Here is a 123,624-nt window from a genome sequence, read left to right on the forward strand (position 1 = left end):
TTCTTCTCACCTTGCTTGCTGTAAGACGTTTATCTGCTCTTCACACATGTATCGCCATCGGAGATGATCTTCTCATGAAGATGTAAAACTATTTAGTCTGCAAATATAATATAAAATAGTTAAAATAATATATCGACAATTGATAATTTTAATTTATTTCCTAAGTGGTTTGCTATTAATGGTGTGTTCCTTTAGCTTTTATTAACTTATCTTTCTCGTTCATGACTATTTAATATATCTATTAGTAATTTGAATTTATATTAAAACATTATACAGTCGCAAGTATTGCAAGCTTCTGGTATAAGAGCACATTTAAGGTCAATTTTTCCTGGAAAATTCTATATAAATAGCCTGTAAGGAGATCTTCGTGTATAACTACTTATCAAATTCCATTGGAAAACTGTGGACCAAAAGCGAAGACCCAGAAGATATATTGCCAGATTATGGGAGCGAGCGGATCACTTCAAAGAAACACGGAGGTCAAACTTACTTATCTTAGGAATTACGAAGGAATTTGGGCCTTATAATATTAATCCTACAAAATCAATGCTGAAACGGTACCTTCAGGCTTCTTGATTTCATCTCCGTAGGTATACAATTTTAATCTTCAAAGATGGTATTGACAAATTTGTGAATAATATAAGCAAAAGTTATGCCTTCATAAAAAAAGATGACAAACAGATCATCATGATAGATGCTGCCACTTGTATAAAGTTCCGATTTAATCAAATTAACAACCGGTCTCTTTTAGTGATTGAAATAATTTTATTAATATAATTACCTAAATATATAACTTTTTAAGGACTAGAATATGATATAATGTAAGATACTGATAAACAAAAAAACACGTGTTATCGTCTTCAGTATAAATATATGAATTAATTTATAGGAAAAGTGATTTCTATCGAAAAAATAAGAAAAATACTGACCCTACTATTTTTGCGAGCTAACGATCGTGTTTCCCTACTTGGTTTAAAGCTTTAGGGATACAATGGTACAGTTTTTTAATACTTTATCGCAAGATGTCGCTTTTCACATGACTTCATTCCATTATTTTTCTTACTGACGTAGATATATAAAAATTAATAATTACAAGCACGAACACGCTATTTTAAATATAGCCTATTAAAAAGATTTTATTTTTAATTTTAACTTTTTAATTTTAAAATTCTAAACTAAAACGATCTACTATAAAATATAGTTATTAATAGGTAAATTTCTATTTTAAAACCTCCTTTTATACAACATTTTTTGTTGTTTTATGTCCATTTGATATAGATATAATCAAACTCGTACACCTTTATGAAACTCTTGAAAATTCAACATATTAGATCATACTGATTTTGGTAAAGATAATGCAATTTTTTCATAGGTTTGACCTTGTGATTTATTTATAGTCATTGCCATTGCTAGCTTCCCATGCTCATTCTTCAACCATAATGAAGATACATACTAAGATTAACTTGCTAATCCGCTCCATTCTCCCTTTTTCAATTGTTCAATAATTCGTTTTTTGATTTTCTATGTGCAATCTATAACCCGGCCATACCTAAAAAAACCTTTGAGACACGGGGAATCGATCTGGTTTCATGAAAAAAAAAATCAAACTTACCCTCCAAAATCCAGGAATCCAGTCTGATTATAATTAAACAATGCCATACATACGTAATTCAAAATTCTGAACAACTTTTATGTCTACATCACACACAAATAAATTATTTTAATTATTGATGATAAAGAGGAGGATTAATGAAACACACCTTACACACTAAAATGGCTGCGGGGAAGGGAAAAAAAAAAATTAAATATTATTTTGATTTTTCCTTTTTTGAATATCCCACTAACGAGAAGAGGAGTTTTCAATAATACATTAATAATTTATTAATTTTTATTAAAATAATAAATGTATAGTTTAAGATACAATGTTCTATTATTGTTAGAGGTGGGAACTTGGCCTCGAGACTTGACTTGGACTTGAATTATAAAATATTTATTTTTACATAAATGATATATGAAAAAATAACGCAAAATAAACTTCATCATATTTGAAGTCGAACATACAAATAAAAGGGTTAACAAAACTGGATAATATATTCTACAGCTAAGCTAAGCCCGTCTTCCGGACCTCGAATGAGCATCTTCTACAAAGTAAAATTTATTATATAACATCATAACTCCTACTTATATCTCCAAATAATAACTAAAAAGTCCATCCAGCGAACAAAAAATGTATTTGTGTACAAAGACAGCTATTGAAGCACGTGTGTCTTCCTTTCGCTGCTTGGTTTAAAGCTTCACCCAGTCCATGACGTATCAAGTGAGACGAGGTAATCGACAGCTGACAACAAATTAAGTAGGGCATTTAAGAATTTTACGGTGTTTATTATTATATAATAATATATGAAGCAGGTGAGCTCGGAATTAATCTTAATTTGTTAATGTCCCGGACAACGCCGGGCAAACCAGCTCTAGTTTATTATTATGTATCAAAGTCTTTTCTAAAAAGTAAAGAGGATTCTCTCGTGATTTATTATACATATGTACTATGTGGTATTATTTTGTATTTATCTACTCCTTGTAATAAAAGCAGCAAGGCAATACAAAGCTAAGATGTATGTAGGTGCTACCATATACAGTATACATAGTGTGATTTAGAAAGAAAAAAGGACGCCTTGCTACAACATATATAACATTTGTCTCTTACCATTATCATTATAACTACTTTTATGATGAAGAAAGTTAAATTATTTATCCTGAAAGTTATTTCCTCTTTCTTTGTTGTTAGAGTCATTTAATTTTATTGTAACAAGATAAAAAGGGATAAGGAGGGAGAGAGAAAAGCCATCAGTGAGGACAAATTCAAGTAATAGTTGAATAATTTAATTATATGGTATTAATGCATAATCATAATGTGCTAGGATTGATGACTATTCTTACACATTATACGAATTGATATTTATAGAAGGTACTTAGGGAAGTACCTGAATTATAGGCCCATTCACTTATACATAATTAAATTAAGAGTGGTGAGTGTAGAATATTGAAGTGCAAATATAATTGTGAGCAATTTTGGCCTACTTTTCCCACTGAGCTAAACCCTGAATTTGTAATATAGGTAGATATAGGATGGGACTTGGACCCGGATCCAAAAAACTCAGCAACTGTATAAGTAAGTTTATACTATCCGAAAAGATCTGATGCCCGAACCGGCTGCGGGTACTCTAACTTTTATGGATCTAAAAAAGCTTATAATATTTCTTAATAAATATAGGACGGGTAAAGTACTCGGGTATAATATAATCGAAATCCGAACAGGCTTTAAGTTCTCGAGCTTTCACGGATCTTTAAAAAAATTGGATGGATTTTTCATATCTTAGAAACCTTATAGTATTGATTAATACTGGATAAAAAAGATATTATCTAATGATCTTAATTATTTCTGGGAGCCATATCTACCTAAACAGTTACATTTTGTGGACATATCAATGTTATTATAACACTAATTGTAATAATAACATTGAGTTATTCATTTTTTTGGCTTCAGTATTAAGTAAAAATGTAACCTTAGTCCAGATCCTATTTGATTTAAGTATGAGCTTTCGGTAAATGATCATAAAACTCGATACATGTATTCGTCTAGTTTTGGTATGGGATTGGATCCGAAACTTCGGTTACGAAAAAGATTAATGTTTAAAGATCCAAACTAACTCAGATCGGAGAATATGTCCTTTATTTAAATGTAGTGTATGTTAGAGGAGAGGCCAATTCAGGTTCCAGGCTCAACACGGACAGCCTCGTAAGAAAGAATTACGAAAGACATTGTGAGTCTTAGCTAAGTCAGTGACGAAGTGTCTCTGCCTAGTTGTTCAGAACAAGGGAAACCCACATTAGAGAAGATATTGGTTAAATGTAGGAAAATATTAACCAGTAAGTATTAATACATATTCCAGTATTGCCAATAACTTAATAGAAGAAACATTTTTCAGGTGCAGTGTCGTCTTTTAGTTGATATGTGTTTGATATTGTAAAAAGGGAAGTTATAGACCGTTTTGGTGTAAAAAATTTATATCAGTGTGTGAATAAGTCTTTTTTGCTATCGGGTTTACGTGATTATCTGAAAGTGTATCGAACATTCGAGGTCTTATCAGGGATTTTCTCCAGAGGATCACCTCATAAGAGATCTTTCTTTTTCTTCCTCTTCATGTAAGAACTCTTACGTGCGCTCTTACCAGGTTTGGTTACGCTTTCTACATCCTCTCTTCTACAAAATTATTGTGTTTGTCAAAGAATTACTTGCTACTTTGGGCTCGCTCTCGCATAGGATCAACCAAGGCAGACCTATACTAATATAACATCAAAACGTGCAATATTGTAATGAAGGCAGCTGAGGTTGTCAATTTAAATATTGAGTATGAATGGGATGATTTTGTTCTCATTTTAATATATGATAAAGGGACTCCTTTTCGTCAAAACTAAAGATTTTGTAGATGTGATTGATGCCGCTATTGTCTTTGGCTTTAAAGAGAACGAACTAAATTGAGCTAATCCAAGACATTCATATGGACAATTCTCGAAATATTTAGACTGGAATCGAATTGCTACAAAAAAGGAACTCTTTTGGTTCAATAATTGCAATAGATTTTAGTGAGGCCTTTGTCTACTTTTCACATTGTTTTATTCTTAAAGCAGTGATAAGTTTTTTACCAAAAATATTTTAATCCTATTAGCGCAATTCCTTATAATGAAACATTTTTTTGAGGCTAGGTGAAAATGAAAGTGAGCTTATTTAATTGTAAAGAAGTTGTCGCCTAGGCTCTCCTTGGGCTCATTTACTAATCATTTTGGCTTGATTTGACATAACCGTTATGCTTGAAGCAAATTTTGGAAAAAAAATTAGTGAAAAGGATTGAAATAGTTATTAACTTCTTTAGGAAATTCGGAGATAAATTAGGACTGGAAATCAATAGAGAAAAAACAGGGATTCTTCGAGACCCTTAATAAAAAAAATTCAATCCAAAATTAGAGGTTTTGAGATGCTTCAATCTGCAAAAAAGAATTGGATGTTTACAATAACTGTGTTATTCCATTGGTGGTTTAAAAGGCTAATTCTCTACCCAGATTAGCGGAAGTTGAAATAAAGGAAGAAGAAAAGTGGCAGGAAAGTTGTTTTGTCGAAGGTACATAGAAGCAGTAAAAAGGCCTCAATCTCAAATGGGAGAGGGAATGACACTTCTACCAAGAATTTTACCTAGAATTTATCAAAAGATTTTCATAGACCTGACATCAAAATCGAATACTGAGTTACGCTTGGCTATATCTTCTAGTCCCGTTTTTGGATGGTTGATGTTGGGATCTGACGGCACTAATTTTAAAGGGTGGTTTTTAGATTTTTATAGTTGCGAGTGATTATAAATATGTACATTTCTATTTTGATGTCTTTTTCCGTAGGATTAAATTTAAACTAAAATGTTTATTTATATTGTATAACAATAATAAAGACGAAAAAGACAAACATAACATTTGATCGGATTTTTACAAATTTGAGTCGATTTTTTTTTGTGGCCTAACGTTGTCAATACACATCTACAGTTCTTATGGATTTACCTTATAGTCAAGACCTGGCACCAATTGATTATTATTTGTGTCCTTCACTATGGAATGATTTTTAGGTAAAAAGTTAGACTCCAAAGAAACTTGTGAAAATCGACTGTCCCATTTAAAAAAAAAGAGGAATAATATAATTACTTTTAATTGTGCAAAAATGTATCAAACAAAGCGAAGCATGTTTGAAAATTATCGAATAATACTAACTATGTTAAATTAAAACTAAATTTTAATAAGAAATAATTATTTTCTTAGCCCATAGGAAAAACTAATAAGAAGCAATACTATTAGTTAATAAGTCAATAAGAATATTTTACTATATAGGCTATATATGTGTGGCAGATTTAAACATTTTTTTACATTCAGCCAAGGTATCAATTTTGTTTGTTTCCACATGATTCATTTTAAGGAATGTCTTTTCAAAATCATGGAATCTCGGATCAAGCATCGTAGCTCTACAGAGAGTAGTATTGCTTTCCGTGGTTAAAAACCACTTTTCCATATTGATAAGCATATCAAGAACAAGCTTTCCGACAGATGATTCCTCAGAAAAATGGTCATCGACACTGAGGGTTCTGTACCGAATTAGTAACAGCATTGAGAGTGGTACAATCTTAGATGCAATGCCCTTCTTTTTCGAGCTTATTTCTACGGTAATAGAATACATAGCTCCTAACACTTCCAGAAGGTCCTCAATAACTTTCCAATCATCAAAATCGATCGTCGTAATTTCTTTTTTAGATTCGTCCCACATAGTTACACAGAGAAAGATGGCGGATGTAATGGATATAATTATACATTTAACTTTGTGCAAAATTTAAAGATCTGATGTTCTGACACATAAGGCTTAGGTCTACCGATTGGAGGTGGTATGTCAGCATAAAAAAACGAACTCCTTAGTAGATTTTTAATTAGTTAGAATTTAATTTAATTTAATCATTCCCTTTACACAGGGCATTAAGTACGAGACCATCAAATACATCAATGAAAAATATATTTATAGATATAGTTTATTAAAATGAACCAACCTTTGCAATAAAAAAATCTTTCCAGCATAAGATATAAAGAGTTCCAACGGGTAGGCACATCCTTAAGCAGCATGTACTTTGTCATGTTAGGTCTCTGGCTGACCTTTTCTTGAGCTTCAAAGAACTGTTGTTTAGCATAAGGATACCTTTTGACCTTGGTTACAAATTTTGCTATCTTTTTTCTTAAATACTTCAATTCTTTATTGTCCAAAGCAACCGATCCATGTTGTATTCAACCCTGATTACGTACTCCGCAAGACATATTTGGGGCATGATCAGTAGTAATACTCACAACTTTGTTGATTAGACCTAACTCTACAGCTTTGTTATTCAAAAATCTGACCAATATTGGCACCACTATGAGATCCAAAAAAGGACTTACAAGAAATACACTTTTGTATCATATTACTGGAGTTGTCTAGAAAATGAGCCGTGATAGAGATGAATGCCGTAGTATTAATGCTAGACCAAATATCTGTCGTCAATTCAACAAAAGAGGAATTATTCAGTAGATCCTTAACCACCATTTTATCTTCTTCATATATCTTAGGGAGAAGATATACCTATGAAGAAGAGTCACCCTTTTGCAAGACGGAGGATAGTAATTTGTGTTAAGTGCAAAGCTTTTTTCTCTAAATCCTTTTCCTTCTATAAAGAATATTTTTTTTGTATCTGTGAGAGGAATCATAGCTGCCTTTCGATCAACCATTTTTTTTCGAGGGTCAACTGCAGATTTGTTAGTATAGTTTAGTAAGTACATTCCTTATTTATTAAATATTATATTAGAAAATCCTCCTATTATTTTCTTACAGCCACTTCCCCCTGTGGACGCCCCTGATATATATATAAATGGATATAAAATAGTAGAATCATCAAAAATCTTTTTATATATCAGTATTTAGGCTATAAAATCAAGATACGACGCTAAGATCTGTTTTACTTTTATTATTCATAAATATAAGAAAATAATGACAAACATTTTATATTTTTGTTTTTACATAGGTTTAGGCTTCGAAAGTAGGGCAATGGGTGTTTATATTCTCTGCATTTTAATGCCTATAATTTCATTTGCTGTCGTGGCTACATAAACACACTTGGACAAAAGACCTCATATGATCTACATTCGATTTTAATATTATTTATTGCCCTTCTTCGGTACCATATGTCATCATTAATATTCTTTATTTCTTTTACAGTTTACATATTCCATTAAACTATTAATTGTTTAACCATATATTGTCCCACAATCATTTGGAAAAAAATTATGCAATAATTGATGGATATATTGTCAATAAACCAGGCTAGAATCAGTATTACATATTTTCACCTTTATTTTATTTACCGAGTGGTTCATTTAAATCTGAACACTTACTTATTTAATTATTAATAAATGTTGAGTGATTCAAATTGATTTATATTTCGATATGGTAAAACATAAGCAATTAGTTACTAATTAAAACAAACCTGAGCTCTATAGCTTAAGTAACAGTCGAGAAAATGAGACTTGAACGTGATCGATGCATTTCTATTCTCGCACTCTAAGCAGTTGGGTGTCTCTAAGAACAACGTCTACACCATTAGCAAGTCCAAAACGTTGCCAAAGAAGAAGGGTACGTCCAAAAAGACCAAACTGGACTCGGAGGAGTTAAAGAAAAACGCCCACGTCAATCCCCTCAAGTCTATGAGGGCCCATGCAAGAAATCTCAGGATTTCACACCAGACTTTTAGGATGCCATGACAGATAACTACATCCACAGCGGGGGCCAGGCCTTCCGCGGCCGCCTAGAAGCTATCATTACCGCTAAGGAGGTTAGATTAATGATTTAGAGAGCTTATACACACATTTATTTATAGTTGAAATTCTATTGCTAATTAATAAATTATATATTGTTGAAGTTTCAAATTCTAAGTGTTCAGATTATAATGGGCTACTCGGTAGAGAGAAAAATACGACGTTACTTTTTTTTTATCTCGCAACTTTTCATCCTAAAATAAACATTAAAAAGGCATAAAATCTTTTGTTAATTCTTCAATTCCTCCCTGTCTATGTCATTTTTAATCAATAATATTTGTTGATCATTACTCATAGTTTAGCAAGATTTAATTTGAACTCAATCAACGAATGTTTCAAATATGACTAAAAATTACAATGTAAATTTTTTGTGTTAATAAGGTTCGTCACGATAAAAGATTATAAATCAGCTGATTTATTATGTGATTGACTAGATATTTTTCTTGCGCAATAATAACTAACTTAGCTAAGAGTTCAGAAGATTTACGTTCAAGAACAAAAAAAAATAAAAAAATGCAATGGCATTAGTACTGTAATGTGGAGATACCAAACACACAACAAAGCTTTCTACTGCCCTTAAAACCATCTTTAATTATGTTAATTAACTACATATTATATTTAACTGTATCCAAATGATTTTCAATATTTTAACACATAATAAAATGATTGTTATTTATTTAATGCAATTTTTGGAGTAGATTGTACTCTGAACAGTCTATATATTTCTAATGGACTTTGTGTTTAAAAAGTTGGTTTCTTTTATTGTCAATAAAATAATATGGTTATTATTAGGAACTAGCAGGAGTACCCAAACTTGTTTGGATATTTTAAAACTTTAATTAATTAAACTTTGTAGACTATTATGAGAACATAAAAGCTCCCCAATCTAATATAAAAAGAAACGAAGATCTCTTGAAATTTTCCAAGCTTTACTTTTTATGTAAAAAAAAAAGATGTAAAAGGCATTTCTGAAGGTATCTTAGGACTACGTAGATTGTTGATCTTCCAGAGCGATAATTTTCCAAAATTCCTTTTTTTTTTTTTTGGGGGGAGCAACAGCCCACCACCTGCAGACGCCCTGATACTTAAGTTTATATATATATCGGGAGATTAGTTGCTCTCAAAAAAAACTTCCTTTAATCAACTAACAAGAGTTAATAACAGATACATATGTACAAGTATAGGTATAGGTCTACAATGTACATGCACAATAGAAGTGGTAACCTGATTAACGAAATAATAATAATACAATCGAGCTTGCACATTATATTAAAAAAGAAAAGGGAGTATAAATGATTTGAGTAAAAATAGAATGTAAGATTAGTGAAATCATTTATGCGTTTTATACATATCTATACTATGAAATATGGCGTGCAAACTCACTTTTATCAACAAGAGTGTCCAGCTAAAGCTAATTTTAAAAAAGAAAACAAAAGGAAAGTACATTACATAAAATAAAGAAATATGAATGTGACTTTAGATGAGATTTAGCAACAAGCGTGTAAAACTAAATCCCAGGCTTATCACGTTATAAGTTGTAATTATTATGCCTATTTTTTCTTATTTAATATGACTCATTTTTAGCCTATAACTTAATCTGTGGGATTATTTGGATCTATTGAAGGATCTATCATCTATATATTAGCTATCCATTCTTTAATTTTGAATGTAAAAACCATTTTGATTCTCTTTAAAAAATATATATAAAGGTAAAAAAAGAAATATTTAAATGGTTTATTCAAAAAATAAATATGAGGGTTTTTTTTTTTTTTTCCAAAAGTATTATTAATTTTACTAATGATAAAAAAAGTAAGAAGGCCGTACGAAATTTCATTTCATTCCCATGTGCACATAAAATTAATTAGATAATTTAATTATTTTATTTTATGAATTTAAGAACTTTATCCAATTAGATTATACTGTGCTTTCTATTAAATTTCCTTAAAAACATAGTGTGCTCAAATATTAAACCAACTGATACTAATTGGGAGCATTTAACCGTGTTAATAAAACCAAAAATAAGTATGGTAACCCTGACAATTTGAATAATGTTTTAGAGTTTCAAGGGAGAAAGAAATAAACAAAGCCATAGGCAAGAATTAAACCGATTTCTATCCTCAAATCTACCCCTGGTCCACAAAGGATTTATTATTATAGCTTCGGAACAGATACTCAAGTTTATTCTTCGTCTATTATGTGCACACACAAATGTTCAATCAGGCTTTGAATGTCATTGAATGTAGTGGAAAAGGAAGTTCACTCCTCAGGACTTAAATAATAATGACAACATCTTTGGAAAAGAAAATTCACTCTTCAGTTTGCCAACTCAAAAAAGAAAAAAAAAAAAAGGAGGCTAGATAAAAAATAAACCCGATTTACATTTCTAAGTATATCAACATACAGGCTCAGTTTTAGCGGGAGTGGGGACTAGGAAAAAAATATATGTCCAGGGCCCTTTTTTGCTTTTTTATAACAATACTTTATTTTTACAAATATGGAAAGGCTTTTTTATCAAATAGTATGTATTTTCATCGCATGATAGTTTTTTGGAATGACTTTTTCAAAAAAGTCAAGTGAAATTTCAAAATAAAATAAAAAAAATTCTATTCAATAAGTCGTTTTCGAAAAGGTCAATTGAAATTGAGAAAAATATAAACTACAATAGGGGCCCTTATAGCCCTAATAAAACCGGCTGTACCTACATTTTGTATCATGTCAACAAAGTAAGTTCTAAAACTCAATAAAGAGTTATTAAGGGAAGATGAAATTAATATATTTAAGCATAAATCTCGATCAAATGTGCTTTATCGATCCGAAAATGTGTTCTAACGTATATAATTATAATATTTTTTGTGCATTTATTCGAAGGTTAATAGAAATACATAATACATATTTATTTCTTTTAACCTTGCATTTATTAGATTCTTATGTAAAAAGTATTTTCGATTAAACATTTTTTTTACTGATTTCATGAAGTTATGATTTATAAATCCCATAATTATTTTAAATTCTATGAATTTTTCACTCTACGAGTAGAGGTTGGTTTTTGTAAACTATAAGAGTTCTACCTTTAAATGGTTAAAACCAAGAAACATAGTCCTAAACCCGTTACTTCAATACCTCCATAAATGTACTTTTAAGATTTTTAGGTCAAAAACTAAAGTGTTGGTGTACTTTTTTTTCCTAACAAAAATTTGAACATAAGATAAATTTTGTTTAGCGAAGTGATAGTTTATTAATTATACATTTTACTTGTTTATAATCGCTTAAAGCCCTAGGAACTCAGAGTTCGATTGAGTTACATATCCAAAGTTGTATTTTTGAGCTGGTATCAGGAGTGGTCCCAGGATCATATATATTTTATTTTTTTCGGAGGGGGTGGCTTTGTTTTGTAATTTTTTTAATAATAAATTTAGTCAAATCTGTTTCCTCGAGAAAATATCCATGGAATGACCCATATATTAGCAATAATTTCTAATTAATTTTAGATCTCAACAAATGTACATATTGGAGAATCATTACTTACTAAATGCATTTTATATATAAAAAAATATTATTTTTTTTTAAATAGAAATTGAAACGAAGGATCTGAAAACAATAATGATGAGGTTGAGTGATATAGCAATGTAAAATTAGTAAAATATTCCGAATTAGGTATACTTTTGAAAAGGAAATGAAATAAGTAATAGTTCTACTATGTCAAAATTATATAATGCTAGACTACATACACGGGTCATTTTAGACTCACAATTTTTTTTTTCTAATTAAATTTTGTATTAAGCTGTCAAGTCATCATTTATTGAAATGAAACAAATACATATATTTAAACTTTGTATCAATTGTTTATTAGTTCAATGAAATATTTTGTAATGGTAAACATTTATATATTCTTCTAATGCACAAGAAAATGGACTAATTTATGATTGAGGATAAATATTTATTCACTAGGGATAGTGTTTTAAATTTGCAATTAGTCTCACAATAATATTCTTTACAGCTAGCATATCAATTATATGTTTATTGTCACCATTACAAAATAGGCACCATCCTTTTTAAGCAACATTCCTATTTGTTTGAGGAATTAACACTTTTTATTCTAATATTTATTGTGATAACATTTTATTTACTATATTACAGCGAGAATCAGAAATGAAAAATTAAAATCAATTTTTCTAATTTTCCGGTCATCGTCCCGTGGATATAGAAAATGCAAATTGATTAGTGCTTTGTCAATCTGTCGAACGGAATACGAAAAAATAAGTCCATTCTCTACTTTTTTGAACGGAGTATGTCAAGGATAGATAATATATATGCCATGAAATCTATACCAGATTTTGTTACAAATTAATAAGCAAGAACTTCTGGCTTTCTGTCAAATTGATAAGAATTGGACAACAAACTCGTATTTTTTGTTTAAAAGTAGTCATTTCTTTTACATGCTAGTATGTTTAGCCATAGATTACTTAACATATGCATATAAAGTAATGTATGGTTTAGCGTATCAATAAATTTTTCTAAACGAGTTAAAGTAAACCAATTATCAACATCTATTACAGCCTAGCAATGGGATATTTTATCCTTCATACTTTTTATATGACTGTAATGTCGCTTTTAGAAGGTAGATTCACACAAAGCTACTATCGTTATTCACGAGCCATAATATTTTGATTGCATTACTAGGAATATTGCCTGGAAAATTGAGCAAGGTGGAATATTGTCAACAAAAAGCCTAATTTTTAGTTAGTTTTGAACAGACAAAGTTGCTTACAACTAAAACTATGAAAAACTTGAAATCAAAAAAGTTTTGTTTGAAAATCTGCTTCATTTACTTACATAATTTACAGGCTTAAATTACAATATTAATTGTCTCTAATTGTATTAATTTTTCCCTTTTTAATAGCTGTTGATTAAAAATAAAGGAGGCCTAGGGTTTTCTATTTCGAGGAAATTGTAGTTGATCGGGATCCCATGAATATCTTAATTTATTAATATAGCAAAGTTTATGTTTATGTCTGAAAAACAATAACAAGGTACACTCTAAGGTTAATAGAAATACAAGGTTAGACCATCATGTAATCAGGCTTACTAGAATTTTCAATCTGATGTATTGTACCAACTGCTGGGCAGGACTGGCTAATTTTGACATAACACGCAACCACTTATAGTCTATGGCGTCACTATTGCTAGAATTTTCAATTTAATGTATTATACTGACTGCTGGGCAAGAACAACAGATTTTGACAAAACACGTAACCACTCATCTACTATGACGTCAATATGAAAGGCGTGGTAGAAGTCAAACATCATTCGTACACGCGTTATAGTATAATCTTGTATTTCTATTATACTTGGGTACACTAAATATTCCGAGTGGTCCATTGATGTATTGTCAATAAACCAGGGTGGAATCACTCTTACCTCATTTCACCTTTATTTTACATACTGGGTGGTCCATTTAAATCTGAGCACTTACTAATTCAATATCAATGAAGGTTGAAATATTGAAATTAATTCATTCGAGAGACTAAATTAGTCATCAGTCATCCCATCATATTATTTTTTCCCCTACAACTCTCAATATTATTATTCTATTCTTGAGAACCTGAATTGATATAAGTATTGAGTTGTTACGTGAGAGTGTCCTCGTGAAAAATGGAGAGTAACATTAAGCAATTCCTGACAAGTTATCTTCTACATCATCACAGTAAAATTTGCTTTTAGCAGATGCCTAATTACTCCAGGCAATGCCGGGTACTACCGATAGTAAATAATAAATACTTTGGAATTTAAAGTATTCCTTATTATATTTTAAGAAGAAATAATAATTTTTAAGGTAGTCAAAACCAATAATTCTAAATTCTCATTTTATCATTATTTTTAATGGTGCAGTGTTTGTTTTTTTAGAATCTGCTTGTCTTGTTTTTTTAATATAAATTCCGTAACGGTAGTTAAAAGTTATATAATTATCAATTACCTCCCTCGTGCTAAAAGTTTCTTTTTATTAGAATATGAGGTATCTTGATTGTCACACTCTTAGCACTTAAAATTAGTGATGGGACGATTAATCGGATTTGAGTATTTTTTCTGGAATTGGCATCGAGAAAATAATGTTCAATTTGTAATTCCAATTCTTATTTATTACTGGTATTTAACTAGTTATTACTTTTCTTAATTATTAAATATATCCGTTCAGATATAAAAAACGACCATGTGAATTTGTTACCTGAGTCGAATAGTATTTAAAAATATTTTACTTTTATAATTTATGATAATAAATGCTCGAAAACTAACAAAACAACAAATTGAACACAAACCAAACGTGAAGAAAGTGTTCTTAACACATGCGGTCCGTGCAGATATTGTTGTTTTAGGTGAATAAATTTGAAAAATGGATCAAGGATATCTCGCCTTTGCAAAATTTGACAAAACCACGGAACCCGTCAAAACCTCGGAACTCGTCAAGGCTTGAGATTTTTTGCTCTTCTTTTTCGAGCCCATCATAACATTTAAGTCTTCCTAGACTTTCTTCCTTCCTTTATGAAATTTAGAATTTATTTTTTCTAACACAGGTAACACTATTTAGAAACTTGTTGACTTTTGTCCAATGTGTACTCTTAATCTCAATTTGTTTGAAAAATAATCTTTGTTTGATTTTCTTAGGCTAGCGGGAGTAATCGATATTGCTTTGAATCATGCAGTTAATTTAAAACACACTCAAAAATCCTCCTCAGACCAATGGACATAAGACAAACTTGTCTGCATTAGTATCGATGAATGACTAATAATAAATGAATATTTCTAAATGCACTTTTAAACATAAATTTGAATGGTCAAGTTTGGTTATCAATCTACAAGCTACTAATTCATTTGGGATATTTCAGTACTAGAGTATTATATCAGTAACTATCATTATCTTCTTTGATTAAATAGTAGTTACAGCTTGAAGTGAATTTACAGTTTATTATTTTAATTAGTATTCGTGTTCGATAAATATATTTGTTTTTAAAATCAAATTTCCCTCTTTAAGGATGAATATGTAAAAAGTATTTTCTACATATTATTATGTGCACTCATATTAATAAGCATCAGTACCACTAAAACAAATTGGTTATAAGTTATAACCAGACTATGTATATTAAAATATTGATGTATAGACTATATTAACTGTTGAATACGCTTATAACTATCATTCAAATAAGTTGAACTAATTTTTAAGTTAATCTTGGAGAATAAATTAGGAAAACAATTTATACATGACAAGTTTCAATCATTCTTTTAAAATATGAATTTTTTGTCTGATGAATGTTTTTAGCGAGTAAAAGTGATAGCGTGAGTAGTTTTTTTAGAAACTAGATTAATACTCATGCAATAAAATTCAGCTCGCAGCACATCACTAAAAATAATTACATTAATTATAGGAAGGCGGTTTATTTTATCAATTGTAATTCTTAGAAATTCATAGCAAAATGGTATTTTTTAACTATTATTTAAAATATATAAGATTGGAATTGGTATCGGAATTTTTTACTAGAATCGTATCGGAATCGCCATCGGGGAATTTTTTTGGAATCGTCCCTTAACTACTAAAAAGAATGCATATTTTATTCTAAATATGGAAGATTTTGGGTTGATTCTTTGTCCATAATTCCTTTCTCCAAGTATCAAACCTGCATTATTTGTTATATTTGTATATATCAATATATGTACATTGTATTATTTATTATGTGACTGTATGTTTGCTTGGGGTTTATAAATAGGAAAAAAAAAGACTATAAATATATAGTTCGTTGATGACTAGTTGATTAAGTAATTAGTTATTTACGATTCTGCAAAGGTCTTACAAAAATGGTTGTTTTTTTTCTTCGAATGGCGTACGTCCATTTCCTATACCCCAGTCTATAATAGGTTGATGCAAGGCACTGACTTAAGTAATAGTATGATTTCGATGCATTCCTCATCCATGGCCGCATGCTAGATAATTATATGGAACTGAACTTCGAATTGCACATAATCCTTAATAATTGAAATAATTAAAAAATTATTTAAAAATAAATTAGACCCATAAAGGCTAGAATTTGAGGCTTTATCGCAAAAAAAAAAAGATATATATATATATAATTTACAATATTCGCGATGGTTCGGTGTTTAGTTATAGAAAGTCTATCTTCTCACATAAAAAAAACAGCATTAAATCATTTGCAATATTTCATTTTTTTCTGAAGTTACAAGATTTATCTTATGAATGGACAAACATATTTATGATCTCAATCTCCGAAATAAAGGATCAGGAAAAATTTATCTACTTATTTCAAATTTTATCGGGCTGTATTTATTTTATCGTTTCCTGTGAGAACTGATGTGAAATGTATATTTCGACAATTCACGCTTTTGGCAGTTGACAACGTTCACACTAAACGTTCCAAGGATTACAGAAAAAGCTCTTTATTGTTATTTGGACTCCTTCGAAAAGCTGTAAGTCTAAAAATCGAGTATTGGAACATGTTATCTCAAGCTGCAAATGATTGATTGCAGAAAAAATGACTATTGCACACCCTATCAAAGTAGAAAATCTTAGAGCAATAATTATTTTGGTTGTAGCAAGATATTCATCCTTTTTTTTATCAAGATTCTTGTAATTAATTTAATTTAATGGAGTTTTGCTTGAGATCTAATAAGATATTATCCCTCTTGATTGGATAAAAGTTTAAAGTTTCTGTGTCGATTGATTCTCAATTATAGAAAATTTCAAAATGAATCAATTGCACATTTTAAGGTTATTATTATTATTTTTTTCTAATAGTTGTTAATGGAATTATTAATTTTATAGTTTAGTTCATATTTCAATTTAGAAGGCGTGCATTCGAAGTGATCTTTTTAATAGATTTCTAAAAATTTGATGCTACAGATATATTTTACTTAACTAATTTTATTAATCATGTCACAAATATCATAATTATTAAATAGGGATAACTTTTTTTCTAAAGACCTAATTATTGTTATGTATGTAATCTCTCTAGAATGAATAAAGCTAATATAAGAAAAGTTGGTCCTTCTCCGGAATAAATATGGTTTAAATTTTTCGATTTGAACAAACTGCACTAATTTCTAATTTATTCATGACACCGGATCTTGTGGCATCATCTATGGAGTTGTTTGCTTGCAAAGAACTTTGCATAACATATTAGTTTAATTTTATAAATTATTCAGTCCAATCCTTTTTAAGGGAATATTTATATTCGACAGCAGAAGCACGTTCCTCACAACTCCAATGTATGATAGCGACAAGAAAACTTTCAAATTTCCCCTCTTGAATACCCTCCCCCCCTACTACTTCCATAGCCTGATTATAGAAAAGGTACTTATATTGCTGGCTGTACCCTGTATATAATTAAATGAGGTTTAAATTATGAAATAATAGAATACGTGATTTCCCATAGTGGCCAGCCCCAAGAAATCTGGGGAAGACTGTATCCCGGAATATAACCCCTCATAGGAACCTATATGAATTAAAAATATTTTCAAAAATTAGTTTATCTAAGAAATTAAATTTGGTGGCATTTATTCAATGTACATACATATATTTTTTTTTACTAACAGATCCTTTTTCAAACTTGATATAATTATTATTCATTCATGTTCATGTTATATTTACAAGGAGTAAGTTGATTTATCAAATAGTTACTATTTTTCACTTGGCATTGTTAGACCCAATAACCATACAAGATGATTCTATTATAATAAAAATGAAAGGCTATAATTAGTTGGTTAATAATTTTCTCTTATATATTAATCATATCATAAAAGCATTGATTCAATAAAATATCAAAAATATACTCAATCATGCAATAAATAGTAAATACATTATGTAAATTTAAAATGGAATAATTGGAACAGCGTACAGTAATCACAGACATGCTTTGAAAGTTATATAGGTATAAATAGTTTGAAAAATAAGATTTGAGTCATTAATGTATGTTATAAACTAATCTTAATTAATCATTACTATATCAACTCCTAATTTAGTCTAAAAGGTATTTTATAAATTTATATTAATACGTAGGATTCGTTTTTTAATGTGGTACATTTTGAATGAATTTTTGAATTTTGAAATGACAAACTGGATGCTGGCTACTACTTGGGGGCCCAATTTCTCATGATGGGATAGCTTCAAAGGGGCAACACTTGGTTTTGTGATGAGGATGAAGTATGATGGGAGTGTCTCCTTGGTCAATTTGTCAACAAGTAAGTTCTTTTACAGAACTTATTTTATTGAACTGTTGAGCCCTAACGTGACATGGTCGCAGCTTGAGTTGGCCTTGATGACACTGTGCGAGTTGAGAGGTAGTTGGGGCAGTTTGACATAGGGATGGTGTACATCTGGTTTGAGGTACCTGTAAATGTAGGACAGTTATAAGCATACGCATCAAAAGTGAGCAGCTGTCTTACCTCTTCTTTAGAGCCTTGCCATGGGTCTGACTTCTTTTAGACTCACAGATGAAATCAGAGTCTTTGAAATGCAGGGAACACAGCTTTGTATTTTTGGATGGTGCCTTATCTGTCTTCTTCAGATCTGTTTCTCTTGGAATGGCTCTCAGCCCGGCGGTATCAAGTCCAGGGTTTCTCTCTTTTTTGGCCACAGAAGGATCATAACACCAGACGGGTGTGGCTCGTTATCATAGCCCGTTCGACACACTGGAGCACAACACTTAGTGGATATGATTGGAATTACAAAACACAATAAAGATGGCGTCCACAAAGTAACTAATAGTTATTAGTTATTACTTATTATCTTACCAAACACGTTGCATTGTTTTTTTTCTTCAATAGACTCATGTTGCACGCGTATTTGAATTCATGTTTGCACGTGCGGGGTTCCTGCTTACAGGAGTCCTTGCTCAAGCACACCCGCTACAAATGGGGTAGAAGAACTGAGAAATTATTACAATGACAGTACATAAGCTCATAATCCCATTTGTCATATTTGTTAGGAAAAATACACATTTATTAGATTTAAATAGTCGAATATATGCCTATATCTAAAAAAGAGGCCTGCAATAGGCTTGATATTAGAATGGAATAATTTCATAAAAACTGTGATCTCTAAACTTCACAGAACTGATATTTTTATATGGGTAATTTAAATCTAATAAATATTTCTTTTCCATAAAAAAGTGACAAAAGATCAACAAATGGACCCAGAGTAAAATTGAGGATGGAATTCGGCGTATTTTTGTCCGTGTCTTTTTTTATTTCAACCTCTATCTTCCTCCTCGTCAATGGTACTAGCAGCTAGTCTAATTAAACGCTATGGCAATCAAACTACTCTTCTCCTGTAAGGGTTGCCTAGTTGATTTTTGGTTTCATTTTTTTAACAAGCCCAAAATATACAGCATTTTCATCAATATATACTTGCATTGTACCTATATATATATATACTAGGTCAATTGAGAAGTCCCAGGCACAACATATAGATGACGCTACAAGATTTTTAAAAAATATGTTTTTTAGTTAGCCCAAACCTTCAAAAGATGCATGTAACATTTGACAGCTGTCGGATTATTAGTTTCTGAATTATAGCATTTTGAGTGAAGCAACTTTTGTTCTTATGAAAAAATGGATAATAAGGAATTTCGCGTGTTAGTAAAATATTGCTTTTTGAAGGGAAAAATAAAGTTGAAGCAAAAACTTGGCTTGAGTTTCCAGACACTTCCCCAGGAAAATCAACCATCAAGAACTGGTATGCTATGTTTAGACGTGGTGAAATGAGCACGGAAGACGGTGAACGCAGTGGACGCCCAAAAGAGGTTGTTACCGACGAAAACATTTTAAAAAAATCTACAAAACGATTTTGAATGACTGTAAATTGAAATTGAATGAAATACAGGCACTCTAAAGATATCATCTGAACGTCTATATCATATGATTCACGAATATTTGGGTATGAGAAAGCTCTGTCTAAAGTGAGTGCCGCGCGAGCTCACTTTTATTGGATCGTTTGAAAGGCGAAATTGCGGAAAAACGGCCGCATTTGAAGAAAAAGAAAGTGCTGCTTCACCAAGACAATGCACCTTGTCACAAGTCAGTGAAAACGATAGCAAAAATCCATGAATTGGGCTTCCAATTGTTTCGTCATCCACCTTATTCCCCAGCGACTATTTCCAAATTTCTAACAAAATATCATGGAAATTGAAAAAGTTAGAATATAATAAATTAGGGCTAAAATTCATCATTTTGTCTCATTTCTTATTCAAAATTGAAAATTGACGTTTCTTAGAAACTAATATAAAACAAACAGAAAAAATATTCAGAACATGAATATTTTTATGTGTCATATTTATATACATACGAATCTCAAGTAAATTTCTTCAAACTTTAGTTTATCTATGAATCCAATATTCCATTGAACAATCATTTTTTTTTTCAAGAAAAAAAAAAAAAACTGCAATTTTTACCAATTTCTTTTTTTTCTTTTTTTTTTTTTGCTCATAACTTTTTTGATTTTGAATAACTTTATAAAACGTACTTATTCGTATAGTTGTTTTTTGATACGATAGTCACTTTTTGATATTTAACTTGACCCTCTATGAACCCTCCTTGAGCATGAAAAAAAAAATTGATTTGTCTTAGGTATAGAATTAGCCTAACTTTGTTCAAGAGGTACCCATCCAAATCTGTGGAGGTATTTGCTCGCAAAGAACTGGGCAAAACAAATTAAATTAATTTAATAAAATATTATGTCAAACCATTTTTTTGCAATAAATAAAATAATTATCAAATGACCCATTGGAATCGTGGGAGGATAATTTGAATAAATTTCCCAATGTTTCCAAGTTAGCTTGTCAATACATCGTAACTACAGGTACATTTGTATCAAACAAAATATTTTTTTCGACAGCTGGCGATATTGTGACTGCTAATCAGTTTTGTTTATTACAGGAAAATATAAACAAACTCATCCTTTTGTAAAAAAAAAAAATAATAATAATATAAATTAATGAATAATAGTATAATTTATATATTTTATATAAAACTTTGTTTTTTGTTAGTGAACATAGGAATATAGTATATTTAGGAATAAGTTATTTGTACAGAAAATAAATTATTAAAGAATAAAATATAGAAAAACCTTGAAAAACTACATTAATTCTATTTAAAAAAACAAAAAAAAAACAAAGTACATTTAATATTATACCGTACCGAACTGCGTTCCGTGATCGGAGTACAGTTCGTACCGACCCGTGAGTTTAGTTTACCGTCCCACCCTTACGTACATTGCAACACCAAATATCAATATTTCAATTTCTTAAAAAATGATTAATCTATTATTATAAAAAGTGACGTTCTACTTAATCAAAAGACATGCTGCAAGATATTTTATTATTGCTAAATGATTACACTAAAGATGGTGGGTTCTTGATTGCTATTACGTTCAGGAGCATGACTTTTTTTTATCTTTATTTCTTTTTCAAGGCAAAAAATAACAATAAGTCATGTGGAGGTAGGAAAAAAAATATTTTTCAAAGAAACACATTGTAGGCCACAAAAACAGGAATGTCTTGTTATAGAGAACATTTTCATGTTTTTTAGTGTAAAAGCAATAAGGAACACAGGATTGATATCAAAGGGAACAAAAAGTTGAAAATTTGTTTACTAGTGTTTTCATTGATCCTACAACAAATATCTCCAATGTTCTATGTTTCACTCATAAAAGTGAATATAATAACCTGCCCCTGATAAATACGACAGTTGTTGGGATTTTGTTCGTAGTTAATATCTCAGCAATAAGCCTAACAAATGAACAAAAGCAAACTAAAAAAATACTATCTGTAAGGTGTTGTGACAGTCTGTAAGTTAAGAGTGTAACATAAATGCTTTACAGCGCTGTGTACGTGAGTAACATTACTATATCTTTTATTAAATAATACTATCATTCAGGAAGTTGCATTATTTTGCCGAAATAATGTTTCTACGGTTTCTTTACTGCCGCTTTGTTTACAAATTAATATAAGTAAACACAGAAGTGTCCGCAGGGAGTGGGCTGGAGGGGCTATAGCCCTCCTCCCAAGTTAAGGAATATTGCCTTTTGTTATTCAACTTTTTCGTCATTAGGGCAAATTATGCAGCAAGTAAAAAATGTTATAATTTGAATTTTTTTGTAAATAAATATTAATATTTGAATTTCTTTTCTAAAAAATACAATAATAAAAATATTTTTTTTGAATTTTTTATTGCAAAATATTTAAAATTTAATTTTTGAATTATTTTTTCCAAAAAATTTAATTTTTCGTGTATAGCTATAGATTCTTTAAAATAATTTCCGAAAATTTAATTTTTTAAATTTTTTTAAGAAAAAATTTAATTTTAGATTTTTTGAAAAAGAAAATTGACCCCCCCTCAAAACATAATCCTGTCGACGCCCCTGAAACATACTCTCTTAATTATAATATTATGGATAGTTACTTGATTAATTAACTTTTGTCCTAATTTAAGTTTTTTCTTTCCACATATTTTATTTTCCGTCCTAAATATCAAGTTCGTAAAATTCCATTATTATCCAACGAAAAGTGAAGTATTACGAGAACAGGTGAATTGAGGATATTGTTTAATCACTAATATTGCTATTGTTGATTTTTTATTCGAAAATAATGAATATCCATTAGGCAGGAATAAAAGGATAAAAAATAAATGATTAAATTTGTCGAAAGGAATAAATATTTGCACTACAAGAGGTTTCTCAAAAGATATGATTAAATTCATCGAAATAAATAAATATTTGTACTACATGAAGTTTTCAAAATCTACTTAGATATTACTTATCTATTCACCTAAAGCGTCATGTCGTCCCCTTATCAAAGTATTTACTAGAGGTTAGAAAATATTATAAGAACAATCACAAAATATCACAAAGGTTTTTTTAATTTTCAGTATTTCTCATATTAAATTTTGAATTTTTAACTTCCAGGACGAATGATTTGTCCTCTACTCTTCAGAGTTATCCTTGTGAATTCAATTAAAAGACTAAATTCATGTAGGTTACAAAGATATTTATGGAGTAATTCATGGTACCCTCAGTAAACCCTATCAGAAAAAAAAGTATCCTCGTAAATTTGGACAAAAATTGAGGGGGTGATCTTTGTTTAGCTACTTTGTTTTCTAGCCTCTGTGAAGAGTGATGCAGGGTGGGTTGCACAAGCTGGGTATACCAAGTTCCTCTAGTACAGCCAAAAAGCTCTCCTTCACAAATTAAACGTTTAAAAATTTACTATAAGTGTTAAAATCTAACATTTTATCCTCAAAAAGTGAAAAATGTGTTATTTTTTTCTACGAAATGAGAACATCTAAAAAATATGTGATCAGATATTTTTCCACGCCTTAGTTATTGTATATATTATAAATATTTGTCTTTAGGATGATTTTTTACCCCTTGCAGACTAACGATATATTAAATAATTAATTGTTCTTTTCTTTTAATTATCAGCTACCTCTACAGATGTCTATTTAAAAATAATAATAATTATAAGATATTTGTTAGGGAAATTTTGTATCTTATTTTTCATGACTTTTTTTTAGAAAAGGTACTTCCTTTTTTTTATTAAGACATTTAAAAAAAAATCCATGTTTAGTTTTTTGCCCCAGTTTGAAGCCTAAAAACTATTCCTACCTACTACTCCGCCATTGATGCGTACGCCATGTCATCATGATGTTTTTACATTATGATGATAGGATTCGTATTTGAAGAGTGTAATAGACCTACATCTAAATCCAGTGTGTTTTTCAACTGGTCGGTTAATTTGTAATTGGGAGTATAAACAACGAATTTTCTTTTCCTTAGCAGTTGTCATTATTATTTAATTCCTGAGTAGTGAAGATCCTTTCCTAAATAGATTCAAACCTGTTTGAACGTTCATGTGTGCTCATAAAAGACGGGGCGTAACCCTGAGGATATAATTGTAAGTCCTTGTTGGACTCAGAGTACAATTGGGGATCGACATTCGAGTTATTCTAGCAAATGTCCTTGTTTATATCCTTTTTCCTTCCTTTCTTGTCATAGTTGATTGTAGCTGATCTAATGAAACGTCATGAACATTGTTCTTTCTCTTCTCCAAAACATTCTTCAAATTGTTAGGGTTGATTTTTGGTTTCTCTTTTTTAACCTGCTCATTCCAGACTGGATTTTCAGATTTGGTAATAGTATTTTGAGTTCAAAGTCGTATTAGTTTAGTTCTCTTTTTATATAGAAAATGGATGCACAAATATCCTAATATGCAAATATGATGTAGTACATATTTAAAAGTGATATTTATAAAAAGTAGATGGGATTTATGTAAGAGCACGAGGGAAAGGTGGAGTGAGACTTATAGTATTACTCAATTACCACCATTGTTTTTATGTGCTACCTGTTATATGATTTGTGGCAGATAAAATGAATGACTGCTATAAAAATGAGAACTTTCTACATTTAAAATAGCATTAAGTTATATATGAACTTGATTATGCATTTTTAAAACAATTTACGCCAAAGATAGGTTTGAATTCTTCTTTTAGAGGGAAATGTTAACACGCCCACGACTTATTAAAAAATGAACTAATAGAAACAAAAAACACACTCATCAACCGTTTTTCCTTTTTTTTATTTGTCAAACTTAATCCATTTTTAACACAAATCCTTTTTTTAAATATTATTTAATAATCAATAAATAAGAAGAAGGAGCAGAAACAATAACCGTTTCTCCTTTTGATATTGCTAAATTTAGTTTTTTTCGGATCCCTTCTTTACCAATGATATAGATTACAGTGATGTTGATCCTAAATGCTACTTTGAGTCCAACAAGAGCTTACACCTATCACTACACAATAAATCCTCAGTTCGTCTTGCACGCACAACTGATTACTTTAAACTTATTGTTCTCTCTTCAAGAATAAAAATAATGATGGGACAGTTCCAAAAAGAAATCCCAATGCCAATTCCGATGCGATTCTTGTTAAAATTCAAGATGCCGATTCCAATTCTTTACTATTTTAAATAAGTTAATATATACCATTTTGCAAAAAATTTATAATAATGAAAATTGTTAAAATAAATCGCCTTCCTTTATTTAATGTAAATAATATTTACATTAAATAAATTGTAGCTTTTTCTAAGGCAAATTTAGCAAAGATCCCTTTACAAAACTTATTCCCCTAAAAGAACAATATCTGCACCGACTACACCTGCTTAAAATACTTCTCGTTTAGTTTATGTTCAATTTGTTCCTTCTCAGTTTTCGGCCATTTTTTATCATAAATTATTTTATTACAGTATTTATAAAATTGTAAGACTCAAGTAACAAATCCACATGGTCGTTTTTTATATCTTAAGGGATGTATATATTATTTTTTTTTATAACTTATAGAAGTAATAAATGTTAATGCATAAGAATCGTAATTGCAAATTAAACATTATTTACCCAATGCCGATTCCAGAAAAAACACCGGATTCTCCGATTCCTGAATCTGATTAATCGTCCTTTTATTAAAAATAATCTTACCAAGTTGCAATCACAAAAAGAGGGGATCTTCAAATTTCATATTCCTTTAACCTCTGCCATAGAATACAAGAGTCACTGGAAAAAAAACCACCTAAACAAAAGATGGCCAATATAAATTATAATAGGTTAATAAAAATACAAGGCTATACCATAATGTTTTTTCTACTGATGTTTAAAGACTTCCATAACTTCCATCACACTCTTCAATAGTGAGCTCAAAGAGTAAAACTGTTACCAAAAGTAGCTATATATCGCCTTCTTTTACTGTTAGATTACTGTTGTCATACTCTAAGACGTCAAAATCTGTCTATCTTGCCTATCAGTTGGTACGGTACTTCAAATCAAAAATTATGACAAGTCTGATTGGATGGTGCCATAACCTTGTATTTCAATTAACTTTGACTATAAAATATAGCATAAAGAATAGCCTGTACGATGTAATTGATATGTATATATTTTCAATGTAAGAGATGTTTTTTACATAAGAAAGACAACAATAAATAATTCAAGATTTAGATAAATTTAATTTTCTGGTAATTGATCCTTGGATCTTAGAAACACTGTGATGCTGATGGTTTCAGTTACTGAGTTGACTTTATAATCTGAATTCAAATAATAGGATACTGAGCTATTTTTTAATCATTAATCACGATTATAGAATATTTTAAAGGAGGGATCATCTTCTACTTCAAGGATAGTTGCGATGTATAACCCTCTCCTATCTGGAAGGAATTTAACTAGTGCCACTTTTAGAAATTTGAGTAAATATAATCCTGAGGGCAATGATTCTGACAAAAGTTTATCATAAAGAACATTGTATTTTCCAGAGCTTTTTGTTGTTCATTCTCAAACTGCAGTCTTTTTACTCTCGATGATACTTGTGAAGGCCTAGAGGGTAGGAGTCTGAATGAGAGATAGCTTATCTGATTTGGCTACCTAGATGGGATGACATCATCTTGCAACCGCTTGTATCCTAAAAATTATTTATACTACGATGTCGATAATAGTATTGGGAATGGACCTAAATCAATTACCATAAACAGCAAAAAATGAAAAACACTAACGCTTAAAAGTACCATAGTATTTATAACACACATAATACCATACTGAGTTTGATTGACTCATGATGTAAAAATTTGTAATAACATGGTTTTTTATAAATTTTTCTTGGTTAATATTTCTTGAATTGAGTAAATATCCTATAGTAATAAATTTGTAAAAAATAAAATTTATAGAAACATTGGTATTTTATGCTGCGTTTCTATTATTTAAGCTTTGAATCTAAGAAATAAATGAGTAGAGGATTTTAAGGATCTCAGATAAATGTATAAAGCCACAAAATAATTATTGGTTCCTACCTGTTTTTGAGTACTTTTCCTTTATTATGGGAATATTCAGTTGATGTAGTGATGAAGTCTGTTGCTGAGAAAGGCAGACTACATAATCTTGCATTATTTGTGGATGTCTTACTTTTTGTATCCCTTGGCATGGCTTTCAACCATTTGGCCATAATTTTAGAATCCTTCATTGGAAATCAATGAAAACTCACTTCGTGGTCCCTTGGATTGCTATTGTATCTTTGTTTGCACCCTTGGCACAGCACTTGAATGGCAAAATTAAAAATAATTCAGTTATTGTCTCTAGAGAAAAACTTTCACGATAACGTGTTCAAAATATACGAAGCCATCTTTTGCTGAAAAAGAGCACTCTCTATTCTTACATTCATTTCCGGATGACTCTAGTATTCTACGAAGTGGATATGTGTTTATTGCCAAGATAAATAGAGACAAGGTATATCAGAGTTGCTATTCTCATGAACATTTCATTAATAAGCATGCCCAATTCTGTGACGAAATATACATCAATCTTATAAACAATAACAATCATTTTTAGTACTTCTACGTAGAAAAGATCACTCTTTGATTTGATCTGATTATGTCTTATAGCTATGGTTAGTGATATAATTGATTATTTGAACAAATGACTTTTTATTTGGGACTATATCTTATGTATTCAGGGGAAACGTTTGTCCGCTAAGATGAATCCACCTATTCATTTCTTTGTGTCTGTTTCTTCGGAAACAATACTTGGATTAATTTCGACTGGCTCTAATTCTTATTCATATTGTGCATGGCAATGTCAAAGAAGTTAATTCTAGGAATTGTCTCTTTAGTGACTAATGACAATCTCACTAAAACTTAAGGAAGATTCAAACCGTTTTGGCTCCGGATCTTTCAAGAGAATATGAATATACTCCATCCATGAATTACTCCTTGGTTGTACTACAGATGAATGAATAACTAAATAGAGAGTTCAAAGAAAAATTAACTGCGCAATGATTGATTGTCAACATGTATGTTTTATTTTAAAAGTTAATAAAAATAACTTGAAGTTTTTGCATGATAAGACATTTCGAGGAGTTTAAGGAAAGTTAGTAATATTAATTCTGACAAAAGTCAAGACATTTTTTTTATGGAGGAATGATTAAATTCTATTTAGCTACTAAGTAAAGGCAACAACAACATCTTCAAACAAATCTAAATACTACGTCATCGGAGCACTCGGATCTCTCGGAAAATTGAAAGAAAAATCTATAAAAAAAGTAAAAAATGTATCTCTAAAAAATCTTCGAACAATAAAAAAAATATTCAATATTTGTAAAAATTATTATCATTCTCATCAATTATTGATTAGGATATTTTATAACATTGTAAATATATATTCAAAAAAAGGTAAAATTATCAATACATTATTATCATTGACGTATTATATTTAGATAGTTGTGGAATCCAGTGCAATTGTTATTGTTAAGAGTGAAGGAGCTTCTGGGAGGGATGTACTAGTAATAAAGAAGTGGCCCGGGAGATATATACGATTCATTGGCTGACCTACCCAGTTCATATATATATATATATTTTCAAAAAAAAATCCGTGCGAATTTTTTTTTTTTTTTTGCAATTTTCACCCCAGAGAAGTCCACATCCTTCTAGAGTCATTCATGAAGGATAATGGATATCATTGAAAATATTTAAAAATTCTGGATCATTGTTATTGTCTGAAGGTTCTTCTTCATAGTGAAAGTAAGATTAACCAAAGCTATATTCAAATCTTACAATTCTGAGTGCAAATATGCTTCCGGATTTTCTAAGAAATTGTCATTAGAGTCTAGTTCATTAAAATTAATAGACACCCTCAAATCCGAATGAACCATTCATGGTTAAGGAATCCATCTTGGTATCACTGGAATGAAATATACATAACATATGTGAGTAGTTATCATGAGTTAAGAACGATAAGTAACATTTGTCATCTTTATCACTCCAACAATTGACGACTGTAAGGCTACATCTATTCCATAAATTTTGCGAAACAAGGAAGCATGACGGCTTCGGAAGCTTCTTGAGAAATCCCTGGGTCCTCAACAACGGATAAATATCAAAATATGCCCCGTACACCTATTGGCTAATATTTATTAATATTATTCATAATTAATAAATAATTATTATAGCATTAATTGTTAATGAACTTATAAACAAAAACAGCTGACTATATTATACTATTGCTATACATTTTTCACATTTTATTCAGGGAGTGCTTTTATGTGTATTATCTTGACTTCATATCTGCCTGGTGCGGTTAAAAAAGTGATGATTGGTACCTTTTTATTCCTTTCTACTGATCTAATAAAAAGTCATCATGGCAGCTAAACTACTCTTCCGCCTAACATTCTACAAATTGTCCGGGTTACTATGTTGTTATGCGGTTTCTTTTATTTTAACATACCCCAGGTCATATTTTAAACAGCTTTATAAGTAATATTATAATTATAATAGTAATCACTTTGATTTGGTGGAGGAGTGTTAATTCAAAATTCCGCCACTGAGCCTTCTTTTTCTTCTTCTTCCTCTATTAATGTTGTATATAACTTTATTTCTCAAAAAAAGGACGGAGAAGGAGTGAGTTGCGCTTCTCCGACACTGTCTTAGTACTGAGACACACACACACACACACACGTTGTTGTAACAAAATAATAATAATATCTATTTGCGAAGAGAAGTAATAACAATAATAAAAAGTATAGAAAGAAAGAAAAAAAGTGTACAATAATATAATTTAAAGTCGACTCTATCACTTCTATCCGTGGTGAAGCAACATCACCCTCGTCTACAATATTCATTGTTAACTGATTTAGGAAATAGAAAGAAAGAAAGAGAAAAATAGTTTGTCAACATTTTCTTCCAAAATGAGTCCTTCAAGAGAAGAAGAGCGGAAATCCATAAATGATACATAATTCATTCATTTATTTAGTTGCTACAAATTATATGAATAATATTATTTTTACTTCTTCTATCCTTCAAAACACAAAAACAAACACTTTTCTTCCTCTGGTACCTGTTCTTACTCACCTACTCATACTAAATAAAAAGGACACATGAACGCCATCCAGAATGCCTTCTTCCCTCGTCCTCTCTCGGATCCTTCTAACATTCACCCATCGTTATCTTTTCTATACAGGGTAAGACATTCCATTCCATATTTGTATCATGTGTGTGTACACTCATATAAGAAATGAAAGCACTTGTTGATCATTTAAATATTATGTATGTTATATTATGTAATACAAAAACACATATTATCTTTAATTAATACTGTCTACGGACTGTCTAGTCCTTCTTGAATCAATCATTATGTTTATGTATAAGGATGTAAATCCTAAAAAATCTTTTAGTGTGCGGGATTACGGTCAACCTGTTTTGTATTTTCTAAAGCTCTGTTCATTACACAGGGAAACTATTAGGGCCGGAAATTTTGTACAAATCAAATTTATCCATGAGCGCATAATCCAAAATTGATCTCAGTTTTTGTCACAGTCATCTAAATTCGGAAATATCTGGTATTATAGCAATTTGGGATTAGTATCGTTCAGAGACATTTTCCCCTTAAAACAATCGCTAAATTAATAGGTGGATAAATAAAACTTATGTAAAAGTGTCTATAATGATTTAAAAGGGTTTTGATTGATTCTGTATCTTGTTCTAAACTCGAGATATATTTCCATTTTTAGGCTGAAAAATGATGAAAGGTGACACTCTTTCTTTAAATCCTTGTAACTTATTCATAATACATAGGAATATCTTGGCTATAATAGCATCCATTCACGATAAGTAGAGAATTTAAAAATGGGATCACTTAAGAAATACAAAATGGAACAAAAATCCTGAGAGAAACATATTTTTTTAAAAAGATCTTTTTTTTAAATTATATATTGAATATTTTTCTATAATATAAGCTATGATATTCCTCATCACTATGTATTATGAATAAGTTATAAGGGTCTGAAGAAGAGTGTCATTTTTCAGTATTAAAATTGGAATATATCGAGTTCAAAACAAGATACAGATTCAATAACAACACTTTTTAATTCCTTTAAAACAGTTTTACGTAATTATTATTAATCACACTTTTAATTCGGGGATTGTTTTAAGGGTAAAAAATGACACTGAATGATAATGGTTTCGAATTACTTTATTTCTAGATATTTCAGAATGGAGGTGAGTGAGAAAAAAAACTGAAATCCGTTTTAGATTCTGCACTAAAAGATTAATTTCTTTTTTTGCTTGAATTCATTTGTACAAAATGAGTGCTTCCCAGCGTTATTCTTTCATTCTTGAGGAGAGAACATCCAAGTATAAAGTGTATGTTCATTAATAACGTAGAGAACAATGATGGTGCAGTTTGGGAGTGATATGCAGTTTTTGTTCGTCTTTTTTATTCGGTCTAGTCCTGTCTTAGGACCGGTCCTTATGACTATCAGTACTAAAACTGATTTAAAAAAGAAATAAATCAGTGTAGTTATGTCATGAAGGACTGAACTTTATCAGCTTTAGGATTTCTATATATGCCTTAACTGTACTGCAGTTTTCAGTCCTTGATAATGAACGACACAACAATATTTATAAGGATAAGTCCCTGTTGTACTCAGAAGTTAAATTGATGATTGAAAACAGATTAATTTCACCTTATATGCCCTTACTATATACGGAGTGGGGCTTGTATAGGTATATTTCATTCTTATCGTGTAGCTAATCTAATAAATTCCATGACATCTTTCCTTTAAAACGTACTTCAAATTGCCAGGGTTACAATGTTGATCTTCGTTTTCTTTTTATTAACATGACCAAAATGCTTAAGACATAAAACCCTATTTGTCTACATAGATCAAAAGACACTACTATTAAAAGCCCTATTGCCATTGACATATTTAAATGTGCTTTAAAATTTCTTTAAACTCAATTAAACACTCCAAATTTTTTCAAATATATTACATTAGCATCTGTCTTTCAAATAGTACATAAAAAAATTATTACAGCCTGGGAGTCTGTTAGTATTAGCTTTTCAAGAAAGGGATCGAGGATTTACGGTTCTACTCAATAAATCATTTCCTGGCAATTTGTTAAAAACTACCAAATATATATTCATATAAATAATTTATTGAATTGTATTGAATAAAGACGTAGTCAAGTCCTTTGACAATCGGAGCTGGCTTTGAGGTGAATATTAAGCAGAAAATACGAACTTCAAATGTTTATAACTCTTGCTGTGGATCACATAAAGCCCTGAAATTTTGAACTTAACAATGAGTTCTAATACTATATGGAGGAGCACAAGAGATAAATATAAAATTATTTATAATTCCATTAAAATATATGACATGGGTGCCCATGGTAGTTAAAGTACTTGTTATGATGAGAATGCAATAATTGAGTATTCCATGAATGGTTGAATGGATAATTATGTAATTTTGAGTTATTATTCAAAATTAATCATTTATACGTAAACTGTGACTCATCATAAATTCAAAATGCCCACAGTTCTATTACTCATAAATCCATAATAACAATTTAATTTTAATCGATCAAAATGAAATGATAACAAGAATTAATAGTTGGTAATTAAAATGATGGATGTTGTAATTAAATTTAGAGTAATGAGGATTGTAACTTGTACAGAAATTGCAACTGGTACACAATAAATATCTATATAGCAAGTCGTAATTATTGATTTAGCATTTATGAAAAGTGGGTAGTGGGTTTACGAGTGCATTTATTGGTAAAGCGAATTAAGAATGAATTGCATGTATTTACCTTTTATTTGATTATTCAGAATTGTATTTTAGACTTCATATGTAGGGATTTGTTGTGGTAGAGTGCCCACATCTACCATGTTAGGTAAATGTACTTTCATATGACAGCATGAATATATTGGGTACACTGTATAAGTTTGCCCGCACGTCATACTTTCTATTTCCATATGGACCGCGACAGCGTCAAGTTGAAATTCAATTATTGCAACCTTTTACCGATACGGAAATAACTTCACTAAGTAAAGCTTATCTCCGATGGAGGATTAGGGGAGGGTAGAGAGAGACGGAGGTGATTCGTGGACAGAAGGATGAAGCCAAGATTCAAGAAAAAGTCGTAGTACCTTACATAATAAGATATGATCTCCTCCAGCCATCCGTCCAAGGATCGATTCCGAATCGAGGGGAGAGTAAAGAAAGTTGTAGTCGATCCATGGAGTGAAGGATGAGGTCAAGATTTAGAAAAAGTTGTAGTGTCTTACATAATGAGATGTGATCTCCTCCGGCCTCATTTTTCATTCCACAGATCGAATACGAGTCTCTCTCTCTCCTCCCCCGAATACATCATAAGAGACAAATTCAAACTCTTGTTGATATAATGAGACCTTCCATCTACTTTCATGATCCTCCAAAGTGGTAATTGTCCCAATATCTCGAAAAAGTCGGGGTCCCTCTCCTACTCCGATATTATATCCTTTGGGTCCTGTCACTACACTTCACTTCCCTTAGCGTACTGATTTTCTGATAAAGGAAACTTATATTGTGTATACATTAAAAAAATAAAGAAAATAGCATTTTAGAAATATTATGCAGAGTTTAATCATATTTATATTGATTAGTCAGAAAAAAAGACACATTATATATACACCTAAATGAATATAAATCTTCCTATTTTTAACATATATCTCATTTAAATATTTAATTAATTATATTAATCCTTAGACGTTGTTTCTGCATATGATTTATGGTTTTTGGATTTAATGAATTATATTAATTTTATATTGTACATCAATCTCAATGTTTTTCATTTTTTTTTTAAAGATATACGTTTGTAACTAATATTAAGGGTTTTTCTTCATGATAAATTATTGACATCATTGTGCATTAGTATTATGTAACCCCAGTGGTACTGGAACTATAGGGACAAGGGTATATTTGCCCCACTTTTTTGGAATTTTATAGTTATTGCAAACATAAATTCATTTTTATACGGAAAAGGGTTATTTGTTCAAACTTAGTCTCTTGGAAAATTTTTAACTCTAAGATGAAAAAAAACAAACTTATTTGGCATCGCTAAAAAACAAAAAAAGAAATCCATAAAAGTCTCAACAAAGCCTGTTATATGGTTGTTGGGGGGAGGGGGGGATGAATTACTGCTATAAAGGAAAAGAAGCTTCTTCATTAGAAGTAGAATTAATGCAGGGAAATATTGTAATTATGTTTACATTAACCCAATTAAACTAAAAAACATTAATCTTCCAATGTCGTTGAATAAGGTTTTGTTGACTTTTTTTACCTTCCACCTAAATACATTATTTGCATTTAATCATATGAACCCCCTAAAAAACGCAAATAACCCCCCTCACTTATGAAGAAACTGCTGTCCTATAATCCCGTCCAAGAAATAAAATCAAAGCAACTTACACTACATAATGATGACATTTGAACCTTCGTGTTTGTTAAATAAGTATAAATCTATTAGCTAGTCGATTTGATCTAAAAAATATTTAACAATTGTCATTAGCTCCATACTATACTTACAAAAATAACACTTGTTAATTATGTATATACATACTAAATTTTTTTGAGGTGCTATTTTTCATATGATTCGTAATAACCCTTTCATTAACTCAATATCTGAAAATGAAAATATTCTGTTTTTAGTATTTATTGATTGTTTTAGAATTTAATTTACATATTTTATTATGTTTTTCATATAAAAAACATATTATTGTTTTTATATTTTATGTTGCTAAACTTTGAATTTTAATGTGTTAATACCACGACGACCTATGAAAAAATGAACAAAAAAAGAAGAAAGAACATACGCAACAACCGTTTTTCCTTTTCTAATTTTTAAAGGTAGTTTTTTCATTATAAACTACTCAACTCTAGACTAATTGATGACGTTACCATTCTATCATTTCTTTAATTGCTATATTAGATAATATATATATGCTGTGCACAAGTTGTAACTTGTATAAGCAGATTGTACTGGTTGTAACCAAAAAATGATATGAATAATTTTTAATCATATATGTATTTAGTATCCTTGGAATGATGATCATTTAATAATGGAATATTCCATAGATAGTCGATACATTATTAGTGAACTATTGATTGTCATGATCAATGCTTTCTAATTGATAAGTAATCCATGCCACATTATAAAGTTCAAATGTCCATATTTTCTATTAATCGTAAATACATAATATATTTGTAATTTTAATATCTCAAAATGAAATAGCATCAATGAATAGTTGATTGTCAAAATGGCGGATGATAAAGCCTTTTAAGACAAATTATTTATTATGACCAGCGGCTATAGTCAAAGTCCATAATGGTCGACTTATAGTTATTATTTATAAATTATGATCGATAGTAAAAGAAACACATATAAGGTATGACTATTATTTAATTTTTGTGTAAAAGTGTCAATATACCAAACAAAAAAAAAAATCCCAAAACGTGGAATATCATATATATAAATATGTCACTAAAAAAAAGAAGCTCAAAATCCCTTGAAACATGCCGATTTATAATATAAAAAGGATGCTTAAAAATGTCTATATATGTTTTTTGGAGGTGTTGTGATCAGAAAGTCTCGTTTCGTAGAAGAGGTAGTCTTTGTAGGGCGAGGGAGATTGGGTTATCTTTTTGTTTAAAACTCTGTGGATAATAATAACACCCTTTTTTTGGCACTTATATGCTACAGAGTGATTAGGCCAAGTACATTGTTTTTGCATGGATAGCTGTCGTTATCTCACAAAGAAGGAAAAACTGACTCAAACCCATCTTGTACCTTTTCCAGGGAATTAATCAAATAGTTTCTGGAAGGATTCCATATCTCAGATCCGTACATAAAATTTGTAAAGTTTCACCATGAACAAAGGGTTAAGTGATTGAAAACTTGTTTGAATGATTCCCAAGTTTGGACTTCCTTATAAGGAAATCGCAACTTGTACAATCACCTTAGAAAAGTTACAAATCATACAAAAATCGCAACTTGTATACAAAATATAAATTTGTTATAGAATCTTGACCGTAAGGGTATACGTATTTATGTACAAATATTTAAAAACATGTCAATAAAATGACTGACATTGAGGTTAAAATTGGAATATTTCGGGATTTTATGTATTAAGTGATTCTGAGACAGTTTAACTATGTAAAAAAAATCATCAAAAATAATTAATATGTGTCCAAGATTTGACAAATAGCTTTTACTTAATCTTTCAAATTATGCAATACAATTATTTAACAGACCATTCGACTTATAATAGCTACATATATGAAAAAACAGGGTTCATTAAAAATACATGTATGTATATTATCCCAATATACATATTATTTTAAACATACACAACTTATTTGCTAAACAAATAAATAAGTATTCAATTGAGTGTATGTATGTATATTGTAAAGAAGGGGCGGCGTCTGCAGGGTGTGGGATGGAGGGCAGTATCTACCCCCAAAAAAAAAAAAAAAAAATTAAGGAATTTTTGATGATTTTTACAAGAACATTTAATATTTTAAATTTAATTTTCCAAGTTTTTTTCCAAAAAAATTAATTTTCTGTAAATAGCTATGGATTTAGGAATTTTTTCTGCAAAAATTTACTTTTTAGAAATTTTTACAAAAAATAATTTTTTTGTGAACAGCTGTTGAATTTTTGACTTTTTTTTTTTGCAAAAAATTTAATTTTTTTGTGAATAACTCTGGATTTTTTCCCAAAAAATTCTCAAAATTATAATTTTAAAAATAATTTTTGTTAACATGGGTTTATTTTTAAATTTTTTCCAAAAAAATTAATATTTTAAATTTTTTTTCCCAAAAAAAAAAAAATAATTTTTGAACTTATAAAAATTAATTCCAAAAATAAGCCCCCCAAAAAAAAAAAAAATGTTTATATATATCTAATACATAATCCCTGTGGAAGCCCCGGTGAAGTGAGCTCTTATCCAATATTCCGAATAAATCATCAAGCATTCGAATATTTAACTCACTTGCTAGCAGCAATTATCTCTTTAGACTCAACAAACTGCATTTCAAGATCATCAACAGAGGAGGATTTAATCAACATGTTGACATCCATATTATCATCCCCCCCCCCCCCAAGAGAAACAGATATTGAAGTGATGAGTTACACAGATATCACTCTTATATTCTAGACGGAATTACGATGATGTTTGTAGACATTGGTAATACTTTACACACTCATAGTTTGCTCCTCCTTCACCCAGATAATTGATATTCCAATAATATATTTACATTTTTCAAATGTCAAAGTCCAAACTCTAGTTATATCTTGATATGTCTGTTCAAAAGGGCATTTTTGGAAGAGTAAATATAGGATTAATAAATTACTTAGTATTATCCTTGGAATAAAACTAATTCATTTTTCACTAGGTTAATTGAAATACAAGGTTATACCATAGCCCGTGTACGACTGATGTTTGACTTCACCACACTTTTTAATATTGAGTGTAGTGTATGAGTAGTTGCGTGTTTGCCAAAATCTGTCTTTCTTGTCCAGCAGTCGGTACGATACATCAAATTGAAAATTGTAGTAATCCCGATTACATTAGGGTCTAATTTAATATTTATATTAACCTTGATTAATCCACTCATTGATTTTAACAAGAGGAAATACAGAGTACGACATTAGAATTCCCTTTTTACCTCCACCAACGAAGTTGAACAGAGGTTATGTTTTGCTTCTATTTGTTCGATTGTCTGTTGATCACTAAGAATACGCCAAAAGTTAGAAACGGGGTTTGAAGTAACTTGGTACAAAGCTTATATATGATTATAGTAAAAGACCCTTAGATTTTGAGCAGTCAATTTCAAGATAGCACAATATGCTAAAAATACATCATCCACCATAATTTTGGGATATATTTAAGTACAAATGTCAAAAGTGAGTCTTAATGTAGTTTTAATAAAGATGAAGCAAAAAATCAAATTTTATTACCAAAGGTTTGCGCTCGAAGTTTTTTTAGAAATGCAGTCCGTCGCTATCATGCCCTGGATTAGTGAGGAGCCTGTGCTTACTGTCAAAAATAAAAATTGCAAAAAAAGGTTTTTTCAAAATATTGTATAAAATTAAATATTGGTGCGATTTATGAAAATCATTTAGTTGCTTTAGTTTTTAGTACAGAAAAAACGATTTGTTAAATTCCTTTTGATAGTTTAAAATGTTCAAAATTCTTAGAACGCGAATAACTCTGTAGATAATGATGCTAGGAAGATAAACCACAATCAGATTTGGGGTTAGTGACAATGATTTTAAATTGGTAGAGTTTGTACAAATCAAGTAATTGAAACAGTATTTATTTCGCAAAAAAAAACTCAACCCATTTTTAAGACCTTTGAAAAATCTCTAATTACTTAATCAACGAATCATCCCCAATTATAAAATTAGGTATGTTGTTAAATCGATTTTTCATCTTTTTGTATAAAATAACTATCCCTTCAAAACCTATTGATGAAAAATTATTTAAATATTCAAGTTCGGTTTATTCAACATTGAGAAAATTGCTTAATCGATAAGATTTTCAAACCTGTGTAAAACAAAAATTTCAATTTGCTTAATCATTATGAAACCAAAATAGCACTTTTCTTATCCATAAAAGTTATTTTTGGTCCTCCTGATCCTTTTTCTGTAATTGTATTTATTGGTCGTATTAATAGTGAGTTATTCATAGTCGCTACAATCATCCCTCCCCAGAAACAAAACAGTGATTATCGCACTGATATGTAATTAGTATATAATATTATATTCATCAATTTTCAGTCTTTGAAATTTTGAAGAATGAAATGAAATTGACACAATTGGACCAAGTGGCTTTAATCAGCTTTACATCAATAATATGATATTTTTGGATCCGATAGAAACATAATATTTTTTAGTACAAGAGGAGGCTAAAACTGTGAAATTATGATTTAAAATATTAGTTATAGAATCTATCGAGAAAAATGATAGTAGAAGTTCGGAGAAACAATCTTTTTTATATTTGTATAATTGCTGTTTAAATTACGCTTCACATTTATGGTAGATGCTAAAAAACTATTGGAGTGGGTTTCGAAATTTTTATAAAATGTACGAGAATACAATTTGAATCTATAAATCCCTTACATTTCAAACATATTTGCGTTTAAATATGCAAAAACTTTAACACTTTCTTCTCGGAACTTAAAAAATGTTAGTGTAATCCCTTATCATTTGCAGCCCCTTATATAGTCCATCACAATGATACTTCGGTATTCGAACGACTTCCCAACAGAGCGTAAGAGAATGGCAGCAAGAGGTAGGTACAATGCTAATAGGTATTCCTTAACTATTAATGGTTTTAATGTATGTATACCAGTTGACTTATGATTAATGTTCGATACAAATAATGAACATACATATAGAAGGAGTACCCCAATATGTACGGGCCACTGATTTTCAGCTCCCAAGTTGAATAATTAGGTATTCGACCAAAAAAAAATAATCATTCTTAAATAGAGGGACATGTCTTTCTTCACCAAGAAATATGAAATAAAGGCCTGTTCAGCCTTCATGCCCCGTTTACAGTTGGTGATCAATGCCAAGACAGATCATATAAAATTATACAAAAGTTAATTGCTCCATTTCATTTTCATAAGTTATAAATTTTGTGTTAAAATGTCATCTAATATAATTTCAGTTTTATTCTTACTTAAAATATTGTCCGGATATGTCTACCCAGCCTTTATAACTTCAAAAAAAAAAACTATTGATTTCTTCTAGATATTCGACAAATCATTAATAATCTCATTTGAGAATACCTTTGATCTTGAGATATAGATTAATCTTTTTTGATTATCTCTTCATGAAGCAAATTAAAGTCTCAAATGAGGATAGTTAGATAGTATTATATTATACAAATTATGAATTATCCATTTTGTTTATGACATTTCCAGAAAAATAGATTCCTTCATACCTCAGAACGGCTTCATTAATGGCCATACAATGACAAAATATACACAAATTGTAAACTTTTTTTCTATCATTGCAAAGAGTCATAATTTTCTTAGTTACTATGAGTGATTACTTGTAATTTGAGAGTGTCTTATCCTAGAGAAATATATGTATACCTATATAAACATAAAACTTATGTAATCCCCTGCATAAGATACCCTTCAATATATATTCTATATTTTAATGAATTTGATTTCTCTAATATGAACCGCTTAAGGTTTATTAGAGTTCGATCAAAATAAAGTAAACCACAACAACAATAATAACAAATCAATAAGACTAAATTAACATTTTACGTCATCATTCAGAGATGTTTTATTGATTAAATAATAATAATAGTTTGAAATAAAAGAAATTTGTGAATCTGAGCAAACATCAAGTCTTCTTGTTCAATTATGAATCCGAATCTACAGTTCCAATACGAGTAGATTCTCTCTCGTAAATCGTAGGAAATGTTGCTTATAATACAAAATGAGTTGCTTAAACTTCATAGAATTTGTTATTTACTCTCTCATCCCCAAATTTCCAGGTATCTCGCTAAATGACAATTTTCTGGGAAGTGAGAAACCGTAGTAGGTAGGTTGGTAGTATGGTTTATCGTTTTTCTCAGGGTTTTACACCTACGGGAAATTACTGGGTAATTATGCATTTAATTATTTCATAATATCACTTCAATTAATTATATTCTAGAGTAGGTTTGCCAACCATTTCCTAGGACATTTATAAATTAAACTTAATTCTGAACTCTTCTGCTTCATATACAACAAAAATTTAAGATTGTAAAATGAAAAATAATTTATTTTTGCTGCATGTTGGTATGTCTCTGGGCAGACTTTATTTTAAAGGAGATTATACAGTTTAGAGAAGAAAATACATTCAAGCACTGACCGTTGAACTGTCGTTTGATCAACTGTCATGTTATGGTAATAAATCCTTTCTCCTTCTTTCTCTTCTCCTTTCTATTTTCTTAACTTTACACAGCGTTATCTCGCTAACACCAAGGTGAATATAAATACAAGGTTAAACCATAACGCGTGTATGACTGATGTTTGACTTCAAACATACTTTTAAAAATAGACGTCATGGTGTATGAGTGGGTGCATGATTTCTCCTAATCATTTGTTCTTGCTCAACAGGTGGTACGATACATTAAATTGAACATTCAAGCAATGGTGACATCATAGACTATGAGGGGTTGAGTTTTTTACCCAATCTGCCTGTCTTACCCAGCAGTCGGTACGGTACATCAAAATGAAAATTATAACAAGCCCGATTACATGATAGTCTAACCTTGTATTTTGTTGTCAGTTATCGATTCCCTCGTCTCACTTGATACGTACTGGCAGTTTTATAATTTATTATTTATAATAAATAAACTACTTTATAACTTATATCGCACTAATGCTCCGTTTCCAAAAGGACATGAGTACAATTTATTGTTGTATACAAAAGGTGGCAATTAAAAAAGATGGTTGACATTACTGTCATCTCCACATAATCCACCTCCGCTTCAGGAGCCTGGGGGGATAGAATAAAAGGAGAAAAGAACATGAGAAAAACTACAAGAACTGAGCCAATAGTAATGGTCTGTTTCTTAAAGAAAGTTTTGGGGATATATAGTGATGTATAAGATATGTCCTGTCGGTGTGTAAAAATAAAAGAAACCGAAAATGAATGTTTTGGAGGAGAACAGCTAAGCTATCATAACATTTGTGTTGGATGAGCTGCAAGCTAGGTTAAAGAAAATAAAAACAAACCCCACTCCATATCTAGCAATGATATTACTAATAATAGCGATGCCGATTCTCAATTCTATTCCGAGTCCAACATGGACTTACACATATAACTCCAAATAAAACACTCATTGATACTCTCCGTCTTTCATGAGCACGCACACTGGTGATTACTATATACTTAGATGTTCTCTTCTCCAGAACTACATAGAAATGACAACAGTTTTGGACAATACAAAATCCTGATCAGATTACTAAGGAGAAAAGCTGCTCTCGCTTTCTAGGACATATTTCACACACTTTTGGGAATAAAATTATGTTTTTGCTGATCCTGCTGCACCGGTACGTCATAGGGCACCTTCTTTGGCTACAGTAATAGCTGGTATTTGAGCCTGCGCCCATTTTACTACATTCAGTGTTAAAAACAGGTACGAGGGGCCAATCTTCTAAGACAGGGACTGTCTCCGGCAATCGGGGACGTCTGATAACCTTAATTTATATAGATAGTAGGTTGGTACAATACGGAGTTGTACCGCAGTTTGGTACGGTACGTTTTTACCCTTGGAGCAGTATTTATGTATAGGAATAATAAAATTGGTACCGAAAAAGAAACTATTAAAGAATAAAATATAGAAAAAAACTTGAAAAACTACATTAATTCTTTGAAAAAAAACATTTTACAATTATACTTTACCGATCCTTTTAGCGTGGAAGGTGCACTGCGGTTTTTACAGAACCGTGGGTTAAGCGTACGTTCGCAGTCCTAATATATAGGTACATCAATATATCAGTGTACATATTAACGCACTTTTTTCTTATTGACTATTCCTTCCCTACGAAAAAGTGACCATTTATTTCACTTCTTAACAAATAATTATGACTTATTAGAGCAATTTATGGCAAAATAGGGAAATTATGAAGGGTATTGTGTTATTTTAGAGCTGGCATTATTATATTATGTACACGCAGTCTTTTTCTGTATGTATGCTGTTGTACTATTTAATGATCCATATAGAATGATTGTACAATATATTGTATATACATATATATAGTATATTTCATCATTTTACCACAACTCTCATTATTATAGGAGTATAATACACTTATTAATAATATTAAGACTCAGAGTAGTCAGCCTCTTTTGTTTTATACCTATGTACCGGGTGCTGCATTGAAATCTGAACACTTAGTAGTTCAATAATTAATGAAGGTTCAATGAATGAAATGAATTCCTATTTCCATTTATTAAAACATAAGTAATTTGTTAGAAAACAAAACAAAGTTAAGCTCTCTTGCTTACTCGAGAAAATAACGTGAATTACTATTCGTACACTCCAAGAAATGGGCATCTCCAGGACCACTGTCTACGCTGTCAATATATCGAAACGTCGGAGAAGAAGAAGGGATCTATCAAAAAGGTCAAACTGGATCTGGAGGAGTTCAAAGAAAAATATCAGGGCAATCCTCTCAAGTCCATGACAGCCATACAAGTGATCTCGGAGTTTGACACTATACTATCCAGAAATCTATTAAAAAGTGGGTGGAAAGAGCCTTATGAGGGTGGAGAGGCCACTTTTGATACCAGCAATGAAAGAAATCCATCGCCTTTGTTGCGAGACGCTTTGGATTTAGTCATCTGAGTTCTTTTGAACTCTTTTTTGACACTTTTGTCCTCTATAGAGCCTTAATGCCAACCCTTTAACTACACCTTTTGGATGCATTTCGGGGGGAAGGCCTGTAGTGTCCGTCATCCAAAATCGATGCCCTCAGAGCCACTGTCAGCCAGCACTGGGACACTACATCCATAGTGAGGGCCAGGAATCCCGCCGCCGTTTGGAAGCCATAACATCCGCTAAGGGTGTCTAAATTAATTATAAAGAGAGCTCAGACACACATCTATTCTTATTATTAATTTTGTTGAAATTCTATTGTTAATGAATAAATTATATCTTGCTGAAGTTTAAAATTCAAAGTCTTCATATTTTAATGGACCACTCGGTTTGTACTCTAGGCACATTCTGATAATGTCTGGAATCATAGGTATATACACAAACATGAGCATGAAATAATGAATATCTATGTATATAACAAAATACATGCATACATAGGTACTTTGCAATTCATATTTCAATCCTCTTTTGCAACTACTTTAAATTTCTTCATCCTTTTCTTTAAATCCGAAATAAAGCTTTGGATTAAATAGATTTAAAGTTCACATTTCTTATTGTGTATTAGGGACGTTTCTTTTGACAAAAATAATATGTCTATTGTGAAATTGAAATACAATAACTCATATTACTTTCAACCTCTTACACTGTTTTATATACATACATAATTATTAGAGGTGTATAAAACTTGGCCTAGAAAGTGGGAGTGACTTTTTCTAATTGGTAATCTCCAAAAGGTTTTTAATTTTTCAAAGCTGCTATCATTATTATTTATCTAAGTATAAAGTAATAACTAGGGATTGTGCTCATGAAAGACGAAGAGTAACACTGAGGGTTTGCACATGAGCCATAAGTGTAAGTCTTTGTTGAACACACAGTAGAATTGAGGATCGACAACGGAGTTATTCCGTTACATATACTTTTGCTATATACGGAGTGGGATTCGTGTTTATTTCTTTCCTCTCACCACTGCTTGCAGCTGATGTAATAAAACGTCATGCCAACTAAGCTTCTCTCCTCCCAAACATTCTTCAAATTGTGAGGACTACCACGTTTGTTAGTTTTTTTATTAACTATTACATTTTACTAAAAGAATAATTAAATAAAATACCTGAAGGAATCGTATTATAATATATTAATATTAATAAACAAAGTTTATTAATACATATTTATTACTATATCTGTTAATAAGAAGCTCCAAGCGCAACCCAGCCCTGCACCTTGACCTTTGAAACTTAAATATGGAGAAATTACATTAGATGAACCAATTAAGGCGGCCAGAGAATATATAAGACTACTAAAATTCCCACAAATCTGGATCAAACGAATAGTAAGATCCACATGTGGAATCTTGGACGGTCGTAAATTTACGGCTCAGTTACAGATCGTGACTAGGAAAATGTATAACTCGGTCATCCATGCATTTGCTGAGTGCCTCCGTCAGGAAATACTTGGAATATTTGTATCTATAAATATGAAGGGTCTCATAATTACAAAGTCAAGTTATGCATCGGTCATTATTCTTTTTTGGATTATCTGTTGGAAGATTCGCCTCCAAAAACCAAGGCACTGTACTATGGACTTTTAAATTCCAAGGCATATATTGACAAAAAAAACTCACTTCGATAGAGCCGATCAGAGTAGAAGATTTTAGAGGAATTGTAATAGTTGTCACAGCAAGATACGTTGCTTTTAGTATCAAAATACTAAGAGTCTATGGAAACTTATGGGACTTTGCCTCTGACATAGTGAGGGTCATGCCCTCTGAATCAGAACATCACCTGGAAAATTGAAAACTTATCCTGAATATTTTTTAGAAAGCATCATCGTCCCTTGGATAAGTTAAAGCTGTGGAAATTTTTATGTTAACTTGTAAGCTTTTCTTAGTATTTGTGTCCATTATTTCAATATTTCGTTAATTTTTATCATTTTAATTTTTGCTTCCATTATTATTCAATAAACACTTTAAACTTTTATATAATTTTTGAAATTGAGACATAACAAAAAATAATAAAAGAATTGGTCTATCTCTGGAGGTCTAATTTTAAACTGAAATGTTTATTAATATTGTTATAATGCAATTCCTCCAGGTATTTTATTTAATTATTAATTTTTTATTTCTTATATTTTGTACATTCTGGTGGAACATATATTATACATCACTGATAATTATATGTTAAATGTCATCGTTTTAATTTTGGAACATAGTTTTTATGGAATCAGGGCCGTCAAATTTAATGCATTTCACACTAAACACATTTCATACGCAGCATCAATCAAAATATCTAGTTAAGATGCACAGTGTTTCATATCTGAAATTAATATAAGTTGGTAATTTTTTTAATGCATTTTTCGTCATTTATCATAATTTAATCACACATGTGTCCATCTAAAGCGATTCACATGAAGTAATGTTCCATTTTGATGTATTTTTCGGTGAAAAATATATATTACGGTTGAAATACTTTTTTAAACAGGAAAGATTGTAATTATCCAATAAAAACCATCATTGGACTACGGCTTCCAGCTTGGACCTGAACTTCTAGAAGCCATTTTTAATGAAGTTATTTTCTAAGTTGCTCGGACTTTATTGACTTTGTCCTACCTTTTTTGAGTGTCTAGGCAATATTATTTAATAATTAAGTTCTTTAACAAAACATATTAAGAGTATTTCCAAAACTAAGGAATGTTGTTCTTAGGTTAAGAGTCACAACATGATGTGTTCCACAAAAATATGTCCACGGACAACAGCAACAACTAATAAGCAGACATAAGCGTATGTAGATAATGGAGATATTAAATTATCCGAAAAAATCAACTTATTTTTTCACATAAATATAAATTTTCTATTGAAAACCTTTCAGCTATAAACTTATTTGTCAAAATACAAATTATTCAACATTTAAAAAAACCTATTATGCTAAAATTTAAAAGATAGAGTTATTGATTGTATGGTTCCATTTGTTTATGTTTCCATCCAAAAAGCGTTGCACTGTTCATAAGGATAAGTAGATATAGACTGAAATATTACTAAAATTATCTTTAGTTTAACAAATTCATCTTGGACATTAATTTCATAATGAAATCCCCCTACTTATTCATAGCAATTTAATCGATAAATTGAGATTAAAAAAAGTCATAGTTAATTTTCTTAATTATAATGATAATGTAATAACGGTAATACCTAGAATTTTGAGGTGTTTGGATTGAGAGTGTTTTTAATACCGAGTATTCCATTTTGATTTGGGAGATAAATAGGTGATGTATAGAGATATTAAAATCCACATATTTTTAAGTGTGCAAAGATACTTTTAGATCTTAAATTTTAGAGATGTTTTGTTGCCTAAGTGGTGGTAAATTAAAGATCAACAGACTTCACCAAAATAATGAGAAACTTAAATATCAACATTGCGAGTATTATTGCGAGGCTTTTACCTATGATTAAGCAGAGTGAAAAATAACTTAAAGGGTTAGAATAGGGACCTGAAACAATTTCTACTTAGAAAAATGTACAACTAAGCCTTTTGAACAGAGCTGTGCAAATTTTTTAAGTGAAAAATTCAAATTTCGAAATTATTACTGTCATAATTTAGTCACTAGTTAGTAAGTTTTTTAATTATTTACAGTTTTTATAGATATTAAAGTTATAAATGCATTTACAACCTATCTTAAATTTAATACTAAACTGAGCTATCTGGTTTGAATGTTTTCGGGCAGTGTCAATCGATCAATGTATTACTTTTCTTACTCCCTATTAGGATTCTAAACGTTGAATTTAGAAACTTCACTTGAAGCCCTGTATAATGATAATAAAAGCTTTTTTGTGGGTTATGTGTCACCCGCTATCCTTAGTTTGTCCACACCCGTTCAAAGGGGTTATGATTAAGTTGTTATTTATTTGGTCCAGTCTAGTCTTAGGACCTGTCCTTAAGACAATCGGTCCTACGGACGCTCAGTAATAGAACTGAAGAATAAAGTTGAGCCTCGGGATGAAGGACCGAACTTTATAAGTTTTATGACTGATTTTCATGACTGAACTAGACTAGTCCGATACTGTACGGGACTGCAGTTTTCAATTCTAAATAAAGACCAAAACAACAATAGGTGTCAGTACATTGGCGACCAATTGGTATCCTTATATAAAAGCGCCTGACAGTCTATTATAAAAATTGTAAGTACCTCGGCGCCTGTGATACTTTACAGACGCCTACTATATTTGATGATTACCCCCTCCCTGGCCCTAAATATATATTAATATATAATATGTAGCTAATTTTAGCAAAAGTAATCATTATCATTTTTTAATTAAAAAGTCTTGCTCCGTACTTCACCTTGCGCTCTCTAAAATACTCAGCCCTACCATTAAACATTACTACTAATAGCTAACTATATTATTTATGAAGTACTTTTGTGTTCTAATTTGCTATTTATATATGAGAACAAATTAGAAAAAAACATCATTTTGTTACAATCGTTAGTACTTATAAATTACTAGCTAAGGGTTACCCAGCGTTGCTCGGGTCAAAGAGGGAGGAGTGGGAAATCAATTTGACATTAGTTTCTATTTTTTTCTTCTTAATGATTTGACCCCTTCAGAGTGGGCCAGTATTATAATATAGCGCTTATATAATATATATATAGTGTATGTATATGTGTAATTATGAATTTAAAAAAAAAAAATGTGTTATAAACTTACAAATAATATCTTGACATTTATACATATCTACAACTCCAATATTTTAATGAAAATCTATTTTTTTACAACTGAAAAAAGCAAAATTCTAGTTATTTATGTTATTTTTTACCCATAAATTTTTTGAATAATTTAAAGTTGTATTTATTCAAGTAGTTGTTTTTGAAATATCAGAAACTTTATAATTTATAACACCCCCCTATCTTGTCTCCTTGATCTCCAAAAAACAGTTTTTGTGTTTTGGGCAACGAATAAGCCCCCCTTAAATGATCTACCCCCCAAAAAAAAAAAAACCCGTCCTATTGTTAGTCTGAATAGGCTCAAAAGAGGCACCCTTACAAAATTTTAGCCTTCTACGTTCAACGGTGTGGCCACCCATAAAGGACACAAAAACTCTATTTTATATATATGTAGTGAATACAAATCAAATCGGTGCATCTCTTAATTAATGTTGTTTTGATTTCTATAATTTGAGACTATTATTTTCCTTTTCCGTTTAAGAGTAGTGTGCGAAATATAGTATCGATAAGACGTTATCAATTGTGTTTAATTATTTAATGACTAATAATCTACATTGGTGATCGCGACAAGTTAGCATTTCAACTTTTCCCTATCTCTACGCGCAATGACTATACCTGAAGACGCCGAACCTACATTGGAACAAGAAAAGCCGGTGCATTGGCTGAAACTCCCATCAACTCGCACATTTCAACAGTCGTGCAAGTTAAACTGCTTGAATTCTAGATAAGCGCCCCACAAATGTGGTTTGCCCTGGTTGTGGCTATATTTAACTCGAGAAAAATAACCTCTTCTGAGACTTAATTTATGTAGTCGGTACCCTCAAACAGGAAGTGGCTACAGAGGCACAGGATCTCATTATTAATACCCCAACTGTAGATCTGTTCAAAGCCTTGCAAGATGCTCCCATTGATCGTCTTTCGGCATCCAAGCAACGACGACTATAACGAATCCTGATAACAGAATAATTAGGAGACAAAAAGTATTCTCAATTACTGCGTAGGATGCGTCAGCTGGTGGGTACAGCCTCCATCCACGACAATATTTTAAAGACATTTGTACATCGTTTACCTACTACAGTCGCTACTGCAGTAGCGACAGTTGTCTCGACTTCGACAACTAACTTGGAGGAGCTAGCTGCATTCGTAGAAAAAGTGATGGAGGTATCAACGCCTAGTATTTTTACGGTTAGTAGATCTCCATCTTCAGAATTCCAACGACTCGAAAAGAAAATTAAAGGGTTGGAGCAAGATATCCCCTCACTCGCAATGAAGGAACGCAATGGAAGAATCAAATCAATTCAACGCTACACGATCAGGACTATGATTTTACCACTAACAGTTTGTTTAAAAACAAGCAGATGTAAAAGCTTGTGCTCTTGGACGGAAAATGGGAACAGGGTGATGCAATGGTAACAAACATGCCCTCTTCAACCAACAGTCGTATTTTCTTTATCAGGAACATATTATCAAAGTAACAATTTCTAGTGAATACTGGAGCTGAATTAAGTGTTATAGAGGCGACTCCAGTAGATCGGAAACAATGCCAAAGAGGAGCATCTTTGGCAGTAAACACTTCACCCATAGCTACATATAGTATTCTTTGAAGATACTACTACAAACACTGTTACTAACATCTCAAGTTTTGTAGATCATTTACCGATTACCATGTCATCTTTAGCTCCTACGAGACAACAACAAGGACCTTGGTACATTCCCTGTGAATTTGCAAATGCATCGCATGTTTTTATTAGATCTCCACCTATAACCAAAGCGCACGACTCACTTTATCTAGGTGTTTCAAGGTTATTGAATGCACGGACAAAACTCTTAAAATCGACAAAGATAGGATGGACAAAGACATCAGCATCCATCGTGTTAAGCCAGCATTCATGCCATCAGAGCTTACACCAATAACGAATCCAAAGACCCCGAGCCTAAACAACGTCATCTAGTCGTCGAGTCAAGTTCCATTCTAGAATGAAAGATTAACCGTCCAGCACACTGGTGGGAATGCAAATCAAACCGGCACATCACTTAATCATTGTTGTTTTTAGTTATATTATTTGAAACTATTCTTTTCCTTTTCTGTTTAAGAGTAGTGTACAAAATATAGTATCAATAAGACGTTATCAAGTGTCTTTAATTATTTAATGACTAATAGTCTACATATATACAAATAATATCTATAATCATTCGTGAAATATTTTATTTGTTAGAAAATTACATTTTTTCCCCTTGTTATCTGTTAAGCTCATTTAAAATTGTTACGTAAAATATTTCTTGATATGTTTTTTCGGCTCTAAGGGTTCTAATTATAACTGACTAGGATTTTACTTTTTTTTCATACTGATTTTAAGCATTAGTTGGTAAAAAATGATATAAAGACACATAAGAACTAGAAGGGATTTAAGACTTGTAGAATTGGGATTTGTATACGTTAAAAATAATTTTATTTAAAAAAAATTATAGCTATTGCGTGATCAATTAATAGAGAGTAAGCCTTCACTGGTACATAATCACAATTGAGTACAACACACCAGTTAACATTGAAAAAAATGACGTATATTAATTCAAATGATATTTCATATTGGGTGTGTTTAGACTTTAAATGCTAATAAAAAATGAACTTTGGATCTTCGATTGAATGTGTAATACATTGTACAAATAGTTAATAAAGACATAGACAGAAGGAAGACTTGGTAATTTTGAGTAGTGGTCAGACAATTAATCGGAGAATCGGATGCTTTTCTAGAATCGGCATTGGTAAAATATGGTGTAATTTCCTGTTCGAAGCCAGGCAGTCAGAATGTCTTGGAACTTAATGAACGTTGAACAATTAATTTTCGCTTAGCGGGTAAATAAAATTCTAGATAATTTTTTTCTAATTTGAACTTGTTTATTACTCGCTAGAGAATATTATTTATGAATTTGAGCACCTTCAGCTTTAATGTCACACTCCAGGCGTCCCAGAACGCTTTGCAAACGTAATACCATAGTACTTCGACACTAATCGCCACTCTTTCTCCCCTGATTGTTTAGAGACTCAATATCGCTGACACATTTTCTACTGTCCTTACTTTCAATTCGCCACCAGATTCTGTAATCAAGGGGATTCTTGTCGGAGCTATGCCGTGGCCAGAAGTCCTTCAGCCAGAACTTCATTTTTTTTCTCCATCCAATCCTGTAAGATTTTTGCCGTATGTGCAGTAGCCCTTTCTGTTGAAAGCAATAATCGGCATTATTGGATTGCTTTGTGATTTTACTAACCTAGGAAAGCCTTTTTATTTGCAAAATCATCAAGTGATCCTTGCTAGTCAATCTGTATTCAACAGGTAACCAAATTGGCTTTATTTTATTACCTTCAGATGAAACAATACCTAGCATCAATACTGAGGTCGGATTTTTGGAGGTAGTCACTTCACGGAGGTTTCAGTTGACTCCTCCCAACCATAACGTCCGATCATCTTGTCTATTGTAATCGGATCCACTGTAAATTTCTTCTCGTCTGAGAAGAACAAAAATCGGTTTCCGTGATACCTCAGGTTATTGCTTATTAGCTTATTGCACCGATCAAATCTTTTTTTTTTGTTGCTTGAGAAAGGGTCGTTAATATGTTGGAAAGACTTTTCGCCAGTTTTTTTAATGGCATTGGAACTGTGGAACAGCTGACCGACCGTTTCTTCGCCAAGTATGTAATCTTCGGATTTTTCAAAACAGTTTTTTTTCTTTTTTTCAGCCTTTAATTTATTCAGCGTTCCGCTTCTATGGCGATCACAGATGTATTCATCATTGTTGAGCTTAACCCTGACCCTTCGGATGGTGGTTCCACAGACATTAAGGTTCTTTACAACACAGGAATTGCTAAATCCGGCGTGGACGAAACGAGTCACTCATGTTTTTATTTATTACTTTTTTAAGCTATGGAAGACATGTATGAAATATTTTCCTCAAGATACAGGAAACGATCATGTGAATTTATGACTTTTGTATTATAATTTTGTAAAATATCGTAACCAAATAATTTATGCTCAAAAACTGGGAAGGAACAAAAATAAAACACAAGCGGTCAGTACGGGAATTGTTATCTTAGTGCGATAAGTCTCATATCTGAACTCTACCGAACGCTCCTAAACGTTTAGGATCATTTTACTGTGCTGTCTTAGCCAGCGTACTTATTATACTCTAACTAGTGATCGTTTTAGGTAAGTAAAAATATAATAAGATGTTAAATAGTCTTAAGAGCGTTAGTAGTGTCCTAATCGGGAATTTTTATTAGAATTGGTACCAAAATCAGATTTTTTTTTTTTTTTTGCTTAACCCTCATCACTAATTTTGAGTGAGAATTTTAATGTTTGAATCTTGAAATAACTAATGTATAAATAAGTAAAAAGAACCCTGATATTTTTAGATAAATTTGAGATTTCCATATAGGATCAAATCTAAATAGTCCTGTAACACGACTAATATCCTTGGAGGGGCACAGGCACTTACTAAGATTTTTATTTTTTCAGGTGGTCTAGCCTGAGATTTTTATTTATGAAATTTTGAAATGTCCTTATTTCTGTACAAGCCCAAAATTTGATTTTTTCTATCTGCTCCCCTAAAATTGGCAATTATAATAAATTCAAATTTTGGGGAGTTTTAGAAAAAAAAATAATTAAAAAATATCCATTTTTTAGTAGATTAAAATTTGTTGTATATTGAGCAAGGCACCCCGTAGTTACAATAGCTGGTAGAAAAAAACAGTGGATATCTATTATTATTTTTAATTAGGTGGCGTCAATATAAATTTGTCAAAGATTTGATTTCGTAAATTTGTAGATGCACACGTAAATATATATATATTATAGATTCTACTTTTCTATAATATTATAGTAATAAAGATTTTTACTCGTCTATTAATTGTATTTAGTATTATATGATTATACAGTTTGCAGAGTCAATAAATTGATCCTTCTGTTAAGTATATATAAATACTCGTATAGCATTAATGATTCAATATTTTTTTTTTTCAATCTATTATAATTTTTAAATATATATACTCGTATATCATTATCAAAGTTTGTTTGAATTACATATTATAGAACTGATAATACACAAGAAAACAATTAGAGGGGAAGATTTTGTACAAATAATCAAATTTATCTTTTGGGCGCAAAATCCAAAACTTATCTCAGTTTCTCTCTCAATTGTTTGAATTCTGAAATATCTGGGATTATATTAATTCGGGACTATTATTGTTCAAAATCATTTTTACCCTTAAACCAATCACCAAATTAAAAGGAGGATTAATAAAACTCATGTAAAAGTGTTTTTATTGATTATATATCTTGTTTTGAAGTCGACATATTTCCATTTTTAGGATGAAAAATGATGAAAAACAACACTCTTCCTTTGGAACTCTATAACTTATTCCTCATTCATAGTGATAAGGAAAATCATAGCTTATATTATAGAACATATACAATATTTAATTCTAAAAAAAAAAATAACTACTTAAAAAGAAATCACCTCCAAGGATTTTGATAGATTTTGTATTTTTTAAGTGATCCATAGAGATAAAGTTTATAGATAGATGATACTGAGAAATCCCAAGGGAAATTGTTTGACATTGCGACAGCAGACGAGAGTCTATAAAGATAGTTGACCCTATAAATTGAAACACATACTATTTCCCGATATAAGGCTCTAACAATTTTATCAAATTAAAGGCATAATTTACATTTCATTGGTCATTACATCTCATAATTACTACATGGATATTTTATTTAAATAAGATAGATAAATATATTTTTCCAATTTAGACATGCCGATTTGTGTGGCCTATAATTTTACCTCCATAGTGTTAACTTTTGCAAAGTATAGGTTTTAAGAAAAATAATTAGACCTTTCAGTCTATTAATGATCATGTCTTTGATTAATCTTCTGAATATCTATGAGTGAGAGGATTCACTGGATCAATGTTCTGAACATAGTCACCAAACATATTCATATGATTGATTTTTCTTACTTATTCACTCAAAATATAGTTACTAATGATAATTTACAAAATGATTAATGTTACATCTATTAACTAGTGATAAAATAGCTAGATATGTTGATTTGGTCAATGATAAGCCATACCGCCCCCCCCCCCTCTGCCAGTTCTCTTACAATTCTAATTGAATAAAATAGGAGACTGGGTGTGCCATATATAAATATAATAATGTAAGAGATTAGGTATTATCGGAACATTAATACTATACATAAACTATAGTCATAAAATTTAAATATATATTTTAAAAAATTGAGTAAATGAAGCGACAAATTTTAAATTTAGTTGTGCTTTTCATTTTTTTAGATCGATCTTCATTAATTAAAGATGGAAATGCTTTATGTTTTTTAAGAATTAGGACAAAAAAAGAGATCTGAGATACTTTATCCTCAACAAGAAATGCTCGGATAATGATAAGATGAAAATTTATCCTAAGAAGAGAACCAAGTTAAGTTAAGCTTCATACGAGAGTGGTATCGACTCCTTCCTTGGGTAGAAATGTATCCGTCTATATACAACAATGATGAATATATTCAAGTGTTGAAACTATGACGGTATCCATTCACTATCATATTAAGATAAAAGGCTCTGGATGTGAAATATAAAATAAAGATATGTCAATTACAATTACGTACTACAATAATATGAAGTTATTACAATAATATGGAAAAATATATTTAAAAAAAACGCATTTAAATAATTGAATCGTTCAACTCAGATAACTTTGAGATTTAGATGTGCTTTAAATTTGACAAGTACTGAGATTCTTCATTCATTAAGACTTGAAAAAGTTGACTTCTATGTTATCCAAGAGTTGGAACCAAAAGAATATAGAGGAAATCAAAGGAAGATAGTTCTAACTTGATCATCTATCTCAACAGATGTTCCGTATTCTATTTTGATTATTATTATTTATTACAAAGTATGACGTTATGAAATTAACATTGAAATCCTACATAATATTAAGATAATGTTGTCTATTTGCTAGTACACTACCATACAAAACGGGATCACTTAAAAAAATACAAAACCAAAAAAAAACTTTTGGAGAAGCATATTTTTTCAATAGAACGTTTTTAAAATTATACATTGAATATTTTTCTTTAATATAAGCTATGATAATTTTCATACCTGTGGATGATGAATAAGTTATAAGGGTCTCAAGAAGAGTATCGTTTTTCATCATTTCTCAGCCTAAGAATTTGTCACGACGATTTAACCAATCAGCTACAGGCACCTGTGAGAGGAAGAAAATAAGCACAACTAAATCACTTTCAATTATAGGAAGGACATACAGGCTGGAATTAATTCGATATAGATCCCAATTACACTGTAAGGCTACCATTTATAACCCCAGAGCAAATCCTCATTGTTACTCTCCGTCTTTCATGAGCACACCCACTAGTTATTACTTTTTAATTAGAAAATTCCGTTTTCAAGAATAAACAATAAGCTTTGGAAACAGCTTTGGAAAATGAAAAACCCTGTTCAGGTTGCCAACTAAAAAATAAACGCTACACTTTCTTGTATATATTTTATAAGCCTCTGTCAATTGGGTAAAAGTGTTGTTCGACTCAAAGTAGAATTGAGGATCAACATCAGAGTAATTCTTATTTCCTTATCCCCCTCCTCACAGTTGATCCTACCTAAACTATTGAAACGTCAAGACAGCTAAGATACTCTTCTCTGATTCTTCAAATTGCCAGGGTTGATTTTCAACTCTCATAATCTTTATCCTCTTTGTGACTTTGAAAACAATTTATTGAGTGTACTTCATTTTTAATCTGTTTTTAATGCATGTATTGTCCATTATTCAATATTCATTCTCGTTTGTACTAGCTTAAAACTAGTTCCACCAATAATTTCTAATTTGTTGCCCTTTTGATATAAATTATGGTACAATACGCCCACTCAAATGGCCAATGAATTAGAGATTCTTTGTGAAACTAGTTATGAGTGAAGCAAAATAATTTATGTAGAAGATATCAATTTTAGATGAACACTGGTAAATAAAAATTAAATTTTAGATGATAACTGTGTATTGAATGTCCTTCGATACTAACTACTAAATAAAATAAGCTTTAATTAATTAATCTAATTTTGAATGATTTAATTAGTCAAAGTTCTATATATTTTATTAAATCTACAAAAACTAATATTTAATAAAGTAAAATAAGGTATCCCTATTCATTAATTAGGATTATGAAATAATAAACCATAATTATTCTCAATTAACAATAAGGAATGTAAAAAACTATAACTATTTAAATTTTGTCAAATGGAATAAAATTTTCCACTATTATTTATTTATTTATGTCATATGATCATAAATATCTATATGCCCATCATAAAACCGTCACTGCATATCAAAACATCACTGTATGGTGTATAATGTCATAGGCCGTTAAAGGGTCCATGGCCTCCCACTTTTTTTATAATTTACAATTATCAAAACTCAACAAAACAAATGTACTTTTTTAAGTACAATAATTAGCCCATTGCCCCCACTTTCAAAAATAGTACACGGAGCCTGATTATTTTATACATTTGCAAATAATTTATAAAATTACGTAATATGTAATTACTACGCATATAAATAATTAATCATTTTTTAAATAAACCTTGGACTACTATTGTTGGTCTCCTTCAACCTCAAATATACAGTCTACGTAAGCAATTTGTACAGTTTTTGATACTAAGATTTAAATCAACTTCATCAAGTACAACATGCATATAATATTAGGAGTATTTTTTATTATAACTATACCATATAATATCAACAATTATTTATCAAAATGACCTATTTCTGCAACCACTACGGACTCCAGCCTCAAGACCTTGCACACCTTAATGACGTAGTCATTGGACATAACAGCCGACTTCTTCTCAAGAGAGGCATTCAGAAAATCAACATTAAAGTGAGGAACTTTCCAGGACTTGTTCTGCACGAAGCTCCATATTCTATAGTCCTGTGGTGAGTCGGCCGGTAATGAAGAGAGGGGCACAAGTTTGGAGGTCAAATAAGTTTTCCTTACACCAAGCTTGAGTTGTTATGTCCTTAAGTAATGAGTCTTTTTGCACAGATTAATTTTTTTCGGAGTAGTTGACATCCACTCAGGGCTTCACAATATCATTCATCACCTCCTGATACTCCTTGGCTTCAATTTCAAAGGCCACAAGGGTAAAATAGTCTTCAGTGGCAATCTTGTTGAGTCCTTAACTTCCCGTCTTCATGGAGAGTGTCTCGCCACAGTTATTGGGCCTCCTGACCTTAAATACAAGCTCAATAGAGTAATTAACAATATCCGCGACTTCCTTTACTAAGTGACTGGCGCGGAGAATATCTGCAATCTTTTGCCTCCATTGTCATTACTTGTTGACATATTGCGAAACAATAATATAGTGTATGAGAGCTGATAAGTTTTGGAATTTTTTTGTTAAATAGCCCAACATCAATTGTAAGTAATAATGGTGTTATGGAGCTCTAATTGGTGGAGTACGATTTGCTTACCCACACTGTAAAGAAAAAGAGATAATTTTTTTTTTTAGATTTTATCTTATAATATATCATGTAGGTCCAATAAGGGATATCAAATATATGTATGTTGGTACTTCTAATAAAATAAATTGGAAAAATAAAAACAATGATTTTTTTATCTTTCTTTTCTAATGTTTCACTGAAACATGGACAATAATATATATTTGTAGTAAATATACTTTTTATGTAAATTAATACATGTACATATATATTTAGATAACAGGGTACTATTTACGTGAGTCCCGTAAGTAAAAGGGATGATAATGCCTGATTTAGTGGAACAAAGTGTCGCCCTATTTGCAAAAATTGAGTCCAACTCAAAAGCAGCTCAAAGATTGAACAAGATTTGAAGCATCAAGAGTTGACATGGTCAAGGATTTACCAAAAGAGATAAGGAACAGAGTAAAAACCTCTACACCTCATACCTCTGTAAGGGGTGTGTGTATCAGGCAAATGAGGGAGAGAAGAAGCGGAAACAACGAAATCCATCAAGCAGAGAGAGGAAGAGAGGGGGAAGTAAAACAAAAAATATTTCATGCCTATTAGATTAATACAGATGAACATAAACGGGCTCTCTTCTCCCCCCCCAAAAAAAGGGAGGGGGAGATTGCTTAAATATGAATGGGAGTTTGTCCGTCAGAAGTATAGATTATGGTTCCCAAGTGCAATTTCATCTCAATATAGATATCCTTCGAGGGGTGTGACGATATTGACCTTGGAAAGATTTTGATGCATATTATATAGAAAGAGGAGAGGTTGTAAATTCGGTCACAATGCCATTAAACAGAACACGAAACTCAATATACATTATGGATGTTTACATATCGTCGCTTGATACAAAATTCCTAACAAAAACTTGAGAGATATGGACTTAATACCTGAAAAAGATATTGATGAATAATAAGTGTGGCTGAAAAATATGGTAAAAATTTTACATCCCTATTGGGTTACAAAAACAGTGGGTACCTAAGTGAATGGATTTTTTTATAAATAAAATGATGCATATAGCTGATATTATGAATAATTACAAGCCAAATTTTGAAAGGGGAAACGCCAAAAACTCAACAAAATATCGAATAGATCACCTTTATATCAGAGCCAATATTGGGGTTAAAGATAAAAATTGATAGAATATCGCTCAAAGAACTGTCGGACCACTTCTTTCACGAAGCACTGCTTCAGGAGGAAGACTCCATAAAGAAAACTAATAGATGGAAAATAAATAAGAAACTCTTAGAAGAAGTAGACGTCCTAAGAAATCTGAAGGAAGCTGTAGAAATTATTGAACAGGACCTAGAACCTGGATAGAATATTAGAAAGGCTTTAAATAAGTTCTACAAAAGACAAAAAAAATATATATTAAATAGGTCGGGTGCCGAAAGGCTAATGAAAGAAGGAAAAAAGAAGTACAACGAAGGGGTACCAGAAATAACCAAATTCCTGGTTGAATTATATATTGAATATTCTTTTGGAAAATGGGCCTGAACAATGAACAAAAAAAAAGCTCTTTTTCCTATGAAAAAAAATGTACAAAAAATTGAAAACTGGAGGCCGGTAACTATATTGGAAATCGAATATAAAATTTACAGTGTATGTCTGACGGAATGTATCAAACCCAGACACTCCCTTTGGCTGTAGAAAAAAGACATGGAAGATGTAGTAATGTCTCTCTGATCGATTGTTGAATGCTCCAAGCAGAGAACTCAAGGTTTTGCTTTTCTCTTCTTGGATTTTAAAAAAGTTTACGATTCTATAGAACATTGATTTTCTATTAAGTGAGATGAAAAATATAGGATTTCCTCAATTATATTGCAACACAATTGAAAATATATTATCCTACGCAAGAGTAATCATTGATATCGAAGGTGACCAAGTAGTAGAATTGCAAAGAGGAATGCGTCAAGGGGATCCCATCAGTTCCAGTCTCTTTTCATTGGCAGTGAGAACCGTACATAGAAAAATGGAGGATATAGCATTAGAGGGAATGGTCATGGGAAGCAGGAAATTAACGAACCAGTTTTTGCAAACGATTGCACAGTGATACTAAGTAGCGACAAATTCGAGGAAGAAAAAGCTAGTCACGAGATGCTCCTGAAAGAATGGGAAGAGAGTCTGGCCTGGTTATTAATGATACAAAAAACACAGATATTGCCAAACTCAAGAGAAAAAATAAACAAAATTAGCGCTACTTATCTAGTTCAAAAGTACTGGTCCTTGGAAATGTGATTTCAATGGAGAAATGGATATCCCAGAGGATACATCAGATAGATGAGAGGATATCTCACTGAATAATAGAAATCTACAGGCACAACCCAGGTGTTCTTGAAATAATAAACTGTTGGAAAATGACAATACACTCAAGAATATCACTTTCTTCGATGCACCCATTTCGACAAATGAAGGGCACATGATTGGAAGAGAAAGAGTGTAGAGTTTGTGGGCCCTCCAAAATCAATCAGTTATACGGGACTCTTCTTACCAAAGGCTAGAAGGGACTCGGAATGATGGACCTAAAGTTGCACTGTGAAATTTCTCTTGATGCAAGGGAGCACATCTTGTTGATTTTCCTTGAAACCCCTCTACGTGGAAGCATGCAGAGGGACCATCACAAATATGGTGAAATCATGTCCATGAAAGGACTTAAAGCCATCCTCAAGCTGTATTAGAGGTCAGAGGGAGCAAATGGTCCATTATTTGGAAACTCAGAGGTCAAAATAGATAGGTCTTCCAAAAATATTAGAGAGGAGCTAGGTTTTAGCATCATAAATGATGTTATGACCAAGGACAAAATTAGCCGTCCAATCATGCGTATGCTACGCGATTCCCTCCTAAGAGTCTTCAACAACAAAAAAACAACAACTTCTGCTTAGAATAGTGCTATATGTTGATAATAAAACAGTAAGTAGGGGTTAGAAAAAGAGACCCTCCATACGACCTCTGCAATGCTATAAAATACACAACAATGAATAGAATGTACCAGAAACAATATGTGATCTTCGATCCGTATCTCACTCCTAAGCTATAGAATACTCATTACATATTTATTTCTAGTAGTATATGCCTGAACAGTCTTAGCTGAGATACCGGGTAATGATTGTTTTATTTTTTAATTAGATCATTATTTTATTGATTTTACATTGGTTTAGTCAAAGCATTAACTTATTTGTCAGATCCTATTTTAGATCAAGTTTGTTCAAGTGAGGTGCTTTATTTTTTCTTTCTCACAACTTCCTTTTTGTGTGATTGTTTTATTTATATGTTTGTAGTGTCAATTTTTTCACGTTTCTAATACTGTTTAATAGTAGTAAATTATTACTTTAAAAAAAAATAACAAAAAACAAGGTACTATTTATGAATATTTATCCTTTCAGATTGCATGGTCTCAATAGATTCTACAAGTCTCCACATTATTATAACAACTATACGTGAGGAAAGTACAAATTTCATAGACAAGAGGAAGAATACATAGTGGTAAGAAAATGTATATCGTCGTTAACCCAACGTTGATTAGGATGGATGTTTATTGTCTCACACCACCTTCGTAGGACACTCTATTATCACATACAGTATATACATATACTTATGTATTTATTTAATAATAAAGTAATTTTTGGTTGATCTTCTCTTCATCTTTTAATTGATGAAGAGTAAACGAAAAAGAAGATTTGAAAGGAAAGAAGAGATACTAATGATCTGTAAATATGTCACGTACTGCTACTATACTTACTACTCATCAACACGAAATGAGAAGACAAAATCTTCATCATTATATACATACATAAATATGTTCAAGATTATCTTCATCGAATAAATATAATAACACAAGAGCAATTAAAACATTACATTCATTAAGAAGAGGCTCTACTTTTTACACAGATACAATCACAATATATATATAAAAGAAGAGATAGATACGTATTCATCAAAGGACTCATTAGTCATTCCCTAGATATGGCAATGCGAGAAGGTGGAGACTCTGTGGACTTTGACAACATTCTATCCCATATTGGGGAAATGGGTCGCTATCAGCTGACACTCTATTTACTTTTATGCATTCCAGCAACACTTCCAGCTGCTTTTCTCGCATTCAATCAGGAAAGTCTTTTGATTACTTAGATTTTAATGTAGGCTTTCAAAATATGTAGTTCAAAATGAGTTGCTTTTGTTTTGCATTGAAGGTCTTTTGTTTATTGCCTATGTGTATTTAGGGTTGAAGGGAAAATCTATGCAATGAGAGGGTTTACAGGAATGATTATTTTGTATTACAGGTTTTTATATCAGCTGAACCCCAGCATTGGTGTAAAGTAGGAGCACTCTTGGACTATAGGGATAGCTATCATAATATATCCTCTGAGCATATAAAAAGGATATCAATTCCAAAATTGAGTAATGTGAGCAAAGACTATCACAAGTGCATCCGCTACGTTGTAAACTACACTGATTTGTACGTCCAAAATGGATACAAATGGCCGAATGAACCAAATATCAATTGGCCTACAGAAAAATGCATGGAAGGTTGGATTTACGATCGAAGTGAATTCAAGGACACACTTGTCACAGAGGTAATTTATTCATCTTTTTTGTTAGAAATGTTTACCTCCTGTTGTATTTGTATTTTTATTATTGAACAAGACTCATTTGTGATTTACCTGAAGCATAAATTATCTATTGCTTCCATTCTTTTTTTATGTTTTCCCTGTATTCTTTTATACTTGATTACATTTATTTATATAATTATCATATCTTCTAACTAATCCATTAAGTACATACATTAAAACTAAACTAAATACATTCCTATTAATTAGCTAAAACACATTTTTTAGCTCGACCTTGTTTGTGAAAAAAATTGGTGGCCTTCTACGAGTACAGCATTGTTCTACGTAGGCAGTCTCTTCGGAAATATTTTGTTTGGGCATATTGCTGACAAGTAGGTCCTGACTTCTTGAATACAACATTTCATTACTCATAACTTATTTTATTCACTTGGTTAGGTATGGAAGAAGAACCTCGTTTTTTATACTTCTATTTATGGAGGTCACCCTCGCAATAGCAACTTCATTTTCACCCAATTATGTAGTTTTTACAGTACTTAGAAGTATCAATGGCTTTACTTTCCCGGCTCTCTTTCAAATTCCTTTCATATTGAGTAAATCATTTTTTTAATTCACTTTAATTAATTATTAACACACATAAACTACATTTATCTACAAAAAATTTAAGTGTTCACCCCTAACAAGAAGCTTGAAGCTTAACTATCCCTCTTTGAGGGTCGGGAGGGGAGGGGGGTCAAATATGTTCTCCACCAAAAGACAATGGTTCTTTTTAAGCTTAAAATGTGAAAAAGTGAAAGTTCGTGGTCAAATTTTATTTTTATGTAACAACAATACAAAAGTTATAAGTTTTGTATTTTATAAAACAAAATTTATTTATAACTTTTGTTTTATACAAAAAATGTCAATCCATTTTTTTTTTTTTTATCTTTAATGAGGTGGAAAAGTTTGTTGGTATTTTTTGCATTTCCTAAAAATAATTATATAATCTCCTTTATAAAAGAAAAGTAATTCAAATTTCTTTATTTTTAAAAGCAATATTCAAAATGTCTCCTGAAAGAAAAAGTAACCACAAGAAAATAAAACTTTAAATTTAGGGGGTAAGTCAACAGCCTCCTTCCTCTGAAAGAAAAATCCTAGTCGAGGCATTATTTTATTTGCCTTAATTCCTCGGGTATAACTTTTTTTGACATATTTAAAATAAAGAACATTTTAATCTGGGGGGAGGGGGAAGAAAAGTTAGTTCCCAAATCACATTAAATATATGTTAAATGTCTTATTCGAGCAATTGCGATCGAATGAGTCGAGATCCCTCTCCTCCAATTATATATGCTTCGTTTGCCAAAGTGTCACTTTGTTGCAATTAACAAAGTTATTTCCTTGTTATTAAAAGGTAGCAATAATTGTATTTCAAATATTTGCTGTCACTGTCTCTATCTAATGTATCTATAGAAAGTATAATCGATTTTGAAGGAATTTCAAAATTAGTATTGTTTTGCTCTGTTGTTCTTTGTTTAATTTTTTTTTTTTTTTTTTTTTTTTTTACAAAAAAACGCAAATTTCCCCCAAAATAAATATTAATGAAAATTTCAAAGAAGTAATTTGAATTTTTTGCTTCAAATTTTCACAAACAGAAAGAGATCGAACATTTGCTGCACAAAAAGACATCCCCAAATATCAAGCCCCTAAAATAGGGGACGGATCACCCCAATCTTTAAATAATAATGTTTACTTGTAAATTCAAAATAATTATCAACCATTTCAGGCATTGAAATCATGGGACCAGGATACAGAACTTTTGCAGGGATGATGATTTGCTTGTTTTTCGCTGTTGCTCTTATGATCCTTGCAGGGCTTGCTTATATATTCAACTCTTGGTTCAGCTTAGCCCTTGCTACGTCAACTCCGTTTGTGCTTCTTTTTAGTTATTGGTTTTTTGTACCGGAGAGCCCAAGATGGCTTCTCAGCTACAATCGTGTTGAAGAAGCTGAAGTCATCATTCAAAGCATTGCAAAATGGAACAAAAAAGAGATTCCTGAAAATTTTGTGCAGATATTTATCGATGAGGTAAGAGGAACTGAATCATTTTTTTATTAGGTGTCCGAAGAGAACTCATTTTTCCTTTCATATATTAAAAATTGAAATAATTTGAGATGGTTAGTTATTGGATCAATATGCAATTATCAATTTGAAAATATTTTTGATGTACATAGTTATATAGATTGAATCCTTAGATCTATTTATGTATGTAATTCATTTGAAATTATTAATAGCAGAAAAAAAGAGCATCCATGCTGGAGGAAGAAGATCAGATCAAAGAGTCCCCGCACAAAAAGCATCATGTCTCAATGTTGACGTTACTTCTACGCTACCCAATAGCAAGGCGTAATTTTATTCTTATAACTTTCAATTGGCTGGCCAATGCACTAGTTTATAATGGCCTCTCATTCTACTCAGCTAACCTAAATGTTAGTTCGCATCTGGGGTTTTTTATTAGCTCAGTTGTAGAAATACCATCTTATCTTATTGGATGGTATGTTATGGACAAGTGGGGCCGCCGATGGATACTATTTGCAACAATGATGACGGGTGGAATATCCTGTATTTGTTGCATTTTTGTTCCTATAAGTAAGTCATATCCCTAAAAATACATGTAACCATTTGTTTGATGTCTTCATTTGTAGATTCAAATCCTTGGATCACAGTCTCTTTGGCCATGATTGGAAAGTTCCAGATTGCTGCATCATTTGCTGTGATTTACGTTTATGCTGGAGAGCTTATGCCTACAGTTGTTCGGAGTGAGGCTATGGGCATCTCATCCTTTGTCGCAGGGATTGGACTCCTCATTTTTCCATATATCAATAGTTTGGTAAGACAGAAAATATTACATACCTCTGACACAAAGATTCAAACTGATCTATTTCTTTAGGGTGATATAAGTCAATTTTTACCCTTGGTTATCATGGGAACGTTATCAGTCATGGGAGGAATTACTGCATTGTTTCTTCCAGAAACACTGGGCAAACATCTACCAAATACATTGGAAGAGGGAGAGGGTTTTGGAAATCACTTTTCGATGTTTTCCTGCCCCCAGAAAAAGTAACTTTTTAAATTGTTTATCATGCATGAAAAACACACGGGATCGAGAGTAGGTACTCAATTTATTTAAGCCATACCTATCCAATGCGTATTTTATTTGGAGTCGAAATTTGCAACCCTCTAAAATAGGGTTTCTCAACAGTTTTTGGGTGTTAAGATATCATCTCACGGGCCACACTAATGAAACATCGGCATTAATAATAATTGGACAGTAAATAATGTAAACATGATAAAAGTCATTGATGTTTGAATATTTTTATTTACACATATTATAACTTAAATCATTTTAATTTGCTCTTGAATTATGAACTGCCTTTATAAAGTTTGCATCTAGGATTGGTAGTGATAATCATTATTATTATTCGATCTCAGAGTTCATGAGTGAGTTTAGTACTATATTTATTTTAACTGCATTCATCTCTGAGAAAAAAAAAACTCACATTCTCAATAAATATGAATATAGGGTCAAACCAGGGAACATTAACATCGATTATTGGACCATTTTTACGAGTGAATGATATAGCGTGGAGTTAATGATAGTTGATGTAAAGGTGTGTGGTGGAAAAAGGCGAATATTACCTAGCAACGGTATAAACTATGGGTGGCAATTAACTAACTCCCTCCAAAGATTATAGGTAGTTCATAAAAACACAATTGAGCCTGATTATACCAACATTAAATACGTTTATTTTCGTGGGCCATATGAAATAATATCTGCTCTAAATAAATACATATTTTATTATAGTTAAATTTTCTCACTTTAATTAGTTTTGTTTCGGTTCCGAATTTTTTTGTCTATTAAAAAAAACAACCTGAAAGTCCCAAGAACTAACTCTTTACTCTTTATGGTCAAACCCATATTAATTAAGAGTGATTATATGATTTTTTATAGCAATTCTAAACTCATATCCCATAATCTTAATCTCATTCAATATTAATATAGTTTATCACAAATATAAGTAAACTCATAATTCCAAAAACTATATTTTTGTATTCATTGAAATGTAGTTAAATATTTTTTTCTTCCGAAGAAAATAACATTACCAATATCGTCATCAAAACAAATACCGACTTTTGCGCTAATTTACGTGACTTTTTATTTATTTTTTTTTTCAAAAATTCCAAATGTAGGCTAATTTTCACTACTTCTCAAAGTGGTGCAGGGCTCCATTACAATCTACCAGACACTAAAAAAATGTTATGGTGGCAATTCTGATAACGATATAATTGAATTGAATTTACATTACCATATTCATCTGAATCTTCTTTGTTAAAAAATATATTTTTGAATCAGGGCAATCATGTCTCATTATATAAATATGACACAATATTTATTCTTCAAATTTGTCTATTTTAAAAATTATATACATCCAAAAAAAAGAAGTCAAAGAGAGGTAAAATTTCAACTTCAAATAATATAGGGAAAACTTTTTACTACAGTATACTATAAAGATTCAAAAGAAAGTCATCTGACACTGTAATGACTTTGTTAAACAATAAGACATGAGAAAATTAAAAGATATATATTATCTGCAAAGTAATACAACAGCATGCAGTTTGGGTTCCAACTGAAATAAATAAAGGGCATTCCTTTTTAATTTCTTGCCCCTCAAATACAATTTTGAATTTGAATATACAAATAATTAACATATTAAATAATATCCTCAATCGGGGAGTTGTATTATTTTGCTCCAAGGTGGCACCATTCTCAAAAAAAGTAAGCTTTGATACGCCTTAGGAACCCTTTACATTAGTGAATTTTATAATATGGAAACATATAAATTCATATTGTGAAAGTTGATTTTGATTCAATGAAGCATGACAGAGGTGGGAGTAAGTAGTGCCCGGTAATTTTGAGTTAAACTATTTTGCCTAAAAGCCACTTTGCCTCAAGGATATTGCGCCTTAATTTATAAATAAATAAGGTTTAAGTCGTTATTCTTTATTTTTGCTTCAAATTGATGTTCCCTATTAATTTTCTTAATCAAAATATGTAATATTTATTTCTATAAGATACATGAAATGTTTGTTTTCTATTGGCATAATGATGGATTTATGCTGTTACCTCATATTATGATTGTTTGTTAAACCATGAGTCTAATGATAATTACTAAGAAAGAAGTGATAAGCAATGATTCTGTTCGAATTGTTGACTTTTTATCTATTTTTGTTTTTCTTATTATACTAATTTTATTACATATTTTGTCTCTAGTTCGAATGCATTACACAGTGAAATTTTTGTTGATGTATGCATTGAAATTTTGGGGCATGATTCCTTCATTTTTCAAACAGAAATCAACCATTTAATGGGTTTTATTGTAATACACATTACCTATTTTGATAAAAAAAATTGCAACGAACATCAATTAATAACTAGGCGAAATATCCTTTACGGAAAATGGCTTTAAGGCAAAATGCCCTGAGACAAAATTACCTAGCGCCAGACTAAGTAACTAATGTTTTCATTAAAAATAACGTAGTGATAAATATTCTTGGAGTAACATGAACTTCTAGATTTTTTTTTATATATTAATTGATTATCTTTTTGTAGCCAATACATATGTAGTTACATTATCTATAGTTGTAAAAAATATGAACTGCCTGAATGTTGCAAAAAGAAACAAAAAATTAACGTAATCACTATTGACAATTGAAGAATGTTTGAGAGGACAGCAGCTTAGCTGTCCATGATGTTTCATTAGATTAGCTACGACAAATATTAAATTAAGGAAATCAACTCAAATCTACCAAGGATGTAGGCTCCAATATTGATTCGAAAAAATTGAACGGCCTGCATAGAAAGAAGTGAAGAAAATATTATTCGGTTATCAATTTATTTTAATTATAACTCACTAAAAGAATTGTGACTCAGACACGGGTTGTACTTAAGTCTTATTAAATTGGGACTTCAAATTCCAACAGGACTCAATTTAAACTAAAAAAAAAAAAAAGAAAATTCGGATTTGACTAGAACTTAATGTGAAAGACTCGTAACTCGACTACAATTCGTAATAAAGAGGGGAACCTTTTACATTTAAAATAGTATTAGTGCAAGGAAAATAATGTAATTATGTTACAAAATACAGCCATTTTTCCTTTTCAAATTTTTAAACTTAGTTTTTTCATAACAAACTACGTCGACTAGCCATAGGTTCAAAAAATCATATGAAATGCCGGCATTTTAAATTTTAAAAAAACGATAATTAACATGGTAACCCTGATAATTTGAAGAAGTTTGGGATAAGAGTTGCTTAGATGTCATGACTTTCTACTAGATTAGCTGCGAGAAGATATGAAATGAGATAAATAAACACAAAACCCACTCCGTATCTAGGAGTGAGGTAGGCAGAAATTTCTCTAATGTCAATCATCAATTCTACTCCGAGTTCAAGAAGGACATCCATTTAACACTCCTCTGAACAAATCCTCTGTAATACTGTTCGTCTTTCACGTACTAGTGACTACTTTATACTTAGATGTTCTCTCTTCGAAAATAAAAGATCAATGACAACAGCCTAAGAAAATAAAATAAAGGATTGTTCAAGTTGCAAGTACAAAAAGGATCATGCTCATCCAATGGCATATTGTTACAGCTATATTTGTATATTTACCTAGAATAAGTAGATATTTATACAATTTCAGAAAGTTGTCTCACCATTTAACTCGAACAAATATTAACCATTAGTTTGGAAAAAATTGCCCTTGAAGAAAATTGACAAAAAATGTCCAAATTTTACTTATCTCAGTAAGAAAGGGATTGAAAATTATTTGCAAACCTGCAATTTATCGAAAACTTTAGTAAGGAGAAATATTTTTCTTGATTTAAGCAAAAATACTCTATATACATAAAAAAAACTCAATCTTTTTTCCCCTAGCTTTTTTTGACCAACTTTAGTTTATTTTTTTTCTATTACTAGACTAATAATGAAATGAAAGATAGAATTGTATCGGAACATCATTCAATCCAAAGTTAATAGAAATACAAGGTTATAGCAAAACGTGTGTACAACTGATATTTGACTTCAAACACGCTTTTTAATATTGACGTCATAGTGTATGAGTGGTTGCGTGTTTTGTCCGAATCTGTCTTTCTTACTCAGCAGTCGATACGATAAATCAAATTGAAAATTTTAGGAATAGTGACGTAATAACGATGATTTGTTACGTGTTTTTCCAAAATCTGTTTACACCGTTTACGAAAAATTCCCAAAAAAACTTGACCTTCAAAGAAGATTATTGCAAATAATATAAGCATTATCTTTGAAATTATAAAAATTAAGAGAGGTATTTTATGAAAATGAAAAGGCCCATATTTCATTTTGCAAAAAAAAATGGGGCTTCTGTCGGAAAAAAATGGGATATCAGTCGGTAAATTTGAATAAAATGTTCAATAGACCCCATTCTCCCCCCCCACGTAGAAAGAAAAATCAGAACATTATCAAAGGCATTCGAAGGATTATATATTCTTATTATTTTCCTTTTTTTTTTTTGGGGCTTAATTTCTGGAATTTTTTTCGAAAAATAAATATTTTTTTAGCTATTCACAAAAAAATAAATTCTATGTTTAAAAAAAATCATATCTATTCACAAAGAATAACATTTTTTGAAAAATGCTTACTGCATAATTTACCCAAATTATCAAATAAAATAATAGTAAAAAGAAAAAATTCCTAAATTTGCGGCCACAGTCCCTCCAGCCCACCCCCTGCTGATGCTTCTGACCTGCACTTGTAGAATATTTTCTCAACCAAGTACCCCCTGACCCGCACAAAGTATGTATATTTAATAAAAATACGTAAAACACTGTGTTAACACTGTCTATTTTTATTAAACTTTTTAAATGTAAATAAATTGAATTTTTTATTGAGAAAACTTGAGCTTATGCTTCACGAAAGATCTTGTTCAGTCTTGATGACAGGGATGCAACTGCTGTAATCATGCTCTTGTCTAGGCTCAGTCTATTTCTCTGCTTTGTCTTTATCGCAGCCATTGCATTGAAGGAGGCCTCACATAAATATGTTGAGGCAAAGGGTAGTGGCTGATCTAAAGCTTTCTGTCCCATGTCAGGATACTCCTGCTTTACACCCCCCAAAACTGTGTTAGTATAGATTTGGCAAACTTCAACTGAAGGCTACAACGCTCAGATGATACTTCTAAGAGTTTTTCTTGATCAGTGGCATGTTTGCTCTTATTTGTCTCAGAGAGGAGAAATGGGTCTCCGATCCAATCCAGTTGTGACGATTTCTTCGTTAAGTCAGGAAAGTAAGAATGGAAGTCTTGAATCAAATCGGTCAAATGCCCCACTATGATTCCCTTGACTGCAGTTCCGTTAACATCCGGACTAGAGGCAAAATCATCCACATGAGGAAAATATGTGAAATTTCCCTGCACACAAACCCTCTCCGCAGCTTTGCTTTCTTAAGGAAGCCTCTCACCTTTTGATACAAGTTTAAAATGATGGTGTCCTTGCCCTACAGTTCGTTCTGTTTTCTAAATACATACGTGAGGTATCACAGCATTGCCAGCTAGTCTGTGTCTTGGAATAAGGTATCATAGGAGGATTTGTGCTCGGTTAGAAAAGGAGTTACTTCGTGTTGTATTTCAAACAATCGGGTGAGTATTTTTCCTCGTACTTCTGTATGGAGCAGCAGCTATGTATGTTCTGCTTCCATATTTTCACAAAGGCGTACATTAAGGGGCTTCAACTTGACAAAGTTTATCAGGTTGATGGTGTTATTTAAAACGTCATATTGCTAAGAGCTCATTTTCTCAGACGCCAACGTCGGGATTTTCCTCCTTGATGCACGCTATGAATCCTCCTGTTCAGCCCGTCATTGATCCTGCTGCATCCGTGCATATTCCAGCTGAAACCCTTTTCCCAGAAAAAGTTATAACAACATTAAAAATATCCTGAAAATTTTCCCTCCGATAATTTTGCAGACAAGTATGTGCTCATGAATATCATTAGTATCGACGTAACTGACAAAAGCAATAAGTTGTGTGTTTCCACTGACATCTGAAGACTCATCCAGCTGGAGGGGAAACTGATTGCTTAGTTTTGCAATAACTTGACCGAAAATATATGTTACCATCTTTTCTACTAGGTGGCAAACGGAGTCATTTGACAGAGGGACAATTTTGATCTTTTTCGCTTTGTTTTTGTCTAGCATTGTCTCAAGCCGGCACAACAGCAGCTAGAATTAGCAGGGTTTCACCAATTGTAAAAGGTTTCTACGTTTTAGCAAAGAGCGAAGATATGGATAAAAGGCATCCAGGCCTTTGGCTGATGTTGTGGAGGCTTTCCGTATTGTGTCTTGAAATTACCTGATTCTAACAGTTTTCTTTTGAAATCTTAGGTTCCCTACCATCATAAGATTGATGTTTTGCCTTGAGATGACGCTGGAGATCAGCTGACTTCATTCCACTGTTAGCCAACTTCTCCCCACACAAAAAACATAATGCCATGGGAAGACTAGTGCTTGAGGACGTCAATCCTATTCGGATGTATTCTTCCGAAGACTAACTAAACTTTTAGGGAACCTGTGTTTTTATTTCATTGTCACCTGTCGCTTTGTGTTCTCAGCAGCACCGCTGCTGCACTTTAAGCAGGACTCCATTGTTAGAGTTGTCAAGGCGATAGTTGGCGAATGCCAGGCTGGATCAAACCACCCTTGTACGAAGTCATGGGAAGACTCGCGTATTTTTTATAGCAATGAAACTGAATTGCCCACTGAATATAAACTTCCGCTTAATTATATTAGACTTGCTAACAAATTTTTGAGAATGACTTCAGTAATTTGATAGCAATAAAACTTATATTCTTTGGGTTACAAAATTTTTCACCCATATCTCAATTTCTATACATCTGTACTTCCCTCCCTCTCTCTCTATACGCCATCCTCAATTTCTCCTTCCCTCTCATAATAGAGCAATGTTTCATTCAGACCAGCAACGGGAACAGACTCCGCTAGTAATAAATATAATTAGAGTACACAAAAATTAGTGTAAAAAATGAGGTTGTGCCCTCTGATTTGTTTTGATACATACTTATATTTATTAATAGATATATATATAACAACTTTTGAATTGATGCTTATATTTAGTTATTTATTTTAATCTCAAATACCGCCTCAAGTACCCTAATTTGAGAAACACTGCTCTAAAAAATATCCTGTAGTGGATCAAAGAAAAAAAGAGTGCATGTTCAACGTACATGTTCATTATTCTTTGATTGGGGAAACAATAATGTCATAACTTGAATATATTTTATAGCAAGTCACCTCAAGTCAAGTATCAAGTGACTTATGTGTAGTTCAATTAAATTTCAAGTAATTCAATATTTAACAAGTTAAATAAGTCGTTCATTTAATGACTCGTGTTTTACTCGAGTTCTCCACCCTTGATAAATACTCCTAAATTCTTACAATTTAGCTATGTTACAAAATGCTGATTTACAGAGAGGGAAAATCTTGCAGAAAGCGTGTGCAGAAGTCTAGAAGTGTTTCGGGTATCTCCGTAGAAATGTTGAATATTTATTTCTTAAATTAGGGAAATCAATTTGACGTCATTTTTATTTAATGTAAATAAGTTTTTAATCTTTCACTCAGTCTAATTTTTTTTCCTCAATCCTTTGCTTCGTTTAATCGCACCACTTCCAGGAAAAGAAGCCATTTCTACATAGTCTTCAAAATTACGTATTATATATAATGGATTAAATATATGTTACAATGGACTTTAAAACTTGTATTTATATAGTATTTTCTAATATTTAAAAAAAAAATTGTTGATGCGACGTTTATTAATTTTAATCCGATATGGGAACCCTCAATCTTTATTTCTGCACAATATGATAGTACATACTTTGTCTTCATTTTTAACCTCTCCTTTTCTGTTAATAACTATCATTAATTGTCTGGAGAGCGTGGGAAGATATATACATACTTGAATTTCATATGATCCAATTCAATTGCAGGTATTTAAAAATATCATCTTTTGCACAATACTGTACTCTGAAATTTATGAAAATGTCATTCAATTCTTTAGATGTTCAAGAAAGTTGTGTTGTTTTATTGCAATCTCATATTTTATTAGATCACAGATTTTGGTGTAGGTTATAACATAAACACAACGAAAGAAAAAAAAGTGTGAAATTTTGATGATAAATTAGTCATAACTTCCTTAATATTGAAGCTAGAGAAATGATTCTGACATCAAATTGTCTTTTTTAACCATTATCGAATAGATAAAACCGGTTTAAAAGGAAAACATAGACTTTGATTATTTTTTTTTGTAACATATCTATATAAATATTTTTCATCAGAATATACTTATAGTGTTGAATCGGTGACAAGAAGACTGATTGCTTAATCAGTCTCCCCACCCCCTTTTAGTCTTTTTTTTTTTTAATCAGTCCGATCTTTTTTGCCATTCAACGGTCCTTCAATCTTAGCTAACCGTGTTACCTCACTAACATAAAAATACCCTATGTATTTTATTGTCAGCAGGCGATTCCTTCTTCTCACTTGATACGTCATGGCTATTTCATATTTTATACTTATTGATTAATAAACAAATAGTCTTTTTATTTTTTTAGATTTATCCAACACTATATACATATAAATATAAAACGGATTTCATTATAACTTTAAAAATTCAATAAAACAAAATATGTATGTTTGATTCAAAAAGTTTCAATGATAAGGGCTCTAAATAAATATCAAATTGAAGATACGAGATCAACAAACTTTTCCCCTAAGATTGAGATAGTTTGTTCCTGATTGCTTTTATATTGAGAAATGTGAAAATATCCATTGTTACCACAAAAATTTACCGTTGTTGTCACCTACAGAGGTCAAAATTTTATTTATTATCAATAAGCTTTGATAGTTTAATAAATATACAAAAATATTTTTTCAAACAGGAAATCTTAAATAACTTATAAGATATTTATTTTTTTATAGTATTCTTTTTTTATATCATGAAATTATATATATTCATTCTATAACAAACTATACATTTGTCATTGTGATCAAAAATGAGGAATTTCATAGACTTTCACAGAAACGGTTAATTTTCGTCATTTTTGTGTCAGTATAAGGCAATATCTCCCATAAAGAAAAAGATAGGGTATGAGCAAAATAAAAAATATATACTCTGCAAGGTGGTGTGATCGTCTGTAGCTTGATTTTCAAACTGGTTGTTTTAAAAAAATGGCGCATTCTGAGAAGAATTTTCAGTGGGCCCTGTATGTGGATAACATACAATTATTATATATTTTTTATTAAATAAAATGATCATTCATGTTTTGCTGTAAAACGGCGCCACTCTCTGTCGCTTTGTTTAATTTGGAAACACGTATTCACAAACTGTATTTTCTGACTCTTCTTTTATTTAGATCTTTCTTGGTGAAAAATAACACTCAATTATGAAAATGTTGTAAAACATATTTTTTTTAAAAGAACTTTCTGGTCCACAAATACAGAAACTTTGGGTATGAAAGTTATTTTCATGTTTCACGAGGTAAACCCAATGAAGAACACACTATGCCAATCAATTGGCAAGGAAAAGTTGAAATTTTATTGACTCGTGTTATTTGCAGAAGGATGCAGCTGTGTAATTTATTTAAACTGGTAAGAATGAAATTGTCAAATTATAATATTTATTGTTTGTTATATATCTAAATTAAAGAATCTCTATTCCATTTAGTAGAGATATAAATTTGATTGAAGACTACAGTAATTTTAGTAAATAAGAAAACTTGTTGTTCCTTAAAAATTGTTTTTTAGTTGCTAAAATATTTAACTTTTCACACGGCATTACCTCGCTAACACAAACATGCCATTGTTAAGCTCCTAACAATTCCCAGAAATCATTGAACAATAACTCTGCAGTTGGGGGGAATAAACTTACTACAAACTGATTTTGGGCTTTTTTTTGGTTTATTTTCGGGCAAAAGGTTGTGTGATACAATAAAGGCTACAACGAGTCCACTTTTTTTTACTTTTTGCTTACACCAATTACGTTAACAGATCATTAAAGATCCAGATTATATTTTTGCTTAAATGTCCCTAAAATGCAAATATTGTTTTTGTATGCTTCTAACAATCTTAGCAGATACTTTGCCTCGTAGCCAACGTTTCCTTTATGGAATATGAGAACTATCTAGTACTCCCCCTAATTCTTATATCAAAGACTCTTCAACTATGATCTTTCCTCTCTCATTCTAATATTTGTTGATTTAGAGCCAAAGAGTAAAAGTGTTGTTGACAAGGCGTATGTCAATTATATAGCAATAAACAATAACATGATATCCCATAGTCATTTTTTGACAAGTGTATGTAAAAATAAGCTTGTCTACTTTCTTATTCTTATAACATATGTCGGTTCTGGGACACAAATGAACCTAATGACATGAGTTTTATAATTTTCAAATATAAATTTAAATCATTAAAAATCAGAAATAGATCATTGGAGTCCCTAACATCAAAGGAAGGTCAATGAAATAAAAAGTTTTAAAAACATTGGCTACTTCATTGATTATTTTGTACAGGGCAGTTTTGGTATTCATATGTATACTGAGTAACCAAACAGGGGTGTCCACAGGGTTATATATTTATTTATTTTTCTAGGGGAGTCTTGTTTTTTTTTAAAGATTTCAAAAAATAAAATTTGGGATCCCCTTCATAATTTGGTCAAACTCTGTTTTCTCATTAAATATTTTCTTCCACAACGATAATTTTTCCTAGTTCAAAACAAAAATTCCTTCATTCCACTGTTAAAAGAGAATTTAATATGTTCGTTCATGAGCAAGAAATATCAAAATACAGGTCAATCAGATTTTCTTCTTTTTATTTTTTTGCGTTTTGAGGCTTGTCCCTAGAAATAAAATGAAATTTTTAAATGTTTCATATTTTTGTTAAAATTACAGGTCTTAGCTATCAATTTCATCTAGGCTGCCTTTATTTGAAAAAAAATTAATGAAACTCTTAAAATTTCACCCAACTCCTCTGGTCAAAATATTAATTGAAACTATTTCTCACACCACTAAAAAATGATTATCTTCTTTTTATTATGAGGTTATCCTTATGTAATTAGTTTATTGTACCTTCATTTTAAAACTAAATTAGTTTTGTTTGAGCTTACCACTACGTTACCTCAATTACACAAATTGTACAATGTATTTTGCTATCAACTGTCGAAGTTTCTGCTTCTTTTCCCTTAATAAGTGTTCTGAACGTTGATTGGTTAAATTAGAATTAGCTCTTGTTAAGCTGTGAACACTTATCAACAATTATTTAAAAATAGTTGCATATTTGGGAAGAATGAGTTAACTACCAACTGATTTTGCGGTTTTTTTCTCTTTATTTTCGTATGAAAGGTTGCATGATACAACGACGTGTGTAGAAGTACATCAAAAATTATAGAACCATTGGGGGGGGCTAATTTTGATAAGGGAACATCCTTATAGCTCTTGAAGTTATATCATTTATTTGGTAGAATTAACCTATATAATAAATTATATCTAATTTATTTATTTTAGTTCCATGAACCTAAATTTGGTTAATTTTTTCTATAAATATTTTTTTAAAGTTGCCCCAAAAACCATACAATCATTTAAATGAATTAAATGTGATTATACTGTTTTGTAGCCTATAGTTTGGGATACATTTTTAAGTAATTAAAATTATAACTTTTTGTTAGGGATGAGTTATGAACACACCCCATATAATCCAACATCTACCCTTTCTATGTGTACATCAAATCTAAGAAATTCAAACAGTTACGAAAATAAAGTCATTTATTTTTAATATCCAAGACGGAACAAATGTAGATAGATAGGAGATATTTAGATATGCTATGGATCTAAGTTGATAGTAATACAATTAACTTTGATTTTGATGATGTTTTGATAGTGGGATAAAATTGATTAGTCTATCTTTTTTTTCTTTTTTTTTTCCAGCTCAACAAGAGGAAGTATTTTAAACTTGGATGAAACCGAAAATATTTTCTTGGAAGAGTTTCCAAAAGAACTCAAATCACAATCCAATGGTAAAATAGATGCAGTATAAGAAAAATCTCTCTTCACTTCATTTATTGGACTTGACACAAAATACAGGATTGATCTTATCTAGTAGTACACATTTTATTTTTTTCAATTTTTCAAGAGTAAAATTTAAACGAAAGGTTGTTTGAGGACATGTATCAAAAAAGTCATCTGAAAATAGTGATTGGCACAACTTTTATTCAATATGTGAGTCGTCGACTCTAATAATTGACTTAATATGAGGCTTATACCTTGTAGACCTCGATTATGTAGTCAGACTCAAGCTTGGTCCACTCCTTCTTGATGGAAGCCTTTAGAGACTGGGCACTCCTGGGAGGAGTAACATACACTCTCTCTTCCAGATGCGCCTAGATAGATTATTCTATGGTTTTCGCGTCTGGAGAGGAGGGCAGCCACATATTGAGGCACCAAACGTCCGGAAAGTTGTCTCTCAGGATTGCCTGGTTCTTAGTGGCGCGATGACAGAGAGTCTTGAGTGAAGACAAAGTTGTCCCCGAATGGCCAAATGTAGTACTTTTTTATCCAGAAATTCGATGTAAGTCCTTCCTCTCCACAAAAAGGGGGGGGGTAGACTTGGCCTATGCTGGCGACTGGATTTTTTTTTTTCTGAAGATGGGACATTGTCTGGATGTTTGTTTGTAATGTAGAGGCTGTTCTGCTTATTCACAGTGGCATCAACGGTGAAAAAATTTAGAAGCTTTTTTGTTCTTTCCATCCGTCTCAGCTTACTTTGTTCATATATAACATGTCTTGTTGTCCTCCTCCGTGATGATTTTGCACCAATACCATTCCGGATTGAGAATAATAAAATGTGTACCACTAGGTAAGATCAAACCTGTATAAATAAATACCTATGTTTGAATACAACAGTTCCTCATTCGAGCAAAAATATCACTTTGTTGCTGCTATTATATTGTGCTACTTATTATTTTCCCCCTTTTGTTTACATGCAATTAAATATTTAATTACCTATATCTACAAATATGTCTCTATTTATCAATATTTATATCTAAACTCTAATTCTCTTTAAGTCTCTTTCAAAATGCTCAATAACTATGTAATCTTTATTATTTCTAAAATGTTGAAAACCTCTTAATTAAATATCAAAGTTTATGAAATATATATGATAGACGTGTAATTTATTTTGTTTCTGTTATATTTATAAATAAAGTAAAAACAATAAATCGTTAACTAACATTCTAGATCCATATATTAATTACCGATGTTCCTATGGGTTGTATAGGTGTATATGCGTCAAATAACAAGATCCTACCAATGTATAGTTCTTTTAGTGGCCCATAAATAAAATATAATAACAGGAGTAAGGAGGAGAATCCATTGAGTCCGATACTTTATATCATCAACCTCTGTGAAAAGAAAGAAAAGATCATTCCAACATGAATCACCCGAGCAATAACCAACACTCTGCTGTCTCCAAAATCTTGAATAGTTTTCCTCTTTGAAATGATACGAAGTCTCATGGAAATTAATAGAATGGAAGAATTCGTATTCCATAATGTTCTTTTGGATCTCGGACCATTCCAGTATATCATTTGTAACTGATAATTTAACTCCAATAATATAAGGATATGGTCCTTTCAAATACAATATATCTACATAAAAATGATTTGGAACCTCACAAAAAGGCATTATTGTACTATTTCCATCCTGAAAGGCTAAATTTCTCGCCCCAAACGTTACGTTCAAGAATCGTCAAGGTCTATCAATTGTGTTAATACTTCGTTTTTATCATTAGCCTTTAGTATAGAAGTAAAAAGAAGATGGTCCACAATCATGGACTCGATGTTTTCTCTTAAAAGAGAACAGTTATTAAAATCATTCTTAGACAAGACTATCCGACAAGATGTAAATGTGTTATCTCCGAACAACACATTTTCCATTCCACCCTTTTGACAAGAAGCTCCATTGGAGTATGTACTCAGGTAATCATCTCCTCCATGAGTTCTTATAGGAATGGTATGTCCAAATCGAATATATTGGGTTTTACTTAGAACTTTTTGGACCTTCTGGTCAAAATTTACTTGAAAAAATTGATGTATTATTTGATAATCTGATAATGGAATGTTCCCTAACAGAATTTGTGCTTTTATACTTGTGATGTTGGATCCCCTCCATAGGAAGTGGTAAATTACTTCGAGTACAACTTTGCTACAGAAACCAAATTCGGCTTTCATTATATGTTTCTTTGAGTTCAGAGGGGTGTGATTTGATGTTAGAAAAATAGTCGTTGTATCATCTGGGAACTTGCTTTCACTTAAATACGGAGAGGGATCCTTAGATAGGTAATATCTAAAAATATAAAAATGTTGAAGATAGAATTATGAAACATAAGACATAAAAACTAGATTACTTTAATATTATTGAATAACTACTCTGTTTTTTATAGAAACAAAATGAAACTCGTAATTTAATAATAAATACATATAATATATGAAAAACTCAGAATATTACTCTATGGATATTGGTACTTCACTGTCAAATTCAGGACCAAGCTGCAACCTTAACAGATTTGAAGGGTTGATGTATGAAAGCGTATCATAAAGACTTTTAGATCCTTCCAAACAATGATACGGATAGAAAACAGTTGTACATGCACTACGCGTTTCCCGTAAATACCGAATGGGAACGTCCTTAACACATTCTCCGCGAAAAGTATTTTGAGGGAATGTAACATAATCTCCCATGACTGTCCTAATATGGATAGTGATAATGTAAAAATTACAAAAATCCATATAAATTTACCTTATTGGACTACCAGAGGATCTCCTTTGTTCGTTAAAGTTAATTTCTGAGTCAGAGGTAAGATCACGTGTATGAATATACATATCAGCAAGAGAATGAATTTCTGTTGGATTATTATAAAAATGACCAAAATAGGATGATGTGTTCCATACCTCAACTAAAAATGGACTTTCATCATGGTTCGGTATATTTTCAGCACAAAACGCTACACCCTTCATTTCTTCTGGACAATCCTTTAAAAAAAGTATATTTCAATTTAAATGATGAGTAATTAATAATGAAATAATTACCGGATCACACATACAGCAGGGCATATCACAATGATTTTCAGTTACATCGCAACTACAAAATGAAATTGAGTGATATTCAAGTTGTAGTTTTTGAGTTGTCGTGAGGTTTTCAGATTTTGAGTTCACTAATTGAATAAAAATAGATATAATTATTAGCTGAGCCTTCATTTTATTCCTTCCAGAAGTAATCGAGGAATCTTTGCTTCATCACTTATCAGGTACGAAAGGTATCTGCTTTCTTTTCTTTATGAATACGAACATTGACGAGAAGAAAAAAAATACTTCGAAACGAAAATATACCTTAAAAATCATGACAATGTTTCGAGGTAAAAAAATATTAGAATACACTTGTTTTATAACAATATAAGATAGCAATATATGAAAATAATTTATATTTTCATAAATCATTTTAAATTTCAAATAGATTTAATTTATAAATTTAAGTGTTCATTGTTATTATTATAATAATGATTTCGAATCGTTATGCTGACAATTAAAGTAATTAAATAATACATAGTTAGGTCATTAATTCATTATTTATATATATATATATACATATACATGTTGTGTACAAGTTGCGATTTGTACAATTTGTAACTTGTATAATCAAATTGTAGAAGTTGGAACCAAAAAATGAGATGAATAACTTTAAATGAAGGATTTACACAACTTGAGATGAGGATAGTAGAATAACTTAATATATCTATTCTCCAGAGAATATCCATAGTGTAATTTTCGACTATTTAAATACGAATGACTAAAATATAAGTATTTTGTGGCATATTATAAAGTTCAAATGACCATTACTCATAAATATATAATAACCATGCAGTTTTAATGGATCAAAATAAAATGAGAGAATCAAGTAATAGTTGGTAATTAGAATGACCAATGTTGTTATTCTATAATGCATCATATATAATAAGTCGAAGACATTTAACTTGTACAGAAATTGCGCAAATTGTACACAATATATATTTAATCAAGGAATAAATTCATAATATTATTTAAATATAAAATCACATGACTAATTGTTATGTCATGTGATATAGGAATATGACGTGCCCAAATATTCCGCCTTCCTTAAATAACTATCATGACTGGGAAATGGGATATGCCTTAAACAAATGAATGGAACTCATCAAATGAATTTGATGAATTCATTTGATCCCTTCTCAGTTATACATGGGGCTAGAACAACCATAGCAATGGTAGGATAAATGATTAATTAAGAATTTAGGTATTATATATTTTTATGAGTTGGGGGAAAAGAAGGAGAGAAAAAGTGCTTTTTCTTTCTTTCTATATATTGATGATGACTTCTTCTCAGTTTTCTTTCTCTCAGAGTGTGTTTTTGTTTCTGTCTGCGTTTCTGGACTCCTTTTTCCTTTTCTTTTCTGTTTATTAATTATAAGTTTGGTGGGTTTGGATTGAAGCTGATCGAGGAGGAGGATTCTGTCTTTTGAGTGACATATTGGACTGGACGTTATGTATTCAACCAGAGGGTATTACTATGGAGCTACTGGAAGTTTGTTCACGTTCCTTATCGTAGCATTGGCCCTGTACTACGTGCTTACAGGTCGTGGAGAGCGGATCGATGTAGGATGGTTTCTCTCTGAGACCTCCCCATATATGTGGGCTTGTCTTGGGATTGGCCTTGCCGTGAGCCTCTCTGTCGTTGGTGCAGCCCTCGGAGTGTATACCACAGGGGTCTCCATTATGGGAGCAGGTATCAAAGCTCCTCGAATCAAGACCAAGAACTTGATTTCAGTCATTTTTTGTGAGGCTGTTGCCATTTATGGGCTTATCATAGCCATTGTCCTTGCTGGGCAACTCAGAGTAAGCACATAATATTCTAAGACACTGAATCCTTTACCCTCATTCTTCTCCCTGTCTTGCAGAAATTCGACATGAATGGATCCTATGAAGTATTGGCTCGCAATTTCAAGTCTGGGTATTTAATGTTCGGAGCTGGAATTACAACTGGATTTACCAACTTATTATGTGGAATATGTGTGGGACAAGTTGGATCTGGAGCTGCTCTTGCAGACGCTGCTAATTCTACACTCTTTGTTAAAATTCTCATTGTTGAAATTTTTGCTAGTGCCATTGGCTTGTTTGGTCTCATTATCTCTGTCTTATTGGTATGTATTCCATAGATTACATTACATTTTAAATCCTCACTTATTTTTCATTATAGACGTCAAGTGTGAGCATGGGAGACAAGTAATCCTGTCATTGCTTTGAAGAAAAAAAAAGTATCCTTCGCCGTTTTTCTTCATTCTTATATTCGATTATTACATTTCTCGTTCACCGAGTCGAGTCAATTCATTCCATTAATTATTGTCTTATTATGAATTCCTTTATTGTTTAAGACCTATTTATTTAATAAATATAGATATATCCAGAATTATTGTATTAAATGTTTTAAAAAACCAAAGATTAATTTAATAAATAGAAATCAATTTTTTTTCTAAATCAAATTTATTTTGCTATAGTAGAAATATGTTTATTTATTATTACCATATCGTTGTTTCGCTTGACATAGAATGATCATTGGAAGATATACCTGATCTTAATAAAGAAATGACATGTCAGAATATTATCCAAAAATAATTATATACATTAGTATATTATTACATAATAGAAATAGTCAACACATAATGTTTTTGAGATTAATGAACCATTAGGAAACACATATGGGTAATTTATGAGCAACTTCTTTTTGAAAATTTTATATACTGATTATATTAAAAACCTACTTGAAATTGTAAATATACCGAATATTAAAGGTTAAATTAATAAAACTTTTAAATTCAAAGATTTTGCTTATTGTTTTATTTTTCCATTAAAATAAAACTGTATCCTATTAGGCATTTTTACTTCTATAACAATAGGTTTTGGATATTAATTTATATATTTATAGAAAAGGTACTAATCCCCATATAATAAGGCACTTCTGTAATTACTAAAGAGGAAACTGTACTATACGATCATGATAGATATGGTTGTAGGTTTAAAATTCAATAATAATAAGTTAACTTATATTGATGTAATATCACTATTTAAAGTGTATATTAGAACCCGACGGTACCAATATTATGCATTTATCTAACTATTCAGTATCGGTAAAATAATGACCGATAAATGAATATATATATATAAAGTATTAGCGTTGCATAGTTTGCGCACTAACGTCCCAAACCAGCTGATTCAGGCAGAGTGAATTATGGAGACGATCAGTAAAGTGTTGTTCATGTGTGCAAGTGCGTTCATAGTAAGTTGGCAACTGTCACGAGACATACATTGCTTGAATAACAGTTAAAATAACATCCCCATCAATTCTCTATAGTCGATAAGCATGACTGAATTCATGAATACCATGTCAAGTTTTGCTGTTGTCACGCGTTAGATGAAAGTAAAATGGATTTAGCTAAAATAAATTGTTACAGTATAGTCGACTGACTTTCGGTTTAACTCTTGACAATGTGACAGAAGATGTATTTCTATAGTAGCATTACATAAATGAGACGTATCATCTCTCCCCGGCCCGTTATTTGGAAAACTTTTAAACAGCTTTCATGCGAGGTCGCGCACGTTCTTTTACAAAGAAGATGGACGGGATGTATACAGGAGTCGTCAGCAAAATACAGAAACTGCGGTCAGTTGAAAATGTAGGAAAAAACATTTCCTTTACCACTGACTCTTGGTCAGGTTCAAACGAAACACTCATGAGCTTGACTACTCATTTCATTGACAAGAATTGGAAAAATTTCCAACTTGTTTTGAATGTTAAATCCTTCACACAGTCCCACACAGGACAGTATATAAGAGATACATTTCTGTGGTACTTGCCTGTGTCCTTGACCCACGACACAAAGAGCGTCCTTTGGTACCAGAAATGCTGACAAAAGTGAAAACCTGGTTGGAATAGGCTATGGAGACCAGTCCACCAGATTCTGCCACTGAAACTCCATCTGAGGAGAGCGACTCCAAAAGGCTGAGAATAAAGGATCAAGTGCCCAGTTTCTTAGACTCACTTTACAACACTGTGCTCCTTCCTTCACCCGGTGAGGCAGTGGAATCAGAGGGGATAATTGAAGAGCTTCAACGGTACCTCAGAGAGCCTGTCATTGACAGAAAGAGTGAAAATCCATATGATTGGTGGAAACACAACACCAACCGTTTCACCAGACCGTCAGCCTAGCAAGGCAGTACCTATCTTGTCCACTCTCCTCTGTGGCAGGCAAAAGTGTGTTCAGCACCAGTTGGAATATTTATGAGGATAGGCGAAGCTCATTGAAAGGAGAGAATGCAGAGAAACTTTACCTCTTGTACTACAACCTGCCTCTGCTGGACTGGTGCTATTGAGGAATGACTGTTTTCAGCTCAGTCTATATTTGCCTTTTTTATTTATCACAAGTTATTGAAGTTAACAGAATATTTTTTCCAGTCCTGTTCAAAGTTATATTTAAGAAGCTTACCAAGTCTATTGACACTTGTTATTGTGTTTTTGTTCTAAGCACTTTATTCATCAGATATATTTTGATGTTCTTTTCTGTTGTGCCAATAAAGCAATTAAATACAGTTTATTTTTAAACTGCACTACCTTATCATTTAAATGAGGACTCATAAATAACCACAAATAACCAATGTTAGTGTGTTTTTTTTTATATCATCTTTTTAAATCACAAAATATTCTTAGTGGTATCGTCCTTAAAAGTCCTATATCGGTTGGCCTCTAGTGTCTATACATTCAAATATTTTGCCATTTAACTGAATGTTATTTCAGGAGTAATCTCATAAATAATCAATAAATATTAATAAGAAATATCCATGCGGCATCCAACGGAGGAAAAAGATGTTTCTTTTCCTCTCATTAGTTATGTCTTTCTCTGCTAGATACTGGTAACCTAAAGGACTCAAAGGAGTCCTTTATGGTAACCACCTTACGACGTATAAACACCATAGATCAGTGGTTTTCAAAGTACGGGTCACGAACCAATACTGGGTCGTGAAAATATAAAAATGTTTTTCGTTAGTTTTAAAATAAAATTATAGTCGGACGAATTACTTATTTCCGGTAAGAATTACTTGTGTGCATGGCTTCATCTTACGCACGACGCACTACACGTGATCACAGCGTAGCATTTTAAAATGTAGCTACTCACACATAACGTTGTAACGTTACTGCATTCTGAGCTAAACTTGATGCCTGAGCAAGAAAACGAGTTGCTGCAACTCAACTATGATAGCACAGTGAAAACACGCCAAAAGTTATCGTTTTGTATCAGTATTTTAAAGGAATATCCACTATTAAGTGAGATAAGTATTCTATTGTTGCTGCAATTCCCAACAACCTACATGTGCAAACAGGGATTTTCGACTTTGACCAGGTTAAAAACAAAAGAAAGGAACCGACTCAACAGCGCATCTAACATGCGATCCACCCTGTGATCCAGATTGGAGTGAGATCATGAACAGCAGGCAGGCCCGCCCGTCACATTAGTTAAGCAAAACTTATCTGATCTGATTTTTTTTATTGAATTTAAAAATGTTATACAAGTAGCATCAATGTCTAATTTTAATTATTACTTAAATTGAAGCATGTATCAATTGCCCAGGCTTTATTGTGGTTTTATGAAAACTAGTTGGAAGATATTATTAATTTGGGTGGCGGAGTTAAGTGTTTTTCCTCCACTGGATTGTGATAATTTTTTTCTAAACCACTGCATAGATGTCTTGAAGTTTTTTTAAATTTATTTTGCAACTGGTTGATTATGTCCACAGCTGAAATCCCCTAAATAAAGTAAATAGTGTATAAATATTAGATCAGACTTAATTATGATCTAGAGTAAAGGAACCAAAAATAATCTATGTATGAAATTATTTAAAAATTTCAAGACCTTATTTATTACACTTTACTTGGTTCTAATTTTACTGCACGGGCGATACATAATCTGAGACCAATCACTTCGGGGGACCTAAAAATTGCTATTTTACATATTTACTTAGTAGACACCCTCAAAGAAAATAATAATATATCCCTAATCAAGAAAAAAAAATTAAGTACTCTTTGTACAAAATAATCATAAGAAACAATAATAAATGAACGACAAGTTGAACCCCGTTCATTTTTTTCCTTCATTGGTTCAATAATGAACGGAAAGCATAAATGAAAAAAAAAGGAATTACAAAATTATAATGATTCATTTACAATTTCAAGCAAAAAATATATAGAATATCAGAAAATAAAATATTTTTAGGATTTATAAGCAAAATTCATAGAACACGTATAACAAGTTATTAATATTATATTATTAGGATTTTTTCAAAATTGACTCATCGTGTAAAAAAAATAAAAGACCTTCTTTTAATTTATATAAAGGTTAGCTGGTAATGAGCCTATTATCATATTTTTAAGAGTTTTTTTTTTTTAAATATGTGTCAAATCCCCTGACCCAAGGTTTATTATAAGGCTTTAAAGGGTCATTAAAAGGTTCTATATTTTATCATGGAATTATATACAGCCGTTTCTAAAATTCCGTGATTTTACATTGAGCTTTTTGAAATCGACGTAAGCATTGTTAATGTCAGTCATTTTGTGGTCCTTAACAACCAATTTTGATAACGATTAAAACATTTCTCTATTAATATTAAGGAAAATAGTCAACTGTTAGATATCAAAATGGGCCAACAAATAAAAGGCCCTTAACCTTAATGTCTATCCAAAATGTATCCCTCTATTGCCTAGTATATTATATTATTGACCTTAAAATATTTTTTAAGCACAAATGTAGACATTTCAAAGAAATTTTCCGTACATAGTACTAATTTAATTCAAATATCACTGTTTATCATCTGGGCGTCTGCAGGATTATATTTTGGGAGGAGCTAGGTTTTTGGATTTTTTTTTAAAGAAAATCAAAAAAAAAAAAAAAAAAATTTTAATGTCAAAAATTAAGTTCACAAAAAATTAAATTAAAAAAAAAAAAAAAATTAACAAATTAAAATTGAAATATTAAATTTTTTTGGAAAAAAATTCAAAAATTCCTAGCTGTTCATAAAAAATTTAATTAATTTTAAGAAAAGTTTAAATTTTTTGCTCAAAAATTCACAAACTAAATTTATTGGAAAAAAATATTAAATTTCTTGAACAAAAAAAAATCAAAAATTAAATTTATTTGAAAAAAATATTAAATTCTTTGGACAAAAATTCACAAATTAAGTTTATTGAAAAAAATATTCAAAAAAAAAAAATGAAACATTAAATTTTTTGGAGAAAAATTTCAAAAATTCCATAGAAAATAAAATTTTATTGAATTTTTTTTTGCTAAACGAAATTCAGTTTTTTTTTTTTTGTAAAAAGAAAAAAAAATCCTTAATTTGGGGGAGCCCACCCCCTGCGGACGCCCCTGATCATTGACATGAAGGAGTATCCAATGCAGTTGTAAAGTTTTTTTATATATTCTTACTGCTATTTGACGGAGTTTCATCAAGATTTATTGGCAATTTTTTTATCTAATGTAATAAAAATATCAATTTTAAGCCTCCAAGATGGCAATTTATAACTTCTGTGAAAACACTCTATACTTAGTATGTAAATAAATACAAATTGCCCCCATCCCTTTAGTACAAATTTAAAACTCCGCCCATTCTCTATCCTACAAAAATTGTAGAAATGATTAAAACGTTCAAAACTAAAACTTTTGAGAATAAAAAAAGTCATTTATCAATTATAATAATCAGCGTTTCAATTAGTACAACTAAGAATATCATATATCGAAACCTGAAACCTACTTTCTGTTATTGTTGTTATGGATGACGATAGATAATTTTACAATATAATATTTTGAAAATTCATTCTTAATATGTTTCGTATGGAGACACAAATTTTATGATTTATGTAGATGGCTTTGAGTAAAAACTAATTCGATGTTTAACCAAGTCATGTTTTGGAATTTAAAGATTTTGGGAACAATTTTTTCGAAGAATCATCATGTGTTGACTCACATCTGACATGGTATCATTATTAATATGAGATTTACCATAAAACATAAAAATTGTAATATATCTACGTGTACGTATGTATGAATTATACAGTTACTCAAGTTTATTTGAAGGAGATAGAATTTAGTAGCAACTAGTAATGCATTTCCACCTTGAAATGACCTACAGTTTATTGCATAGTATAGAATGTCAAAATTCATTGTGGCAAACACGATTGCCAATTGAATGAAGGAATGAACATTGATAGTAATATTTCCTTGAAACGGTCTTTAAAATGGCACCTGTTGTTGAAAGGAATATTGGGAAGAGTGAGTGGGGAAGAGGGTCGGTTGTAGTGAGTGGCAGAGACGGCTGAGCACCTGGAAAGGTTAATGAAGAATTCCACAGGTAGTTATAGCAGCAGCGTCTATTAAAAACATGAGAAAAGGGAAAGAAGGAAGAAAGGTGGGTAAAGGTAGAAGGAAGGAAGAAGAGGGAGTGAGAGAGGTAGAAAAGGAGAAGGAAAAGGAGCCAAGATTGAAGATTCAAGATCAGGATTGATTCCAAGACTACGGAAATGAGAGTGATCTAAGTCCTCATCATGTTTTCGAAAAAGAAGAAAAAAACGGAGATTTCTGCTCCCTCCAACTTCCAGCACCGAGTCCACACGGGTTTCGACAACAATTCCAATAAATTTGTGGGACTTCCCAAGCAATGGGCGTCTCTGGTGGGAGACAACAATCCGGGATCCTTGAACCGCCCCACTCCCATTGTGGACCCTCATAGTATAACGCCCACGGATGAGGAAGCCAAGAAGGCCCTGAGTGGAGGGAGTAGCGTGAAGGGAAGCATCGTGCGCTCCAATTCCCTGCGTTCTTGCTCTCCTCCGCGGCTTGTTCGTGGGACAGGCCCTTCGTCCAACCTCCCGTCCGTGCCTGAGAATCGGCAACCTGGGGTGCCGCGCTATCCCCCTCCACCCATGGGCAGCTCGAGTGGCTCCGAGTCTTCCAGCTCTGAGCGAGCTGTCCTCAAACACTTGAATAACAACTATCCTCGCGTCATGAACACGCCAGTTCCGGACTCTGGGGATTTGGGTTATGATCCCGCAGCTGTGAGAGCCAATAATTTAAGTCGAGCGGAAGCGCTTGCACATCAGCAGCGAGATGAGTTGCATCATCCTCATCTACGTCGTGGACCTCAAAACTCTCCCAATTCCATTTCCTCGAGTGAAATGCATCCTCCGGTTCGAGGGACTGTCTTAGCGGAGACGCCTTCTCCGGTCTATCATCCTTCTCCTCTACACATGGAGACCTATCAGAATCATCAACCTCCTCCTCCACCACCTCCAGTACCTCGAGTCGCTCCACGTCCCCCAACCCATGCTAGACCTTCGCCACCTATCTTAAACGGGAGACCTACTCCCTCCCCTCCACCTCCTCCTCCAGTACCTATTCCTGCTTCATCTTCTGGTTCCTCAACGCATTCCTCCTCAGTTCCTCCTCCGTCCTCTTCTGGTTCCACAGTTGGGCCTCCCGTAATGGTAGCTACAACTCCTTCACTATCTCACGAACAATTTAGGGCGGCTCTACAAATGGTTGTATCCCCTGGAGACCCTCGAAATGCGTTTGAGTATGTCATGAAGATAGGACAAGGGTCTACTGGAATTGTCTGCATTGCTGTTGAAAAAAATACCAAAGAAAGAGTGGCAATCAAAAAAATGGACTTACGTAAACAGCAAAGAAGAGAACTATTGTTTAATGAGGTGAGAGGGTCTATAATTTTTAATAGATTTCATTTTATTTTACTGTAATTTATATGTAGGTTGTCATTATGCGCGATTATCATCATCCTAATATCGTACAGATGCACGACAGTTTTTTAGTGAATGATGAGCTTTGGGTCGTCATGGAATTTTTAGAAGGAGGTGCTCTCACTGACATAGTAACACATGCTAGGTAAATTCTTTCTAATTGTTATGTCACATTCAATCAACTAAAGGATATACATTTTTATTTTAGCATGGACGAAGATCAAATTGCAACTGTATGCAAGCAATGTCTAAAAGCTTTAGCCTATCTTCATTCTCAAGGTGTTATTCACAGAGATATCAAGTCGGATTCTATCCTTTTAGGAGCCGATGGAAATGTAAATATTCTCCTCTTTAATCATTTTTATTTTATTACGTTAATTGTATGTGATCTTGTAGGTTAAGCTATCTGACTTCGGATTCTGTGCTCAAGTCTCTCCTGAGCTACCAAAGCGAAAATCCTTAGTTGGAACTCCTTACTGGATGAGTCCAGAAATTATTTCAAGATTACCGTACGGACCTGAAGTTGATATTTGGTCTCTTGGTATGGACTTTGATATACTAAATCTTCTCTTTTCATAATAGTAATTAATCATGTTTTATATCTTAAATTAGGTATTATGGTGATGGAAATGGTTGATGGTGAACCTCCTTTTTTTAATGAGCCTCCTTTACAAGCAATGAGGCGTATTCGTGATAGGCCTCCACCGAAATTAAGAAACCAGTCAAAAGTAATTATGCTTTGGTTTCATTATTTGTACAAATATTATTATCTTTTCTCATTTTTATTTTAGGTATCTCCAAGGCTTCTTGGATTTTTAGATAAAATGCTCGTGCGGGATCCGGCACAGAGAGCAACAGCAGCTGAATTACTCCATCATCCGTTTCTTAGACAAGCAGGGCCTCCGTCACTTCTAGTTCCCTTGATAAGACAGTTCCGAGACTCTCAATCGAATTTATACAACATGTACAAGAATCAATATAGTTGATTAAATTATTATCTCATTTTCTATATTCAACACTGTCACAAACTTACAGCTTCCGTCCCTAAACTTTAAAAACGTATTATTTCTTTACTCCGTACCAACATCTATCCTCAGTCTCTTGATCAATTGTCTCAAGTGCATATAATTTGATTCAATATCGTGCCTTAACTCTAATGCTACGTTGTTTTTCAATTTATAGCTTTTGATTGCGGTTTCTTCCATTTAATTTATTTCATTTTTTGATTTTTGTTTCAAAATTGTAATATCAAACAATTAATTCAAATTTTCAGCCAGCAAGTGAAGAAATATTTTTGGACTTTTTGGATGTCGATACATAAGTATATTTTTCATATTATGGTCAAAATGCAATGTACAAATGAATAAAAATTATTTATTGGAAAAAATAAATATATTGAGGAAATGTTCTTAGTTTAAGCAAAAAAATTATGGGTCTGAATCTTCATCTTCGGATGAATTTACGAGAGAGAACTTTTCAGAGGCGTTAATGTCCTGAAGCAGCCTTTCAAAGTGTTTCCTCTTCATCCTCTTTCGAGATTTACACAAACAATACATACATATAATGCCAAGGAGTGCTATAGTTGATGATATGCCTACGACAAGACCCAAGAGTATCCAATCCCATCGATGAGGATTTGAGTACTTATCCTAAAAATGGTTAAGAAAGTCATTATAAAAAAAGTAGGTGCATATCTTCACAAGTCTCACCCAGTATTTTTTGTACCATTCATTTTTGTCACTATCTTCTTCACCGGTTGTATATTCATTGGTGGTTTGGTTCCCTTTCTGAATTGGAGTAGTATGAAGCTTAATATGATGTTTAGTGGTAGTTGTAGTTGTAGTAGAAGTGTCTGTTCTTGATTTATTTATAGGTGAATTGGTGGACTTAATTATAGGAGCCAAGGTTGTGCTTAATTTATTTGTTACAATCACACTACTTGTTGCATTCAATTGCAAACTTCTTGTAATTTGATTCGTCACGTTTAGGGTTGACAAGGTTATATCTGTATGACTGTTGTTATTGTTTGAATAATAGTTGTAGGAGGCATAGCCTAATACCCCGGCTCCAGATAAAATGATGACTAATAAAACTATACGGCACTTCATTAGAGTACTTCGTTTGCGTGGTGGTTTACTTATGCCCCCAAGGGTTCTTGATAGTTCAATTCTATCTTTCTCCACATTTTGATCTTTTTTGGTAAGGTCTTCCTCATCATCATCGTCCTCAAGCTCCACTTTTTGATAGTGGAAAACATTATTAGCTACACCCGTCATACTAATGAATTTATCACAACTGAGAGGTTCTTTTTAAAAAAGACGTGAGGGCCTTCACTACACAAATTGTGAGAGTAAAATAAGGAGTTGGAGCTTTTACAGGTGTTTCATCGAGAGAGGATAAAATATGTATTCCATCTGCTTCATGAGAGGGGACAACTTTTGTCTACAAAAGTGTAAAGGCAGTGAGATCTATCTATGGATATTGTATATGCATATAGCAATATGGATCAAATGTGAGTTACAAATAGTCAATAAGGGTATTATGAATATTTTAGCATGATAAGACTCATTTCTTTGAAAAATATATATAGGAATCACAACAGATAAAAACTAATCAATTAATTATTAGAAATGAGCATGATGGTCATATGAAAAAAACAAAAAAAAGTGTAAACTTCAACAGTTGGAACAAATGTATCCCATGATAGGAGAAACTAAAAAAACTCACAGTTTCTATTATCTTTTTTGCACATATGTAACTATCAATATATCGTTAAATGTACACCATATATTACTGCGTCATTGCCATAAATAGCATACCCGACATATAAAGTAATTTCGTAACATATCACTGATTAGGGATTTATAAATATGTCGTTGTACACATATCCAATCAATAAATTGGGCTAATTACTAACGTCCCCTTTATTATTATATATATATATACCTATCTACTTAGGTAATTTAAATTGCATTTGTAGGTATATATGTATATACACAACTGTTTATATTTTGATACCGTTTAAATAAAGTATAAATTCATTAGAAGTTCGGGATTTATACCTATACCTAAATAGTTTTTTTTTATAATGTAAAATACTTATTATGGACTTACTGGAGCAAAAGTGTTACTAGTGACATTTTGTAATTCTTTGTTTTAATATATGAAAGAGTGTTTTTATATGTCATATTTGACATACTTTTAATGTTTTTCAAGTATTATCAACTTTTAAACAGTTCCATTTCCAAAACTAATATGCAACAAGATTCTTTGTTACACTTTTGCTCCAGTGTTTGTGATCAGAGTATTATAATAATTCACATTTGAATAGCAGTTCAACACAGTGAAGTGTTACAACATGGAAGACAGTACTGGTACCAGTTCTAGAATATTATTTGATTAAGAGGATATGCCTACGTTGGGTATGTACTTTTATTAGTATGATCTATGTAGGGGATTCTGATAGATCCAATAGGTTGTACAGATAATTAGTGTTTTAGAGATTCTCAAGTCTCTCATGTCTTTGTAGAATTGAATGAAACTGTTTTTCGACTATACCGCTATTTAATATATCCGGAGTTCAGTAAATATTTACTGCTTTCGCTCAGGAATAATTGAATTAAGCTATAATTAAAATTTGATGATGACTTGAGGCACCTATCAAACCCATGGGCAATGAGAGGATTCTTGTTGCGGTTATTTTAATACTCAACTGCTCGTTGCTTTATTAATCTTTATAAAAGGATATTTTTCTGTCATTTATGTTTTAAAATGATTTCAAGTAAACTTGTTATTGAAACAAATTGGATTGATATTGCCAAACCATAATCTTACATCCAACATACCCAATAACATACATTGTAAATAAATATCATGAAATATATATTTCCCATTTATTTTGTTTCGCAAATAACTCAACAGGGAGATCTAGCTCACAAAACGACACAGATGATGATCCAGATTATGAAGAAGATTCCGCTAGAGAATGCTCGTCCTCTAAATCTGATGCTACACAAGTTAAAACGCCAATAGCAACATCAACGCCTATTCAACCAACAGTTCCTGGTAATACTAACACTAATACATATGAAAACCAATCCAAAAGTTTGACGATAAAGAGGATTCGAAGTACATGGAAGAAAAACCTAAAGTCAGCTGATTACAATAAATGTAGAGTTAAAAAGAATGGCAGGAACTGACGAGATGCCTCAAGTCAGGATGCTCTTGTAAGTATAAAGAATATATAAATATTTCTGATACTGAGGGACAGGAAATCTTTCAAACGTACTGGAGCCTCGGCAAGACTTTGAGAGGATAAAATTTCATAGTTGGGGATACAAAGAGAGTAAAGAAAAAACTCTGCCAACAAAATTCTATACTAGGTGATCCAATACTTTAACTTTTTTTTAAACTGCACTTGTTCAATGGGTTGATGTTTGCAAGAAGTTATTTCTGAGCACCTTGGAAATTTATGAAAAAACTATTCAACTATTCTAAAAAAGTTGTAAGGGTATCATTGAAACTGTCTAATCTAATAAAAATTAAATATATAACAGGGTAGAATGGGAACATTCTTGTAATAATTTAGTTATGATATTGTTTCAATGTCTTACTAAGCCTATAAAAATCATATTGCTGAGTCGTACAGTAAAAAAAATATTATCTTAGATTCTTAGGAATTTGTAAAGTTAGAAACTCATTCTAAGAGGTTATACGTAGAGTTAACATATTCGGAAGGAAATAAAGAGGGCGAGGAGAAGGCGAAAGCGATACATCTGGTACTATTTACTCTTTTTGTAATAATCGCAAAAAGGGCTTTAAATCTTTCATTTAAAGCAAAACTATCTTTCATATGACGCACTTAGTGTAAAGGATTTGAAGTAAATTTAATGGTTTATCTTGTTTTAATACACAGATATAGCTCCCACCTTGTGTTATATTCCTCTTTTGCAGATGATTTAGAAAAAAAAAGAGACAGGGACAAAAAATTATCTCTAGTCAGAGAATATTTACTACAAAATGAATTACTAACTCACTAAAAATTTTTTTATAAAATAGTCTTTGTAGACTAGAAAGCTTAGTTTCTAAAAGGCAATAATTCTTCATCCCAAAATTCTAGTTTGTAAAAAACAGTTTGGGCTGTTTAGTTCTACTTATTATTGTACTAGTGGAAGTACCAGGCATTGTTCGGAGTTATTAGGTGCCGACGAGCAGACAAAATTGGTATTATTAATATAGAATAAAACTTCACAACAAATTTACTCTCCCTTACGTACGAGCGAACTCACACACAGCTATTTAATACTTAGATGACTTCTCTACAAGAATGAAAGAATATTCATAACATCTTGAGAAAATACAAAACATTATTCAGAATGCCAACAACAAAAACAACAAATACTAAGGATTTACAAACCTAAATACAAGGTTATTTAATTTTTTTTTCCTAAAAGTTCAAAAAACTAAGCGGACACTCTGAGCCTACTTCGGATTTGTGGGGAGCCGGGTCCCGTCGTTCACTTCAAAAAGCCAGATCACAGAGTCGTTAGGTTCGTGAACGACACATCACAAATATGTACACCCTTTTTCTTTTTTTGACAGGCATACATACAAACTTTGCATTATTAATATGTATTAGTGTATTTTTTCCTCAATTTAATATTGGAAATTCAAATAATCCAAATTTATATTTTCTTATGACTTTATATTCCTAATTGAACATTATGATATAATAGCTCCCACTCTCATTAATTAGTAGTTTTTTTAGGTGCTTATTTAATATACTCATTAGGGTGACAATAAAATCAATTTTTGGAAAAGTAAATGGCTTAGGTTAAAACAATATAAAATAAAATATATTTTATAACTATTTCAAAAAAAAAAATATATGTTTAAAATATCGTCAACTGATTTTTATTACTTTAGGCTATTGGAGCCCAACTAGTAGACATGTAAATTTAATAATTTACAGTTCGTTAAATTCATATTAAATTCAACAAAAAAAATTAAATTTTTAGTAACCACGACCTTAGTGACCTTGTTATGACCTATTCAGGGAAAGTGACTTTTTTAAATTCAATTTAACACATAACACCAGCAATAAAAATCTAGGACATCATAGTCGAATATGGATCCTACAAAAAGTATATAATTTAGATACATTTTTGTTCTTTTTTCTTGATGCAATATCAACAAGAATGATTTAGTTCAAAATATTTCATTTTTTTAGTAAATGTATTTTCAAATATGTGTATTTATATTTTCATTTAATATCCTAGATAAAAATAATTTTTAATTTCTTATTGTAAGATTTAAAAAAATGTTAATGACTTTTGGTAATATTTTCTTGTTGGTGTTGGGTAGATCTTTCGATAGTCTCCACACTCAGAAGCATCCCCAAGAAGTATAATTAAGAGTTAAAATAATGTCTCTTGAAAATATATTTTTTTAAGATTATCTTTTGCAAATTCAATAGTACTATCTCGCATGCCTACCAAAAGACTGGTCACCTTTTCATCTTCAGTACAAGGTTTATTGTTAGTTTTATTGATTGATGACAAATTAGAAAAAAGGAACATCTAATGACGATGTGGTACCCATATACTCTTGGAAAACAGTTCCAATAACTAATTCCATTATATGGTGTCTACAAGCAAATGGTAGAATTTTTTGCCTAGTCATTTTTCAAGTAGAACACAAGTTCCATTATTTTTGCTGGTATTTGAACTGTTAGTGTCAAAACACATTATGTACTTTGATTAAGTGTCCAATATCCCATTCTTTAATTGCTTTAAATACAGCAATGGCTTGTTTTTCTCTTGTCCCAGATGTAAGTTTTTCCACCGATAATAGCTTAGAAATTGTTTTTCCTTAAACTAATACAGGTACTCGATCAATTTTTTCGGTTCTATTTAGATTTGGAATCATTTTTCTCCCTAAGAGTGTGTCTTCTTGCAATACGTAGAAGTAATAAGATAATTGATACATCATGAAGAAAAAAAAATAACACAAATGATATATTTTTTGTAAGTACCATCTTCGACTATGATGACCTAGATTTTTATTGGTGGTTCTGTGTGTTAAAATTGAATTAATAAGGTCACTAAGGTTATGGTTACTAAAAATTCAATTTTTTTTCGTTTAATTTAATGTGAATTAAAGGTAACTGCAAATTTTCATGTTTATCAGTACACTAATTGGGTTGCAATAGGCTAAATAAATAATTAAATTACATGATAACCTAAATTTCAATCAATTTCAATCGACGTTATTTTGAACATATATATGTATTTTTTTTTTCAATATACAAAATATATTTTATTTTAAATTTAGTAAGCTCAATTTATTGTTTTTACAAAAAAAAGCTTTAATTTGAGGTATTTGGATGGTATTTAAGCAAATACTAAATTTTTTCTTTAAAGTTGTAAATTTTCAAAACTTAAGGGGCTACCTCTAAATATTTTTCAAAACTGTTCAAACTTTTTTTAACTGTTTTTATCTTATTACAATTAGGAACCTTTTTAACCTAAGCCATTTACTTTAAAAAAAAAATGATTAATACTTAGAAAACTAATCCTTATAGGTAGGTTATTCATGTTTTTCAAGACACTTATTTCTATTTAAAAAAAAAAGAAGTTGAATAAAAAGTATTTCGGAATAGCCTCGCTATACCCTAATTTTGTATGCTTAAGATTCATTCTTGAATACAAAATTAAAAAAACGATTCCTTTTTCTAAGAATTGAGTCATTCCTTTTGAAATATAAACAAGTTTTATATGAAATTAATGGATATTTCATTTAGAAGAACATAAATCTATTTTCAAATTTATTCCTTTATATTTTTCTTTCTCAGAAATTTTCAATTGAATTCTAGATTATACCATTCAACTTTCAAATAATCGTTGTTATCCTAAAAGTACTTAAAATCCAAGCATTTAAGCTATGCTTTCTAAAACTTTATCACTTTAAGATACTTGAAAATATATTCATTGTCATGGAATATCGATAAAAGATTTCCTGAGTCCAACAAAATCTACTTGAGAGAACGAATTAAAAAATCTTATCTTTAAAAATGGGGTCATCAATCTTAGGGTGCATGTACGTAAGTTTCGGGGACGAAAATCATTGACCACACATTTTTTTCTTGATGTGCAGGAATAAAAAGAAGTCATTGGGTAGCAAGTCAGGGCTGTACGCCGGATTACCCATCAATTCGACGTTTTGGGATGTCAAAAAGGCGGTGGTTTGAGCCAATGTGTGAGAGTTCGCATTGTCATGGTGAATAATGATTCGTCCTCGCTTGATCGTTCTTCGAATTTCTCCGAAGACTTCAGGCAAACAAATTGTGATGTACCATTCAAAATTGAACGTCCTACGATTCTCTAGTGGAACAGTCGCCACATGACCAGTTTTGCCCAAGAAACCGTCGACTATTTTCTTCGAAGTGCTTCTTCCACGAACAACTTTCGTTGGATTTGGCTCGTTTTCGAAGACCCACACGGTCGATTGTTGTTTTGTTTCGGGCTCATACGCATAGATCCATAATTCGTCACCTGTGAAAATCTTATAAACGTCTTTTGAAGCACCGCCAGCGTATTTTTTCAACATTTCTTTGCACCAATCGACACGAGCCTTCTTTTGACTGATTGTCAAATTGTGCGGGATCCAACGAGGACAAACCTTTTTTACGACCAGGTGTACATGAATATCGAATGTATCCATGACGACCTTGCATTATCACTTCAAGCACAGTATCAATGTCCTCTGGCGCAACGGCCTTTTTTTGGACGACCTTCGCGGAATTTGTCTTTGAGCAAGTGTCGGCCACGATTGAATTCCTTAAATCAGCTTTTTACAGTGCTATAGGATGGTGCTTTCTCTTCATACAAAGATTTAAGTTCATCAATACCCTTTTGTTGTGATAATCCACGTCGAAAGTTGTGAAAAATGATCGCACGAAAAAAATTAAAGAATATCTAAAAGGAGGACAGTGCAGTTCTTCCTTTTTCTTTTTATTTCTACGAACTCAGGCCTAGACAAGTTCAATAGAAATACAAGGTTATACCAAAATGTAATCGGGCTTGGTAGAATTTTCAATCTGATGTATTGTACCAAGGACTCCTGTAAGCAGGACAAAACACTGCGCTCACGCGTTTCCAATATGGGTCTTAGTTTATTCTATATAGAATGTCTCTCTTAAAGTGTTTTGCTACAAAATAAAGAGTTTTTAAAAGTATTTTGCTAGGAAAAATCATCAAAATAATAAAAATGAGGCTATATATTTCTAATAAAAGTGATATTTTATTGGTACTTAAATCAAAATAAACATTAAAAACATATAAAAAAGAAAAGGCACTATCAAAAAGTACAAAGTTGGTACAAGTCTACAAGTCAGAAGATTTTGATTGAAATTTAGTTTTTTTTTCTATTAGCTTTTGAATTCTTTGCTGCCATTCTCCTTTTTGTTAAAAATCGGATGTCATCATTCAGTTTAGCACTTAAATTTTTACCCATGACATTAAACAAAGCGAATGAAATTCTTTGAAGAAAAGCTGACCAGGAGTGTCCTTCCTCATACTTTACTCCCCCAACGGTGGTAATATCAGAGTTTCAATTGTACTACATCCTGACAATGAATGTTGCAACAAATGAAGCTCTAAGATTTGGGGTGGCAAGTAAACTGTTTTTCTCTTCAGGAGTAGCTGTGACGTAAGAGAACATGGAGTGAGCATAAAGACAGGAGAGGTAGAGAAGGTTGGATGGAGTCGACGGCCGCCTCTGCTCATTATGTCGATGAACTCTTTCCGGTCTACAGGCTGATTGGTGGGGCTATCGAAGGTTATAGAGTCTGGAGGTGTGCCTGATGACCATTCACTCTCGGCATGATGGACAGTTGATCTTTTTCTTCAAAGAAAAACCAATATACCCGGCAACAAATTAGAGAGCATTACTCTCCCCCTTGGAAGCTAGTTCCTGGAGGACATCTGGTTGGCAGTTCGTTAAAATTAGCTCAACTTTTAGCAGGTCTTCATCCAGCACAGCTTTAATTTCTGAAGTAGTCATACCTGAAAATTTAAAAAAGTAAAATATTGTAATGATATTATTATGTTGTAAAAATAAGTAATACGTAAATAAAGAAGCTTAATATTAACAAATATCATATTTACCTGAGAATTTGACAAGACTCAGAATACGAATCTTTTTCTCTGCTTCCAGGATCTGTCTCACGTTGATGTAGTAGATACAGTCACTTATTTGTCTGTACCAGCCGAACCTTCTTTCGATGGGAACAGACTGGAACATGCCAAGGAGTACATAGGAGAAGTCTTCATCGAGGAGAAGATACTCTGCCAGATCTGCTGCGGTAAGACACCTCTGCTTTGTTGCTAGGAAGGTTTCTGCTGTGAGGCCAGATGCTTTACTATTTTGGCACTCAACGAGAAAGTCGACAAAATCTCTTAAGAAAGAGAGGCCAAGTTTCCTCTTCTCAGAGATTAGTTCCCGAAGCTCATCTCTCTTTTCGTAGCCAAATCCAGGTGTCTTGACATTTAGGATATTCCACATAGTTCTGACAAACTCTGAAAATTCGGCTGTGTCTTTAAACTCCGGTCTGTTGTCTTTTTTGGAGTAGTACTTAAGTGCTCCAATTGATGATTCGTGAAACACAGCATCAGCCAATTTCACATTGGTCTCCTCCAGGTTTGTAGGGTTAAATGCTTTCAGGGTCAATTTGTGGCCCTGTTTAACTTTGAAGTGAGACTCCTTGAAGTGAATCTCCTTGAGGTGGACAAAATTTGGTCTGAGAGTCTCAGACCTTCCAAGTGTTGATGGGCACTCGAGCACCTCAACCCGTTGGAAGCAGTTGTAGATGTTTTTGAAGTTGTGCACTGGGTCAAACGTCAGGTGAATTTTCTTTGTTTCTTCCTGAGGATGAGGAATGGAAGTCTTCCGTTCACCACTGCAAAGCAGTTTATCGTAGAAGTTGCGATTGGCGGTATGGTTATTTTCTGAGAGTGCTACTACCGTGAATCCCACTTCCCAGAGTGATTTCATGATAACTTCATACTGGGCATAGATAAACTCAGCTGTCAAATTGGACACAGGCACCCGCGCAACAACATCTATGTACTTGCCTCCAGATGACTTAATAATGAATGTAAGAACTGTTTTGGTGGCTTGATTGTTCTCACAGCCCATGAACTTTCCCTTGACGAATTCCGCTCTCTGAGCGGAGTACACTTCATCTATCGTCAGGGTGACATTCTTCTCTCTTCTGCTGAGGCCTATGATTCGGGCTTTTAGATAAGTGATTGAGGATGACAGTAGACCAGCCTCATCCCTGACTGGAGCAGCAACTCTTTTCTGGTGTCTTGGGGTTGGCAGGGTCACCAAATTAGATGAACAGATCTGCAGATAAAGTCCTGAGCTCAAATTCTACCACATGAGTGCATTTGAAAGAAAACAAGGTGAATATTTTCTTGCTGTTGGTTTGGTGAAGAGGAGATCCATTTACTCACGAATGAAAGAGAGCTTAGAAACTTGTCTAGGTTCAATCTCTAAGGAGTTCAGAAACTTCACTAACTTGTCGAAAATGTCTTCCCAGGCCTCTGTTTGATTCAATTCTTCTTTTGCTCCCTGAAAGGAAGCCGAATTGATGACTTGAATTACATTGTTGACCTTGCCTTCTGAGGTGATGTGTCACACTGTCTTTTTGTCAATCAAAATACCAGAGTGGTACATTTTGAATGACATATCTGTCTCAAACTGGATGCTGGCTACTACTTGGGGGCCCAATTTCTCATCATGGGATAGCTTCAAAAGGGCAACACTTGGTTTTGTGATGAGGATGAAGTCTGATGGGAGTGTCTCCTTGTCCAATTTGTCACCAAGTTCTTCCACTGAGAGGACTGACTCATCAATCAAGAGTTCAAATTCCAGATGCTGTTTTAGGTCATTAAACTGTTGAGCTCTACGTGATGTGGTCACAGCTTGAGATGGCCTTGGTGACACTTTAGGAGTTGAGAGGTAGTTGGGACAGTTTGTCCATAAGGATGGTTCTACATCTGCTTTGAGGTACCTGTAAAAGAAGAACAGTTATTAGCATACGCATCAAAAGTGAGCAGCTGTCTTACCTCCTCTTTAGAGCTTTGCCAAGGATCTTACTTTTTTTTAGACTCACAGATGAAATCAGAGTCATTGAAATGCAGGGAATAGCTTTGTACTTTTGCATGGTGCCTAATCTGTCTTCTTCAGATCTGTTTCCTCGGAATTGCTCTCAGCCAGGCTGTATTAAGTCCGAGGTTTCTCTCTTTGTTTGGCCACAGATGGATTGTAACACCATACTGTTGTGGCTCGTTGCCATATCCTGTTCTACACCCTGGGGCACAACACTTACTGGGCATGATTGGAATTACAAAGCACAATGAAGATGGCTCCACAAAGTAACTAATAGTTATTACTTATTATCTTACCAAATATGTTGCATTGTTTTTTTTTTCAATAGACCCATATTACACGCGTATTTGAATTCATGTTTGCGCGTGCCCGGTCCTGCTTACATGAGTCCTTGATTGTACCGACTGCTGGGCAAGAAAGGCAGATTTTGATCAAACACGTAACTACTCATAGTCTATGACGTCACTATTGCTAGAATTTTCAACTTAATGTATCGTACCCACTGTTGGGCAAGAAAAAATAGATTTTGGCAAAACACGCAACCACTCATCTACTATGACGTAAATATTAAAGGCGTGGTGGAAGTCAAACATCAGTCGTAAATGCGTTATGGCATAACTTTATATTTCTATTAAGCTTGGGCCTCGAGTACAGTAATGTCAATTGCCGTTTTTGTTTGTTTATTATTATGTTTGATTGAGTTCCACCAGAATTGCATAGCTATCATTATTAAGTGTTGAAAAATATGAAGGTAATCCCACTCAGAAAGATCAAGGAAGAATTTGAATCCATTACCTTGCAAGGATTTTTAAGGACCAAGATTGGGATTGTACGTAAGAAGACCAAGAAGTAACATATTTCATTCTTCTTCGAAATGACCAATGCAAATGTAACTCGAAAAGAGGATTGAACATATTAAATTTTACTCCTTGCCCTTTGCTCCGACCGTCATAAGGCATTTCTTAAAGGAGGGGCATGACTAAGGTTGATAATTTTGGTAAGCATACAAAAGCGTGCGAGGAGAAGAGAAGAAATACTTATGGCATCATTGATTAAATAATATACATCTTCTTCTATCAATCAAGAACATCGTCATTCCCGCCTTTATTATTCAATATTAATATAATAATATTAGATGGGGATAGTCGATAGAGAACTGAATAAAATCCCCAAAATGACGTCGCCTTCTGTCTGGATTTATGAAAATGGAGGCCCAGGAATTTGGAAAATACTTACCAGATGAGAAACAGATGGTTTGTCGGATTTGTCGAAATAAATGTGCCTTTGGTCTCCTATCTAGAATTACACGCCACTCATTATTCTCATCTCATAACAAGAGTATGGATATTCATCTATAAAATCAAGTTAATGATGAATACATCAAGTCAAACTTTAACTCTGATCTCACAAAGATGCTTATTGCATGTAATATAACCTTATCAATTGCTAATAATTTATGTTCAAAAAATTTATGGAGAAATACACGAGTAAACCTATCCCTTCCCGAGGAGCCATCATTAAATTAATGGAGGATGTTGGTACTGATGTCATTTATAGAAATACATGTAAAAATGTTTTGAGTCGTCCACACCAAATGACGATCAAGTTATCAGTAAAAAGTATAAAATATTTACTAATTTTGAAATGAAACTCTGAATTTTGTACTATCTAACAGTAAGCATTCAATATTTTTTTTAAATCTAACCCTAAAATATGATTCTATTTTAGCTAAACATATCAAGAATTATGATACACAACTCATTAAATAGTAAAAACAACTGCTTAAATGGTCACAACAACGGGGGTAGTAGCTTTGGATGGTTCGCAACTCGCTTGTCTGAGACTAGTTTCTTCACTTAAAGACTTGGGTATGATCATTAGGTTTTCCAATATTACATAGTCAATAAATATAACTTTTTTATCACTTAAGGCTTAGCTATGGTTGATAGGCTTCAAGAAATGGTGTTCAGAAAACTCATAAAAGGCAAAAACAACTGCTTAAATGGTCACAACAACGGGGGTAGTTGCATTGGGTGTAGCATTATAATTACCAATTGTGCATATATGTTGTTATATAAGCATAAATAGCGGAGAAAAAAATCTTTTTTGATGCTCTTAATAAGGAGTAATATCGCCGGACATTACTACATAATTAGCTTTTGCTCTAAATCTTTACGATGTCATGTTAGAAAACTACAATAATTCAAGAATGGTTGCCTGAATTGTCTTATCAGTTAAATTTGACTGCATGGATTAACTTTTCTTTTTTTAGATAAATATAAAATAAATGAAAGTGGGATTCTAAAAGCTGTTCTTACTAAGATTGGAAGAAGATATGGATTGAAATATAACATTATTTTATGATTTACTTTATTATTAATAATTATTAAAATCTCATCGGTAGAAATATATCTATCCTGTGCACAATTGTATATGCAACTTGCACATAAGGAAAAAAGGTGATGATGGCTTGTATTTTGCAACCTCAAGTTATGACATATTGAACTGAATTCCGATGTTAGAACAAGAAGATATTATTTGGATCAATCTATTATTTCAATATTCTGTATTTATAATTTATTGTTATTATTAGTTATATGATTCTAATTGTTTAATTTTGTATATTTAACTTAAATGTATGATGGTTTATTTTTTAGTATGTCGATTATATTTAATTTAACCCTTCTATTTTAAATTTGGAACTTGAAATATATTTCGAAATACTCTTATTTTGTCGTTTTATTAGTTATTTTTCTGAGAATATGGTTCACAATAAATTACTATTTCATGGAGTGTGACGTTTCCAAATCTACTGTAACGGATAAAAATCGTCTAAGTCAATTATACGTAGTATATCTTTATTAAACATTTTGCTAATAAATACTTTCGTTACACCCTCAAAAATCATAATAAAGCAGGCAACTGATAAATACTGATGTGATTATCAGTGATAATCACATCAGTATTTTAAACAATGATACCATGTGTCTTTCTCCCCCCTGTCTCCTCGCACGCGTTTTCTCTACAATATTATCAACTTTAATTATAGTTATACACTTACCCGTAATTAGTGCTTCGTTAGTAGTGATGTATTTGGTCTGGTCCAGTCATAAGACCAGTCCTATGAGTCATTCGGATCGATCCTTAAGACTGTTGGTCCTTCAGACTGTCAGTACTGTCTATAACTGATTAGAGAGGAAAAAATAAAGTTGAGTGATGTCATGAAGGACCGAACTTTATCAGTGTTAGAACTCATATCAGGGGAGTCTGCAGGGACTATAGCCCCCACAAAAAAAAAAAAAAAAACTTTATTGAATTTTTGCTTTTTACTACAATTTTCTCCGTCATTCGGGGAAGATGAATACAGCAGAGCAAAAAATGTTGTATAAGAACATTTGAGTAGATTCGTGGGTCAGGATCCAATAATGATTAAATACGAATCCTGTGATGTAAATCAATATTACCTTTTTTTTTGTTATAACATGAAATCCTTTTTGCTTCAGTCAGAAAGAGAAGAACATCTGTGACAATTTTTCCTCTCTATTCATATTGTCATTTGATTGCAAAAACGCTCTCACCTACATACTAAGTCTATTTTACATTTCATTTATCATTACTGTGAGGATAGACGTTAAGAGCTCGGCTCGTGAGCTATCGCCTCATCCCTAATTATAAGACGCTCTGACGTCAGAGAACATCTCTGACCATGTCTAGAACATTCTATCAATATTCATTAGTATTATTATTGTGTTATAACTCAGTAATACATAATCATGAGTTGTATTAGAGAAAACAAAAAACCTCATGTGGCGGCTGTTATCCTTGCTCGAGGGGCATCCAAGGGATTACTTGGTAATAATAATTTTGACGGCATTGCTGTGAAACCTCTCCTCCTTGGAACTCTTGAACCTGCTATTGCATGTGGTAAATTCGACTCCATTTGGGTCTCCACAGATGATCACGAAATAGCAGAGGTGGCTTATTTTGCAGGGCCAAAAATTAAAGTGTTTGATCGAATCGACGAACATACCACGGATGAAGCATTCTCTGTAGCTGCTATCAATGAGTTCCTTGCTATCCATAAGGAAGTGGACATTGTGGGCCTCATTCAATGTACAAGTCCCTTTATTGAAGCAAGCTTATTTGTGGAAGCTTGCAATCTCATTACTTCGGATCAATATGACTCCGTCTTTGCTGCAATTCGTAAACTAAAGCTTTCGGTATGTTCTAATGGTAAAGATTTCGTATTACCTTGTAACTATCTTCGCAAAGATAGGAACACGAAAAAAAATATGATTGGGAAACTTGTTAAGGAAGGCATGTTTTATTTTGGCAAAAGACATATAATTGAGGCAGGGGCAATGCAAGGGGGAAATAATTGCAACATTTAAATACCTCCAGAATATTCTATTGAAATTGATAGCACTTTTGACATGTTTCTCACTGAAAACATGATTCAAAACGAGAAAAAGTAATTTACTATTTTCAAACTATTTAATTTGTTTTTTTTTCCTGCCATCTTGGGTTTTTTTTGTGATATAAATTCTTTTAATCAGTTAATAAAACTTTGATCTACTTGTTAGTACAATATAAGAATAAAATATGTTCAAAAGATTATCGTCTCATATGTATGTATATCGAGAAAATTGTAGCACATTAGTCATTATAAGGTTTATCAAAACTGAATTTTGTTCCAATTTCGAAGCTTACTTAAATGTTTGAAATATATGTAACATCATAAGTCTTTACACTAAATTTAGAATTTAAATGTTTCTCTTCTAAAGGAAAGAAAATACAACACGTTAATAATTCATTGTTTTGATTCCTAAATGTAATTCCACAAAGCAAGAAACACTTGTTAAATCAATGCGTGATATGTTTGCTTAACTCTCTACTGTATGACGTGTAGTATAATTCTGAGGCACACTAATTATCCATTTATTAGTATGAAGGACTAGAAGGGACATTAACTGGGTGCATGATTGAGTCAGTTGTTGTATCAGAATGAAATTCAATTCCGAAAGTATATATGTTACAGGCAATGTAGAAAATGTCAGTTAGAGCAGGCAATGTGCGAAATGTCCCGGGCAATCTATATAATTTCCATTAGATTGGTCAATGGTAATTTTAACTTCATTAACGTTGTCAGCTAAAATGATTGTGGGTAATTTGATTATTAAAATATTCGTTGCTCAGCAATTTCATCATTAAGGATTTGATAAAGATAATATTTAATTGAAATTAATTTGATAATCTATTGAAGGAATGCTCAACCTGTGGATAGCGGGCAACATTGTTGTCCACCGAATGTTTAGGTGAGGCCCACTACTCATTCTCACTTTAAGTAGTAGAAAAAGTTAAACTGCCAAAATGTTAGAGTTTTTGAAAATACTTTCAAATATTTTTCAATGTTTGTTCGTATTATGAGCGTTCTACGCGTTTTGATGATATTGCGATAATTTTCCCAAGAAATACTACTGGAAGTGAAAATGAGTAGTGTGCCTTAGGGGGTACCATGGTAGCCAAAATTGAGCAATCACGCATTCTGGTCCCTCAAAAGTTGTGAATGGTGAATAGAAATACAATTTACTAAAAAAAAATCCCGGAGAAAAAAAATTACTCCACTCCATTTTTATCGGGAAAGGTTTCTCTATGAGTTAAAAAAAAACAACTATGAAATATACTTTTTTTTTTTTAATTTATAAAAAAACTTTATGTGCTTTAAAAAATGAGATTGCACGATAAGTAATTATTTTGCTAAAGTTAAATCCCTTACTTGTACAGCTGGATAAACGTTGTGCATCCCCGGATTTAGTGCAAAAATAGACAAAAAAGATAAAAATTACTTATGAAAAGGAGAAAATTCTGCCAATATCTTATTTTTTTAATTCTATATAAGTTAGTTAATAATAATGTAGATAATTATCCTTAATCTTTGCTGAATGTTATTTTTAAACTTATTATATTAAAAATATCAAACGGGGTACTGACATTTAGTTTTAAATTTACTTCGTTTATCTCTTGATTTTAAAGTTGACAAAATGTATTTGTGTCTTTGGTTATATCCGTAAACCTTACAGGAAGTCTCTGAAACTAGTTTCACTGCTCTTTCTAGAGATTGGGAATGACATGAATATTTCTGTAATTTCAAAGGCTCATTCTTTGCTTTCATAAGTTCTTTATCTGACCAATATTGTAAATTTTTTTCTCCGTGATTTTATTATATTAGTAAAACGGATTTCTATTCATCATTTGCAACTTTTGAGGCGTCAGAATGCGTGATAACTCAATTTTGGGCTCCCGTGATATCCCTAGTTGTCCTCACCTAAACATTCGGCGGACCACAATGTTGCCCGTTATTCAAAGGATGAACATCCATTAACTAGATGATCAAATTAAATGCAAAGATATATTATCATAATCAAATCCTTAATGATCAAATTGCTTAGCTATTAACATTTTAATAATCAAATTATCCACAATCATTTTAGCTGAGAATGTAAATAAAGTTAAAGTTACCATTGACAACTCTATTAGAAATTATATAGATTGCCCTGTGCATTTCGCACATTACCCATTTTGTACGTTGCTCGGATATTTTGCACATTGCCTGTAACATATATATATATATATATATTCTTTTTTACTAAATGTGCGGAAAGAGTCAAATAAGTTTTAAACATTCAAACACTGTTAAATAACATTTGTATTAAGCCATTTAGCCTTAAAATACGAATAAATTAGAATTATACGTAGTTATTGTTTTTTTTTTTTTTTGGTGGAAATTGATGTTCCCTTTGAATTTTTTGATCAAAAAATATGTAATGTGTATTAGTATAAAATGTGTTAAATGGTTGTTTTCTATTGGACTAATGAAGGAAATATGCTTTTTCCTCGTTTTAAGCTTGTTTTCCAATCCATAAGTCATGAACAATCCAACATGTCTAATGTGATTAGGACTCCTTCCGTTCGAATCATTATTCTGTTTTCATTTTTCTTTTTCTTATTATACTTATTTTATTAACATTTTGTTTCTGGGTTGAACTCATTATATAGTAAAATTTTGATAGTATGTATATATGGAAATTTTGAACAAAATTCTATCATTATATATTTATATTTTAAGGGGAAATATCCTTGAGACAAAATGTCATAATGCGAAATAGTTTATGTTAAAGTACCTAAGGTCATCTAACCCACATTTATTATTGTTGCTTAAGCCGTGGAAAACGATTCCAACACTTATCATAAACATTGCATTACATTGGTTTAGCCTTTTTCAAATCAAGTTTTTAGTATATTATAATTATGATTCAAAGCCATATTTGGACGTGAAAAAACCATGTACAAATACATCAAAGTTCAATTGAAGTAAAAAAAAGTATCAATTGATAAAAAAAAATAATTGGGAAAAGCATATTCTTTTGGTTTTTTCAAATCCTTTATATTAGCCCCAATATTACAATTTAAAACAGGTCGATCTTAATTGATTTTTTTAATTTTCATATTTAATAAATAATCAATGTAGGTTTGGGTTTTAATATTGTGAGATTAAATACAATCTACTGTCATTTCAAAATTTCAACGAGTATTTCGACGTGCGATCAGAAAAAACACTTGACCTCTCATTGACTCATCTATGATTTCTCTTCTTCTACGTATTATAAACCATTATTAGCTTTCTTTACCAATGACTTGATTTGAAAGAAAATATTTCTTGATAAAGAAATTTACATTAAAGATTCAATTAATAGAATGAGCACAACATTATTTGTAGTGATGTGACGATTCCGAAAGAAAAAAATCCTGATACTGATTCTGATGCGAATTTAGTAAAAAATCACGTAGAAGAATGTCTATAAATATTCATTTATTAATTATCATATATATGTCTATTCTATGTATAACATGGTTTGAGACTCGACCCTGGTTTCACTGCCAAAATTGGAAAAATATCAAGTATCGAATTAAAAAAAAAAAAAAAAAAAAGAAGACTGTTATATATATTTCTGTCCTAATAATGAAGATGCGAATATTTATCATCAAAAATAGTTTTATTGATTTTCAAAGTATTCTCCAGCATGATTCATACACTTTTGCATGCGCTCAAATCAATTGTTGAAGCTCTTTTTCAACTCCGATTGAGACACCTCCAAAATATCGTTTTTAAACACTTCAACAGCATCTTTTGCCTACCAAAATCGTTGACCCCGCATTTTTTTCTTAATGTGCAGGAATAAAAAGAAGTAGTTGGGTGCCAAGTTAGGACTGTACGGTGGATGCCCCATCAGTTCAACGTTTTGGCCGGTCAAAAAGGCACTGGTTTGAGCCGATGTGTAAGAGCTCGCATTGTCATGGTGAACAATGATTCGTTTTCTCCTGTTCGTTTTTCGAATTTCTCCGATGACTTCAGGCAAACAAACTTTGATGTACCACTCAGAATTGACCGTCCTATGATGTTCAAGTAGAAAAGTTGCCACATGACCAGTTTTGCCGAAGAAACAGGCGAACATTTGCCTCGAAGTGCTTCTTCCACGAATAACTTTCGTTGGATTTGGCTCGTCTTCCAAGACCCACATGGTCGAATGCTGTTTTGTTTCGGACTCATACACAAAGATCCATGATTCATCACCAGTGACGATCTTAGAAACGTCTTTTGAACACCGCAAGCGTATTTTTTCAACATTTCTTTGCATCAATCGAGACGAGCCTTCTTTTGAGTGATTGTCAAATTGTGCGGGATCCAACGAGAACAAACCTTTTTTACCGCCAGGTGTAGATGCAATATCGAATGTATGCTGGTGGAAGAAATGCCCAAGGATGCATCCATCTCGCGGTATGTCACATGACGATCTTGCATTATCACTTCACGCACGGCATCAATATTCTCTGGCACAACGGCTGTTTTTAAACCACCTTCACTGAATTCGTCTTTGACCACGATTGAATTTATTAAACCAGTTTCTCACAGTGCTATAGGATGGTGCTTCATCGCCATACAAAGATTTAAGTTCATCAATGCACTCTTTTTGTGATAATCCACGTAGAAAGTTGTGAAATATGATTGCACGAAAATGTTCACGACTTAATTCCATTTTTTGCCAAATTAATTTTTTCAAGTCACTGTAAACAACACAAATGATGGTAGTACGTCAAAACATTCCGAGTACAATTATACTACAAAAATGTCAAACTTACTAAAGGAACTGTTAAATTCCAACTGGCAACACTTAGTGTAGCCAAGGCCAGAAATATATAAAGCAGCCTACGTATGTGTTTTGTAGACCAAAATTTTATGAAGACTTTAAATCTGAAGTCAGAAATACAATATAGGCAATTATTTTTTTGTATATACTCATTTTTGTAAAGGCAGGTCTAATCTGATGGAAAAACAAATATCGCTTCAGCATTTTTTTCACATGTCAATATTTATTTTCTACCCTAAATATTTTTTTTCACACTTTTGGCAGTGAAACAGGGGCCGAATCTGAAGCCGCCAAATTGACAATACCAACCGAATATTCTTTCAATGGAGTAATAGTTTATTTTTCTTATTAATATAAACTGAACGTCTGTTTTATATGTAGAAGATAAGTCTTATGTCGATCCTTAACGTGCTTCTTCTTGAGTCACTTTTTGTGGCCTTGTTATTAAAACTTGTATTTCTATTAATCTTGGTTCATTAATAAGTTTCCGAACATAATTTATTTTCTCCTAACCGAGGAACGATAATGCACACATCTCTCACTGCAACACTACACTTTACATACACCGATGACATTCACTATTCACAAGATTAAGTGATGTACTAGAATGGCTAGTGACTACGCTTTAAGACACATAACAATTTAGACTTTAGAGGTGTTTGAGAATTGGGATTGTAACGACTATAGAGCACGTATAGGAAACTTTTGCAATTTGAGAAATCGAGTAAGTAAGTCCTTGTTGGACTCAGACTATAATTGAGGATCGATAGTGCCGTTGCGAGGGAATTTTAGTAGAGGGGTGTAATTAAAAAAATCCCACTAGTATAAATTTTTTAAACAACAAACACATTAATTAGGATTATAAGTATTAGAGAAAAGAACAATAGGACAAAAATGCACGAATATTGCAAATTAGTACTAAATAATCAGATTAGTCATAATTTGTAACTTATGTTTTATTTACATATCTTAACTTATAACGTGTTAACAATATTTGATGACTAAACCTAAAGGAACTTTATTCAACGAGTTTTCAAGGAGGTCCATGAGTGTGCTATCCTTGATAAATCAATTTTATCAGTCAAATCTTTCTCGTAGGACAAAAGTTTTAGGTATTGAAGACTGCTATCAGTTATTGTAGTTCTTAGATGAGTTTTTATATGGTTCAATCTACTTAATGCTCTGTCGTCCTTTGCAACTGTTACTGGTATTCTCAAGACAAGATGATAACACAATCTAATTAATAGAAATATATATTTCCTCACGTGAGAAAAGTTGGGCACTTCTTTAAAGCTTGCATGTTCCTTCTTGAGAAAAGCTACATGGGAAACAAAGTTGTAAAATTCTGATTGAAGAGAATATGAATCTTTATTAACCTCCTTTGGAAAGAATTCAAGAAGGCTGTCAATATCTAAAACTGATGGATCCGCAAAAGATGGTTTTAGAATTGAGAAAAATAGTTTCAACACATCAAGACTTTTCTTTAAATTGTCACAGTATTCCACAATAATGGCATTCAAAAATTCAATAAATTATTTCCTGTAAAATCGTGTCATTGATAAATTTACTGCCGTATCATTGTTTTTATGAAATCGTGAAGGTTGTTTTCTGCATCGATGTTTCTTGTTAAATTCAGCTTCAGGGTCAGCAATACCGATTTTCTTCAAAAATATTACACCTGCTACAATTTCTTCATTCATAACGTTGGTGCCATCTCTTATCATTGACAAGTTTTTGACTGTTGATTGTATTATTATCAGTTCCATCAAGGATGTTAAGTTCCTCCATTTGTAAGATTTCAGTCATTTTGTATATCCTTTCCATAATATTTTTCAAATCACAAAGTCGACGCATAGCAAATTATCAAGCAAAGATATTGCAATATATGCCGTTTTTTTTATCGAAACGATTTGAAAGTAATCTTAATACTTCAATTAACTCGTCAAAATTAAACCATAAAGCAAAAATGGATTCAGAACGAGCGAGCCATCTAGTCTTTGACAAGTTACGAAGTTTTAACAAATTTTCGATGTTCTTGGTTGCTTTTTCAAACACTTTTGTCCTCAAAAATGTAATTTGATTGTTGTTTGATCATGATGTGTGGAATCAATGATTAGCAAAACAAGAATATTTTGAGCAAGACTAAACAAGAACATCTAAAAAGAGGACGGAAGAATTATTCCTTTTTTCTTTTCATTTCTTCGATTTTTTTTTTTTTGTTTGTTTATTATAATGTTTGATCTAGTGCCACCAAAATTGCATAGCTATCATTATTAATTGTTAAAAAATATGGAGGTAATCCCACTCAGAAAGATCAAGGAAGAATTTGAATCAATTATCTTTAATGACCAACATTGGGATTGTACGTAAGAAGACCTAGAAGTAACATAATTCATTTTTCTTCGAAATGGTCAATGGAAGCCTATTCAGAGTCGTAACTCGGAAAGAGGATTGAACATATTAAATTTTACTCCTTGCCCTTTGCTCCGACCGTCATAAGGCATTTCTTAAAGGAGGGGCATGACTAAGGTTGATAATTTTGGTAAGCATACAAAAGCGTGCGAGGAGAAGAGAAGAAATACTTATGGCATCATTGATTAAATAATATACATCTTCTTCTATCAATCATGAACGTTATCATTCCTGCCTTTATTATTCAATATTAATATAATATTAGATGCTGATAGTCGATGGACTGAATAAAAACCCTAGAACTACACGCCACTCATTATTCTCATCTCATAACAAGAGTATGGATATTCATCTATAAAATCAAGTTAACGATGAATACATCAAGTCAGACTTTAACTTTGATCTCAAAAGATGCTTATTGCATTTAATATAACCTTATCATTTGCTAATCATCCTACGTTCAAAAATTTATGGAAAACGGGTAAATTCTTCTCTTCCCGAGGAACCGTCATTAATTAATGGAGGATGTTGGTAATTATGTCATTTATAAAAATACCCCCATTGTACATTGTGAAGTTAAGATAATTTTCTGCATGTTTAGAGTCATTCACACCAAATTACGAAATTGAACTCTGAATTTTATACCATCTAACAGTAAGTATTCCTTTTTTTTACAATCTAATCATAAAATATGATTCTATTTTAACTAAAATTATCAATAATTATGATACACAACTCATTAAATGTCAAAAACAAGTTCTTAAATGGTCCCAACAATGGGGGTAGTAGCTTTGGATGGTTTGCAACTAGTTTGTCTGACATTAGTTTCTTCACTTAAAGATTTGGGTATGATAATTAGGTTTTCCAATATTACATAGTCAATAAATATTACTTTTTTTTATCACTTAAGGATTAGCTCTGGTTAGTAAACTCCAAGAAAAGGTGTTCAGAAAACTCATAAAAGGCAAAAACAACTACTTAAACGGTCACAACAACGGGGGTAGTTGCATTGGGTATAACATTATAATTAGCAATTGTGTGATATATGTATGATAATAGTATGTTGTTATACAAGCATAAATAACGGGGGGAAATCTTTTTTCATGCTCTTAATAAGGAGTAATATCGCCGAACATTACTACATAATTAGCTTTTGCACTAAATCTTTACGATGAATTTCATTCTAACATTTTTTTTATTAAGTATATTTATTGTCTAATGTTATGATTTTGACATATACTTTATTATTTAATAATTATTTAGATATCATCCGTTGAGATATATCTATCATGTGCACAATTGCATATAACAACTTCCCCATTAGGAATAAACGGTGATGATCTTTTTGATTAAACTCCACATCTGGTTTGTGTTTATCAACTTAAAGTTATGACATATTTATCTGAATTCATGTCAGAACAAAAAAAATATTATGTGGATCAATCTATTATTTCAATATTCTGTATTTATAATTTATTGTTTATATGATTACATTTGTCTAATTTTGTATATTTAACATAAATGAATGATGGTATATTTTTTAGTATGTAGATTATATTTAATTTAAGCCTTCTTTTTAAACTTGGAACTTCAAATATATTAAGAAATACTCTACTTTGTTATTTCATTAGTTATTATTTTGAGAATATGGTTCATAATGAATTACAATTTCATGGAGTGTGACGTTTTCAAATCTCGTAGTATATCTTCATTCAACATTTTGCTAATAAATACTTTTGTTATACCCTCAAAAATTATACCACAGCAGGCAGCTGATAATCACATCAGTATTTTAAACAATGATACCATAAGTCTTTCTCCCACTCTTCTCCTTGCACGTGTTTTTCTCTACATAATTATCAACTTTAGGTATGACATAACCCTCTTAATTAGCTTTTAGTTATAACAATGACATTACTCCACTATTCTGGGATACACGTGATTCAAAATTTAATATTAATATGTGCTTACATAAAGCTTTTGAATTCTTTGTTGGGTCCAAACTGTAGTACAAATATTTTTTGAATTGAAATTTGTCTTATAAATTACTTTTACTAAGGTTATTTATTTATAACCCCTTCCCTTTTTTTAAATATAGGCCTGACAGGGTGTTACCTCTCTAACACAAAAATACTGTTGGTATTTTTGTGTTGCTGTTGATTGCCTCTTCTCCCTTGATATGTCATGGCTATTCATAATATATAATTTTTCACAAATACACGAAGTAATATGTTATTCTATACATATGCTCAGTTTGCAAAAGAACAGGAATACAATTTCTTATTGATCCCTCGTCATTTATATAATATATTATATATTGACCATTTTATTATTTCTATGAAGACATTTTGGCTCTTTCTTAATATAAATAATATAATAACTAATCATAACTACTCTCATAGTCAAAAAGAACAAAGCAATATTATAATACAGTATCGAATAAAATATTATGTAGATTTTAGTAATATGTAATTCATTTTAAAAATGATTAATAAACAATATGACAGTGATAGTCAGCAAGTATATAAAATATAACTAGCAGTAGATATGATTGACTTATTTGGCTAACTACCAGATGATTTCAGTCCTTTTTTCTGTTTCTTTTTGGAAGAAAGGTTTGGTGATCCAATAAAGATAACGACGTGCTGAGTTTGTATACTCGCTATTTAGGTGGGCTCTCCTTTTTTCTAGTACACCTTGACTACATTTACAGATATTTATAAAATGAATGTTTGGTGTTCGGAAAAAATGTCAAAAAAAAAAAATATTTATATATATGAAAAGTGTGTAGGTAGAAAAAATGGCAAGATTTCTTTATTGAATAAATGTACATATAAATTTAATGACAACAGAAAATCCTCCTAAAAAAATTATTCGACACTCATGTAATTATCTAATTTGGTTAATTTATCATGTCTAATGACATTATAATTGATAAAGGGGAATTAAGTGATGAGAACTTATTACATTGGAACCACTGTGGTGTTTCTTTATTTTCTTTCATCGTAATATATATAGTATTATGGTTGTTAATCAGTTTTAAAGAATCTTGCCGTTTTTTCCACTTACACAATTTTTTTTTGCCATTTTTCCCTTGAAATTTTTTCTGTTTCCGTTTTTCACTTGCCATTTTTTCCTAAAATCGAAAAAAATTCTGATAATTCTAATTCTTGAAGTCTTCACACTATATCAATCCGGTTAAGTAAGGTAATCCACAATCCCCTCCCCCCTCCAAAAACACTTATTATTGCCTCATGTAACTATTATTGTGAATATAAAAAAAAATAATGTGTTATAAACTTCAAATAACATACCAACATATATCCATCTAAAAAAATTCATTTTTTATTTTCTACAAAAATTCCCTAATCGAAATTCGCGAAGAAAAATCCAAAAACCTTTTTTGCACTAATTTCGCAAAAAAGTGTTAATAGGATTTATTGGAATTAAAAAAGAAACACAAACCTACCAATACTTTTTCGGACTTGCAAAAAAGAAGAAGAAAGTTATGAAGAGTAATCTTGTCGAAAAAATAACCCTTGATAACTGCTTCATTTTTGCAAATATTGCAATGGTATTATAGCATTTCTTCCTTAAACACTGAAAATTGATGTTTGATAAAAAGTTGAAAAAAAGAAAAAAATTGAAAAATTATTCAGAAAATAACGGATATTCCAGTTCAACATCCATTTTTATTTGTCAAATTTATATGTTAATGAATGTCTGGACAAATTTCTACAAACTTTATTCAATTTACTAATCCCATATTCCATTGGAAGTTCATTTTTTTTGCACCTAAAATAAACGAAATTGCAATTTTCACCGATTTTTTTTTAGCCAATACTATTTTTGATTTTGATTAAATTTAGAAAATGTAGTTATTCGTATAGTTGTTTTTTGAAACACCAATCAATTTTTGATAAATAAGTATGGGTGATAATTTTGGTAAGAATGGAAAAGCGTGCGAGGAGAAAAGAAGAATTACTTATGGCATCATTGATTAAATAATATATATCTTCTTCTATCAATCATGAACGTTATCATTCCCGCCTTTATTATTCAATATTAATATAATATGAGATGGTGATAGTCGATAGAGAACTGAATAAAATCCCCAAAATGACGTCGCCTTCTGTCTGGATTTATGAAAATGGAGGCCCAGGAATTTGGAAAATACTTACCGGATGAGAAACAGATGGTTTGTCGGATTTGTCGATATAAATGTGCCTTTAGTCCCCTGTCTAGAATTACACGCCACTCATTATCCTCATCTCATAACAAGAGTATGGATATTCATCTATAAAATCAATTTGACGATGAATACATCAAGTCAGACTTTAACTTTGATCTCACAACGATGCTTATTGCATGTAATATAACCTTATCCATTGCTAATCATCTACGTTCAAAAAATTTATGGACAAATACAAGGGTAAACATATCCCTTCCCGAGGAACCATCATTAAATTAATGGAGGATGTTGGTACTGATGTCATATATAGAAATACATATAAAAATGTTTTAAGTCATCCACACCAAATGATGATCAAGTTATCAGTAAAAAGTATTTACGAATATCGAAATGGAACTTTGAATTTTGTACTATCTCTCAGTAAGTATTCAATTTTTTTTTTAATCTAACTATAAAATATGATTCTATTTTAGCTAAACATATCAAGAATTATGAAACACAACTCAGTAAAGGGCAAAACAACTGCTTAAATGGTCACAACAACGGGGGTAGTAGCTTTGGATGGTTTGCAACTAGTTTGTCTGAGACTACTTACCTCGCTTTAAGACTTGGGTATGATAATTAGGTTTTCCAATATTACATAGTCAATAAATATTACTTTTTTATCACTAAAGGCTTAGCTATGGTTGATGGGCTCCAAGAAGTGGTGTTCAGAAAACTCATAAAAGGCAAAAACAACTGTTTAAATGGTCACAACAACGAGGGTAGTTACATTGGGTGTTGCATTATAATTAACAATTGTGTATATCCTTCATGATAACAGTATGTTGTTATATAAGCATACTTAAATAACGGGGAAAATCTTTTTGATGCTCTTAATAGGGAGTAATATCGCCGGACATTACTACATAATTAGCTTTTGCTCTAAATCTTTACGATTAATTTATTTCTAACATTTTTTTATTAATATATTTATTGTCTAATTTTATGATTTTGACATTTACTTTATTATTAATAATTAGTTAGATCTCATCGGTAGAGATATATCTATCCTGTGCACAATTGTATATAGCCACTTCCACATGAAGAAGAAGGGTGATTATCTTTTTGATTAAACTCCACGTCTCGCTTGTGTATTGCAACCTAAAGTTATGACATATTTAACTGAATTCCGATGTTAAAACAAGAAAAACATTTCTGATCAATCTATTATTTCAATATTCTGTATTTATAATTTTTTATTATTAATAGTTATATGATTTTAATTGTTTAATTTTGTATATTTAACTTAAATGTTTAATGGTTTATTTTTTAGTATGTAGATTATATTTAATTAAAGCCTTCTTTTTTAAACTTTGAGCTTCAAATATATTTCAAATACTCTACTTTGTCGTTTCATTAGCTATTATTCTGAGAATAAGGTTCATAATGAATTACAATTTCATGGAGTGTGACGTTTTCAAATCTACTGTAACGGATAAAAAACGTCGAAGTCAATTATACGTAGTATATCTTCATTAAACATTTTGCTAATAAATACATTCGTTTATTAGCAAAATGTTTAATGAAGATATACTACTATGATTTTTGAGGGTAAAAATCATGATAAAGCAGGCAGATGATAATCACATCAGTATTTTAAACAATGATACCATATGTATTTTTTTCCCCTCCTCCTCGCACGCAAAAGAGGGACCCACACACACACTCTTTTATATATATATACAAATTAGCAGAGAGGAAATCTTTGAAAGGAGAAACGGATGTTGCGTCTGCTCTTTCTTTTTTCTTCTTTTCAATATTTAACAAGGTCGTCGTCGTGATAACATCTCTCTCTGAGAAGAAGAATTTCTGCTGGTCTTTAGTTTAAATTGTTTTAAAATGTACAATGAAATATAATTATGATATTTTCCCTAGAATAATGCTATTTTATATTGAGGAAATTACCCTCTTCATAGCAGTAATTCCTAGTCTCCACGTAATAGCATATAACAGGAAACTGATATTATTTATTAAAACTTTATTTATTTATATATTACGGCAAAATTTCCTTGAAGTAAAATGTTCTGAAGCAAAATAGTTTGAGGAAAAGTACCTTTCGTCTTAATTTATAATCAATAATATTTAATAAGACTATGCAACATCATTTCCCCAACATTTATCATTGTTATTTGAGGCGAAGAACACGAAAATAACCATTAGAATGTTCAAACTGCAATGACCTTTAAAGTTTTTGGTTTTTTAAATAACATTGATAGTGTATAGGAGGGGTCGGCAACCTATGGCACGTAGGAACATATTCACTAGAACGGGCAAATTAGGACATATTCCCGTAGTTTGTGTGTGTCCTTTCTTTACAATTATTGTTGATAGTGGCAAAGTCATTGATTGGAAATGTGGAAGTTGTCACTCCGTGTCTCGAAGGTTGCTTACCCCTGGAGTATATTAACGATTCTGAGTCATATTTCGACCTTAAATAAATATATAAATCAAAATTAAAGGTAATAAAATAACTGATAAAAAACATTGCAGCATGCAAAAGATAATTAAGCGATCTTGTATATAGTTCCTACAAAATGTGTCTAATCATACAAAATACAAAAAATGAAGTCTCTTATTTGGAAGATAATATATTTTGCATATTTTTTTCGATTGCTTTATATTAGTGCCAAAGCTTACGATTAAACCTTGTAGGTATTACAACTTCAAAAGTTTAGCCGTCAAAAAAAAGTTCGATTTTGATTGATTTTTTAAGTTTAACTTTTAATTTTCTTATACATGTATAAATTCATTATTAAATAGCACAGTAAGGTTGCGTGAAGAAGTCCGAAGTTAAATAAAATTAAGTTGTCTATTTGACTAATTGTAATTAGTAATGAATATTTTAAAGGGAAGGAGATAACGCCAAATCAATATATGCTTCATTTGCAATGGTTAGTACATATTCATCTCATCTAATCTACTTATTTATGTTTAATTTGGGAAATTTTTACTGCCTCTTTTTTATTGCTTATTTAGTTAATATTCCATAAGAAAATCAACTGCGAAACTGACAGAATCCATCAAAATCTACCTTTTTTTTGAGAAATCTTTTCATGTTGTAGTACTTAAGTTTTAGCTATAATATAAAGTAATTAAAAAGAAATTGTCATTTTCCAATATGATCCTTTATTATCATACTTGATTTTTGTATAATGAGACACATTTTGTATGAACTGTATTCAAGATAACTTAATAAAAAATCTGAAATATTTTTATTATTTGTTATTAACGTTTATATTACTTTATATACCTACTTAAATGAAACTGCTATTTTTCAGATCAAAAGTTGACTATAACCGAATTTTTCTTATTTTCAAAGTATACAAAAAACCCTTTATTTTCGGATACTTTTAAGCAAGTTATATATAGTACAACCAAAATTGTATTATTGAAATGTAATATTTATTTAACATATGTAGTAACTTTTTGCACTTTTTTGTGTTATTATAAGTGTTTTTAGGGGGTACATACTCATGATATGGATCTGTATTAGCGTTGGATCGATCCTTTGACTGATTTCCTAATCAGTCTTTTTGCCTTCCCCCATTTTCAGTCTCTTTTTTTTCATGGGTCCGACCTTTTTTTATCATTTTACATGCCGCCTAAGGACCGGTCTTCAGTCCTGGCTATCTTTTCATTTTCTTCACTCCTAGATAGGATTAAAGAATATAAGAACTAAGAAAATAATAATAAATGATAGCTAAAAAGGTATAATAATACGTTCTAATCACCCCCCTTTTTAACTTCAAGTATTTTGTCTCTTTCAAAGGGATTATGAATTATGATAAAACTACGGTGATTCAAATGACGAAGTCAGTAGTGAGAACTTCAGCTGTCGTGGTTTTTATAAGGACCAGTACTACGACTGAGAAATTCTATCAATACCGGACTGATAGGACTGTAGTTTTTTTTTTTTTTTTTTTTGAAGATTAGCGTGCACGCAGGTCCCCATTAACAGAAATTATGCTATCCAGTTATTCACATTGGAGATAATGGAGGAAGTCAAGCTTAACGGAGTGCAATGGAAGGCTATCGTCCCTAAGGAACCACCTTATTGATCACGGTTGATTTTGTAGACAAGTAAGGTTTTTTAGAACAATCCAAAACTAATCCGTATTGATTGAAAAGCAATGTAAATATGAAATTAATTTGAAAAGAAAAAAAAATGTTAGCGCCACCTCACAATTTGTACCTATAAAAAAGGATATGGATGTTTTAACTCAAGTTTCTTTTATGCTAAGGTTAAAGAAATACAAGGTTAGATCATCTTGTAATCGGGCTAGCTAGAATTATCAATTTGATGTATCGTACCGACTGTTATGCAAGACAGACAGATTTTGACGTGATAGAGTATAATAGTGGTACTCTAACAATAACAGTCAAGTAAAGTGATATATATCCACTCTGGATAACAGTTATACACTATGATGTCACTACTAAAAAGCGTGGTGGAAGTCAAATATAAGTCGGAAAAGCGTTAGGGTATAACCTTTTATTCATATTAATCTTGTGTTATACGAAGTATTTTGGAGTAATTTGGAGCAAGTGTTAAGGCTCAAAGAACCTAAAGAGTTTTACTTATATGGTATGTAAAAAAAAATAAGCTGAACTCAAGAAAAGCCTAAACGTTAAATCCTATTCATTCCATACTATAATTATGGACTTTAAATTAACTCCAAAGAAAATTGAGGACTCATTTTGGACTCGATAAAATAATAAAGAACTCTATGAATATTACAAGGACCAGGACTTGACTTGTGAGCAAAGAATTAAGACTCAAATTGGACTTGTAGTATAACGACTTTTTTTTCCGCTTCTGTTGAATAGTGACTTAAGTTTTTAGTTCATTTAATGAATTCTAAAATTAGCTCGGCTTTTACTTGAGCTTCAAAGATGTATCAGACGTAACATTATGTACATTGAAATAAGTTAATTCGTCATATCTTTGGTAATTACTAAATTCCACTTTCAACTCTCTTTGTTTGTCTTTTTTTTTTTTTTAAGTTTAAGGCATTAGGATACAATAAGTG

The 123,624-nt window shown here is 31.5% G+C and overlaps 7 protein-coding genes, 2 long non-coding RNA genes and 1 other non-coding gene across 11 annotated transcripts; 6 read left to right on the forward strand and 4 right to left on the reverse strand.

Annotated features, from left to right (window-relative positions):
* Positions 1 to 28,748: 28,748 nt before the first annotated feature.
* On the forward strand, positions 28,749 to 78,854 carry LOC121121363 (organic cation transporter protein). The gene is made up of 10 exons (XM_071889811.1): positions 28,749 to 30,468; positions 61,375 to 62,095; positions 62,269 to 62,565; positions 62,827 to 62,930; positions 62,995 to 63,149; positions 64,319 to 64,620; positions 64,827 to 65,181; positions 65,238 to 65,422; positions 65,483 to 65,652; positions 77,612 to 78,854. The coding sequence occupies exons 2-10, from the start codon at positions 61,955 to 61,957 to the stop codon at positions 77,718 to 77,720; spliced, it is 1,818 nt and encodes a 605-aa protein (XP_071745912.1). The 5' UTR covers positions 28,749 to 30,468; positions 61,375 to 61,954; the 3' UTR covers positions 77,721 to 78,854.
* On the reverse strand, positions 78,826 to 81,200 carry LOC121121362 (tectonic-2). 2 transcript variants are annotated; one of them, XM_071889810.1, is made up of 5 exons: positions 81,070 to 81,200; positions 80,770 to 80,894; positions 80,480 to 80,712; positions 80,189 to 80,428; positions 78,826 to 80,026 (listed from the first exon to the last, which is right to left on the reverse strand). In XM_071889810.1, exons 2-5 carry the CDS (start codon positions 80,791 to 80,793, stop codon positions 79,420 to 79,422), a joined length of 1,104 nt encoding a protein of 367 aa, XP_071745911.1. In that variant the 5' UTR covers positions 80,794 to 80,894; positions 81,070 to 81,200; the 3' UTR covers positions 78,826 to 79,419. The 2 variants fall into 2 exon arrangements, with proteins under 2 accessions (XP_071745911.1, XP_040572188.1); XM_040716254.2 differs by lacking the exon at positions 81,070 to 81,200 and having other exon boundaries at positions 80,770 to 81,039.
* Positions 81,201 to 81,883: 683 nt separating this feature from the next.
* On the forward strand, positions 81,884 to 83,252 carry VhaPPA1-1 (Vacuolar H[+] ATPase PPA1 subunit 1). The gene is made up of 3 exons (XM_040716760.2): positions 81,884 to 82,608; positions 82,671 to 82,913; positions 82,970 to 83,252. The coding sequence occupies exons 1-3, from the start codon at positions 82,258 to 82,260 to the stop codon at positions 82,997 to 82,999; spliced, it is 624 nt and encodes a 207-aa protein (XP_040572694.1). The 5' UTR covers positions 81,884 to 82,257; the 3' UTR covers positions 83,000 to 83,252.
* Positions 83,253 to 89,054: 5,802 nt separating this feature from the next.
* Positions 89,055 to 91,972, forward strand: mbt (serine/threonine-protein kinase PAK mbt). Its single transcript, XM_040716187.2, has 6 exons — positions 89,055 to 90,520; positions 90,580 to 90,713; positions 90,777 to 90,903; positions 90,965 to 91,109; positions 91,181 to 91,296; positions 91,360 to 91,972. The coding sequence occupies exons 1-6, from the start codon at positions 89,360 to 89,362 to the stop codon at positions 91,552 to 91,554; spliced, it is 1,878 nt and encodes a 625-aa protein (XP_040572121.1). The 5' UTR covers positions 89,055 to 89,359; the 3' UTR covers positions 91,555 to 91,972.
* Positions 91,869 to 93,328, reverse strand: LOC121121300 (uncharacterized). The gene is made up of 2 exons (XM_040716188.2): positions 92,278 to 93,328; positions 91,869 to 92,217 (listed from the first exon to the last, which is right to left on the reverse strand). The coding sequence occupies exons 1-2, from the start codon at positions 92,842 to 92,844 to the stop codon at positions 91,996 to 91,998; spliced, it is 789 nt and encodes a 262-aa protein (XP_040572122.1). The 5' UTR covers positions 92,845 to 93,328; the 3' UTR covers positions 91,869 to 91,995.
* Positions 93,329 to 99,848: 6,520 nt separating this feature from the next.
* On the reverse strand, positions 99,849 to 103,077 carry LOC121121956 (uncharacterized). Its single transcript, XM_040716949.2, has 3 exons — positions 102,700 to 103,077; positions 100,735 to 102,644; positions 99,849 to 100,632 (listed from the first exon to the last, which is right to left on the reverse strand). The coding sequence occupies exons 2-3, from the start codon at positions 101,762 to 101,764 to the stop codon at positions 100,505 to 100,507; spliced, it is 1,158 nt and encodes a 385-aa protein (XP_040572883.1). The 5' UTR covers positions 101,765 to 102,644; positions 102,700 to 103,077; the 3' UTR covers positions 99,849 to 100,504.
* A 764-nt stretch (positions 103,078 to 103,841) lies between these two features.
* LOC139905995 (uncharacterized) lies at positions 103,842 to 105,471 on the forward strand. Its single transcript, XR_011781185.1, has 2 exons — positions 103,842 to 104,610; positions 104,673 to 105,471. It is a non-coding gene; the product is annotated as an uncharacterized lncRNA (long non-coding RNA).
* A 1,044-nt stretch (positions 105,472 to 106,515) lies between these two features.
* LOC121121686 (N-acylneuraminate cytidylyltransferase) lies at positions 106,516 to 107,133 on the forward strand. The gene has a single exon (XM_040716654.1). It carries the CDS (start codon positions 106,516 to 106,518, stop codon positions 107,131 to 107,133), a length of 618 nt encoding a protein of 205 aa, XP_040572588.1.
* A 7,927-nt stretch (positions 107,134 to 115,060) lies between these two features.
* On the forward strand, positions 115,061 to 115,974 carry LOC139906043 (uncharacterized). The gene is made up of 2 exons (XR_011781239.1): positions 115,061 to 115,206; positions 115,271 to 115,974. It is a non-coding gene; the product is annotated as an uncharacterized lncRNA (long non-coding RNA).
* Positions 115,975 to 122,517: 6,543 nt separating this feature from the next.
* LOC121122299 (U1 spliceosomal RNA) lies at positions 122,518 to 122,682 on the reverse strand. The gene has a single exon (XR_005865779.1). It is a non-coding gene; the product is annotated as a U1 spliceosomal RNA (small nuclear RNA).
* Positions 122,683 to 123,624: the final 942 nt, after the last annotated feature.

The sequence above is a fragment of the Lepeophtheirus salmonis genome, chromosome 7 (genome assembly GCF_016086655.4).
Source record: "Lepeophtheirus salmonis chromosome 7, UVic_Lsal_1.4, whole genome shotgun sequence".
Taxonomy (NCBI): domain Eukaryota; kingdom Metazoa; phylum Arthropoda; class Copepoda; order Siphonostomatoida; family Caligidae; genus Lepeophtheirus; species Lepeophtheirus salmonis.

Coding starts and splice junctions, on each gene's coding strand:
- LOC121121363 (XM_071889811.1), top strand. CDS start 61,955: ATGGCAATGCGAGAAGGTGGAGACTCTGTGGACTTTGACAACATTCTA. Junction 65,182..65,237: donor TTGCATTTTTGTTCCTATAA/GTAAGTCATATC, acceptor CTTCATTTGTAG/ATTCAAATCCTTGGATCACA. Junction 65,423..65,482: donor TTCCATATATCAATAGTTTG/GTAAGACAGAAA, acceptor CTATTTCTTTAG/GGTGATATAAGTCAATTTTT.
- LOC121121362 (XM_040716254.2), bottom strand. CDS start 80,937: ATGAAGGCTCAGCTAATAATTATATCTATTTTTATTCAATTAGTGAAC. Junction 80,713..80,769: donor CCTGCTGTATGTGTGATCCG/GTAATTATTTCA, acceptor CTTTTTTTAAAG/GATTGTCCAGAAGAAATGAA. Junction 80,429..80,479: donor TCCTCTGGTAGTCCAATAAG/GTAAATTTATAT, acceptor TATCCATATTAG/GACAGTCATGGGAGATTATG.
- VhaPPA1-1 (XM_040716760.2), top strand. CDS start 82,258: ATGTATTCAACCAGAGGGTATTACTATGGAGCTACTGGAAGTTTGTTC. Junction 82,609..82,670: donor TCCTTGCTGGGCAACTCAGA/GTAAGCACATAA, acceptor CCTGTCTTGCAG/AAATTCGACATGAATGGATC. Junction 82,914..82,969: donor TCATTATCTCTGTCTTATTG/GTATGTATTCCA, acceptor TTTTCATTATAG/ACGTCAAGTGTGAGCATGGG.
- mbt (XM_040716187.2), top strand. CDS start 89,360: ATGTTTTCGAAAAAGAAGAAAAAAACGGAGATTTCTGCTCCCTCCAAC. Junction 90,521..90,579: donor GAGAACTATTGTTTAATGAG/GTGAGAGGGTCT, acceptor ATTTATATGTAG/GTTGTCATTATGCGCGATTA. Junction 90,714..90,776: donor GACATAGTAACACATGCTAG/GTAAATTCTTTC, acceptor TTTTTATTTTAG/CATGGACGAAGATCAAATTG.
- LOC121121300 (XM_040716188.2), bottom strand. CDS start 92,844: ATGACGGGTGTAGCTAATAATGTTTTCCACTATCAAAAAGTGGAGCTT. Junction 92,218..92,277: donor AATGGTACAAAAAATACTGG/GTGAGACTTGTG, acceptor AACCATTTTTAG/GATAAGTACTCAAATCCTCA.
- LOC121121956 (XM_040716949.2), bottom strand. CDS start 101,764: ATGGGCTGTGAGAACAATCAAGCCACCAAAACAGTTCTTACATTCATT. Junction 100,633..100,734: donor GAGTCTTGTCAAATTCTCAG/GTAAATATGATA, acceptor TTAAATTTTCAG/GTATGACTACTTCAGAAATT.
- LOC121121686 (XM_040716654.1), top strand. CDS start 106,516: ATGAGTTGTATTAGAGAAAACAAAAAACCTCATGTGGCGGCTGTTATC.